Source organism: Caloenas nicobarica, chromosome 4, assembly GCF_036013445.1.
Source record: "Caloenas nicobarica isolate bCalNic1 chromosome 4, bCalNic1.hap1, whole genome shotgun sequence".
Taxonomy (NCBI): domain Eukaryota; kingdom Metazoa; phylum Chordata; class Aves; order Columbiformes; family Columbidae; genus Caloenas; species Caloenas nicobarica.
In genome coordinates, this window is record NC_088248.1 from 8,382,549 (window position 1) to 8,526,727 (window position 144,179).

General features: G+C 43.5%; 1 protein-coding gene and 3 long non-coding RNA genes across 4 annotated transcripts; 3 read left to right on the forward strand and 1 right to left on the reverse strand.

Moving 5' to 3' along the window:
• Positions 1-13,816: 13,816 nt before the first annotated feature.
• Positions 13,817-23,976, forward strand: LOC135987909 (uncharacterized). The gene is made up of 3 exons (XR_010606092.1): positions 13,817-14,229; positions 15,923-15,964; positions 23,570-23,976. It is a non-coding gene; the product is annotated as an uncharacterized LOC135987909 (long non-coding RNA).
• Positions 23,977-24,091: 115 nt separating this feature from the next.
• Positions 24,092-26,886, forward strand: LOC135987910 (uncharacterized). Its single transcript, XR_010606093.1, has 4 exons — positions 24,092-24,208; positions 24,295-24,400; positions 26,568-26,652; positions 26,844-26,886. It is a non-coding gene; the product is annotated as an uncharacterized LOC135987910 (long non-coding RNA).
• Positions 25,400-105,202, reverse strand: ELOVL6 (ELOVL fatty acid elongase 6). Its single transcript, XM_065633239.1, has 4 exons — positions 104,991-105,202; positions 54,451-54,582; positions 33,407-33,558; positions 25,400-31,448 (listed from the first exon to the last, which is right to left on the reverse strand). The coding sequence occupies exons 1-4, from the start codon at positions 105,077-105,079 to the stop codon at positions 31,024-31,026; spliced, it is 798 nt and encodes a 265-aa protein (XP_065489311.1). The 5' UTR covers positions 105,080-105,202; the 3' UTR covers positions 25,400-31,023.
• Positions 31,068-48,732, forward strand: LOC135987908 (uncharacterized). The gene is made up of 8 exons (XR_010606091.1): positions 31,068-31,179; positions 33,816-34,040; positions 34,128-34,210; positions 35,714-35,864; positions 36,269-36,393; positions 38,326-38,555; positions 41,799-41,923; positions 42,688-48,732. It is a non-coding gene; the product is annotated as an uncharacterized LOC135987908 (long non-coding RNA).
• Positions 105,203-144,179: the final 38,977 nt, after the last annotated feature.

Below are 144,179 nucleotides of genomic sequence, written 5' to 3' on the forward strand. Positions count from 1 at the left end.
TATCACTCTGCTTTCCATCAAAATCAAAGGGTCATATTTAGTACACTACTAAGCATTTGCATCTATCCTGCATGTTGTGCATAGGTAACAAGCATCCACAGTCTGCTTCTTCAAAAACATTAAAGCCAAACAATTGCCCAGAAGAATGGGAAACATCTTAAATGACAATATCTGGCAAGTGTCAAATCTCCTCATCATAAAAATAAGAATGAAATACGAAGTTTAATTGTTCTGCAAATGGTCTAGAAGAGGCAGGGGGAATTGAGAGACAGTGGTTAAAGGCAATGGTTCATCAGAACAGACCTTCCTGAAGACGAATCTAGATTATCTCTCATAGACATAAATTCACATAAGGTCATCTTTATAGACCTCTCCTTTAATTATTTCCATGTGTGAAACTGCCATTTCTGCTACCATGTTTTGTGGTTCTTTTGTATGCATCTATGTTTCTGTCTTCACATTAGCACATAGTGAGTTAGTTTAAGGATTTAATAGAACAGATTATGTTATTTTACTAATGGACGATGGATATATCCGAGAAATATCACAAAGCTGAATGTCTTGTTCAGAGGAACTAAACTCTTTCCAAGGGTACAGAGTCTTCTTATTGCCCCAGCCTGTGGATGAATGCAGTCTGTGCTACCTCTGTGGGTTCAGTAGCTCTGGGCAGGGTGGTGATTGAGCCATTCTGCAACCTTTTTTCACACTGGATTGTCCTTTATGCATGTGCCTACTGTCGCACTCAAGCTAATAGAGAATGCAGATCAAATATCACAGAATCACAGAATGGTTGGGGTTGGAAGTGACCTCTGGAGATCATGGAGTCCAACCCACCTGCTAAAGTAGGTTCACCTAGAGCAGATCGCACAGGAATGCATCCAGGCGGGTTTTGAATGTCTCCAGAAAAGGAGACTCCACAACCTCTCTGGGCAGTCTGTTCCAGTGCTCTGGCACCCTCAAAGTAAAGAAGTTTTTCCTCATATTCAGATGGAAGCTCCTGTGCTACAGTCTGTGCCTGTTGCCCCTCATCCTGTGGTTGGACACCACTGAAAGGAGTCTGGTCCCATCCTCTTGACATCCACCCTTGAGGTGTTTATAAACATTGATGTGATCCCCTCTCAGCCTTCTCTTCTCCAGGCTGAACAGACACAGTTCTCGCAGTCTCTCCTCATAAGAAAGATGCTCCAGACCCCTAATCATCTTTGTAGGCCGCTGCTGGACTCTCTCCAGTAATTCCTTGTCCTTCTGAAAGTGGGGAGCCCAGAACTGGATGCAGTACTCCAGATGTGGCCTCATCAGGGCAGAGTAGAGGGGGAGGATAACCTCCCTTGACATGCTGATCACACTCTTCTTAATGCACCCCAGGATACTGTTGGCCTTCTTGTCCACAAGGGCACATTGTTGACTCATGGTCAACCAAATATCCATACCCTTTTGTAGGTTACCTATCTGAACTGTATCTACTTACCATATGCTATGTTACTTACTGACTGCCTAGCCCCATTGAAACACACAGATTTATGTAGGAAGACCATTTGTCTTCATCAGCACCATGGCTAAGAAGCAATAGCAATTGAAACTTTCTCAAATAAGTGCTTCAGATATTCCCAGAAATTTAACATTTTCTGTCCTATCAGCTGAAAAAGACACAGCAGTATATAGCTTCTGTATTTCAGATGTTAGATGAAAGTGGCATCCATCTACTGGTACTCTGAGCTGTAGGATACGTTTTTCTTTAAAATGCTATAAGGTAAATATAATTGTGAGTGTACGATCTGTCTTCTTGGCTGCTGGATAGAGAAGTGACAGTAAGTTTGTGGTAGTATCACTGTTGCAAAACCTGAGAGGTAAATGTGTGCAAGATTTTTAGTCACAGCTCCAATCCTGCAGGGTATGAGACTTTCAGCTTTTTTTTTTTTTTCCTTCAGGGCTTTCTGAAAATATTTCTTCTTGCAGAACTTTGCAGATTGCAAGGGTTTTGCTGAGCTTCAGAGAAGAATCATGTGAATGTATAGGATCATATTAATAGCTGTCAAGATTCACTTTAAGTGTCTTGTGAATGCCATAGGAGCCCTTGGTTTTCTAGAACTCTCAATTTTTTTTTTTTAGATTTTAAGTGTTTGCCTTCATTGAACTTTCTTCCTATACTTTGAAACTCCATTTTTTTTCTTGGGCAACATTTTGGGGTCTAATTTTTAATCAGACTTCTAGCTGAGGGCATGCCTCAGTTGTGGGAGCAGAGAAAAGCCTCAAAAAATCAAAATGAATGAGTGAATGTTAGATATATGGTAGAACACTCACAAAACCCCCACAAATAAAAATCCATTTATTAATTAACAACGCTGATCAATTGAAAATTATTAAATGCTGCTTTCAAAACTCTCTGACCAACATTAATTCAACTACTATTTTTTAATGTGCATTACATTGATTTATTTTCTTTGCTCTTATGGATTTTTACTTTACTTATGAATAAAACTATTTAGAATAGATTTACACTAAAAAAATATTTTGGTATTCAATCTTGATTATGTTTTACCAGCAAAATCCCTATTGCGGATTTAGAGAAAGGAAGCATTAATTTCACTTTAACAGCATCTTAGAAAGTATTGACCCATTTGCAGAGAGAGCTTGGATTTGAAAGCTGAGTTCAAAGGTGCTTTCTTCGCAACACTAACACCATTGTGTAAACTATTAGCAGTAGTGTTCTGTGTTGTCTGTTTGTCCTGCTTTACTACCGCTGTTCAAGTTGCTCCATCAGGAAGCCTCAAAAACATGGAGTTGCCCCTGATACTTCACCTGACTCCAACCCTGTCTGCCCATTTGGCTTAGCTTTCGGTAGGGCAATGAGGCTTTTGTAGAACCTGTTCACATCTGAGTTGCAGAAGTTAAACACAATGAGCTTAGGAAAGGACAGAGTTCCAGCTCAAACTGTGAATTTCCTGACTTCTGATTAAAACCAGATGATCGGTACTGTTATAACATAGAGTTTTATGGGTGAATACAGCAATATTTTATTTCACAAATGTGTGCTTTACAACAAACCTAGTGGGAATTGTAAAGTAGTACCTGACAATATCAATGTTTGAATGTCCCAGTGTAGCATATTAAAACAATAGCAATTCTTTGGTCATGCCACAGCTGAGGTGCAAATCCATATGCTGATACCCTCTGTAAAATGTGTCAGGTAGAAGAGAGAAACACAGTCTCTCAAGACAATATTTCAGGGCCAAATGCAGTCTCTTATGGGATGTATTCACAGATCAGCTTCTTGGGGCTATGAAAAATAAATGTAAAAATTCTTGCAAAAGTCTGTCAGCATTTATTGGTTTGCATTATGTATAATTTTGTCCATTTATGGCAGAAAGAAACACCATAGTGTGTCATACAGACTTTTCTATGCTACATGTTAAATGTTACATCGGTGTGGGATTTTGAAGAAAATCTTGCCGAGCTCAACGCTTGCTTTCTTGGAAAGAATTGATTGCACATCCACAACCTTCTCCAATGGGAAAATCCCATGTAAAGCACTTTTTTTTTTTTTTTCCCCCCTTTTTTTCTTTTTTTCTCCATCTCCCTGCTCTGGGAAGATATCAAGCCATGTAGCGAGAGCATTGAGAGATGCATTCCCAGCCAGTAAATGGTGGAGCTGTCCTGGCAGCTGTCAGTCCAGTTGCCATTCCCCTGCCTGACCTGTTCATGCTAGTGCCAGACCCCGTGGCTCACACGGGAAATAAAGAGGCTTTGCTTGCATCAAGGCTGCTTGAGCCTGGTGCCTCAAGTTTTCACCCTATATTGCATTTTATAGCAGAGGGAACTGTTGCCTCTGTGGTAAGGCAAGGGCTGGACCTACTGTACAAAGAGGGGTCAGAGTGCCATGAGGTGTGGTTTGCGGCTGGAAAAGCTCTACTGGCAAAAGTTCCTCATGTAAATGTATATACACAAACTAAAGTTTCCTCTAATTGGGGCTGGTGGTGAGGTGTGGTGCAAACTAATTTTTTTCTGTCACCTTTCCTGTTTGCTCTTTTGCAGGAGCCGCTCCCTCTGCTTTCATCGATATTTCCCCAAACCCGGTACGAGCATATGAAGGCAGATTTCAAACCCACAAACAGAGTAGCGTGTAAGCAGCAGATTTAAGAGCCATAGTGTTTACTCCGAAATATTGGAGCAAAAGAGCTGACACAAAACATCAAACACCATTTTTCTTCAGGAATGAGAGTCCGGACAAAACACCACCATGAAGTGTCTTCCTCATTTCAGAATTACAGCCGTCAAAATGTTGCAGTTTTTTACCCATAAAACTCAGTTTGTAAACTAGGCATTATGCTTTTGTTCCACTTTACAGCTGATATGGCTGAGATGGTAAGTGCTGGAATGGGTTGGTGCCTTCAACCTGTCTCTGATTTCTGTGCCAGGGAGTTTGTCTATAGGGAGTGCACATGAAGGCATTATATGGATGAAAGTCTGGATCATCCCGGGCAAGGTCCATCACTGTAACCTTTTGATCTATGGGGAAAAAAAACGTCCTCTTACGTTAGATCTATTTGGTGTTTGTGAAGACATATGGAGTGAGAATACTGGAAACCACATGCCCGCATTTATCTGAAGGTTGGGGATTACCTTCCTGACGGGTGAGAAAGAAGTTGTCTCAAATCTCATTCAAATGTTTCCTTTGTTTCAGTATATCTTGGAAGAGAGACAAATTATAGCAAATACGTAAGTTTGACATGAAAAACAGCCCAAAAGGGCCCAAAATGAAACCACAAATTCCCTTCAGCTAGACACAGAGATCAAGCATGACTCTCTTGCAAACAATCTGCTCTCCCGTGTTGAAATTCCAAAGGTTGGTCTCTCTCCTTCTTTTTCTGTTTTTAATTGGAAAAAAGGATCATTGCTCCCCCACTTCATTAACTCTGCCAGTCTCCAGTGGTATTAAATCTCTCTTACTAGTAGTTTAAAACAATCCTTTTATATCATTTTAAATGTATACCAGCATCTGTTGAGGGTCCTGCATCCAGCTGTCAAGTTGGGAGTGGTGGTAAAAGCAGCATCTTGAGGAGGGGATCTTCATGTTTTGTCAAACTCCAACTTTAACCTTAGCAGACAAAATATGGCCTAAGACACTGCACGAACCAGTGTAATCCAGCAACTTTCTGATCTCATCCCAAGTTTGCCGCTTAACTGCTCTTTGATGTCGGACAATGCGACGCTTTATCTGTGTCTCTTTTCTCCGCTCTGTCTGTACCTCTTGAGACAGCCAGTTCTTTGGGTTTGTGCGACTATGCTCCTGTGCAAAGCCTACCTATTCTGCGCCCTGCAGGTCTGTGCCCAGAGACTTGCCCAGGTCTGCCCGAGCCAGGGCCAGAGCAAGATCACCCTGTTGGTGCAGCAGGCTGGGTGCAGAGCCAGGCCATGGCTCTGCTGGGTTGGGAGCAGACCTGGAGAGCCGGTGCGATGGTGCTGTAACATGGTATGCCTTCAGAATGCCCTAGCTGACCCACAAGTGGTAATCATAAAAATAAAATGCATGGTGCTGCCGTAGGATGCAGCAATAGGGATGATCGAGAAAATAACGCTTTTTTAAAAACTCATCTTCCACTGAAAATAGGAAAAAATATACCACTGGAATAGCTATGAAAACTAGCCATCAAAGCGATCGTTTGCACCAACTCACTAGTCCTGTTACAAGTTCTAATGTTAAACATTAATGTATTTCAATGAGTGTCAGCTGCCAGCATATTTTTGCTAGCATATAGCTGTCACATCATTGCTCTCAAGACTAGAAAGTGATGGCAGACTGAGAAACATAGAAAGCTACTGTTATTTCGTTATCCTCTCCTTCCTCACTGAATGTTTCTTTCCTTTACGTTGCATCACTTGAACTGGAGAGCAGTGGTTTACCTTGCTGTGGATTTACTTAAGGCAGACATTGGTGTGATGGGAATCAGTGACAGACTTTCTGCTCACAACAGTGACACCACAGCAACTTTGTGACCACTTCATTTCAGTTTTCGACTTCTCTGACATCACCCTTTAGGACACGATGGAGAAAAATAAACCAAACCCAACCATAAAGTTCCTATGTAAGCAAAGTAGGATGTTAGGTTAAACAGTCTGCTAGAGACGACTGAAAGCTCTGCATTAAGGGGAAAGTCACTTGTCAAATGGGTTGGAAATGGTGTGAGGAGGAATTTGCAAAACAAGGCTGTATTTTTGTGAGTTCTGTGCAGGCTTCTGGAGGGAGGGAGGGAAGGAGGGAGGTCTCCTCTTTTATTATCTGATGAGCATCAGTCCCTTTGGTCAGACTGCTAGGCGCCTCCTGGAGCTTAACCTCAGATTAACATCTGCTTCATTTCAGTGTCTGTCTGATAGTGATATCAACAAACATCATCATCTTACAGTAAAAACTGATAATTAAATCTGCGCCTGCTGACTCACTATCTATTGTGCCCTGGGGAATAATTGCAGATAGTGAAGATTTAATAGATAAAAAATATTTTATATTTCACTGAATAATGAACATGAAACTCTTGGAAGCATGATCCAGGGATTGACCACATATAATGTGTCTCCATAGTTCAAGTGCAGCCAGAGGCAGGCTGAGTTTCCTTGTGTTGGTTTAGATCTGCTGTACATGGGTAAGTTGTGTTGACCAGATTTGGACCTGTTACACCAGAATGGTACCTGCAGCTCTGCCCCCTGCCTTGCAAAGACCTGTTGTGATGAAAAAGAAAGTACTGGAGGAAAATCACAGGTGAGCGTGGTGTTCACATTGCATATACATTTGCAACTAAGAGCTCTTGCACTCCTTAGTGGGCAAATCTACTGTCAGGCTTTAGGTGGACAGAGGACAGACCTGCTTTTGAGCTACGAAAATCCATTTTTCCTGGCTTTCCTCTAGACTGCCCCATGGTGTCTGGTAAACAGCCTCTTGACCCGATGGTGCCGCACCTCCCAGCAGCGATGAGGAGGAAGAAACCTCCTGAAGGAAAGTGTGAAGCACAAAATGCTTTGAGCGAGGCGAAGGCTGACAGGCACTTTCTAGTATTACATGTGACGCCCTGCCGAGAGCTGAGTGTGGTTTGGGTGGGAGACTCCTCACTGGCAGAAATGGGTCTCTCTCCTGGGGACCTCCACGTGGGACCAACTGAGTTCCCTGCTGAAACCAGTGACCGAGTGGTGCTCCTGCCGGTCCCCATTCGTCACCCACCCTATCTTCTATGGTCAATGCCGAGCCATAGATGATGATGAGTTGGAGGTGGCTCAGTCCCAGTCTTGGAGAGGCTGATGTGGGTGTTCAGCTCTGCACTGCCAGCGGTTTCTTGGGTGATACTGCAGGGCAGGATCAGAGCCTTGACCTGAGGGGTTTTGGTTGGTTTATTGAGAAGACAGAATGGGGAAAAGAGAGAGAGAGACAAAAATTGAGTATTTAATTTTGCTTTTCTAAACAGCGAGCCTACATGTTTGTACATTCAGAAAAAGTCACTGTCAGGAAATGAAAATGCAAAGAGTGAATCAGAACAAGAGTGTAACAATGTAACTCTGCCATAAGTAAGAGAAAAACAGATTTCTTTTTAACATTTTTTAAGCTGGTTGCATAAGCACTGATTTTTTTTTTTTTAATACATAGAAGTGTAAAAAAAAGCTAAAATACTTCGATTGTGTGAACATGTATCCTCTTCAATCTACTTGTTCAAGAGGGTTTGTGCAGTTCATCTGATGTCATTACTTCTGGAGATGGACCAAGGTACATAATTTGATACTTCTGTGATTTGGACAGTATGGCACTGGACTGGCAGGAGGCTTTGGGCTCACTTCTGAAATCCTGTGTGCAGGGCACTTGGGGTGCTGTTACCAAGTGGTGTACACTGGTACACAGAAAATGTATCTTTGAATCTGGAATCTGCTCTGCAGCCCATATCACGGAGCTGGAGTCACAACTGAAACTGCTCCAGGAAGCTTTCAGAGTTTAATTTGAATTTGAATTCAGTGCAGCTTGAGTAGTTCATGAATGAGGATATTTAAATGCCTTTGCTAGACAGTTTGCACTACAGTTAAAGCTTATTTATATTTTATTTAAAAGCCTAAGCATTAACAACCCCCCAACCTGAAACCCTGCAGTTCTGCATTGACTGTCATAACATTAAAACAGATATAGGTAAAGTACCACAGTGATCTTATGTGCAAATCCACAAAATAGGATCTGGGGACTCATATTTGAGGAATCTTTAGAGATCTGACATATGCTGTTCCTAGTTTAGCTCTCTATCATTAAAATGTGAGTTTAATATGGATTAATACATATGTCGTGAAAGTCAGATCCTGTTAAAATCAAAGGCAAATTGTCCCTTGATCTTGATAGGCTATCATTTCAGTTATTGATATAATTTCTATTTTTTAAAACAGAACTATCTGTGGCTCGATGTGTGTATTCAATGCAGAGAGCCAACCAGAGATCGCTAACTTGTACCAGGATTTTATGTAATGCTTCAAAATGAGACCCGGCTGGCCGTGAAAGGTGGGACTTAGGAAAGACAGTGGGACACATTCATCAAAATTTTCATTGACAGGGCAAATCTCCTTTGCTGAGGTTTAGGTTAAAAGCTTTTGCTTTACTTTTCCAATGTGGATGGTTCCTGTGGTTCAGCCATGTGCATTAACCCATTTAGCTGCCCAAACACATCTGTGTGTTGAGAGAAGGGAGAAACCCCTCACTCTTACCCTCTCCCCAGAGGAGAGGAGGGGACACTTGAGCTTTGCTTGGCTTAGCGTGTTTATAATTGTATTTTGCATTAGGAAAAGAAACTTTACGTTTAGGGGCAGGTAAGAGTGGCAAAGCTTTGGGAAGACTGTGTGTGGTCTTGGAGGGTCTGAATTTTGAATTGTGCTTTGCTGTAGATCCAGGGGTCTCCTATCCTGCAGCGATGCCCTGAGAGACTTGAAGGGAAGCAGGGGCTCCTCCACCACTGTGCTTTGAGCATGTAGGTGCACCTCCCTCTTTGGGTCTCAGGGGCATCCTCGCTCACAAACTGGGGATAGCGTACTGGTGGGGTCACCACCCCATCCTGCTCTACTTGCTGAAACTGAGGCTCAGGCAAGGGCTTGTCTTTCCTATGGGGCCATGTCTTGTGGGCTTGCAATGCTGCTCCAGGGGCTGGTGGATCCCATGAGAGGATTTAGCAGGTCCTGCAAGCTGCTGTCTGGCTTTGCCCAGCACGCAAAACCACTGTGCTTCTTTACAGCCTGGGGAGGGACGGCTTTTGGCAAGTGGCCATGCATGGCAAAGCTTGCTAGAAAAGGTGGTCTTTGGCTTGACTGAATACCACAGGCTCTTCCTCTGGCCAGCAGCTGGGTGGACTCGAGGCAGCTGGCCAGCATACACAAGGTCGTATCATCCATCTTCCTCCTGGCACGAGGTCCCGGCTGCGTGGGCAGGCAGGAGCTGGCCGGTGCAACGGAGCAGGAGAATCCTGAGCAGCTGGGATTAATTGGGTAATTCGTGCACATTGGTTTGAACATATGAAGAACTATAAAACGCCAATTAATATTACGAGGTGTCTAACAGCCCTTTAAAATTTACTGGTGCTGTTTTCTTTAGTGTGTATTTGTAAAGGGATTCCGGCAAAAGGGACTATTATTGTTAACATTCAGAAAGGAAAATTTTGGGTTATGTGTCCAGTGCTGTCTTGGAAAAATTAGATCTGATAACTTGCCTGATTAAAGTGAGACCAAAATTAATGGACCAGGGCTTAACATTAATGGAGCAGAGCCAGCTCATAGCCTTTGCTCTCTGAGCCCTTTTGAAACTTTTGGAAGCATGTAGATCCCTCAGAAACCTTTCTACTTCACTAAAAGTATTTCAGTTACACTTCTTAAAGGAGCGGTAGCTCAGTGTGCAATATTGGCCTGTATTTATAGAGGAAACAGTTCCATATGAACTTTTAAGTGCTTTACTGATGTTAATGAATCCTGGCTTGAGAGAAACATTATTTGTATTTATGAACAAGGCACCCGAGGCACGGAGAGAGTGAGTTACTAGTGTGAGTTAATGCATTAAGCCTGTTGCATTTCCCTGAACAGAAACAGCCTCGCCTGGCTTAATGCCCCTCCCCTGGGAGCCTGGTGCGGTGGGTGTCCCTTGAGGGTCACAGCCAGTGAGGGTTATGGGAAGGGAGCTGTGTCTTGTGCCTAGACCCAGGGACTAGCATAGTTCTTACCTCCCCTGACTCTTGCAAGGTTTAATTTTCCTATGGCACGGGCAAAAAGGCGCTAACACCCAGCCCACACAACGTGCTTGTCTTTGTGGCTGCGCTGACTAGAGCTGGGAGGCTTTTAAAATGTGGCTGTGGGCTCAACAGCACCCTCACGGATTGTATCGGCATTAAGCCTCCTCTGTCCTCTCCTTGTCCTCTATGCTCCCACACCAATGGTAAAAATGGTAAACTCGTTCAAAGATCTTGCTGCTTCTGCAGATTTCATGGTGCATTTTCATTGCTTTCAGGGGTTTCTGGTTGGGCTGGAGCTTCTAAAAATAGACACACATGATAGGAAAAAAAGTCACGCATGATATTGGGATTTGTGTCTAAACCAGGAAATAAAGTGGGTAACCCTTTATAAGGCTTAAAAACCCTATAAAAGGTTTATATATAAGGTTTTAAAACTTTATGAAGAGATTTCCGTAGGTATCAAGAGCGTCTATAAACTGCAAGAGTCAGCATGGTGACTGCTGCAAATGCTGGGCTCTGAGCGGTGGCCAAAGGCTTCTTTGGGAAAGTGGAACCCCACTGAGCTGCAACCTGGATAATCTGTCCATGGAGAACCAGGAGTTAACTGTATCTCTGATAAAAGTAGTGGCTTAGTTTGCCAGGGGGTTCAGCGTCTCTCAAGTTTTCGATTTGTGTATCTTGCAGAGAGGCCAGGAACTTGGGCCTCTGTTGGAAGCATGTTGTGTAGTGTTCATTTGTAAGAGAGCAGTGTGGTGGGGTTTGGTTTGGGGCATTTTTCTTCAGTGTTAACATATTTCATTTTATTGACTAAACCCTTTAGATGTGAGGTTTTACGCAGATTAAATTGGGATATAACAAATGTTTTTAGTCTTCCATTTGAAAGTAAGTACATTTAAACGAAAGGAGCTGTAGCATTTGAATAAAGGAGAGCAAGGAGTGTGCAATGACCGTATGCCCAGAGGGGCTGTCGCTTCAGATAAGAGTGAGGGCAAGCTCTGTAGCTTGCTAACATGGAGAGCTGGCTTCTTTACATGTTATTTCTGCTCACTACTTGATATAATAAGGAATCCAGGAGTTGCTTAACCCGACCACATAGAACAAAAGCTATATTGAAGTATTATGCTGATAGGTATTCAGGATTTAATATATGTCCCCTAATATGTAGGGAAACAGTGACTCCAATCTGCATTCAGCACATAACAGTAAACACATATCTGGTTATTTACCATGTTCTAAAAGCATATATATTCAGTAATAGCATATATGTATGGATGTCTGGGTTAATCTTTTCACCTGGATTTATGAATCGGTTAACAAACCTTCCTATTCTCCCTGAAGGAGGCTGGTATAAACATTGTAATTTAATCATAAAGATTTTGACTTTAGCACTATCAATGAGAGGCCTTGTTACTGACTGAGGGTACATAGCTGTATGCTTGAAAGTGGATATTGCAAAAATATGTTTGCCATGAATTAACATTTGAGTGAATTTTTGCAGCTGGTTTTGTCTGTTCTCTGGTGAAAAACTTTATCGGGAAAATATCTGAGAAGAGTTAAATTCAAACTCTGATGCAAAAGTATTCAGTGAAACAGAAATGTATATAAGCTATACAATCATTTTTGCTCTCTCAGCCAAGGGCTGGAACCAGTCCCAGGTGTGACCCATAATAGCTGAGCAAGCCTCAGTCTGGAACATTAAGTATTTGTTTACAAGCTGATTTGGTAGATAACTATACGTGTGCTGATTGAAATAATTGGTAAATTAAACAGTTGCAAAGATGTTTGCAGGATGATGTTTACAACTAAAACTTTACAGAACAAAATAATTCTTTTGGTAGTGGTACATTTGAAGATATTACAATTGGTCTCAAATATTCTGCAGATGGAAAGAAACTCTTATGACGCAGAATGCATTATTTGTTGAGAATGAGTTGTGCCAGTTGTGGATGAAAGACAGAATTTAAATGAATCAAAAATTACACAGAGCCATAACTGTGAGGTTTAAAATTCAAGCAGGTAAAACCTCGGAAGTGAAAAAGTGCTATTTCCATGTGGCTAAATCGAGATAACCACTTGGGATGAGATTCCTTTGACACAGCTTGGGTCCAAGAAAGTAATTGCTTGGTAAGAATGAAAGAGCCCTATTTGTAGAGTGCATAGGGAGAAGGTGAAGACGAAAGGGTAAAGTTAGCTGCACTGTTTCAGACTTCAGCAGATGCTTTGGAGAATAAGTAACTTTCACCCACTGTCACAGAAGTGTATTTGAGGCAGAAAGTTGAGTCTCATTATGTCATGGTTTGCCCATGTGAAACACGTGTTCCAGAAAATAAATCATTTGAGGGCTTATATTAATACACTTATTTACAATGTGTTTGCCAGAGGAAAGGGACATTATTTATTTTCCTTACTTTCCAGGTGTGATGGTTCACAGCAAATAGTTTGGACAGCTTTATGGCCTGCTCCTCCTCCAACCCAGTGATGCTCTTCTGTGAAACTGCTCCAGCTCTTCTACACTGATCAGTCTCTCTTTTCTCCCACATCTTGATGCCCCTCTGCCATTTTTACCTGCATTGAAAATGCTGGTTAAATTTCTTCCTCTACTAATGACTCCATATGCAAAACTGTAGTTATAAGCCTTGCCTTGAGCACCTTGCTTCACATCCTTTTCACTTAAGCCCTTACAAAATAATGGGGCTCCATTCTCCTCGATCATATGTTTCAGCAGCTTCTTACTCTCACCCTTCAATGGTTTGTAGACCTTTCCTCTCCAATTTTTCCCTTTGCTCACTGGGGATGCTTCCTCTTTTGTCTTTGTGAGGTGCTGTCACAGCTTCAGCAAGCCATGTGTAGGAGAGATTTATTGCAAACTAATGATAGTGCCCGTGTTTATTTGAGTTGCTGTCATGTTTAGTCTCTATCACATCAGAGAGAGTGGCTGCATCACTGGCTCTCACTTACAGGCTTGTGTTAAATGTCATTTTCAGCATGTGTTATAAAACATTGCATAGTGGAGATAAGCCATTTTGTTAGTTCTGAGACACACAACCCCTCTTCCCAGCCATCAGGAAGAACCTCACATAAGTTGTATAAATGACTTTTTTACGGCCAGATACTGAACTCATAGATTCGTACTGTCGTTAACTGCTTAAGCAAAAGCACCTGACAGGAAAATTCACACTGACAATGTAGCATAACTTGGTTTATTACAAAGTCAGGTGGTAACAGCATCCAGTTTTGTCCAGCAAGTACCCACAGGTCTTCCATTTCTTGCACATTAAAGCTACCCTGTTGTAGGCAGTGCATTGAAAAGAGCCATATTAACTGACGTCCTAACATGTTATTGAGCACCTGCACAGGACTCATCCCTGGGTACAGCTGGGGCTCCCACCCAGTAGCTAAGCAAGGAGAAGGGGCAATTGGGAAGCTTTCCTTGGAGTCAAGATCCAACTTAAAGAAGGCAACACATAATGATGGAGCTTGTCTAAAGAATCAGGTAGCCATGGGGACCTATCGAATGTAACTGGGGAAGTGTTTTGGGTTTAGAGGCTCTTGGGTGAAGGGGACACACACACAACACTGAGATAAACCAGAGCAAGAAAGCTGTAGTGCTACATATTTATTTCTCAGTATCTCTCTCTGAACAGAGTAAACGATTCTTTAACCTCACATTTAGGAAAATAATCAGCTTTGCTTTTACTCTAGGTCTTCTCTGACGCTGAGTGATTCCACGGTGGCAGAGCAGCATACTCAATTCACGGGGACACAGCGGTTTTATTCTCCATCTTCCTGACATCTCACCCAGTTTAGATGTTCCTCAGTACTTGTAGATCATCTCCACAAAGATGAAAGGACTGGTAATTAAAGATGCTTCTTGGGGAGTCCCTCAGCCAGATCAGAACTTCCTTGGCATGCGGTGGGACATCAGGAAACAGCCTGGACCTTGGGAGTCTTCCAAAAGTTGGAGAAAAGGTCTTCTGCTCACCTCATGCATGGGATAGATAAGGTGTGTACTCATCAAAGCATGCTGAGTTTTTGAAAGCTTGGCCACTTCTGTGACTCCTATTGCACCGATCAGGAAAAGGGCTCCCTGCAGATGGGGTAGCTGATGGAGAATTGCTTCACCGACTTGTCCATTTTTTGGGAAAAGGGGACTGATCCAGTAGCTTTACATATCACTTACACACCAGGCTGGTCCAGCAGAGGGGGCTTTTACACAGAGGAGAGGCAGGTTTTGTGTGCAGTTCCTGACACGAAGGTGCAAGCGTTTCTGCAGCGGGAAACAGCTGTGCAACCAGAATTCGCCCACAGCACTTAGTGTGGAAACACACTGATGGGCTTATTAGATTAAACTTGTGATGCAGGAGACATTTGGCATTTCTTTTTTGTGCCTGGACCAGTCATCTCAAGATGACTGATATGGTATTGTTATGTCTGGTAATAAAATATTTCCCTGTTGTCACTCCGCCTTCCCAATCACAGGATGTTTCGATAACTGCTATTAAAATATGCTCATACTGAGATGTAGCAGCAGTGATATGATCTTGGAGGAAGTGAAAATGTAAAATCCTAAAAGGTTTTAGAATTACATTTATGCAGCACCTAGAACTGACCCTCTATAACATAGAATAAGCTTGATTTACTGCTCTGTCTTGTTTCATTTTTAAGTTAGTTACCTGCACACAGAAAATTAAAACTCCTTGAAATGAAAATTGGTCATTTCTGCAAGCAGGACCTCAGTGGATAAGAGAAGTTTATGACCTTGATTTTGATCCTTAAGCCCCACTCCTTGCAACCCTCCCTACTGGGGATACATTGCCTTCTTCGGATTTCGTTTATACATCCCAAAATCAGGTGTCAGACCTGCAAACAGCTGTACATATGCTCTACAGCAGCTCCTGGCTCCTCCTCTAGTCAGGCAGTGTCTGTGCAGAGCCATGACTAAGCTCTTCCTGAGGCATGACTGGCCTTTAGAAATTCACCCATTGATTAATAATAATAATAATAATAATAATAATAATAATAATAATAATAATAATAATAAATAATAATAAAAGTTGGTTATTTTATAATTTCGTGCAGAGACAGGTCTCAGTTACGACCAAAACATTAATATCTTTTCAGGTATTCCCAGCATGGTCTGGTATAGATCTTTTTAGATGTGGAGTATGAAACAATAGATCAGCTGAGGTGGCTTCTGCTGTGGAGCAACCGCGGTATTGAAATCCAGATGTGACTCACACTGGCTTTGTATGTCCTGTGCACGTATACTTTAATGTTCTGCTGCTTGCAAGCCATTCACCTTCTAAGATTTCTACATGCTGCTGCATATACAGCACTAAGCATTCTGGGCAGACTCACCTTAGCATCTTAACTATGTTAATATTTTTGTACTTGCTGGGGATTTTTTTGTTTTGTTTTGTTTCTCTTTTGTTTGTTCATTTTTGGTTTTCTTGCTATAAATGCAGCCTTTTCATTTGAACTGGTTTGCAACTTGCACATTTCTTGGCACTGCCTCCTCAAATGGAGTATTGTCAACATGCAACAAGTAGAAAGTATGATTTAACAGACAAGTGTGAAGAAAAATGCACAGCCACGAAGAATAACACGTTAGTACAGCATAGTTTGTTCAAGTAATCCAAATCTGACAGTGATCCAGCTTCTTTTTTCTGACTCAGTTTTTTTTTCTTCCTATTCAGGCATGTCCAACCAGTAGCAAAACTCCAAAACTTCCTGTGCAAGTAAGTAAACAAGCTTTGCTTATTAAACATGTTATTTTAATATAGCAAGTTTTCAGTGATGCATAAAGACCATGCATTTTAATTTAACATTGGAACCTATTCTTCAGGTGTAGTCCTGCACTATCTAAGTTGTGGTAGTTGGTTTAACACTTTGTCTCCAAGCTGAACCTGAGTAGGAAGACACAAGATAGTCCATTATGTAAAAAAAAAAACAAAACAAAACCAAACCCACCTAATCTTATACCTAGCACAGAATATATTTACACTTGCTATTGAAAATCCATATAAATTCTACCACCCTCACTGGCCTAGGGTGACTACTGGATAAATACGTGTTACTTTTTAGAGAGTTACTGTTTTTCTGCTATAATTTGTTATTGATTTCATATATGACACACAGTTTGTTTATGATTTTAATACTGTTTTGCCTAGTAACTGCTTGAGGGTTTCTTTTGACCATTTCTGAAAGTACACTTTCTTGGTTATATCCGATCCTCTGGAATAAAACCCATCTGTTCATTTTTAGAAAGTGAACTTTTGTAACTTTATTACCGAGCATATAACTTGGTAATCGTGAGTTTTATGTTTCTTAGCAAATGCTTTGTATAGCTCTAACTTGGAAAAAAAAATGCCAGGAAAACACATTGAGGGCTGCAATAAAAATCATAGAAGCAGTACAGGGCTGAAAGGCAATCCAATAGATTGCCTGGTTCTTTCTGTTCCAGTGTAAGGCAAATTACCTTTATAATAATATTGTAGTCTGTTATCATATTATATCTTCCTAATGTGTTCTTCAGTACTTCCAGTGATGGAAACACCACACAACCTTGCCTTACAATCCACTGCAGAACTTCTCTTACATCTTAATGCTACCCTGTGTCTAACCTTGAAAGACTGTGCTATAAATCCTTCACTCATTCCATGGATGTTTTGAAATATAATACATGAGCCTGAAAAGGTCAAACCATCTCTCTGTTTCAGAACAAAACCTTGTAAATGACCATCCTCAAAACAGCAGTTTTGCAAAACCAGCATCACTGAAAGTGTCAGGGCATTCTGTTTTAAGAAAATCTGGGACTATGACCAAGAAACATGATTTAGTTTTAGCAAATGACAATATGACTGTGAGTAGTGAAAAAAGTCCCCAAAAGAAAAGCCTTTGTACATCCTGTGAAATGGAAAATAGCATCACCACTTGCATATATGTGCATGTGTATGTTTGAAAACAGGATTAGTTTCTTATTCATCTCCAGAGAGGGAACAGCTCTGTGGTTTGCAAGGTTCCGAAGAAGCTCCACGAGTGATATTTCTCAAAGTTTTAAAATGACTCAAGAGCACGGAACAAGATATTCCACCGTGTTCAATCATTTCGACTGAAAGCCACTGTAATATTTTAAAAGCTATCACTGCCTCTGCAAAAATTCCACCTATCCCCAGGATGTCTTTATAAAGAATTAAGGTAGAGGAAGGAGACCACTAGGAAAAAAAAGATCAAATCTCAGCTGATACATAAATAACTATAGCAACTAAAAGCAACTAAATAAATAGTTGCTATCTGTAACTTAGGAATAGCAGCAAACCACTGATTCCTGTTTGTTCTTCGTCACACTGAATAGTTGCTGTGTTTGGCTAAATAGGAGTAACTTTTGCCAAGATTTTCTATAAGCTGGTTTTGTGGCTTGATACTTCAAAGGAAAAAATTATATTGCAGTGAATTAACAGAAGAGCTCAGCCTGTGTTATGGCTCGGTACACTGACAGGGTGGAAATATGCTCAAAGCATACCTGCTATATGACTATCAGAATAGCCTAACAGCAAAATTTGACATAAAAACTGATAGCCTACAGCGAGGAACTAACTTAGGACTTGGCTGTCTCACGGCAAAGCCCAAGTGGCCCCGCGGCTCAGGTGAGGCTTGCAAATGCTGATTCAGCACAGAGGTTGGCTGTCCAGGGAGCACCTTCAGCATCTCAGGGGCTTCTGGGCACAGCGTGACCAGGGCCAGAAGGACCCTACTGACCACAGCTCCACCAGCCTGGCACCGAGAGCACAGAAACCGGAGGAGGACGAACCTCAGCTGCCAAACACTTGCTCAGAGCCTGGCTGAGCTGGTGCAGCCCTGCTGTGTATCATCACTGCGGCTGTTCTGCCTGGCTGGATTAAAACCCAGGACGAGCCCTTGTTACCACTGTCCTAGATTACTCACTAAGCTCCTACACCAGTGTGCTGTAATATGCTAGGGGTATTAGCAAGTTAGTAGATAGGCCTAGGAGCCAGATCTCCTCCTCTTCCTCACTCTGTTTTCTGGATTAAAAATAGAAGGATGAGCAATGCTGGTTTATTCCTGCAGAAGGGTTTTGGAGCATGGACAAACAAACCACATCTAATTTGCTGTGTCTTACACACAGATATTGTAGTTAATGCTGCAAATTTAACTCTAGTATGCTTTTTGATCTTGCTCCATTTGCAAAATCTTTACAGTCTTAACAGTTACTGAGTGATGTCTTAGAATAAGGTTTCTTTCCTCATTTTTTAGCACTGCCATTGTAAGCTATTTTTTGGTTCAATAATATAGTGCCTTTTTATTTTTTTTTTAATATAACTGCTGAAATTCCATGTGGTAGTCAAGCTATTAGGAAAGACATATTTGCTTCAGTATACTTTATGTCAGATTCCCAGAAAATAAATAACCGCCTCATAAGAAAGAAAAATAGTGGTTTCTATTCCCAAACAAGAGTCTTTCTTGTTGAAACCTCTGAGCATCCACTTCACTTTGAGTGTTTGTTCACTCTTCCTTTGATCACTTCATTAAAGATGGAGAGATGATTGATTTGCTTTACTTTGTTCTAGCCTTAACAATTTCGCAAGCCGTGCAATACAGACTCCTCAGAAAGGAGAAAAAGGAAAATGAGAAGGAAGGAAAATTCTGAAAGGTCTCTTGGCACTGTGAGTTGAAACAAAGAAATTTGATTATGGCAGTTCTTCTAGTGGCAAATCATAGAGCTGCAAAAACTAAGTGTTTAACCTCTCAGGAGGTTGGTCTCTAGCTGATGTATTGCCACGCGCATTGAGCTGTCCTAACAGGAACACATGCCATTCATGCTACTCTGCAGACACCTTACCTGGTGTGTACCCGTCCTTTCTGGAGAGGGAAGGATCAAAGATCGCTTCCTTAATTCAGAAAAAAATTACTTGTGCCTGCTGAAATTCCTTACATCATTGCACAACAACTTGCCTCTGCGAATAGCACTGTATATGGGCTCTTCCTAAACTGAGGGAAATGAATACCTCTTTTCATTTCCTTCCTTCCTTCCGTCCTTCCGTCCTTCTTTCTTTCCTTCCGTCCTTCCTTCCTTCCATCCTTCCTTCCTTCTGTCCTTTCTTCTATTTTTCGTTAATCACTTTACAATCATATCAGAGTTTGTCTTCCTACGCTGTAACTCGAATTAAAATAAAAAGATAACATCCACTGACAATGCAGGTATTACAGCCACCTGCTTCCTTTCTCTCTTAGGCAGAATGAAAAAAACTTACAAACCCATTAGCTTAGAATAGACAAGTGCTGAAAAAAAGGATTGGCAAATAGCGCAATTTCACAGCATTTGAGTCAAGTTCCCGTATCACCTCTGCAGACCAATTTTTCCAAAGAGCTTCTCCTTCTCATCATTCTCAAACACATTCATGACTTCTAAAAAAGAAGAAAAAAAAAAAAAGAAAAAGAAAAAGAAAAGGAATAACCATCCCTCCTCCCTGGGAAGCCCTGCTAGCAATTTCCCACTGCTTCAGAAGGAGAAGGGAAGCAGACAGGAGAGGTGCGGTGTGGAAGGGATGTGAAGTACTGTGTAGCAATTTGTGGTAGTTGATCCCATGCTGTGAGATGAACTCATGCTCACTTGAACGCCCAGTTCTAGCTAGAGCCTCTGTTTGTTCTTCATGCCACCCTTCTCCACATTTATTCCAGCCTCATGCATCTGTCTTGACCCTGTGTGAACGGGGTTACACCCTTGGAGGATGAGCCCTACTTCTGGCCTTATCATCTTCTAAGGGCAGGTCTGTCCCCTTGGGCTGCTGGCTTTCTGGGTAGCTCCTTCAAAGACAAAGTTTCATGAGATATTAGTAACAGCAGTATGTAATATTAATCTATGCAATATAAAGAAGTTTTGCTTGAAAAAAGCCTGGTCCCTAGTGAATGGGAAGAAAATGGTCTAGGAATCTTTTTGCCTCAATGTAATTTCCTGAATCTTAAGGGGATGCTGTCATCTTTGCCAATTTGTATTGAGTAGTTCCCTACTGGCTTCTTGGCTGGCCTATATTATTTATGCAGCATGAGGTAAAAAATTGTCAGTCTTTCTTTCTTTCTTCTGGCTTAGCAGCTGGCTATAGGGATCAAGTCTATTGCTTTGGTGCTGTTAGCTGGTTGCAGTGACTTGCTAAACTACAAGCTTATGTAAGCACCTCCTACCCTGTCATGCACTCCTCCAAATCACATAAACACCACATTTAATGTAAAGAAACCCCTAGGGCTACCCATACTTGTTTGTACTTTGTCGGTGTTGAGGACTAACCCAAAAGCAGAAGTGATGACTGGGACCTGAAGTGTCATTTCGTGCGTCAGATGAGAGAAGAGAACCACTGGGCTGACCCATCTACCATATATGTGCAATCTGGTCTGCTTGCCTGGGGCAATGGGCGGGGGGAGTGAGAGGGGAGCGAGGATGAAAGGGACGACAGGTGGGAGCAGGGATGTGCACCTGAAACACACAGTCTTAGTAGGAGTCATAACAGGACCCAAGTGTGACACACCAACGTATCAGCTGAGGATGTTTCCACCATGCTGTCAGCTCCAAGCTGATACAAGCTTCCCTGGCTTGCGGTTCTGCTTCTGGTGCTCTGAACACTGCCAAAGAGATTGTAGAGACATGATCATCTGGTTTCATCCATCCCCTTACATACGATCAGCCAACACTTGTGTCCATGTCCTACTGCCCCTATCGTTAGGGGGGAAGGATGCTGGTGGGGTGCACTAGAGATACTTCCCACCACCAAAGCCCTGCTGGGTGATCCAGCCTCCCAGAGGCACTGGCTGGAAGAGATTTCTGGTACACCAGCCTGTCTTTGCCTGCTAAAGGCAATGCAGGGCTGCAAGATGTGAGCAAGCAGGAGTAGAGCAGGAGTACAGCTGTGGGGCAGGGATTTCTCAGAAGCACGGGAGACACTGCCATCAGACCCCACTCCAATTGATTCATATCAGACTTGGTCAGAAAAGGTGTTACTCATCAATCAGACAAACCCTCAGGCTACTAATTGAAGAGAGAGTGAGCAGAGCAGGAATTCTTAATACCTTCTGCATGCACAGTCCTTCCCTTTTATATACAAAACATACATATGGGAGCAGGAATGTGCACTATGGTGATTTACACAGGAAAACCAGGTTCACCAGGCCATCAATTGAGCTGCTCCACTGCAAGCTCTCTCTGCTCTTCCAAATTTTAACTGTCCAGCAGGAGGCAGCTATTTAATGCCTGTAAAAGAATGGAACTGCAAAGTGCTCAGGGAAGCTGTGGGGCAAGCGGCACTGAGTCAGAACTTACTCAGTTCTCTTTCTGAGGACTTGTTGTGTTTAGTGCCTATCATCTTGTCCTGCTGCATAAGGATTTAGAGAGGAAAATCAGTTTATTTAACCCTTTTTTGCAGCAGAATTTCTGAGAACTCCATTGAGAAAAGTCTGCAGGCAGGAGGAGAAACATGGCTCTTTTTTTAATTTGAAGGCTGTAAATTTTCATTCAAGAGACTGATGTTTTACTAGCTGGTGAAGCAGGCTGATTAGCAAATTCAGGAGTTTTGCTTTCACTCGTGCAAAAGAAAAACAGGGCAGCTATCACTTTCCAGACCCACATTGCTTTTAGCAGCATCTCTGCACTCAAGTTTGTGTCCCACGGAGCATCCAAATTACTGTTGGCACGTATATTTTTTATTCACTCATTTGCTAGCTCCCACCTGATTTCAGCTCTCTTGTCTATTAAGCAGGAATTTTGGGGAATGGGAGACTTATTAGACAGCCTGAGAGGGTTGTCAAACAGGTATTTTTATCTCTAGAAGGTATGCAGCTTTTAGAAGTCAGGTACTTTCCCAGCCATTTTCTCTCCCGGCTTTTGCACGTTGCCTAACCGTAGGCTTTGCTTGCGGATCACTGAGTGCCATGCTGCGTGGTGGAAGCTTGTTCAGAATTACATCTCCTCCACACCTTCCTCTGTACAAGCTCATTATAACTGATGCTCCTGATGGGAACTTGCTTATTTTTTTTCCCCTCAAATTCTGTCCGGAATTACTCAAATAGGCTTATGTGTGAAGGAAGAAAAGGAATATATAAGAGAAAACACTCCTTCCTTCCTGCCATGTCCCCGCTGAGTATCTGTGAGTTTCCTCCCATCAGTGCTGACTCACTGCATGAATATCCCTTCACATACTTGAAAGTTCATACAAATGCGAACATCGGACAATCCCTTTCCAGCGCCTGAAGAAGTGCTGCTTCCTCCAGGCTGCAACTGAGCACCATGAGACAGAGTCTAAAGTGACACCAGGGCAGCCAAATTAAAGCCCTTCTGATACTGACTTCAGAGGCTCGTGCGCTGCCTTGCTCGGTCTCCTCTTGCAGGCAGCCTGTCCGAGCCATTAATTTCCCCCTGTTGTAGCAACCCTGGGCCTCCCAGCTCCTCTGAAATAACTACCTCGGGAGCCTGGCTGGAGCACGCACTTCCTCTCCTCCCAAGTTGCGATAGCAAAGCCTTAGGCACACTGTGATTTTAGGCTCAGCGCCCTCCGCTTTTAGCCGAGCGTTTAGGAATGAAATGTATTTCTAGGAAGGAAAAGTCCTGCTGCAGGAACTGAGGGCTGCTTTTCCAGCCCGCGGTGCTCCTCCCTGCCCCGGCTGCTGCTGCGGCTCCTCTGTGCTGAGGGACCCCGTGAGACGGGCTGTGCTTGCGGGAGATGGACGGTCCCTCGGTACGCATTGCCTCGGTGGTGAGAAGTGAGGCTTTTCCAGTGCCAAGGCAGGGATTTGTGCTGACCTGTGCTACTGGCGCGGGACGGGAGGCTGGCACTGAGGCTTCACCTTCACGCCGTGTGGTGAAAAGGAAGCTGATGCTGGTAAGGACATGGTGTTTCTCAGCTGGAAAGCATCTCAGAAAAAAGAGTCTTGGAGGCCGATTTCTTCCACACGCTTTGTGTCTGAAGTAAATGCCCTTGTCAACAGGTCTGTCACCCCACTTGCTGGCTTCTCACCCAGCCGTGTTCTCTTTCGGCAAGGAAATCCTGGCAGCTATTTGATGATTTCCCCCATGGGAATCAAGCTTGTCCCAAGCAGGAACAGAGATTGTTTTCCTTTCAGTCTTAAACAAAGATAATTTTTTCAAAGTTTCCTTTAAATCCTGGTGCCAAAGGAATAGGAAGAGGAGTTAGCACAAGAACAAAGCTAAGCTCCCCTTGAAGTTCAGGCCGAGAAAGTTGAAAACCTAGTAGCTTAGGGTCCAAAACTTGTGATGAAAGCTGTGAGGTATTTTTTCCTGAAATGGCAGATTCCAGGAAGTTTTAATACTGCTTTTACAGTTTCCAGGTCCAGCTGGCAGAAGGAAGTTATATACCCCCTTGTTCCCCAAAATACAATCTCTGGAGAGAAGGAACTTGAGGCAGGAGAGCAGCAGCCATGGCCCCTGTTTCCCCTCCTCTGTGGTGGGGCTCCTGCACGGGGTTGGCTTTGTGCATTCCTGCCTGGCACCTTCACCGGACCAGGAAACGTTTCGTCTTGCTGGGATGACAACAGAGCACTGGTAGAGCCACGAGATGATGGATACCTGCCTGGCCACGCTGTGCTGAAGGACAAGCACGACACAATTTCTCTTGTCCTGATATAATCTTTCTGGGTAAGTGGCAGCCCACATTTGGTGGGACATCAGAATGACTGATTCTGCTGGGGACTTTCTGCACAAGGTCATTGCAAGTCGTGGTCCCTTGACAGAGGAAACTAGAAAGGAGAGCTCATTTCTGATTGGGGTACAACAGGTGATGCTCCCTGCCCACAGCCTTGCCAAAGGTACTGGTATGTGTAGTATGTCCACTAAAGCTGTACTCCTTTGCTTTTCAGAGAATCTTAACAAAAGCAAGATTTATATGGTTCGTCTCCACTCCTACCTCAAACATAGCTGTAATTCAGTCTGAGTCACAGGTAGCTGTCAGAAGCACAGAGAGGTGGGTAGTGGAGCCAAGGAAACGTAGTTTCTGCCGTAAACCTGAAACAATCCTGTACTGCTCACAGCCTGTTTTTTTCTCCCCAGTTATTGCTAGAGTTCTCCCCAACAGCAGAGCTGCTCCTGCCTTAGAAACCCCACTCCGCTTTTCAACATTTGCTCTCTCGCACCCCCTGTGATAATACTGAAGACGGTAGGCAACCCTTCCCAGTCTGTAGAGCCAATTCCTTCCTTTCGCTGCACTGCTTCCAGGCTGCTCCTTGGGCTGGTCCCCAGACTAATCCTCTGGTCACCAAGGTCTCTCACAGCCTCCTGCATGTCCATCGTGGGCTTCCCGCTCTGCTTTACCCTTCTCCCTCCACCTCCAGCTCATATCATGTTTGCTCAGAAACCAGTTGTGGGGCTGGGAACCCTTCCAGGGCGAGCGGTGGGGTTTCAGCAGGGATATGCTGCAGCCCAAACATTTACACTTTGGGTCACGCCTCGGTCTTTGGTTAGTCCTGCAAGAGATGCCAGTCACCTTATTGATTTGTGTATAGGGGACAGCAAAGCTGCTCTTTTCCTTTATAGACTTCTTTGGTTTAACTACAAAATTTTAAGTGCAAAACTAGCCCTGAACGACTCTTGCAGTGCCAATGGGAGCAGCAGGACAGTGCTGGCCGGGCTCGCTGGTGAGTGCTGCTGTGCTTGCATGGTCCCCTGTTCAGAAGGTATCACGATGGACAGGGATTTTGGTTCTTACCAGAGCTGCAGAGATTAAGATTTCCGTAGTGTAAGCACGTAGAAACAGGACATTCAAGCACTGTTTATCTGTATGATATGCACTCATATCATGAAGATGCATGCGCACACATACACGCAAAGCAAAACCCATATAATGCTTCTGTGTAGTACACGAAAATATGAACTTGGTAGAGATTTGCTGGGAAGTGAAAGACAGAGTGGCCATGTTGTAGCCTCATAGCTGGAGAACTGCTTCTCTTTTGCAATAGCTGGACTTGGTGACAGTATAGAGAATGAAATGGACGTTACAGATTAACGAAACACAGACACAGATTTTATTTTGAACCAAAAGTTAAAATTTTATTTGGAATATCAATATACTCCAAAAAAATAAAAATAAAAACTTCCTTTTATGTAGTGAAATAGCCATTTGAAAATGGTAAAATAAAGATATTTCTCATACTATTCTCTCCTAGTTATTGTACACATATTTAAGGTTGTTTTTTTCTGAATATAAATCTAGCTTGAACTTTAAGGCTCCAAAAAGCCTAAAGCATGTAGTGGCTCTTTTGAGAAAGCAAATAAGTCAATCAGAGCTATGTTTTTTCAGCAGACAGGCCTGCTTGAAGCTGTGTAGGACTGGACAGAAGTGAGACTTCTCAGGAAGGTCACTGTTTCAGGGGAGTATTATTTTATACCCATTGGGAAATACATTCTAACTCCACTTCATGCAGAATTTTATTGAGCTTTATGATGTACCAGGGAGGGCCCTGGTTCTCCTTAACTGTCAAGTTCTTGTGCAGATCTGATCTTATTTGTGTTGGTGCAGTTGGTTTAATTTAAGAAATCAAATCCTACCCTGTGGTGTTTGCTCTGCTAGAAAATAAGTTTGTAGCAAGGCACTGATCCTGCCTTTACCCCTGCAAGGAAAAGGTTTCTGTGCCCATGTACAGCAGCACTGACAACAACAAGGCGTTTATGACAGCAGGATCAGGGACTTGTCCTTTAGTTTGCTTTTAATAAAACAAACGGAATGGAAAATGTACTGAAATAAAACAGTAGAAACCCACTGACAATTCTGAGTTGTAATTCTTCCCTTTCAGAGGACTCATTGACGCTAGGCTGGAAAATATGACTAAAGGTCCACGTCAGGGCCTGAGTGATGCCCCGAGTGGTTCATGTCACCACTAAGCAAACACGAGGGGATTTAGGGCTCGCATCGCCCTCTGCAACGGGGCTGCAGCGGGCTGGAGCAAAGCTCACCCAAGCCACAGGACATCTCACCAACAATCTCACTTTAGAAGACATTGGTCCAAGTCCTGAACTTACCCAGTATGGTCTGCAACTTGCTGTGATGTCTTCCTTGATCAAAGCCATTTTTATTACCTAAAGTGTGTTTGTATTTATGATTTGTATATAAACAAGTTATACATCTGTTATTGGTTCTGCAGTACAGGACAGACTACAACTACTAGAGATATTACTGCACTAACATGTTATATCTGGCACTGTCTACAAAGGCTGCTGTTTCATGGGCACAGTAATTGTTGCCTTCTGTTCTTTGTTGCCTGAAAACCATCTGAATACTCATCCCTGAGGTACCATTGCTCTCAACTAAAACAGGTTTTTCTTTTCAGGAGAAAAAAATGAAATACACCCAGGCCTTGGAGTTCACAAGTTGTTACACCATGGATGTTCCCCTGAACAAATCCCCAGACCCAGGTTTGCACTCAAAGAGCCTTGTTCCACCGGCCACCCTGTCCGGGGCGCCCAGCACTAGGCAGCCCCCGCTTCTCCCGCTTTGTCTTGCCGCACCTTGGCAAGGAGGGAGCGTTCAGCTTGGAAATACTTTCTCTTTGTCCCTCCTTGTCTCTCCTGCAACTTACGCTCACTACTTTATTCCTCCTCCCCAGCTTGGCTCTTTCGAGTGATTCCTTTGGCATGCTTTGGCCCTTATCTGGTAAGTAAAAGCTTGTATCCGTCTGCAGTGAGATTCTGGTGAGAGGTCTCTTTTGGAGCCAGCTGCTCTTAGTTGGGTGTTATCAGTGAGCCCAGACATAAACCATTTGTGACTCTGAGTTACAGAAGGCCTGTAAGCATGAGGGGTTTCCTTCTCATCACAGGCACAATTTAAAGAGGCTGCAGAATTACCCACATTTTTTTTTGTTGCACTAACTAGTTGAAAATATTTTCCTCAGAGCATTCACTACACAATAGTAGTGTTCAGGAAGAACAAATTCTGCTCACAGCTGCCTAAGCATAAATCCACACCAACCTTTCTGGTTTTATTTCACTACATTGGATTAATGTATCAAAACACAAAACGCAGACTTTGACCCTAGCAGACTGACCTTATCACCAGTGTAACTTTCCTGACTTTAATAGTGAATCCCGTAACAGCATTTCCAGCATCTGCGGTGGTTCTTACAGGTCCTATAATGCTTGGTAAATTAAGTGAAGTTTGAGTTCCCCATGGTGTGTGAGAATGCAACAAAATTACAGCTTTATTTAAAATAATTGGGGAAAAAAAGCGGGTTGATACTGGATAGAAAAATTTGAAAGTGTGACCCCAAGACTGAAACCAGGGGAAATACATAGAATCCAATCAGCTGTGTTTACATCTTGTGGCTCATAGGTTGGAACAGCTGGAATATTGTTGAGGTGTCATTATGTTAGGGTTGACTGGCTCAGTGTTTAAATATATGTGAGTGGGTTAAATGTGATGTCTAACTATCATGCATGAGTTTTTTCAGGGAAAAAAAAGAAAAACAGTGCATATGTTGGTTTTGGTCTTATCCTCTATTTCTTTAATGTCAGTTACCACCTTTGACTCCTGTGGAAAACCTCAGAGGAAAAGCCCAGTGGTACAGTAGGAGAGGGCTATAGGACCTGTGTAAACGCATGTGTGATGTGTCATCTCCTGAAGCAAATGGCAGCGTGACAGCCAATTCCCAGGGTGATGACAGATGTACCCTAATTCACCACCGGCCCTTACGTGCCTGATCTTGCTTCCCCTTCCCTACACATACGCTTGCCTGCAGCCTAGTCACCCGCCAGGACGCCCGATGCATTGGGTGCTGGTTGCCCCTGCACGCCCCGGGTACCCCCGCACTGCTCAGGCAGGCTCCTGCCCTGGAGCCACCTCCGGGCGGCCAGGACGGTGTCCCTTGCTGGTGGGGCGGTGGGCACGGTGGGGACCGGGCACTGGGAATGGGGCAGGGGCACCCGTGAGGGCTTTGGGAGGATCGGGTCAGAGTGGGTGGAATTCTTGCTCTGCTGAAGTCAGTGTCAGCATTGCCAGCGTTGCGATCCAGCATGCATGGCCGTGGGGTTTTTTTTCTCTTCTGTAACTAAGCAAAACAGTGTATGGAACACAAAAGGGTGTTTGCAACCCACCCTGATTTCTGCCTGTGTTATAACCTAGGCTGCAAGTCCTTGTCCTGCTGTATTGTCACTTCTTATCGATGAAGTTTATGGGGCTTTTAAGTTGTTAGCTATAAGACCCAAATTAGCAGGAGATGTGTGGGGTTCCTGCCCCTCTGCTCAGACAAAAGGCCGGCACACTGACGCTGTCCTACGCATAGCAAAGCCTCCACTGACTTCACAGGGTCCGAGATTTCTGCTCCAGCTTCAGCTCCAGACACCGGACCATGTCCACCCCCTCTTGCTTTATTTGAGAGACCTAAGACACACAGGACTGAGGGTCTAAATGGCACGATGGTGGCTTCTACCGAAGCTTTCATCTAATCACAGTCGACTCTAATTTTGCCTTTTCCATTCTTAAATGGTTTTCTGAACCTGCTTCTTAGCCAGGGCAAAATTATGCATGAGGAAAAAGGCTTATTCAGCATTACAATTATCTGCTCCCAAGCTGTATAAGAAAATGGTTTACACATTTAATTGGTTTTGTCTAACATTACCACGTATACAGTAGTCCTATTAATGAATATCATAGCTTCATCACTGCATATCACATTTTGCTATTTGTTGTGTACCATAAAATGTCAGTGCATCCATAACTTAAATAACACAGATGTAAACTCATTTTCTGCTTGTTATAATTATGATTTTAGCCTGCAAAGGCTTTTTGATTTGTAAGACCATTCACATAACATGGAATGTAACTTTATTTGTTTTTCTTTTGTATATAATGAGACACCAAAAGCCCTTGTCATCTCTTAACAGGATACTAAAGCAGCTCTGTTTCATGAATGACAGCACAATTAAAGCTAAAAATCATAATTAAAAAAAGAATCCTTTGTACTGTACAATCTCAAATTAAAGCAAGAAAGTTAATGACAATCTTTTGCATTAGCCAGGAAACATGATTCTCTGCCACTGGGCTTTTTTTTTTCTTGTTGACAATTCACAGAATGTGTATATGGGTGTAGTTATAGGTGTGTGTATATCCTATGCAGAACAGCAGTCCCTATTTTGTTGATCTAGTTCTTCTAATTGTTTAGTTAAACTATCTAACTGATACAATTTAGAATACTACATTAACACATTTAACATCAAGTTTACATACTTGCGTCTTTGAAATACTAGGAACTCTTACACATTTTATTTGGCTTCGTAAGGACTGGAATAGCACAGATAATGCGATCTACTTGTCTTTGAAAGAATATGGCTGTTCTCAACTAACTCTCTAAGGTTCAGAGTGAAATACATTTCTCCTTATATCTGTAGCTGACTTCAGAGAAGAAAGAGTGTCTTCCTAAGTGGTCAGTCTGATGTTACAGTACAGATTCTGCAGAGAGAGAGAGAGAGATATTTAATGAAGGATAAATCTCTCTGGACTTTAGAGTTAAGCTGTTGCAGCAAAATTACTCCTTTTAGACTACTTTTTTTTCCTACACAAATCCCAAGAAAAAACCTATTCCAAGTATGTTTTGTAGTAGTATCTCCACATGACCAGAGGAGGGCACTTTGAACATCTTTGCACTGCCCGGGGGCAGATGCAGAAGCACAGTGTTACCCAATGTGGTGCAGTCCTGCCACCTCTTCCCACCCAGGCGGGTATCCCTGGGTGCACAAAAATACAGAATCCATATTGTACCACAGGGCTCTGTTCTGAAAACAGTGGTCAGATACATCACTCTCTTCTCACTAACCAGGATTTCTTCCGATTTCCCCCATTTAATTCGGTCTCGCTGTGGGTTAAATTAACAGATAATTTCCTAAAAATCACGTGAGGGGAGTTGTCTCCCTCTCCTTCCTGAACATCTCTCTGCTATTAGCCCCTGGTAATTTAGCAAATATTGACTGATGACTTATCCTGCTGCAGAAATTCCTTGCCTTTAACTGAAAAATGCACTTGGAAAATGCACTCTCTGAGATATGTATTGCAACAGTGCATCTTTTCACATTAAGCTCTTGTAAAAGTCCTGCTCCTTCCTGCCTTCTGAGGGAGGTGACTGCGTCCCAAATCTGCTCCCCCGGCAGAGCACACAGCAGAGAAATCAGCTCTTCTCTTTTCCATTCATGACCACAGTGTGGAGTTCAGCTGCTTTCCATGCAGGAAACATCCTTTTGGGTTTCATTTTGGCTAAAGGTATGAACCTTCTATGGAAAATCATTTAATTTTGCAATCTTATGGTTATCATAGATTGTTTTTTGTCACCTCTTTGCTTTGTTTTGTTCAATTTTAACACGGAAAATTATGAGAAAGGATTTAGAAACTTTGTTGTTGTTGTTTAAATAGAAGGCTTTCCTCCACCCTGGGGAAACACACTGCTTATTTAATGTACTTTTTATCACCCTCAACATTATTCCTTTTATCTTCTCTTCTCCTTCTTCTCTTTTTCTTTCTTTTCTTTTTTCTCTTCTTTCTTTTCTCCTTTCTTTTCTAGAGCAGACAGGTACAAGAAGGAAGTTGTCTTTCATCAGCAGTCCTTTGAGATAGAGTAGAATTCAGTGAGTCCTCACCATGATAGGATCATAAACTTACTGGGTTAAACCAAGCTAACTTTCCCTAAGCTGCCAAGTTTTAGCTGCACCATACATATATGTTTTTCCTTGTGCCATTTTCTTTTCTTATAATTTTGTTTTTCTTGATGACCCTGAGCTATGGCTTCTGTCTCGTTTCTACCACTAGTCAACCTTCCTTTCTTTTCTGGTTTTGCCGATATAGGCCTCAAAGAAAAAATGGCAGAAGAGCACAAAGTAGCTGAGGTACATGAGAGAGGACCAGATGATGTTCTGCACGTGGGAATGGCACTGGCCCTGCTGCATCCAGGAGAAGACCAGGTAATTGATCACGCAACCGATCAACATCTGAGTGATCTGCGACAAGGTGATGAACATGGCAAACTTGCGTGAGACTCTGAAGCCAGCAGCCCGCAAGGCATAGTAAGAGTACATAACGGCGTGTACTCCGTAGTTCATGGTCATGAACCAGCCACCGCCAGCCACCATGTCCTTGTAGGAATACCACGAGTAAAGTAACACAGTAATGTGGTGGTACCAGTGTAAGAAGATGAGCTTCTGTTTCCTAAGAATAATGAATATTGTATCACCTGTAACAAAACAAAAAGGAAAAAATATGGGGGGGGGGGGAATGAGAAACATATTGAACAATTCCATAATTATTGCGGTGCTCTCTTCCCTTTGCTGCTGCTGCACTATACACTGTTTTGGAACATGAAAAACCACTCTACATTTGCGAGCCTGTCTGACCTGAGAGCCAGCTTGGCTCCTAATCTCTATGCAACCTTTGGAAAACCAACGTACCCACATTTTCCTGTGTGGATAACCTGAAAACTCCATGGGTTTACTCGGTAGCCCTTTGCTGTAAACATAATCCATTAAAGCCTGAGGTGAGGTAGGTGGATGTACGTGTATCATTTCTGACTGTGAGACTGCCCGTTATATTCTGGGACTAGAAGAGAAATGCAGCTCGACAGAGAGCAGAAAACCCAAAGAGGAAGCAGCACAGTGTCATCCAATTCAAACGTCTGCTGCAAACTGAACCTAGTTAAACTCAGCAGAGCCTTTTAAGCTACTATGCATAAAGCTATGGCAATACTGAAAGGTTTGTAATTGCTAGAAAAAAAGGCTTCTAGGAAGAAATTTTGTTTACGTTGAAATGCACATCCATTCCTGCAAATTCATGTTGCTATTGTAGAGAAGTAAATTTAATTCCTCTTTCTTATTTTTTCCTTCCTTCTGCTTCTTATGATTGCACTCAGCATCTAAATTAGATATATGCATATATGTATGCTACTTGTTTTCTACTGTTACAGACACAGTGTTTCTGTTTCCAAAAAGAACCTCGATATTTGAATCTGGGGACTTATTTCCATGTATATGTACCCCAGGAAATCCAAATCATGAATATTAGTGATGAGCAGAACTAAAACTGCACTGTCTGCCCAAGGTCTGTAGTAAGCCATAACACTAATGTTTACTTCATTAGCTGCGAGATGTTGACTCACATTTTCATAAGTAATCATATGTTGAATTTATGGTTGCTGCGCAGTTCTAGTTGATGTTTTCCAGATTTAACAACTGAATTTCTGTGGGTTTGCAGTAATTTAAGCAGCAGGAAACCAAGGGATCCTGACAAAGCAAGGCAACTGATGTCTGTCTCTTTCTGGTTTTTATGGTGATGAATTGCTGTCCTGTAATTTGCTGAATCAAATTCTCCACTGAAAGGTAAAGACTTATTTTTGCTGTACACCCAAACACAGTGAGTGCTGCAGCCCTTTGAGGTTTAGTAAGGACATTCTCCAAAATGAAAGCTGGAGGGCTGTTAAATCACTGCTTCCTCCTTCCCATTAAAACAACCCTTTCTTACACTAATAAACCATGGGATGAGAACGCATGCAGACTGGCTATTAAGTTGGCTTTGGAATGTATATCCTAAGTATACTTACCAAAAAAATTGCTGGAGAGACAGGCATTTATAAGAATCAGGACTGGAAAAGCTAGGGATATTATGGGAAATTGGTTTCTATTTAGAGGAAGCAGACAGCCACAGCTTTCAATGTTTAGGGAGGAAGCACGTTACTGTTCATAATTGTACGCCTACACGTGTATTTAAGGAGGAATGCTGCAGAATGCAGGCAGAACCTGACTCAAAGCTTCTTGCTGGCCCAGCTGCTGTAGCCCACCCTTCACTTCTGTACCCGTGGGGTGAGCGACTGTCAATTACACTACTCGTATTTGCCTATGAGTAGCTAAGAGGTGTGGACCAGATTGCTCTTTCCTCTTGACTGCCCTGCTATGTATAATCACTAGAGTGTATTCTTGGGCTGGGAATGGTCTTATTCAACTGCACACGGCTCTAACTTCAGCCAAGCTGGACTTAATCTCTAGAGACTAAAACATGGAGAGTTTGCGGCTGGTTTTGTTTTCTCAGTTTTTCTAAGGTTAAAATGAGGTTTCAACTGCACTGAGACCCTTCTCGTGCTTCCTGCACAGACATTTTTGCTCTAAATATGCATAGGGAGAGAAAGGGAGAGAGGGTACTCACCTAGTTCAGGTGCTTTGCTTAGCACAAATGCATATGCCCAGAATTTGCTGACAGGTCCAATGTAAAAACTCTGGTCACACACTGACTGCTTCAGGCCTTTGGTCATCAAAATGTACAGCATATAAGCACCAGTTCGAACAGCACCGAATATACTTTAAAACAAAAAGAGAAAATGAAGAAAGTTGAGTGGACACTTTAAATCTACAAGCCATCACTTCAAATCATTGTGAGAAAAAAAGCCATAAATGTGCCAAAATAATAACAACTTCGAGACAGCCTTAAAGTTGGAACAACTCTGCTGGCTTCTAGGAGGTTATTCTGAACTCAGATTCGTAATCTGGACTGGAGCCATATCCCCTGGTAAAAGCCTGGAATGGTAACGTCAATGTTTTTTATTTCATTACTACAGGAATGATCCTTCAGTTTTCAGGAGCAGTGGGAGACATCTACTTCAGCTGTAAACAACATGTAGACTTCCGATACTGATGGCTAGAAGACTACAAGAAATTCGTTGATAAAGAGCTGTCATCAACATAATCAGGATCAATTCCCTCTTCTGATTTCCTCAGAGTTTTCTCTTGTCTCTCCCTGTGCTTGTTACACCCACAGGAGCTCTGAGCAGAGAGAAACCCAGGTAGGGCACACAGATTTTGGTGGGGTGGTCTCAGTCAGGGCTGGTGTTTTGGTGCTCATGCTGACTTCATACTTCATCTCTTAACAGGTCATTGCTAACAGAGGAATGAACTAGTTGAATTGAGTCGTAAACAGCAAATTCACCCTCACCTCATCAAAATCAGATGCAAGGTAACAGTGTTCTGTAAATGAGAAACATCGAGAGAGAGAGATTTGCAATGGTATTACGTAGTGTAGTTACAGAGGAGATAGGTTCAGATAACAAAAGACAACCAGCTGATGTAAGGAGCAAAGGCTTCTCTCTCAGCAGCGAGGCGCTCTGCAGAAGGAATTGCCTCACTGTTTTACCCCAAGAAAACGCTTGCCCATTTTCTACTGTTTGCAGCTTGTTGGCCCTTCAAAAGCTTTGATAAATACTGGGTGAAACAAGCAGCTTTCAGGAAAATGGACCAAAGAAAAACCCAGTCTCCTCTGGAGCTGAGTGTATCTTACTTTATGACTAAATCTTATGTCCCTGTGCCTCTACCCAGCTCCACCTTATCCCTCCCCAGCTCCACCTTATCCCTCCCCAGCTCCTCTGTGCTTGTCTTACTCATGAATCAATCATCTGGTTCCTGCTCTGCCTTGGCGTCTTTCGTGACTATTGCATGGCAGCAAGCAAACCAAGCCACCTAAAACTGATATGTAGACACGTGGGCAATACAAGCACCTTTTACGTAAAGTATGTGGAAGAAGGAACAGTTAACCTGAAGCTGTAGATTCTCAGTTACTTGTGCTCGTCTTGTGAAGCCAGTATTCTTTAGATAAAGTGTTTTAAAATTATCAAGGCAGACTGAAAAGTTGAGGTCTATGGTAGTTCTTACTTCACTTGGTCAGACTACATGTTTCAAGTAAGCCTGTCAAGCATAAAAACGGTTGATCAAAGCTTTTCTTTTTTTGCACACAGTACTTAGATTGCCAGATTACCCAGTCAAACCTGGCTGCTGCTAAGGAGCAATGCACTTGCTCCCCGCTGTCCACTGGGTGCACCCTGCAGCTGAGGGGAGCAGCACACTGCCCGGTGCTCTCAGGGCTCTGTCAGTGGCATCACAGATGGGGCTCTACAGCCAGCTCATGGCGGGGAAAAGTGTTACATCCTGGCTCCTGTGCCCTTAGGTTTGACTCTTCCATCAGGAAATTCAGACGACAGTGAGCACGTAAGAAGCTACTGTTATAATCTGCTATTTGTGGTATTTGCTCATGGGCTCTACTGCCAGATGAGTCCTGTTGTGCTATGCGCAAATAGAAAGCCATCCTGCTGTGGTACAGGTTTGCTGAAGGAGTTTAGCTGAGCCTGGGTTTCCCATTAGCACTGCCCAAAGCAATGCACATATTCCCAGGCTCAAGGCAGAGCTGCTGCAGTCTCCTACATTCATCCACCCCTGCCTGCAAAGAGACAGTGCAGTATTCTTAGCATCTACACAACCCCTAGTGCATCCTCTCTGTGGAGGCTTGTTCCCTCCCAGACACGTTCTCCCAGTGTTCTTGTCTCACGGCTTTTGGGGATTGGTCTTTTTAACTCAGCAGAGAGTGCCGAAACCTGCAGGAGGAGTTTTGAAACGAGGTACAACTCGTTCTGTGTCTTCTCTTTGGCATTTATCACATGCCCTTTTTTTTTTTTTTTTTTTTTCTCAGGAGTTGCATTTCTCATTCCCAAGAAGACAGAGATCCTTACAGAGATGCCATCTGATCACTTCCCAAGGCACTGAACTCCACAAGCCATCCAGGGCAGGCTGCTGCTTGCCCCTATTTTGAGTGGTGGCAAAACTGGGTGGAGGAAGATCAGGTAGAATATCTAATGACACACTGGTTCTCCCATTAGCAAATACCTCAATGCTGACATTAAAATGGGGAAAAAAGAGGAAATTTTAAATCAAGACATCAAATAGCTGCAAGCAATATGCCTTTCCTTGTACGGAAGCTGTATTGCTTTTCTAAAATATCATTTATGATTAAAGTTTTAAAACCAAAGAGAATTCTGTGTCATGAAAACAAGCTCAGATGAGAAGAGCACTTGTTCAAGCAACAGGCAAATGCTGACTTAACCGTAAGTGATGAGCACGGACACCTAGGGGTTTAATCTGGACTAGTAACAGCCAAAGAGTAGTTGCCCTGTGGGGATTACACAGTTTCATTTTGCTGTCTTTGAGATTACAACAATGTAATTCTTCCTCTCTTCCTGTTTTCCAGCTGCTCCAGAGCTCTCCTTGGAGTGCAGCGTGTGCACATGCACACACACAGGCTCACACACTTTTCTATAATTTCACAGCACGGTGGCTTCCTCTAGTTCTGTTACTCCAGCTACTGCTCATGGTGTGAGTCAGACTAACCTGATTTTTTTTTTTTTTCAGTAAAAACCGTTACATTTTTCATATAATTCACAAGGGAAGGCTTTATAAATAAGGCGGACAGTAAACTGGAAGTAACTGATTCAATTACCTAAACACATGCCACGAGCAGGTAGCTGTTTACAAGATGTGCCGCATGCCAAAACACTCTCTTGCCGACAAGCACACGCCACCGGAGCCAGGAAAAGATCTAATGCACATCTGCAAATGTGCCTTGGACCCAGAAAGCTGGGACTGCTTTTTGTGCCTCTGCCACTTAACCTTGTTTGTTCTGCAAGATAAGACCAACCAACAAATTTCTATCTATCCTGCAAAGACATGATGTGCAGCAGAGTGATGACATTGCTTGCTCAGTAAATCACTTCTGCTTCATTTTGTCCTCGCCCTGCTCTCTGCTGTAGCTTTTGTGAGATAGTGAAATGAACTGCTTACCAAAGCAGTCTGTCTGGTGGGAATCATCAGCAGGGATTTTAGAAATAAGGTACCAGTGAATTACTGTACGATTACAGCCTTTTGCAACTAGAGAGCCTGATCAGAAACAAACTGCACCACCTAATGCAGCCTTCTCATCTATTCAGACTCAAAACATCCTACACTCTCCTCCCTTCAGGCAGTGACTTCTCTGGTAGATTAACAAATGCCCAATTGATATTTTCCTGTTCATAGTATGATCGAAACATATCCATGAGTAAAATAAAAAAAACTAATACTTTCCCTTCACAAATTTGTTTTCAAACAAGGGCCCCAAAACACATCCCGTGCATGGGTTAGGCACAGCATTGAGAAGGAGGGAAACCGAGGGCTGGGGAGGTAGACGATGGGAAGGCAAAGCAGGTGTTAGTGGCCAAAGTCTACAACTGCTTTCTGTTCCCTCCACCCTGCTTACCAGGAGGGAGTGAAGTAATTGTTTCTCAAAAGCCTGAGAGGGCTTACACATAAAAAAAAAAAGTTATAAGTTACAGATGTTATAAGTTCAGCACAGAATATAGCAACATTTCCTAAAGGATTTTAGTGCTGCGATATTCACAGAGCAGAAATTCTCTGCTCTGGTTTGCGTCTTAAAAAAACCCGTAAACTAACCAAACATACCATGCAAACTGTATCTGCAGAACGAGGTAAAGATAGCATTGAGGGGGACAGCAGTCTTGACTATGGCTAAGGTGAATGTAAAATACATTAGCTAAGCTATATGTCAAAAGCGGAGTATCTTTATTTTTAAAAGCGTGCCATCCTGCGTTCACAGCACCAGCAGAGAGCAGCAGGGAGCCTGCAGACAGCAAGATCCAGCGGTGCGGCACAAAATTAAGGTCTGGTAGAGCCCTCCTTACCCAGGCGCACAGGCGGTTCAACACAGCCCGAAACCACGGGCGCCCAGCTGGTTTAACCAGCCTCCGAGGTGCGGGACTGCCCCTTGCTGCGGGTGCGCTGGGCAGGTCCAGCAGCGAGCCGGCTGGCTTCCCACCGCTCGCGCTCCAGTCTCTAGCCTGGGGCCCGGCTAGAGGAGAGAAGAAATCTTAAATTCTGCCCTGACCTGTTTACATGGAGACTCATAGACTCCCAGCAAGTGTCTGTGCGCCGGGAGCACAGGGAGGTGCGGAGCGTGTGGTTGTCCTCAGGGAAAGCCACATGCTCTCTGGGAGAACAGCCGAGATCACCTTATGTGCGGAGTCACAGCCCTCAGACTGCAGCCTGCTTGTACCGTAGCGGTGGGAAAACAGGGAAGCAGGTTGGTTTATTTCTTTTCTTTTTTTTTTTTTCATTTTAGCATGCAAAATATTTGCAGAAGCACTCTGAGTTCAAAATAAACGTTTAAAGGTCAGCAGGTGAAGAATGCAGAGCTTCCTACACCTTCCTTCATGACAAATCAAACCGTGTTCACCTTTCCATTCTCTTTGGCAGGAGTATTTCAGTGGTCATATCAAATTTCCCTTCTGCTGCTGAAGACCTGGTCTCTTAACACAGTGAAATGGCCTTTCTGTGCCCTTCTGATTTAAAACCTGAGGTCCTCAGAGAAGAGGGACGAGTTGTGGTGCTAATGATGGGGCACAGCAGCGCAGGATGCACAGCGAGCCCTCGGTCTGGCAGGGCAGAGCAGCAGGGCAGTCCCAGAGCACACCCGGAGAAAGCAGGTACTGTAAAAGAGCAACCCAATATTTCTGTGCTTAGCCAAGCAATAGAAAATGTAAAATATGAACTGACACTGGGAAAATGCATGGGGAAGGATCTGTAAGAGAAACAGCTCCCTGAACCAAGTTTCTTGAAAAGAAACGCAGCTGAAACCACCTTCATCAGATAGCTCTGAGGTCCCCAACAGGGCAGTTACCCCCAAATCAGTAAAGAAACTCTGAAACTCCTGATTATCAAGCAGGTGGTGCATCTCGATGTGAAAGAACACCTCACATCTTTCAGCCATTTGCTTGCTGTGCCCTTTGATTAATTCCTAAAGTAAGCTTGCAACAAAGCAATGTTGCAACATGACTGGCAGGTTTGTTTTGTAGTTCTTTGAAAGTAGTTACGGAGCTTTTCTTCTCCACCCGGTAAGGGCGAACTTCTTTCCAACCACGCTTACCTTCTGCAGTCTCATGAAACGTGGTCCCAGAGTAGCAGCCCATCGCTGACGTGCACCAAGCAGCTGGGGCAGCAGGGACAGGGCTGGGTGACAGCTTTCTTACAAAACTGATGGATTTTGGAGCCAGAAATGAAACTGTTTGCAGGAGATTTCTATCTGTCTCCCTCAAAACCCTGCCTCGGCCATGTGAGAAGGAACAGTAGTTTTTGCTGACTAAAAAGACAGCGAGACATCTCTGGAGGATGCAAGCATTGAAGGGGCTGCTCGCCTTGCAAACCAGCCGAGGGAAGGGTTTTTCTAAGCTGGCTACAGAATTTTTACTAGGTGGCTTCAGATAAAGTTGGCAGATCAGCGCTGGGAAATGGCCCTTTCCAGGGAGGAAGCACATGAGGATAACTCCTACCTAGCAAACAGGGCAGGAGTTCTGGGAACATGCATTTGTAGAGTGACCACACACTATATATACAGCTGTATTGTAAGAAGATACACCTAAACTATTATCTGTGCAGACAGGTGAGGTAGTCAGATCACAGTGTGCTTGCTGCTTTGCTGTTGCTGTGGTGATTATACTGCCAAACCAGAGCGAAAGATGGAAGATTTAATGAACCGTCGGACTGCTCCCAACCTAAAATCTGTGCTTAGGTTTTGTGGTGGCTTCAGGTCCTGCAGGATCAGAGTGCTCTGGGAAATTGCTAACCTTTGTGTCAAAAAGAAAAGACCGTCAAACAAAATTTTAGTAGTTAAATCAGGAGGTTTATGGGAGTCTGCCCTCACAATCTGAAAAAAAACAAAGAAAGTGCATTTTTTCCGGTTCTCCCAGGATATTGCTGTAGTGAGGGTAGTTTCTTTTTAAAGTTGAGCCAAAAAGAAAGGGAATGTCCAGGTTAAAGTGGTTATCCAGGTGGTGTCAAATGAGGAAAGGATATTAGGGTTTGGCTTGTGCTGACCAGAACTAGAGACCAACAGCCTACTGACTTTTACTGGTGCCTGGGTGCTTATTTAAAGCCTATTGTTCCAAAATTGTTTTGTGGGTAGACATGCCAGACAGTTTCGAGGCTTGGAGAGGAATTAAAACCATGAGAGTGGCCTCCCCAAGAGCCTGCACCACAGAGACGGCAATCACCCCACTGTGGGGAGGGGACCAGTGAGACCGGCCACCACACACTGACCTCCCAGCATACGGACGCAAAGGATGAGTGGAAAATATGCTTCCTGGCTAATTAAGTTTCCTCAAACTCAATTATGTGTCCACAGGCACATGTTCACAGGGTATCACAGAGAGTGAGTGTGGGTCCTGCAGGCCCCCCTTTCTAGGGGGTGGATGTGTGCAGGAACGGAGCAAAGGAGCAGCACAACCCACCAGAATTCGCAATTGCTTTGCTCTGCTTTCTGACACCCAAGCTGCTCTTGGGTGTTTGCGGACTGGCTAGATTTCACTGCAGCTGTTCCTCCCTTTCTTCTATTTTAAATTAAACACCTCTTCGCTTTTTTTCTTTTTTTTTTTTGTCCAAATGATGTGCACGTTCATCCACATCTGACCAGCTTTGCAGAGTAAAGGGAGGAGCAGTACTGCCTTCCCTGGGCAATGTGCAACATGGGATGGTGCAATATTAAAAAAAAAAAGTTGGATTTTACAGATGGGATAAAAAAAGAGAGGAGGAATAATTAACCCTCTGACAATTTTAATATATAGTTTCACTAAAAGGTTGTCAGACTACCTAAATGTTATCTCAGATGCGACTCCTGTCTTAGTTTGCCTTGATTGTATTCAAAAGCAGTTCCATAAAATCCTGGATCTTCTTGTATTTAAACACATGTAGAAACTATAAGGTTGCTTAAGGCTTATCTTTGATTGGAAAATCATTGTATTTTTACTGTATGTTGAGAAACCATACACCTAGAAACTGGCCATTAAGTATAAATGAAATGTGGGCAGAGACTAAAAGATACCATTTGGCTGTTGTTCAGTGACCTACATGGAATTAATGGCTCTTATTTTGATCTCAAGGAGTTAATGAGAGCTGTGGCTAAGTCAGTGCAATATGACATGTCCTCTAATCCCACAGAAAAGCAGCCTAGAAAAGGATCTGGTACCCAACGTCCTAAAAGGTCAATGTGACACAAGGACAGTCTGTATGAAATATCCATACATATAACTGACTAGAAGAACCAGCTTTGTAAGTCTGTACCTGGTTATTAAAAATATTTTGCTAGGTTTGTAGAACTGAGAGCTACGTTTTCCAAATTAAATAAATGAGTCTCTTGGTCAGTGAGGGATACACAGCAATATGGGATTCATCTAAGCGATAAAGTTTGAAAAAGAGCAGTACTGACTATGGATTTGGTCTCTCTTAACTCTAAACATAACATTTATGAGGCATTTTGCAAGCATTTAAAAGAGAAGACTTCTTAATAGTGAATTACCTTCAAATCCTAGAGAGACACTTGTTCAAATTACAGCTGATGAATTTAGCACAACTGTTATTTTTAAAAGAAATGGCAAAGTAAATCAATGTAATTAGGCTGTTATTTCCTCACCCTTAAACATTTCTGAAGTGCTTTCAAGCAATGCCAAGGTTAGTGATGGAGAAAGGGAGACCCAATCCTGCAGAAAGACTGTTTTTATAAAACACTCGTAAAGCATTTCCCTGTTTTACCTCCTGGAACTGATCCAGGTACCTCCCCGGAAGACTCTGTCTTCTCATCGAATCCACGCATGGTGGAAAGGATATCTCCATTCTCTGCACAGAGGAGACCTTCCTATTGCCATATCGAAATTTTGGTCTTGTCTGCTTTCCAACAGCCGAGTGACCTGCCACCTCCAGCCTGGGCTGATTCAGAATTACCAATGGCTCAACAATCTTCAGGCCAGCAAATGCTTTAGCTCAGGCGTCCCTGTGTGAAGAACTGCCAAGTACAAAGCTGCTTGTAAGTTGGGTTCTCTTCACATTCAGACCTCACTTCCTTCAGACTTCTGTCCATGTTGGCATCTCTAAGGCCCTTAGCATTGTATTTGTGAGTATTTCACAGCTCTTAATGGCCTTCACTCTTGTGACAGCCTTGTAAGGTGTCTAAGCGTAAGACCCATTTCAAAGACAGAGAGATGAGGCAAACTGAAATTTAAGTGTCCTGTCAAAAATCTGTGTCTGAGTCAGGATAAGAAATGATGTGCAAAATCACGAGTTGTGGTTCAGTGCCCTGGCCAAGAGGCCTGTTTGATGTAAGCAGGAAGAGGTCTGACCTCACTCTGCATCAGCGAAAACACTATTATTGAATTAAGAGTAAACACGCTCCAGCAGGAGGAATTTTCTTCATAGAGTCCTTTGACCTACTATAGATTTTCTTTTCACTTTTTAAAGTTACTCTCTAAACCTTCAAGTCCCAAACCCTCAATCTTAATTACCCAAGGCACACCCATATCTTTAAAGATAAATAGTTTAAAGACATAAAAGTTGCTGTTACACCTCTTAATATCACATTTTCATTGTCTGCACGTCTGATATTTTGGCAGCATGCTTTCAAGACCTAAAAATACAGAGTCATGTGCAGAGAGATACAAAGCTGTGCTGTTCTAGAAGCACGAACAGCTGAAAACTTCCTGAATTAGCTGGAAGACCAGATAAGAGCAACACATGCCTTCTACAGACTCGGTCAGACTCTTGCTTCCCCTCTGTTTTCTCTTGATTTATTAGGCAAATACCAGCGTGGATTTGGCCTGACAGAGATGGACACAAGCCACAGAGAACGTGAACCTACGGACTGACTTTTAAGAGCATCCCTGCCTCTACCTCCCCATCACTGTCCCACCCCTGAATTTGCGTAGGACCAGACCCCAGCAGCTGACCCTGCCATTAGAGAAAATATGTGGATTCTTCTCCCTCATGGAATTTTTGCAGTTGTTCTAACAATTGTGGCTGGTTTGTATTAATGCTCCCTGCTGATCCCCTTATTTGCACCAGTGAACTCCAGATGAAAATCAGGTATGGATCAGAATCCACGGTGGGGGGCGGCTTTAAAGGCCTAACTCCTCGCGACATGGGCAAGTACAAAAAAACCACACTAGTGAGGTGGAAAATTCAGTGGCAATATTCTTTAAAAAACCTCCTGTTTTCCTTTGCTAATGTCCTTGGTTGATAAAACTATAAAAATGCAGGTATTTAATCCCATTCAACGGCAACTGATTCTGTGGGAAGTTAATTTTACGAGGTTGCTTCTATCTACCCAACTCTATGAAGAAAAAGCCTGAAGATACAACCAGTGAGTCAGCCATAGACAAAGCCAGAAACCTAAACTCTCACTGTAAAAAGGAAAAAATCTCATTATTTCAAAATCAGCCTTGCAGAGGACTGCAATGCTTAGTTTTTGTATGTTTGGGATTTAGGACTATCATGATGTTACCGTGCATCTAAGTTGAACTCCTTTCTGCTCTATACGGGTTGCATTTCACTGGGGGGAAAAAAAAAATCAGTCACACACTGGCTATAATTTTCACGTATTTTCCTTTAACGAAACTAACTTTGGGCACAGATATAAAAATGTTACCGAGTCTTCCCCGGTGCTGATGAACTATGGCAACTATTTAAATGCTTATTCTGTCTATGGCAATTTTAGCATAAAACTATATTTTAGTGTAAAATTGTAATATTAGAGAAGGAGGTTAGCGCTACCATATTTTATCCATTTGTAACTGCGTTTAGATAACCACGTGCTCAGTTACCACAATTCAGTTGCTAGCAGATAACTGAAAGCACAGTAACTCCCTTGTGCACCTGTGTCCTCTAAGGCCTAGGCTATTGATAAAACTATTTGGGACCATTATTTATTCTCTTAAAATGGGTAGGAGCAAAAAAAAACCTATGGAAAAAGCACCTTGGTCCCATGAAGTACCTTTTCCCTATGGTAACTGAACACATTTAAAAGCACGTTTTCAAAAATTAACAGAACAGTCTTTTAAGAGCACTTATGTTAATCTCATTCTTTAAAAAGAACACACAACTCATTCTTTTCAGCCCAATCATCTGAAAGGCCATAAGGTAACTATATACTTCACAATGACTAAACTACTGCAATTAAGAGCACAGTTTTCAAAAATGTTTTAGACTAAGCAATGTTTTTAGCTTCCCAGACTCCCTGAAAGCTTGAAATGACTAACGTTTTTGTTCCCACTTGCAATTGTACCTCTCCAGCTGAGGGAACGTGTTACTTGAAAAAATGCTCATTTTCTTTGAAGAGGCACATGTGACAACCAGCGATGGGCATCCCCTGTGGCTCCTCTGCTTTGAGCTCTGGTACCCGTGTATCCCCAAGAAGCTCCGCAGCTCCTCTGGCTGCCCCAGCCCCGGCTCCACGGTCACGCTGTGCTGTTTAACCACACTGGTGAATGCAGCTAAAATAGCCGCCCGACCAGAAAAGAAAAGACAAGTTAATTGCTCTCAGTCCCAGTGGGGAAAACAAAGACCAGGGAATGCAGGAGTCTTTCCAGCCAGGCTTGGCACTACACAGTTCAGAATGTGGCACCGTGCTCTGAGCAGCTACTCACTCTGCTCTGCAAAACCATTGAAAAGGCATTAAAGACGCTGGTTTGCATCACTCTGCTGGATTTTGTTTCAAATATGGTTCCTTTAGAGGGTGACAGAAAATCCCAGGACTGACTCAAAGCTTGGAAATACACTTAGGATAAGGTTGAGAATGGAGCAGGAACGGTACCAATGCTGCATTAAGTACCATTCCCATTGTATATGCTTGTTACATATTCTCTCTATATAATCCACTGCCCTGAATAACAGAATTGGAGGCCTCCAAAACATACTTACTCTAATAGTTACCATCTCTGCAAGAGCACAAGAACACCAAGAATTTAACAAGCCCCAACAGCAAAACCTTCCTTCTACCGTCTTGCTGCCCAGCTGCTCCTCAGCTTCTCCTCCTGCCCATCTCCTGACCAAGAAGCAGAACAGCTGGGTCGGGCAGCTCAGTCCTCCTTTGCCCTCCTTGAAGGTGATGGAGTCCCATTCAGGGTGGAGTCCAAGCCACAGTATTGTTAAGAGAAAGGAAAGAAAAGGGGGAGATGAGGAATAACATGCTTTTCTCAGTGTAGTGCTCACCTAAAACCTGGTGGTCAGCAGCAGTGAAGTGTTTTATAATGGGGTGCTCTATGTCTCAGTACCATGTGTGTGAGCAAAACTTGTGCTGATCTCTGCAGTTTTCACCATTCTTTTTGGCAAAAGACTTTTCTTTGCATAGGTTTATGCATACTTTGAGGTTTGGGTTCAGTCCTATCAAAATCCCAAAGCAAAATTTGAGATAATTCCCCTTCCATCTCTAAAAGAACCCTCCCATCACTGAACCAAGCACACAAGACCTGCTTTTCAGACCTTTCTACAGTATCTGATCCAGATGTCTCTTTAGCAAGCTTTTCAATGCAAATCATTTGAGTTTTCAGCTGGGACCAGAACCTGAAGCCAGGCCAGCTCAGAGTGATTTAAAAATTGTGCAAATATTTTACATGGCCCTAAGAAATAATATATCATTTGTGCAGGTTTATATACCCATAAGCATATGAATACATGTCTGGGTGGTTATTACTTTCCCATGTGATAAATTTTGGGGAGGGAAATGAGGTATATTAAAGTGACAGCTCACTCTGTGGTTTTCAAGTGAGGGCAGATCCTGTGCTGCTTGCATCAGTCTTTTTTTTTCTCCTTGGCAATAAATCCCTCGATGTGGGGCCACTCTCTTCAGTCCTTCCCTCTCGTCAGCAGATTTCATGGTCACAACTCACCTGGCTCCCGAAACTATTTCTTTGTCCTTTTTATTGACAAAACTGAGAAGAAAACCAGGCTTAACTATTTCCTTCCTTCTCCAGGGACCTCATTAAGCATACCCAAACAGCGACATCTCTGCAGGGCTCCGGATCAATGGACACTGTCATCTGGAGATTTTAACCACATTAACACCACAGCAGAGCAAAGTCCATCTGATTCTCCCATGCTAAAGTGGCAGGCTCAACACTTCTGCCAATTGCCGCATCAACTACTTGGAAGGCTTATTTATACGTGTGGACAAAAATCAATCTGTCACAGCTACCACTTTCCAGTCTCTCCTCACAGAGCTGAATTCCCTCTCCAGGAAATGCAATTTGATTCCCCAGACCTGCCTTCTTTATGATGGGAATTATCTATATTCAGACAATCCTGAGGAGCAGAGTACAAAAATAATCAATAAAACAATGCTTTGCGAGCCGGTGGAAGAACCTGCACCACTTACAAAGCATAGCAGAAAAACAAATGCCAGGGCTAGATTGCTGCTAGTAGTCTTTGCGGCAGAGGAGATGGTAATTGGTGGTGGTAGAAAGGATTACACTTGCATGGAGAGTCGTACACAGTGGCTATAGAAGGCCCACTGGGTTTTGGTGGAGATAAACAAGGAGCAATGGTCAGGCTGAAGGGCAGTTGCACTCAATCATTACCCCAGGTACATGAGAGAATAGCAGAGGTTGCTTACAGGGACGCCCGTGTAACCACACACTGCTGAAAAACAGAACTGTTTTCTTTCGACGAATGAAAAATAATTTTTCAGCTGTATCCACACATCCCTGCGTCTCATCCGACTTCCCAAGAGTCAGTTACAAGCTAATCAACAATAATTACCTATCATCCAGTCTTGCTGCTGTCCTCAATGTGCTGTTACCTGATGCTGCTCCCTGATTATCCAGCACATGGAGGGCAGGAACTTGCAGGAACAATATTTCTTGATGAAAGCTATTATTTCTTGAGCAGTAACTCACTCTTCCATCACTAAATAATAATTGGACTTTTGTTGCAGCTGAAGATCCCTGGCTGTATGCTTGAGATATTTTTCTGTCAGGAAACAATTCTTAGATACTTATTTCAGCAAGTTTGGACTGTGGCTAAATTACTAAAAAGAGAAAAAAAACCCCAACAACCAAACACAATTTTCAATTTAAGCCTTGTGTTTGGTGCAAAATCTCTTAAGAATTAAATAATCCATCTAAGGATTTCTAAAGTAGCCCATAAGGATTCATAAGCACAGTGTAGCTCTTAAGCAATCCTCAATGGACGCTTCAGGGGCATTTGCACTTATTCCTGTGTCGTTACTGAAATTATTCTCAGCATCCAACATTATCTCAAGAAAATTTTAGAATAACTGTAATATTGCAGTGATTTAAAAGATAATCCAAAAAAGTGGCTTATCTATTGCTGCAGGATAAGTTAAAGATACTTAAAGGATCAAATGTATCACGTTCATGGAGTAACTGTCATGTATAGCATTGAAATGTATGTTTCAGGAATTTGAAATTATCCTCAGCAAATAAAGCTAAAAAGTAATAAAGTAAAAGATTTAGCAGAGAATCCAGCTAGCCAATGGAGCCAGCCACCACTGAAGCTGTAAAATAGGCAGATAACAAAGTAGGCAAAATCTAAGTTACAGGGAAAGGCTAGCATTTGACAGAATAAAGAAGGCTTAAAGAAGCTAAAAGCTATAATATAGCTGTAATGAGCTGCTCAGATCCATAAATTTAATGGCAATTACAGGCCCAGAACCACCAACCTTCCTTTTTCATTCTGTCCTCCCGGGGCAGCACTCCTGCAGGTGTCTAGAGAAGTTCGGATCTCAGGGATTCGCCGACAGTTGGTAAATAATAAGTGTATTTTATTTATTCGGCAACCTAGGTAAGATGCTGAATGGTACAGGCACGAGGACGCTCATTCGTTTAGAAGTTGTTAAACTCCTCGTGTACTTTGCTAAACCCCGGCTCGACACTCGTGCGCGACCCCGCGTGCGCGCACCGCTCGGCTCCACAGCGTTTATTAACACCCTCGTCCGCAGATGCGATGTCGGATTTGACAGGTCCCGCAAGTTAACACCTCTCAGTGTTTTATTTCCCGCTGTCTCCAACAAGCACAAGCTGTTGGGGACTTACTCAGAAGAAAATACACAGAGATCCCTGTGCCCCAGGGATTTCTGCACGGGGAAGGACCTCTTACCAGGCACAAAAATGAAGCACTGAGGATGAGTAAAATGCAGGAGTGCCACCACAGGGGGACAGATGGGAGGTTTGATTTCTTTTGAATGCATTATCTACTTTCTCTCTAGTACGGTTCCCTTCTTAAGCCAGCAGACAGATGTTGTTTATTCCTCAAATACGCTTTTCAGTCTGTTCCCCATTTAAACTGGAGAGGAACAGTCTCACTCCTGGGGGGCTCTGCTTTGAGCCTGCGAGGGCTCCCGTGGGCTGGGGCAGGGTGATCTCAGGAGAAAGATGTAATTCCAGGTGACAAACTGACTGTCGACACTCAATGATTGCCAGAGTGGGGAGGGAATAGGGGCAAAATGAGCACAACAGCTGCTTCCTAAAAAATTTACTGAATTCACTTTGCTATGATGTTCAGTTCTAAAGAATGCAGGCCCAGTTTAGCACTGAAACGAGATTTTCACAGGAATTTTTAGCCAGTTCTATCCATTTCTTCTGCAAAGTAGCATCAGCCAGGTCACACAGTGAATCCTTGGTTTACTTTTAATTAGGCCTTATTAGGTAAAAACAGTAAAACCAGTTTACATTCAAAATGATGTTGATGGACACAACAGAATCCACAGCAGTAACAGCAAAGTGAAAGAAGAGATGAGATTTCAGAAGAGGTTGGGCACAGCATTTTGTCACATGGCATTAATTACAATTCTTGGAATAAAGATATTTTTCATGGGATGCTCTTCTTACTTGGAATAAATAAGGTATATATTTGAGATACCTCTTCTTGATGGTATTTTATTTCTCTTACTCTACATGTTTTTATCACCTCTACACTGTTTTTTTAATGGCAGCTAGCATTTGGTTTGCAATGTATAAATTCACCCTACATAGCACTCTTTGTATTTCCCTATTGGGATTACAGTTCAGCCTACAGAAAAGAAATTTTTCTTCTTAAACTGTTAAATCTCATCCAACGGATTTTTGTCTTCCCTCTAATCATTTCGAATTCCTACTGTCCACTCAACTTTCAGCTTTTGCTCAAAAACGGTAACTAAAAAGATGTTTCTGATATCTGTTACAATCAGTACATAAAGATGAACATGGTCCTACAGACATAAATTGCTAAGTATGTATATATTAAGCATTTTCCTAATTAGGGTTCTGAGAAATGTCCTACTGAGAATATGCATTAATGCTTTACAAATATAGGGAATGTTTCACATCGAATTCACTTGCTTTTAAGTTTATAAGACAGAAGATTATTAGTTCACCTTAACTGCTGGTTATTAATTTTAATGTTAATTGGCAAATAACAATCCAGTAATTCATTTTCTCTTCGAATGTCCTGTCAGGATCTTCATAAATTTTTGGAGTATTTTAAGATTTTGATGGGTTGCTCAGCAACATATGAAATTAAGTTGTGTTTTAATCTCCCTGGCAAGTATCTGTGAATGGCAGGTCTTGAGGCAGGATGTAAATGTGAATAATTTTTCATCAATTTTCCTACTTATAAGCACGGTAACTAGAATGTATTTCACAGTCAAAAATCCAAGCAATTGAAATCCTTTCTTTAAACTTGTGTTTAGTCTTTTCTGCTCAGTTCAGCTCAGGACTGAGCTCCTCATTTAAAGCCGTGTTTCGGGCTGCCCTGTCAGGAGCTCTCTGCAGAACAAGTCCAAACCCTCCTACAAAATGCTGCTGTGCTTGCAGTAACAAACCCATTACACCGGTTTCATAAAAGCAAAGTGAGTCAGCTTCTTCCAGTGAGCCTTTTTGTTTTGTCTTTCAAATATAAGATCTGTTGCTGTTGGGATACTTCACTTTTGAGGCTCCGGTTAGCTTTGTAGTGAGCAGCTAGTGACCTTTCAGCCACCTTTGATACTATTTCCACTACTTTGAGAGAAAGCATTTCGCAGGAAGAAAAACATTTGGAAACCCTGTATTGGCATCAACTGATTTCCACCACTGCTACAAAGTGCAGCTGATTTGGATTAGAATCCAAGTGATCTCAGGTGATGATAATTGCATTATGGTCGTGTGGTTTGGTTGGACAAAGAGCAGTCGCGCCTCGCACTGCACCAGTCATGGTCAGGCTCAGCCTCTGCCCACGAATGACCGCATCACATTGGACGTTTTAGCTTCTTCATCTGTTGTATTGACGTGACAGTATTTCCTAGGGAAGGCAACCTTTTACTACTATTAGTTAGTGCCTTGACCCTGAGACTTCTGTTGGCAGCCCCCTAAGGATGCAGAGTAAGTGGAAACGGTGCCACGCTGCTGTCTTGTGTGAAGATGAGGTGATCAAACACATCTTTAAGCTCCTTGGTACCGATGCTACCCATATACATACTCCACAGCCCATAAAAGGAAATAGAAAATCCAGCCGAGATGTAATGAAAAAATGAATTAATGGCTTCGGATCCTTCTGTGAGAGTCCTGGTCTCAGCTTTGCTGATGCCTAGAGATGCCAGCATGGCGCTTTTGATATACTCCAAGTAAAAATTTCAATGGATGACTCTAACTTCATTTTTCAAGGGGCATGAATATAAAACTGGCAACACAGGTTTGATGTGGTTGTGCAGATTTTTAATCCCAGGAAATATTCAGAAATACACGGCTGACTGTCACCTGGATGTGTAGGTGAATCAGCAACAGTTTCCTCGGGGTCTTACGAGACTGAAAAATGAGCTTTTGTGTCAGTTTCCTAAGAGCAGGTTCCCATTGACGAGGAGCAGCACAGAGCTGCTCCCCCAGGACCTCAGTACATAACCAGGCTGGGTGAGAACACTTAATTGGAGTATAGAAAACACAACACAACAGAAGACTGAAAAAAAAATCAGACAACAATAATTCTTCAATGCTTGAAACAAGTCAACGAACCTCCTACGGAGAAAACAAAACAAAACAAACCAACAACAACAACAAAAACCCCAACCCAACAACCTAAGAAAAATATCCCAAACTAATTTCTCAGCAGAAGACTTCAGAAGAACAGGTTTTCACAGTGGTTTCCAAATGAAAAGCAAGATTTACTGTCATTGCTCCTACAGAAGTTTTCAATGAGAAGTGGTAACCTTATTCCAGAGACAAAATGTTCAAAACTAGTCGATGCTCCTAAAGGAAAATAAAGCTGCTTTTCTGCCTCAGAAATCCTGCTGGCTGCCAGTGTTGACACAAAACTCACTCTTGACCAAGCTACTAAATGCTCAGCAAGCCCAGCAGGGTGGTGTAGTTGTTTTGTTTATTTATAAGCATGGCAAGTTTCCTACTGTAGCTGCTACCACATTTAAATTATCTTGGCAAAAGCGAGGCATACGGGATACTTTCTGAAGAAGGACCATGTCAGTGCCTGATAGGCAATTTCCTTTCCTGTTTTTTTTAGGCCCAAACCACATCTTTCCAGCCTCTGCTAAATGTTACTATTCCTGAAGATATCTGAAGCAGATAAAATGGTAGGAGTGCTAGAAGGGAGAAAAACAAGGACTCCAAAAAAAGCCTGACACTGACCTTGAGGCAGAACACTGAGGGCTCTCCAGGCAGGTTTCTCTTCCTCACTACAACACTCATGGCAGACAAATACATTACTTAGAGCTTCTATGAGGTATCGTAAAAGTCACAGCATTTTAGCATCCCAGAAAGCCAGAGAGCAAGTCTGTTTAAAGTTAAGGAACATTTTTCGTGAACCCATAGTAAGCCTACAGGTAGAACACTGGCATCTAAATCTACTTGAATTGACATTCAGAGGAAGCAGAAATATCCTTCAGGACAAGCATATGTAAATGAAACACCTAGTCATCCAAGAAGCCAGGAAAAAAAAAAAAAAGATCCAAGTTACTTGGAAAGTTTACAGCATTCGAGGTCTAGTGCAGCTTGCTAATAGAGTCAATAAGGCTGGGTGGTGAAACCTCAGGAAATGGATGTTCCAATTAACACTTTTTATAAGAAGTCTTCATCTCAGGTTTTAATGAATATTCTGCATTTCCTCTGTTTTCCAGGCAAGAAATCAAGGGGTTTTGTGTTTGAGTTGGTTTTGTATGGGATTGCATGTTACTATGGAAGTGCAGATGTTTCACGCTGTCTCACCGCAAACATTTTGGGTCGTTTTTCCCCTTCTCTACTTGACTCTTCTGCATACAACTCAGCGCCTCAGAACAGCAAAGCTTTCTAAGCACAGCCACGTAATTTTCGTAAGCAACTGGCTCTCCACTAGCAAATCCAGCAGCTTAAATACTCAGAGTCTCTGTGTAGTCCAAACACCTCACGCTCCTGTTCGTCCCCCCCTCCACCCTGCTGTCTCATTTCCCGACGTGCAGAGGAAGGCGTGAGTTCTGCAGTGCTGGGGGAACACTTGTCCCTGCACGGTGCTATCTGAACTGATGGAGGAAGGAAACCCCCGCCGTCGCGAACCCCGCTCAACTCGCACCCTTCTGGCCACTGCTTCCCATCTGCACAACTAGAGCTCACCCAAGTGGGGCACAGCGAGAGGCGGCCGCTGTGGCAGCTTCATCCTGGCAACGTGCATCTTCGAAAACACAAACTCCACATTTTAAATTTCACCCAGCATCACTCAGCAGCTCATGCTGGCCATGCATTAGCTATTTCGTATGATCATGATGAGAAACTCCAACTAGCAAGTAATGAAGGTGTTGATTTTAAAGTCCATCTAGACAGCACTTTCACGGTGTAGTGTATATTCTTGCTGTTTGTCAATCAGTGTATCGCTTATGATTTTGGGAGGAAATTAATTAGTGAAACTGCTTAAAAAGCTCACACTGCGAATGTCGGCCACAGACCCATCTCAAAATAATACGATTTTTAAATACATCCTAGACACCTTCTGCAAAGGATGGTTCTGAAATGATGCTTCTCCACCTCGGATTGGGAATTAAACTACAAATGCTTTGCGTACGTCAGCTAGTTGCTGGTGGCTACATTCAATAAGAAAGTGTAATTGGAATCTGCGTTTTGGGATCCTGCTGGCTACAAATCACTTTACAAACTGATCCACAAATGACACGCCATTTAGGAACCAATTCAACAGCTGCTGAAATTCAGCTGTTTCTGGAACAAATGAAGGCAATTGCTTACAGGACCCTAACAGCAAAACTCTATTAGAAACACAGCCATAACTATAGCACCACACGCAACCAGATGAAAATAATACATTTTCACAGTGTTACAACTTGCTCTCAAAGTTATCCAGACTGCTCAAAGTTCTGTCTGCACCAGGATATTTTTTCTAAAGTACTGATAGACTATTATAATCAAGTCAACATGAAGTTCTTCTGTTAGCATGCCCTGGCTGGATGAGACAATATAGAAATACAATTTATTTTTCCCTGCTGGAATTTTAGAAAGTGTCAATGTGATAGAACAATTTTGGAGGAAAAAAGCAAAAGCCACAAAAGCAAGCAAACTTCCCCATTCCTGCTTTATTTTACTCTGTAGAAACTCTCAGCTCAAACTACTCCCATCCTGTGAAAAATCATGCACCCTTCACAGCTGCTCAGTAAGCAAACCCGTTCTATGTACTTGTGAACTAATCTAATCAGTAATTATTATATTGATATTAGAAAAAGTTTCAGGTATCAGTGTTTGATAATGGTTTGCAAATGGTTTCTATGCTATGAACTATAACTCACACTCCCAATAGGGACTAAAATGAAGGATAATCTTCAGGTATTCTGTGTACTGTTATTAGCAAATTGTACCAAAAGTTGATTTGTAAGGGCTAATTTTATAAGCAGTTTTTCATTTATCTTCAGCCCCATTAAAAATTAGAATATTAAGCAGATAAAGTGGAATTCAGGTTGCTCAGTTCTACTCCTGACTTCAGCAACTACCAAGAATCTGACTCCGGATTTCCCCGTATTTGATACAGTGTCAACACACAGCCAGAGAGATGTGCATCACTAAAAAATAGCCTTCCCTTTTGCTACATTCACAAGCTCTTTGTGATGGAATAACCAGAAGCCAGATTCTGATTTCAATTACAGTGGCCTAATTTACCTGTCATTAAAGCAGTGACTTTAGGTTTACCTCACTGTAACGGAGATCAGAGTCTGGACTAAATATTCCATATAGGCACCCATATAAATGTAGTACTAACTAGTAGGTGAGAACAAGACTAACATCTTAATGTGTTTATTTCCATTTGTAACTTGCACGGTAAATTTATTGAAATGATAAGCACTTTTTCTCATCCCCTGACTTTATTTTCACCTTTGCTCTTCAAGAAGGTTATTTATTTCCCTCCTTCTCAAACAATGCATGATCTGTCAAGCCAAAGGGGATCATTTCGATGGTGAGGAGTGGATCAGAACATAACCCCGAATAGAAGTGCTAAAGAAATGCCTTTTCTGGGTGAGCTGGTTGTCGCATTAGCAGTGCTGTTATACGTGAAGAACCCCAAACCCTCTTCATAGACTACTGTCAAAGGCAGCTGGCGTGAAGAAATGCCTACCTGAAAACGGCGAGGCTCAGGGACCAGAGCACTAGTGGTTTCCTCAGTTCAAATTTTGCTCGTTTGTTCATTAGGTGCCGACCACCAAATATAAAGGCAGCATACAGAGCTGAAAATAGGAATGATTTCTTCCTGCAAAACAAAACCAGAAAACACCTGTCAAGGATTTAATTAGGATTAGATACACAGCAGAGTCACATCTGGACAAAACTGCCAAGGGATTGTGTGCTTCCTTGAAAGGAAACTCTTTTGAAGACACTCCTGCAGCCCTGCTGAGATTATTGTTGGTGTACGAACCTACATGCGGGCACACAGGGCCAGGGCCAGGTGCAGGCAAAACTTACCTGGGCAATTTCTGGAAAAGGACGGCCAAATTTGGCTCACTTTCTTCCCCAGTGTCCAAAGACTGAACTTCTTAGAGGAACACAATAGATGTTGCAGAGCCCAGACACACTTCTGCAAGCACAACACGGTCGATTGGTAAACCAGCTGATCATGTTTTGTGGCCCATTTATCTTTTTCATATCAATTTTTGTTTCCTGCAGGCTCCTTGCTACCCGGCAATTTAGTTGCCCATTGTTTTGTCCAAGAGGACACTTAAAGATCTTGAGCACTGCAATACATCATGAAGAGCCTCATGAAAAGCGGAGAACCAGCAAGGAGAGGTCAATAGCCCCATTAAGCAGCGACCATACCTGGGTGGCATTGCCCTGTTGCACAAACCCTGCCTGCAAGAGCCAGTTCAGGAAAACCAGGGAATTTGCTGAAAGGTCAAGCAGGGCCTTGTTAAGGAACTTCAATGATACTCTGACAATTGCAAGTTTTATTTTTAAAACTGCAGACAGCAGTCCAGCTCAGCGATAATCGGCAAACATTTGAACTATGCTATTATAACTAATTGTAAATCAACCATCAGAGGTCAAAAATAGATTCAGCCTGGAATTCCTTCCCAAACAGCACTATAATATACTGACTAAAACTTAATGATTTACAGCATTAATGGCGGCCTAACTGAATGGGCATACATTTAGGAACTGTTTTTTCTCTAAAAAATCTATAATTACATTCACAAACATCAGTGAGACTATGACTTTGTAGCAAGAGATGCTGGTTCTTTTTGGACCACCAAGAAGAACAACAAACACTCTCAAGAAAGGTAACTGCTTCATTAAAATCCCAGAAAAGGCAGCAGCAAGCTACAAGATCTTACATTCCTTCTGACGCTGGAACCCCCAGACGACGCAGCGTCAGACGGACCTGTGACCAGGACATGGCACCCTGCCCGGACTTCCCATCGGGTGAGGTTCACCCGCATTGTGATCTTTAGAGCTTTTCTAGGATTTTCAGGTGGATGTTTATATGAAAGTATGTTGCTTCACCTCAAGATAAAGACAAGGATGTGCTTACGGTGTCACTATTGATGCCAAGTAGGTGCCATCTCCAGGCTCTTCCATTGCAAATAGATGGCTGAGGGTACCTCATGGCAAGGAATATGGGCAGCACGGCATGGTCTGCATGGCCAAGGAATATGTGCAGCACAGCACAGCGTGTCTGTGCCTGCTCAAGGCAACCAGTACATGGATCACGAGCTCCTCAATGGACAATGGTCTTCTCATGAAGTCCACAAAAACTAAAAAAAGCTGTAGCAGCACATCTGATGGGAAGTACAAAGAAAGCACATGTAGCCTTCCCTGGTGATGAGTTTTATAAGCATTTGAAAGCTAAGTAAAAGGGAAGTCCAGAGAGACAGAGGCGTATCAGTCTGCGTGCAGCAGCATGCCATTTTCTGCCCACTTAGAAACTCCTCTGTTTCTGTTGACATGTTTATAGCTGTGTTGCAAAACACGGGTGACTGCATGAAAATCTGACTGGTGCTCTGCACTGAGAAGGGAGGACCTGGCGCCTGCGGTCCCCTGGGTGAGCTTTAACATCAGCACTGGCAACCAGCCCCAGGAAGATGAGGATGACCACAGAACTAGCGCCCTCTCGCCTTGTGCATCGAGATGGTCTAACTGCCATGGTAATGTTTATCACAACTCGGTTTTGAAAACCACAAAGCTTCAGCCCTTATTCATCTCATAATAAAGAAAAAAGCATTCGTTTTCATTTCTACGGTCTTTTTTTTTTTTTACAGTCAGGGAAAGGGATATCATGATTGCAGCTTAGCCTGGCTGGGGGCCAGTAAATATTTGTTAACCATTTTGGGTAGTGATGAACCACCCCACGCTTGCTCATACTGAACCGCCTAACAGTTAAGCCAAGATTTATGGGTTATGGGACAGAAGCAGACTCTCAGTGTGAGGTTGGAGCGCGTTCCCATCTCCTTCCCTCTTCAGCAGCGATGTGCAGAGCAGCCCACGGCCAGCCTGGGTGAGGGAAGGCAGAGGGAGCGTGACGGGCTGTACCGCAGTCAGCGATGCTCTCCCGTCTGCCCCAGAGCATGGCGAGAGATATCCGCTCTGCGTGCTTCTGCCCCTTCAATCCCAAACATCTGGGCTTGCAGCACTTGGTGCAGACAGACAGCAATGCCCACAACGGGGCACGGAGACACGCACACAACAAGGTGTGGACATACGCACACAGGTGTGGCCGCTCAAGCCAGGCGATGTGCAGGGGCCCCAGAGGAGGCAGCCCCGTGCCAACCCCCAACCTCCGTGGGGGTGCAAACCCCCAAGCTCCCGTGAACAGCCCCGCAGTGGGAGTCCCTCACGCCACAGGCAGGAAAGGTCTGTCTTGCACTGGTCCATGCATGGAGCTCCAAAGCAATGGAGGGCAGCGCAGGACGACGTCTCAAGCAGCGCAGGACAACAGACGTCTCGGAGCAGGGCAAGAGACGGCAACACAGCGTTGCCATGCAGCTGCCAACGGGACGTGGGCTACGCAGGCTGGCATGGGAGGAGGTCAGGATTTAAGAGCAATAGGTAGAGATACTGTGTGGGAGGGCAGGCAGGCAGGTAGCAGTTCAGCTCTGGATCAACTACAGCCAAGACTTCAAAGTAATGGTTCGACTCCAGGTCCCAATCAAGAAAACAAGACCTGTCGGAATGCTAGCAGCTCAGGTCTGTGCTCTGTTGGAGTCTCCGGGCAAGATACTCTGCATATTTATACAAAGTAACATTTCATCTTGCTTCCTATTACTGAAACTATCTTTTGTGAGTTCAGTCAGCCTAATTAGGTGAATAGTTATGTTGTATCAATTAGAGCAGATACATTTTAGGTCACTTTTAACAGCTTTGTAATGAGGTCAGCATTATTTGCAATGATGGTAACTGGTATTCCCCCAGTACACAGCTTTGTACTGGCGCTGGCAGACACGAGAAGATTTGACTGTACGCATGATGTGAACTGCAGCGAGCAGCTGCAAGCGGTTTCAGACAAGGAGGAATGCAGTCATATTATCTCCTATCAGAGGTAAGCACAATACTGAATAACTATTAGGCTGATTTCAAAATCATCTGTTTTGACGCCTTCTGGCAACTTTTGATAACTTCTACTTTTTGCATCCAAAGGACTTTGAATTTTCCCCTCTTTGAAGCATAATAATGGCTAAAAGAACTGGGTAGTCTAGGTGATATAGTTATAAAAGGGTTGCAGAGGAATGTACTCTTAAGATAACCTGTTTAACTGCATAAGACTGGTATTAACCAGCTTACTACCAGTGTTTTTATGACGGATTTTCCTGAAAGTTTCACGACTACAATCTGGTTCCTGGGCTGGTAACACAAAGCAATGGCAATCTGATAGCATTCAATTATATCTGATAATGGTTTTAGCCAAAGGAGGCAAATATCAAATGAGCACTTTTAAAGACATAGTTTTGGAGTTGTTCTGCAGCGCTGTTACTTTTCATTACTCTTATCTGAAAAGAAACTAAGTAGAGCAGAACGATGACAAAAAAATCAACCTTGAAACTAAAAAAATCCCCCAAAGTAATTCAGTAGCAGACTTATATCCAATAACTTCAACGTCAGCACATTCATATGTTTGTCTTCAATTCTGTTCTGCAGAGTAACACAGTAGACATAAAGACAGGGCTGCCAAATCCTCCACATTTTTCTGGCATTTCTGTTTCTCACAGTTGTCTCCCACCTTCCTACATTTTCAGAATTCAGGGACTAAGTACTGTTTCTACTGAATACAACTCCATGTTTCCCTGTCAGAAGTTGCCAGCTCTTTCCCTCAAAAGGGAGGGAGAGGAATTTTCTGGAGAAGGTATAAAATGCTCTGCTCAGGCTGGGGGTTACTACAAGAAACAAAGGCAAGAGTTTGGGGCTGCAGGCTGAAGATGTGAGGCAGATCGTCCAGGATGTGAGCACAGAGGTGGCCGCATCACGAGCCAAGCGGACAGGTGGAAGCAGCTGACACGATGGGAGAAACAGAAGAGAAAGGATGAAAGGTGACTGTGGCAGCAAATTAGGGGACCTGGTTGTCAAGAGATGGACGTGAAGCTGGGACAGCATGGAAGGGAAAGAGGCTTGAAATCCTTTCCCTGCCTAAGCTGCTGGAGGGATGCTTCTTGTACCCGTGGGCACAGAGCTTTGGTCACTCTCCTGTAAAAATCCCACAGCAGGACTGTCAGTATTATCATCCCCTGGACCACAGCCCATGTGTTCTGCTTGTCCATCTGCACTCGGTAAACCGAAGAGAGGTGATGGGTTTTATCGAGGATGGATGAATGTTTGTGCACTGATGTGCTTTTTAGAAGCTGAAATTCTTTATTAGGTCTGCCATAGGGCAGAGGAATGGCGGTAGAAAAGAAGAAAAGGAAAAGGAGCATAATTGAGAAGAGGGAGGCAGAAACTGGGGCTGGTGAAGGAAGGCAGAAGAAATCCATCCCACCAGGAGCAAAGCTTCTCCTGGTTCACAATCAGGGAGTCCCACTCAGGCAAGCCCACTGGGGCACCACGAGGCAGCAGGGAGAGATCAGTCATCCAGCCCCACGCAGGGAAAGGGGCAGCAAACAAACCGAACAGCAAAGCAATGGTAAACAGACGGCTAAGGAGTAATAAATCCTGACTCCCCCAGAAGTACATTATTTATAAAATACTGTAAGTATAGAAATTACCACAGCAATCTAAAATAAGGGGCCAAAGCCTGAGGGTAAGCCTCACGCACAGCAGCATGAGACATCCCAGCGTCTGTGATGCAAAGTGAAATAGCCCTGAACATTGCAGAGCTGCTCAAGGAGGTGGGTTCAGCCCAGATGTACTGTTGTCATTTTTTCCCCTGAAAATAGCAGCCTGAGTCATTATTGTAGCACTCTCTGATGTTAATGAGTAAACTGAAACAGACACAGATATAGGCTGTAAAATTAAATATTTCCATAGGATTTTCTTTAAAGAAAATCCTTATAGGAATGCACAAAGGACAGCCTTGCCATAGATCTTTTAACTATTCTCTATCATGTAACAGAGGATTATCCCCATAACAGCATTCACTAGGGGAACAGTAAAGCGAAGCAATGTTTTTCCCCCTCTATGTACATTTTGTAGTTTTAGAAACTTTTTTTATCAAGATGTCTTTACTTTGCACAGGCAGAGTTTATTCTTACATTCATTAACACTTCTGCATATGCTGTCAAGGGAGTACAACAGGTTTAAAAAAACCCCAAAAACCAACCACACCAAAACACTGCAGTTGCCAGAGCAGAATGCTTCTGGCAAGTAAACAGGCAATTTCAGGCTTCCAATGTTTTTCTTTTGGCCTTCTTCATCACCGTTTTATTGACTATAAAAGATTTTACTGAAGAAAAATATAAAACAAAACCAGGATGAAAGATATGGTACTTTTCTTAACAGTTTCTCCCCGCTTTCAAGAGAAAACAACAACCAATTGTGTTCATAATTTTAACTCCTAACTGGAGAGTTTAATTAAAGTGTTTTAACCTGATGTGGCGTAAATCACACAGCATACCTGTGTCCACGGCTCACAAGCAGTGGCTGGTAGCCTTGGCAAAGTTACTTTCTCTCTAGTGCTTATTTAAAAATCACACATTCTGCATGTATAAAAAAGGGTGCGAAAACTCTTCTCAGTCTCTCAGTGTTTCTGCATCAGAAATACTGTCAAAGCAAACCTTTCTCTCTGTCTTCCCAGATACAATTTTGACAGAACCAGCAAGAAAAGATCCAAAGTGTGGATATGCCAGATTCGCATACGAAAATATAACCTGTATTCCTGGCTTTGATTTGGATTTCTGCAGCTGTTTCCCGTTCACCATACCAGCCTTAATAACAGTGAGAAAAGGACATGTAGAAGGGGAAGAGCTGTCCAATACAGACAGGCCGACACAGCCTGTTTTATTCCTCCAGCTCAATATGCTTTGACATTTATATTTAGAGCAGCAATGACGACAGTCACACACACATGGGTAGGTGACTCACTGATGATGGTCTTTGACGTAACAGGCTATCAGAGAGTAAACAGGGATGTATTTCATACGGATCATCCGATCCCTTGATTTCTAAAGCCTGCCTCTCAAAAGACCGTTTCAGCCTCCTCGTGACAGGTCCTGTGGGACACACAGGTGCGTGCTCCTCCCCGGGGCCAGGGCAGCTCCCCGTGCACCCCGCTCCTGCTGCGGCAAGGCAAGAGCAGCCAGCACCCCCGCAACAACGCCCAGCCCGGCACTGCTGTTCCCCCACAGCTGCCTTTTCTCTGGGGTCCTGTTCCCATCACCCAGTTCATGTCCCTACTGTATCATCAGCCCAGCTCCTTAATCCCTGGAAAGGAAGAAAACACGGCGCTGGGAGACTGCCAGAGGGATTGCTGCAGGAACTGTCCCAAGCTCAACTTGGCCAAAAGAGATGGAGAAGGACTTGTGTGTGCACCACGAGGGCTAACAACTGAGCCGAGGCACAGCCTGAAGCCCAGGGGTTCCCCCATTGCCCAGATCGGAGCAGGAAGGGTCGAAGCTGAAGAGTAGGGCAACTATTTTTTTGTGGCGAATCACCAGGTCACAGCCCGCTATGGTCCAGCTGGAGGTCTGGCTGGAGATGGCCCCAGTTGCCCACCAGCCAACCCGCCTGGGCACCCTCCCTGGGGAGCAAGGGGCTGTGCCCACTCCAGCCTCCCCCCACCTTGCGTTCAATCTGACCCAGGAGCAGGAAAGTGCTCCCAGCAGGTCGTGCCATTGGCAGGGCAGGCAACAGCCCTAACATTACACAAAGAGACAAGGGCATGGCAATGTGGAGGCACCAGGGAAGGTGGCTCGTGTCCCGCATCTCCCTGATGGTTGCATTAGTTTTGTTAAAATGTGTTTGCCAGCACTTTATCAGATTCATGCTTGTAGAATAAACGTGTTACAAGGTATTAGCCATAAAGTGTGTGCAGCTAGGGATGAAAACAGCAGCAGCAAATTTTTCTTGCTTTCCTTTTGTAGTGGGAAAACGTAAGAGAAGTGTAAGGGTGAGAAAATGAAGTTAAAATTCAGGGACTTTTTTTTTTTCAGACAGAAGAGAGAAACTCAGCTCTGAAGTATATAAAGTCTCTTCTTCTTTATAAGCCTCATATAGGCTTAGTGGAACAAACCATAAACCCTTAAAAACCCATAAGCTACAATGTCAAATATAAGCGATGTAACAAGATAAAATTACCCCTCAAATGGAAAGTGCTTCAGAAAATAACAAACAAACAAACAAAACCAACAACCAAACAACCAATAAAACCTCCAAAACTTCAGGTTTTGAAACCAGCTTGCCAAATTTTGTCATCAGTGAAGGCAAATCAGCTTTGTCTCTGGCTCTGCCCTAGGTTTTCTCCACCTTTAAATCATGCTTTGAATGGGGACCAGCTCAGTGGAGATGGCAGGTGAGATGGAGCTTGCAGTGACGACAGTCATCCCGGAGTCTCCACCTCGCACGGGCAGCAGTGGAAGTTGCAGCCGGTGGGCAGGATGGCCAGGGTGAGCCCCATCGCACCCTCCTACCCAGCTGGCACCCGGATGACACCGTCCAGCCTGCACAGACGCCTGTGTCACCCCATCTCCTGTGCCTCCACTCCGCCCCAGGGATGGGCCAGCATCTGTTCTCACTGTTCCTGACAATGATCATAACTAAACAACTACTTTTGCACAAAGCCCCGCAGATCTATGTCAAGAGAACCACAAGAACTGAATCTAGCCCCAGAAGAGCCATAGAAGCCTACCAGCAAAATGATGACCACCCCTGTCCCTGTTAATAGTGTTCATAGCAGGTCAGCGCAGTCAGAGAAACTCCTTCTCTACGGGAAGCCTCTGCTAACTCCATCTGTATCACTCTGACAACGTACCTAGTTCTTAACACAAAGACTTGGGGTTGTAACAGGTGACAAAGTGGGGTGTCCCAGTGTCCCCTGGGACCCACCGTGGGTTTCTCCAGGCTTTGCTGGGGCTTTCAGGCAGTCAGTGGAGAGATGGCAGAGAGCACAGAAACTAATGTAGGTCACGGGCACTGTAGTTCTGATGAAAAGCTACAGTACTTTCACTTTTCATTTCATCAATGTAAATTTAAACCTCTGGCCTCCACAGTAAAAACCTGGAGCTAATAAACACAACGGCAAATGAACTTGGGGACTACTAACCCATGTCTTACTCAGTTGAAGTCATTCTGTTTGTACCCACATCTCACCTGGAAAAGGTTGATGAAGTGGAGGTATATCATATACACATAACATGAAAATAACTAGATCGCCATACTGCCTTACTCACTTGATCTGCTTTATCCGACGAAATCAATCAACAGGTACGGCATTTAATAAGCTTACACTTAAAGGAGTACATCAATGTAAGGCCTTCAGATCCAGGAAGATCCCTGAAGCAACTCACAAATGTTATTTATATAGACAAGTGCTGCTTTTTTTCACTGCTTTGGGGATAGATATTTATTTATTTAACATGACACAACACAACACTACAAGTAACACATCAATAAGAACATTTTACTAAAGCTACCTTTGCCCCTGCGTCCACGGGAAAGCCTGTGCACCGCGGTGGCATGGTCAGGTCTCTGTACCATTGCAAATGCAACTCGTAAACAGACTTGGAAATAATGTCTGTTTGATCTCAAAAAATGTTTAACTAGCAAAAAAGCAGTCATTCAAAATGAAATATGGAAAATGCAGGGATTGCAAGCAAGCAGTGTGTTGTTTTTCTATCTATCCTCCCCAGAAGACATTCCAGCAGACGTTGCTCCCTTCCAGCCTTCTGCAATACAACCTCAGAAAATGATGTTGCTACAACTGCCAGTGGATTGCAAAACACAAACAAATAAAAACCGTTCTGATTTCCTGAGAGCGTTCCCAGCCAAAAAAGACATGCCAGATCCTCCCATGGAGCAGAGCACAACCTTAGAAACGAGGCAGCCAAAAGTTACGTACAAGTGAGCGCTTACAGCCAGGGCTTGGTGACCACCTAATGGAAAGGATCATAACTTCGTAACTCTTTCAGTGCTGGAAAACATTAAATCATCCTGGAGGAAACCAAACTGAGAGGATGCCTGAAAAGCACAATGAACTATAATATACACTTACCACCCTTCTCCGCCCTATCTAAAGGCCTAAAACCATACAGACAGAATGGAGCAGGCCAGCAAAGCCATTCTGTGGCCTACGACTAATTAAAAGGGGATACTGGTACCAGTGACATTGCGGTAATGGAATTGTGCAATAAAATGTCTTGCTTTCAAACCCCATAAATGATCACATGCCCTGTGGAAGAGAAGGGAGAGAATGGAGCTCGTAAAAAAGGACATTTTGGTGGAGAAGCAAATGAAAGAATATTTTCCGGTGTCCCTTAGTGAAGAAAAATCAGGTCATCTGGAGAACAGCTGTCTGCTCTGACTGGTCCCACAGTACTTTTTGATACATGATGTCAAGGACTGCTTGATGTATCTAATAAAATCTTCAAGGACATCTGACCTTTGTCTAGTGCTGAGATATCAAGTGAGAAAGGATGCTAATGGAAACACTGTGGCAAACCTGCACCTAACTCTTGACTGATAGGAAAGTAGCGAAATCCAGAAAAAAAAAAAATATGGGGCAATCTTGCCATAATCTTTTCAACCATCTCTCTAAAACAAAGAGCCCTGCCAAACAGCCACTTTCCCTCCTAATCAACTGAGAAGCAGGTCAGGGCAAATACAAAGGTGTTTCAGCAGAGCTTGAAACTTGCACCAGGGAGCAGCTGGGGAGCGGTGTGCATGCTGCTGCTTCCTTACAACACGGTGCTCTGCAGCTTGCCCACCGCAGCCACCAGCAGGGAAGGTGTAACAGCTCTGTGCATTAGCTGGCTACGTCACCATTATCAAATGGCATTTTCATGAACTAAACCTCACCACTACTTACATGAGAATTTAATGCTTTTTATTCCCAGTGGAGGCTTCAGTCCCCAGACTAATCTGGTAATGAATTTCCCAGTACTTTCAATTCCTCATGATTCCCATGTCACTGACTGTGACCTATAGCTTCTTTGTTAAATCCAGAATCACTCTACTCGAAATCAGCCAAGGCAATAACTTTAAAGCAGAACCTTTCAAAGATAAAGGAAGAAGCACACTGGCCTGAATCCAGCTAAAATTATTTGAGGAGAGAACATAAAACACCATGAGAAATACTGCGACCAATAAACCAGTAGAAGTAATTTTCTAATTACTGTCAGAGTTTTCAGGATCCAATGCAGACAAAATTTAAGAGGCAGGATGACACTCCTAAACCTGTAGTAGAAATGAAGATGGTTCAGAGGAATGCAGCGAACAATTACCAGCACCCGTTCCTCAACTAAATATCACAGCCCGGCTGGTTTTTGGGCGTTCCTACAGACATCCCACTTGCAATCCTGAACAAGCCCGAAACAATAGGAATAAAGCAGCAGGCATGGCACAAGGCAGTGCAAAGTACACGGCATTGATGTAGCTTATCTCTGTCCCACCAGCAATATGTTTGTGACAGCTTGCTCTGGCTTTCCACCTCTGCCGACAGCTTCACGCTTGGCACAGGCACCCTCGCCTCTCTTGAGAGGAGGCAGGACCCGCCAGCTCTCCCAAATTAAAGAATCTGAGTCTTTCTTTTTGCTTCCAGCTGCGAGGGCTCGGCTGACTGCATCCTGCCCTTAGCCACCCCCTCACCTAATTAGATGGGATACTAAACTGCTTAGCAGTATTTCACTTTCCACTGCGGTTTAAAGAGCCCAGGTTACTAAAGGATTAGCAAGTACAACATTAAAGCGTTATACATAAGCAGAGAGTTGCCTGTCCTAGTCTCTGCTAAACCTTGGTCACAGGGGACTGTTACAAGATAGGAGACACCAAAAGGAAAGAAACCACAAACAAGGTGATGACTCTGGAGTACGGTGGAAGTGGCTGCACACATGACACCACAAGAAGGAAAAGGAGCACTACCACAAGCAAGCAGTAATTGCCATTCAGCTCTTTTGGACAGGCAAATGGAGCAACGGAAGGAAATAAATACGTTTTTAAACAATTCAAATACAACAACAGTCAGAATTTAATGGCCATGGTCATTAAGGTGTGAAAGGGGGAACCAGATTACTGCAAATGAATAGGAAAGCCTGTTAGCATGTCAGTGATACCATTTCAGATTTTTTTAAACAGAAAGTAGCCTCCCATGAAGGCAAAGAAATTAAATAAATGACGTGACCTTTGGTTTTTTCCCAAAGGTCACATAACCAAAATTTGTTTTACATCTCCAAACATATTCCTTTTGCTGTTCTTTTTCTTAATTAGATTGTCTACCATTGATACTTTCATAACTTCTGGATTTCGCTCAAACTTCTCTCCATGGCAGGATTGCTAACTTATGGCTGGCCTATAAAGAGGTGAAAAAAAAAATCCATTCCAGTAAACGGTTTACCACTTTTCTTTCATGTGGCTGTTGCAAGAGCACCAATAAATCTGCCTCTTGCATCTACCCACTGTCTGTATCATGTTATGACCAGATGTCGTAACTACACACAAACCCATTTACATCAGTATCTCATTCAAGGATGCCCCGTTGCTCTGTTTCTTCTCTCATTTGCAAAGGGAATAAAAATGTCCCTTGGCACCTGTGTGTAGGATCTGGTGGGCAACAGAGAGGTGGAAGAAAGTGATCTTCCCGAAGATACTATTTTCACAGAGGGTGCCCTGAGGTGCCACAGCGCTTTGCAGCGCTCCCACCACAGCCCAAACTCCAGTTTCTGTGCGCTATGTACACATTAACAACAACTTGCTTTCACAGGCCTCTCTCCTTGGGAAAGGTAAGTGCTGTCTCTTTGAGGCTGGTAATAACCAATGCAACTGCATATTTGCCACCCAACTAAACTAAGTGCCCAGAGAAAAAGTTGTAGCACTGTATTGAACAAGTTCTCCCACTTTCATGACACCCCAGAGCAAACGGCAGTTTGCTGATGTTTACTGCTTTCAGAGTTTTATTTTGTTTTTGTTGGTTTTGGTTTTGGTTTTTTGGGGTTTTTTTGTTCGTTCATTTGGGTTTTTTGTTTGTTGGTTTGGTTTTGGGTTTTTTGTTTGTTTGTTTTGGTGTTATCATTGGTTTGGTTTTTTGTTTTGGGGGGTTTTGTCTGTTTGGTTTTTTTCCTTTAGCTGTAGCTTTGAGATTCAGGAGTGCAAGCGCACTACAAATGCATATCAGAGAGTTTCATAATTATTCTGCAACTGGACTGAGATTTCATTCCAGCATGTTTTCCAAAAGGCAACCAGTCTCGGAATTCAAAACGCCAAGGGGAAAGAGTCTACTCACATTTTAGGCACCTATGCCAGTGATTCCCCTCCCATGCCATTACAAGGGTTTTTTCTATTTTAATTTCTCTGGCTCACTGGGACTCCGGCCCACCGAAAACAAAAACATTTTAGAGACAAACAGACAGGTGCCCCTGTGTTCACCTGCATCCCAGCCACAGCAGTGCTGCACGGGGGTCAGCCCATACCTGCGCTGACAGCAGCAGCAATGGCCTTGGGCACGACCTCTGCTTTGCTGCTGTCTCCACACGGTCAGCACAGGGCAGGAGCGACCAGCTCACCTGCAAATGTCCAACGCAGCCCTTCCTTCTGCTCCTTCTCGCTGGCCCGAATCACTGAGGTGACTGCATGGGCAGAGGGAGGAGTGGCAGACGCTGATGAAAAATATTCGAGTCCTCTGCGCAACACCGGCACGGCTCCTGCGCCCTCGCCCCAGCAGAGGCCAGCAAGCACGGCAGGTTGGGCCAAGCAAAAACACATTGAGTTTTGCAATTCATTGCAAATAATTTGTTTTCAGCCTACGGTTTATGTTTTAGTCCCTCTAGCTACCTGGTGTATCAGCAAAAAGAATCAGCAGCTCCCTGCCTTAGATGTTTAGCAATCTCACACGACACTGGTGACTTGTTCAAAGGTGCATCAAACCTGTTGTTGCAGAAGTTTGATCTTTTGGGGATTGAATTCTTATAATACAGCTTTGAGCTTCTCATCCACACTTCTGAAAAATGCTGAATCCATGCTATAGCCACCACTCCACCCATCCTGCCCCACCCCACCTCTGGCAGCTTTTGTCCTAAATAAAACAAGGGTGTTACGTGGCTACAAACCAGATGATGGACCTAACTAGACTTCAGTCACAACAGTACCAGCCCTTACGACTTAAATCAGCTTGTGCTTTTTTCTTCTTCTGTCAGTATATTTAAATATTGTACTAATATACACCAAACTCCCTATAGCACTGTAACACATTTTATTCGTGTCTCAGAAATGCTCTTGTTTGCTTGCATGGTGGGAAGAATAAATCCCACTTCTAACTCCCACTCATTCCTGTTAAATAATACCAATAGTACTGAAAAAAACCAAATAATACTGATAATACTACCGCTGGTAACATGCTAAATGATCCCGTTAAATAATAATTAAAGAAAATGGGTTCACTCACAAAACAGGTGAGTACAGGAGAATGAGGCCCCACATAAGCTGAAACTTAACCCAACAGCACTGCTACATTTGCATTCACAGAAAGACTGTAAACTTCGAGTAAAACTATATTCAAATGATCTGGCTAAATTTGGTGCTCACAGCCTTCACCAGGCTGCTACCTTTCTGAGAAGGCTCAAGAAAATGAATTGGTTCTATCAGACCTCCTAAAACGTACAGGTGGCAGGAGCTGTTCATAAGCAAGAGTTTGGGAGCTCCTTAGGACCAAGAAAAAGTTGATAATGACGGGCCTATCTGAGTTTAGTGGCTGAAGTTATCCAGCAGAGCAATGGAGAAATGTTCTCACGCAGCTGCTTCTCTTTCTCATCGTGGTATCCTGAAGCATTTTAAACCATGGAGTGGTTTAAACCATAAGGGTGGCATATTAAGCAGCCTTCTGGAGTACATCCTGCAGCCAAAATGAAAACGTGAAAGTCCTGCTATGAAACTTCATCATCTTGCAGCTAATATAACTGAAAAGTGACAGAACACAGGCTTGATGTCCTGGGAGATGCTGGCATGGCTTATTCTTGTATGCTAGTCCATTTTGGACAGAGTGAACAGTCCTGGAAAACCCTCCACATCCAGGGCTCCTCAAACCCAACAGGACCAAGGCTCCTTCACACAAGGAAGGCTCTTTCCCTCTTTAGTTCGTTCGCCAACAAAACTCAGGAGCTCTCCAAATGGCCTCTCTGGGGCACAACTTTGGACCAAGAGCTATAGTCAAAGCTCCGCATGAGATCTGTCAGTGACTTCACGAGGTCAGCCTCCTGCAAGGGCAGCTCATTCAGCACTGCTCCAATGCTCCAGCCCCCACTGCCTCTTAGCGTGTCTGGAAAACAAAAAAAAAATCTCTGCTTTTCCCAAATTAAACACTTTACGAAGAGGCAAACTAGGCTGGGGAAATACTTGGTTCTGATGGGTCTGAGGAAGAGGATGGCAGATAGGCAGCGAGAAGGTTGGGACAGATGTCTGCCAGTGAGGGGACCCAGCGGGCACCCATCGCTGCTCCCGGGGCTCCCTGGGCTGCAAGTGTGTGCCATGTCAAATAACCACGTACCTGACGCTTAAGTTTCTAAATTGTTTTCACAGAGTGCCCAGGGGCAAAATACAGGGTTCTGCTGGAGATGTTAGGACTGGACTGAAAAATGGAGGAAAAACATGGAAACGAAAATCTGAAGGAAACTAAATTCATGGCTGTGAGTCAGGTGAAGCAGCTACAGACTGAAGGCAGGTCCTTTTCTTTCTTTCTTTCTTTGCCTGTCTTTCTTTGTCTTTCTTTCTTTCTCTCCTTCCTTCCTTCCTTCCAATGCCAGACTTGTTTAATGAGACTCTCCTTGGTGATTCTTCTTTTATAATTAACAAATGAAAAGGAAACATGCTTCTGTGCATTAAAAAAAAAAAATACCGCAGCTGCCTTATGCAAACCATTTCCATTTTTAAGACGGAAAAGGCTTTGCTGCCTCTGCTTAAATATAGTCTTACTTTTCAGCCTTGTTTAATTTGGGAAGGAGAAGGGGAATAAGCAAGAGTCTTAAATGACAGGATTTCTGCATTCGTATTAAATGATAAACAACAACAAAATAACAGTGAGAAATAGTCTCTAGTACGCAGGCTGGGGCAAATCTATCACAACAAACACAGCAGGTGGCTGATATTGCAAGGTCTGAAAGACTATCTTGAACCTCACTGTGTGCTAACCACACATATTTAAATTAAAAAACAAACAAAAAACCCCAACCAACCAACCAAAAAAAAAAAATCTCTTCATGCCTTATATAGGCTCACACAACTCTTTCCTACTATGTGCCTATTAAAAAAAACCTGGCGGGCTGAGTTTGCTGTCATGCAAGAGAGAAGGTGAGGAAGGTAGATAACCTCTCCACTTTTCTTCGCACCAGAACAAACCCACAGAGACCAGCCACAGCTACACGTCAGCAGGAAGGTGACTCTCAGTCATGAGGACATCTGAACTCTGGGACACTCTGCTTTCCAAGTGCAAAAAGGTTTGCCTGCTTCAAACATGGGTCTTGGAAAGTTTGGGGAAAAAAAATTAAAGACCAGGTGAAGGGCTGCACGACTCTGCAGGTCCCTTACAAAATAAAATTGGGCTTGGGCACTCCTGCCTGCACCCCATCCCTTCCAGGGTGACACTGAAAACAGTCACTAGGAACACAGACCCTGGAGGAGAAAGGCTCGATAGTGCTTGGTACGGCTGGGTGTGATGCACAGAGATGGCAGAGAAGTCTCACCTCTACCCTACCACAGAGCAGAGCAAGTGTGCAAACCTGGCACCTTTAATTTGCAAAAGCTTCTCCCTTGCTTTCTGGCACTTGCCCTGCCAACGCAAACCCCCCCAGGCTGCAAGGCTGGGACTTGTTGAGCAAGACGTACACAGTGAAACTCTGAGACTCCTGTGCAGCATGACAGCATAGAAACAACAATACAGAGCCATCCCCTGCACAAGCACCTTCCTGCACACCGCGTCCTGAGGAGACCTGCAGAGTTATCAGCAAGGAAGAGAAATTCAGAGAAGGAAAGGGGACAGGAAAAGTAAGTTTGCAAGCATTAAAGGACAGAGAGATTAAGTCTGCCCTTGCACAGACATATAGTGACTGTCAACCCACCCCGGCTGCTATATCCTCTCCTGCAGCCCTGTAGCCCCAGCAGCAAGGCTGGTCTCTGTCCCCAGGAGCCCGAAGACCAGGGCTGTCTAAACCAGCCTCACACGGTGCCTGGGAGCTGGAATGAGCAGGCCTGGGACACACACCGTTGCTCTGCACCCTGAGACAGGCTGCAGCAGGGGCAGCGGGGATCCCAAAGCAGTCCCTGGCAAGATACGGAACCTGCCCCTGGCACAGTGCTCTGCAGCCCCAGGGGATTTGGCTGCACCGATAAACACCGGCAGCTCAACCCGAAACAAATAAATTAAAATTAACATTCCTTTGGGGCTGACTCATAGCAGAAGTGTAATCTTTTTACTGGACTGCACTTCCCATCCCCCACGTGCTCCTCACCCCACCAGCAGAAGGACCAAGCACTGCAGTTTAGCCAAGACCAGGCTACTACATCGCCCCAAGCCAAGCCTGGCTCTGCTCAGCACACTGCATCCCTGAAGCTACAAATACGGTTTAAAGGGCTTTGCTTCAGAAGGCAACTCAGAGCAAAATGTTGAAACCCATCACTTCGAAAACCTCACCAAGCTGTGCCTGTGTGCGGATTCCTCTTTCTTTTCATTTATTTTGCTGAAATGATTTGCTGCTTCAGTGCATTGATTTGGCTGACAACAGTGTGTTTCTGGATATTAAACAGTAAACTATTTGCTAGCCCATTTCGGGTAAATATGTCACTTGTAATAAGAGCACATTTTTGTTTGGCTTGGTTTGGATCAGTGGCATTCGTTACACATCACCACAGTAGAAAGTAAACATTTCAGGGTTGGGTCCTACAATGTGTGTGCAGAAAGGAGGCAGAAAGGGAGCCTGGTTCTTAGAGATAGCAGTATTTATCCGAGCTGCAGGTCTCGGTAACTAGAAGTTCTTACCAGCTGATGCTGATAAGTCTTTGGTAGTCTCAACCTCTGTCCCAAGGGACCTCCTAAAGGACAGCACTGCACTGATGGCACTTGGCAACCTCAGCCGTCGCTGCAGCCACTGCCAAAAGGGCTGAAGAGGAATTAACTGAGTCACCTTCTCACCCCAGGTCAGGTCAGCCCAGGTCATGGCTGAGGTTGTGCAGAGAGACCTGCACCGATCAGGTAGAAGAAGAACATTCTCTGCTTTTCCACTAATTGTCTACCTGTGACCGTACATGTATCAAGAAAAAACAGCAATAGTATAGGTTACTGCAACTTACTGGGCAGGGAGGGGAGAGAACAACCCTTCCTAAGGGCATAAGCTGGGCAGAAAGCATCTATTTCTATAGCTGGGAAGTATAGCTCAACAACTGCAAGCCAAACATAAATGCTGCAGGCAAAGCTGCTCTACTGCCTGTCAAATAACAAACATATTTGTATCCTGTCCTCTTTATCTGCACAGGCCCAGTGGGAAATAACAGAGCGAGGCAGCCAAACACTGCCAAGTACGTGGAGAAACTGCACAGAAGCCGGGAGAGACTGCACCTCTCTCTTGCTACCAGAGAAGCGCTAAAGTCTGGTCCAGGGCTCAGGGGCATTAATGGAAAATCCCCTGCAATTTCGGAGCGCTTTGGAAAAGTTGCATGTTAGTTGGTGGGTACTGTTTTTGTCATTTGCCATCCCTAACTTAGCAAAACTTGACAGCTTTAACAATCCTATTTTATTTCTTACTCTCCCAAGTCCCTCTGCCAACATTTTCTCCTGATTAAGAAACCTTTCTTGCAGGACAGATCAGCTTTCAGCGATTTCTCCTTCTGTGTGACCTCCTGATGGGCAGAGGAGGGTTGAACAAGTCTGTTCTGCACCCCTGGGGCTCCTTGTGGTATCTCTAAAGTGCTCAATACTGTTCTTTGCTGACTTGGTTGGCAAGACTGCCACTCCTCATGTGGGTATGTTGACTGTATCTATATTGCTTACTAAGTGAAAAAGAAACATTTGAAAAAGCTATTCCTCATCTAAAATATTCACATGGCCCAGTTTCCAAGAGTGAGTTAAACTAAGGTATCTGAAGAGAGGAGCTACACACCTGACCAAGTTCCTGCTTGGGTCAACTGCAGGAGTTAATTCAAGCCATTTACCACCTCTGCATGCTCACGAGAGTCATTAGCAGGGAACAGGACAGAGATCACTGCGGGCTTCCCTTCCTGCAGATCATGCTTGTGTGAGTCCCACTCGCTGCACGCGGGTGGTGTCACCCCTGGTCCCGCTATGGCTTGGGTTCCTCTTGAGACAAGCCGAGGAGAGCCCAGGCTGCCGAGGAATGTTCCACAGGAGGTAAAAGCAAGGCACTCTCTACTAAAGAAAACACCCAGTTTGTCTTTTTCTATTAATTTTTGGCCTGTCCAACACATCTGAGCCCATTACAATTCATTTCATTGGCAATCTTGACTACTACAAGACTATATTTGCACTGGTGCCACGTTGTCTGCGTTGTGAATCTGCATTGAGTAACTCCTTCATTATATTTACTCCAGTGCAGGTTTCTCTTGCAACAAGACTCTAGAGTATGTCTGAAGAACATAAATGAAACCAGAACTTACTAGGAGTAAAAGTAATCAAGCTTGATCTTTGGTTTACAATGACTTGTTGGATATAGCACACATGTTACACATGTAAATATCACCTCATTAACTTCTTTGTAGGTCACTTAAAGCACCTCACTTTTCCTGCCCAGATGTAAAATGAACATACAATGTTTTTTTCAATATCTGCTTTGTCTTCTTAAACTTTGGAAACATTATTTCCTGAAATGTGTCTGTAACACAACTGTCTTTGCTAAAGCCTGTTAACAACACAAAAATAATTGCAAAGCCAAGAGGGAAAACTATCTTTTTCCCTAATTTCTCATACTGGTGTGGAATGCCACAGCATCATGAGACACATAAAGACATCTTAATATGGATAGATTCACAGTCATAACTAGCAGTTACTTTTACTATATACTTATATGCAGTACTTTTCCTGTTTGTAAATGCAGCTGACTTCAGCCCATAATTACTATACAAACTGGTTCATCTACCTTAAATACCTGCATAACCTTGCTACTGCTCACACTCTTTAATGTTTTCACTTCTCTCCAGAAAAGGACAGTGCCATTTTACAGACAGGAGACTGTGGTACAAAAATAGAGCTGGCCACATTCCCATCTTTGCTTTTGAGTCTCTTCTGTGGGGAAACGCTGCCCAACGGCAAGAATGAGCAGAAGTTGATTGATGACTTTTCAGCTTTCTCTCTCTTCCTCCACTCGCTCACCCCAGAAAACAGATAAATATGTCTTGGACTGTACAGCAACTTCTCATTGGGTCTAGGATTATAAATACGGTGCTCATGGATGATCCTTTGAGCTAAGAACTCTTTCTTTGGGGTCAATCCAGCCAACTCTCAACCTGTGGCTGTAGGAGAACAGCTTAGTGGTTTGGAAATCCTTGAGACTTGTCTACAAAGCACCTTTAGCCTACATCTGTTCCTGGGTCTCGCATGGAGCTGCTCACCCATCTACCTGCACACAAGCAGAGGAAAAGGCTGTTTAACCAGCCCTACTAAACACCTCTTGGACCATAAATGATCACGTGATAAGAACAACTTTGTTTTCCGTTCTTAAAGGTAGCAGGCACCTCGAAGTGTGTGCCTCCACGGTGTCCTGTGGAGCACACGCAGGTTCAGGAAGACATGGGGAAGGAGGGATGACAGCAACATTAACAGTTCTCACGGCAGCAGGGGGACCAGACCTGACCCGACATGTCCACACTGGGCACGGGAGTGATGTGGTGGATGAATTGACAGACTCTCAGCAAACTGGAGTCATTGCAGTGCTGGGCTGCCAGATTACTGCTCAGGAAACTAGAGCTGCTGCATCACAAACTTTCCTGTGATCTCGAGCAAAGAAAACTTGACCATGTCCTTAGTCATAACCAGCTTCCAAATTCTTACAGAAATCACTTGAACAGATACCTTGTGGGCTCTGGTCAGGTCTCCTCGGTATACTCATGTCTATTTTCTACATATCCACACTAATCTTGACACTCAGTTGAGTTTGATTTTACTAAAGTCAATGACAACCCTCTTGCCCCCCTACCTTTCTTATCCTGCAGACTTTTCAGTAAATGAGGAAGGAAATAAGGTACAAAATATTGCCCAAGACCCCTCCTCTACTCAAACACACTTCTGATTATTCATTTAATTAATTGATTGCATTAGGGAACTGCAGCACCAAGCACATCACATTTAGGACACATCCGCATTCTCCTTTTTAATACCTCTTCATGATTTGCAATGTATTTCTCTCATTGAGAGGCAGAATAACATTTCCTAATGCAGAGTGAATTTATTCAGAAGCACAGAAGTCAGTTGCCTTTACTACTGACAGATGCATTTCAATGTAATTAGTTTCATGACTATTAATGAAATAACTCATTTGAACTTTTGCCACTAAAATGTTAATGAGTAAGACCGGATAGTGGTTTAGTAATGGGATATAGATCCTTTTACGGTTTGTTAGTTCAGATCTGGCCCATGTGCACCCTGACCAAAGGTCATTACTACCTGAGGACGATTTGGTAATCTGTGAGAGACGAGTTGGTAGCATTAAGCCCATGCTTAGCAAGGAACAGCCTTACAATTTGCTCTCAGCAGAAAAACAAAGCAGAGAAAGGTCATTGCAATGTGCTACTTCTACATAGCTGCGGTCAGAAAATATCAGTCATTAGGACTGTTCACCCAGCACCTCTCACCAGCAACAAAATCAATGAAGGCAGAAGAGAAATAATTAGAGTTGAAAAATCTTGTGGATCTTTTGTGCGAGATACAATTAGCCTCTCTGACTCACTGCTGCAGATTGTTTGCTTTTAGCACATTCCTAAAGAGAACCAGAAAAATAAATAAATACCAGACCCCATAAAAGGTCATACTTGGTGTTTCTAAGTTTTAGCCAGTCACTCATTAGGTTCAGAAAAGCATTTCAGAGGTGAACCATATTATTCCTGGTATATTTTTCACTACTGCCACTCCAGCAAACCAAAAGGTTACACTTGACCTTCAACAGTGGTCAACACATACTGCATCCACTTTTAAAAAAAATGATGCTCTTCTTTTAAGGTAGTGATATAATTCAGCCCATACATAAGCACATCCCAAACTTAATAAATTCACCCTGACAGCCCACCAGTGCAAGCCTTAAAAATTAATGCTACCTCTTCCCAGACAGTAAAATGGGACATGCAACAAAATTACTTGCTCAAGGACTTAGAAGAACTGGGACCAATTAAGTTTTCATGGGGAACTTTAGGAATGGTAGGCACAACATAACTACTCAAACAGAAATTCAAACACTGCACTCAAGCTGGCAACCCTTCTCTTATGACTGCATATGGGCTTGACCGAGGTTACGTGTCTCACTAACACGATGATACCTTCAGCACCATATTCCTTCGCATTGTCATCCAACTCCTGCCTTTACATTGAGTCATAACACAGCCATGTAAATGAATGCTGAACAAGCCCCCTCCTGAAGCATTGATTTTGAAACAATAGGCAATATATGCAATAAATGCAATTAATATAGGCAATATATGCAATAAATGCAATTCCCTAGCTTACCTTAGCTTTCCCCTTCTCTAGTCTTCTAAGAATATAATTTTACTTGGACTAGATTATCTTCTGCAAGAGATCTCCCAGACCTTCACTATTCTTCTTGGCCATGGAAAATGAAATTAAAACTGCTGAGTGGTACCCAGGCTTGTGTGGATATGACACTACAACGGGAGCACTCTTACAAATGTAGGTATGAGCTACGGTCTTCAAATGTCTGTGTGTGCAAATGTAGAATAAATTAAATGCTTGTAGGGAGCTGGTATTCCATGAAATTTTTAAAATAACAATCAAGATTTAGGTTTCAGTTTTGCACTCATTTTTTTGAAAGTCACATCATATAAGATAGTAATTCTAGCTTTTTTTTTTTTTTAAAGGGTTGCAGCTTAGATAAAAATCAGTCACTCATCTAACTGGGCAGCTGCCACATATTTATGTATACATACACACATACATAGATACATACATATATATATATGACAGGGCTTGCATCAGCAATTGACAATACATGAAAGAGCCAAGGAGAATTTATTGAGCAGCGTTGTCTTAGATTTCACGGGGGACAGTGACTGCACACACCTGCATTTTTCAGATGCCAAGATCTTTACAGCGAGTCCAATGTCTACAGTGGAGCTGCTCAGCATCTTTTGCAAACCAGACTCTCATCAGGTGTTTCTGACTAGGAACCTACTGGGGAGGTATTATAACCATTAGTCACTTTGTAAACCTTGAGAAAGCAGTAGACATGCAAGGTTAAGCGTCTCACTTCATGCACGTTTCGAAGGGAAACTTTCACATCACATCCTGTAGCCTTACCACCAGCTATTTGCCCACTCAGAAGCCGCCTCTTTCCTCCAAAGAGGGAACACAACACGTGCAGCAGAGTTATAAACATCGCACATAAGACCCAAACAAACCACTAATTAGTTAAGAACCCTCCAAACTTCACACCAACATAAACAAATGTGGTTTTCCCCATGTTAAGTGTGCAGCCTTCAGTAACAGCCCAGCTGCTCTGTGCTTTCACTTGCCCATCTCCAGGTGGGATCCGGAGTCACCCCTGCGGTCCCTGGGTGAAGCCCTGATGGTATCCGGTCCAAAAAAGCACTCGATGCCAAAAAACACTCAAAGCACAAAATCTTAAACTACTGCATCTTGATGAGTGGCTAGCACTTTTTTCTAGTGAGCCATGCTGTCAGTCAGTGTTGCCATCTCAAGTACAATTGAGTACAATTCAAATTATGCATGAACTTTAATACTTAATCCAAACTGACTGGACGGCAGCTTCTGAAACAGGTTGATATTACAAGGCAAAAGTGACAGAAGGATCACCTCCATGTAACAAAACTGAATGTGTCTGAATTCAGAGACTCAACAAGAAAAAAATTGCACTTTTAATAGCGCTGCTTGAATACAGCACTTTGATTCTCTAGAAATAGGGCAGTTTATTCTGTATTTATATTTTTCCTCAAGCAGCAAGCTGTGGCACTGTTTTCATATTGACAGATCCTTTTGCTGTTTACAGTGATAATTTCTTTTTTTTTTTAGTGTTTGGGATTCTTCTAAAGTGCACTTCACAGCGACGTTCCTGAAATAACTTTGAAGAAGAAATAATGAGCCTCCTCTTACTTTACAGGTTCTCTAATACAATGTAAGCAGCTTTACAAGGCTTAGCTAGTCTCTGCTGACCTAACTGCATATTTTACTCCTACAATAAACTAAAATAAGCAGCCTGCTTCCACAACAATTGACTAATTATCATAGTGATCTTGTTAGTTGCTTATTAAAAAAAAATCCTGGCCTTTCAAAAATCAGACATATCGAATAACAGTGGATGAGATTACTAGAAAGAGAGACAGAGATACCTCAATAAGAAAATCAATGTTGTGCTAAGGTTGTTGTGTGGGTTTGTTTTGTGGGTTTTTTTAATTTCCAGCAATTTAGGCTTTTTTTTTTTTTTTTTCTTTGCCTCTGATTCATTTTCTCAAGAGCAGCCGCTGTGTCCAGATCCCTGCCGGCTGCCGTGTCTGACCGCTCGCCAATCAGTGCTATTGGTGTCCGTATGGGATCTGTCTGCTCCTGAGTCACCGCGTCCCTGCCGAGAGCACCAGGTCACCGAGCGCCCGCGGGGACGGCCCCGAGTGGACTGGGACACGTCTCTGGCATGAGAGGAGAGGCAGGTTCCTCTCTTCTGCCTGCCGTCAGCTGTCCTGCCTTCGCTCCGCAAGAGGAAAAATAATGGACATTTTTATTAACAGACATATTTAGGAAAGATAGGCTCAAAGAATTTACTATCTGGACCATCTATGTCTCTTGCAGCGTGCAAAACAGATACATACACTGTATATACACGCTGTATATATGCTGATATTGGGGAGTACTGGGAGGAGAGTGCATTTAATTGGAAAAAAACCTATTTTCTCAGACTCAGCTTATCACTCCTGTGATGGCAGACACCACTCAGACGTGACACCCCCAGCCTACTTCTTTTGTTTGCCCACAAAGGAACCAGCAAAGATGCCTTTAAATTGCTATCATTAAACTTCAGAACTGGGACCTTATGGAAAAAAAACTAGGGAGCACTCAATTCAGTTCAAGCTATCAGGCAGAAAATTGCATGTTGATGCAAACTTCACAAGGGTTTAATCATTTTCTTTTCAAGGATTTAGTTCTATCTTATCTGAAAATTTGGTTTCTGAAACCGAAATGGGAGCTTTGAGGAGCAGAATTTGATCAAAAACATGCCGCCCTTTGGCTTTATCCACTGATAAAAATTTTTGCTTACCAAAAAAAAAAAAAAGGAAAAAAGAAAAAAAGAAGCAGTTTGCCATCCATACCCAAAGCTATTCAATAACCACAGTATTTTTCAACTCCTCATTTTCAGAGCTTCACCTTCTGGCTGATTAATTTGAGCAAAGGTCTAAGTAAATGAACATGAAAATCCAGTGGGAAATGCAAGGCAATGGTATCTATAAGTATTGCTACATCCATAGCATGTAATAAAACTACGTAGGTAACAGATTAAACATACTCTTAAGCTGACACCGTGAATGACAGTGAGCAAGAGCAAAGAAAGAGATGCAGCTTGTCTCCAGCAGCTGTTTATGTGGCAACGAGCTGTATCTCTCACCAGAGATGTCACCATCAATGCTGATAATGCATGAAATGCTACGATTGAAAAACTGTATATGGCAGTTAGATTAATATGATTGGTTTTGCCTTGTTTCACTCAAGAAATTCCAGAACTCAACATTAAAGGCTTCTAGGTAGAGACTTCTAAGAATATATGCTTTTTCTAAAGATGTGACCATCTCAAGAAGAACTGACAGGAAACAACTCTGAAAAGGGCAAAACCTTCCAAGGTGACATTTTACAGTGCTCTCATTATGTAGCTTTCCATGTGTTTACTGAACTGACTGGTGCTTGTTTATATTAGAGAGAGCAAGATTCAAAACCAGCCATTTATTCACAGCTTAAAGGCCAGAAGGGACTACCATCTCAGCTGACCTTCTGAGTATCTCAAGTCTTCACATTTAATCTAGGAACTGCAACACTGAGCTCAAGAAGCTGGGTTTGACTAAGGCATATCTTTTAGGGTGACATCTGCGCTTGAGAGGAAGAAATCCAGCAATATAAATGCATTGATTCCCTTACTAATTTGCTGCAATGCATAATCAGACTTATTACCAGTCCCAATTGCTGTGCATAGGACTCCACCTCTCAGGCACAGACCTTGCTCAGCCTCCCTTTTCCAGATGGAAGAGCTCTTTAGTGCTCAGTATTTTTTTTCCTTTCTGGTGCTAACATACTGATTTTGGATAAAATCACCAGATAAATACTTAAATTTCTCCTCAGAGAGCATCTTCAGTGTCCCTTGAATTATCTGTGAGCTCTTTCACAACTTCTTCAATTTTTCCAATAACACTGTCAATGCTGGAAATATGCACAGCATTTTTTTCAATATCCAAAACAATATTTCCCTTTTCTTCCTTGTTTGCCACTTTGCACATTGACTCAAGAATGTTCTGTGGAAGGAAAAACCTGACCCGCCTAAAATAGTAACATCCATTGCACCGGCACATCCTCCAAAAAAATCACACGACCTCCAAGCACCCCTCTACGTACCATTAAAGCCCATAAGCACTGGCTGTGTGTGCTTGTTTTCTCTACAAGGCACTTTACCAAAGACTAAAAACATCAAGAAAAGCTGGGATTTTCTTCCTTCTTGGCTATAAAAACCAAATACCAAACCACTCACAGGCTGAGCGGCACAAAGCAAACTGAAAAAAGGTGAAGCTATACAACGGTTTGACTGGAGGTCATACTCAGCCCTTGGGAAGAAATAGCAAAGAAGAAAAACTACAACTAAAAGCACAGCCTAAGACCTTGGCCACCGCCTCATCAGAAGTAAGCACCAAGGCCCAGAAAGGCTCCAAACAAACTGCAGCTCAGCACCTGCTTAACACACCTTTTACGTGTCCGTCTCAGGGTAAGACAGCTGAAGAATCAAAGGAAATGCTGTGCAAATAACTCACTGTGCAGTTCTGAGGGGAAAACTTAATTGGACAAAACTACAGGTCTTCGGCTTTATCGTTACAAAACCAATTTTATCTTTGCCCTCTTGCATGTTTGAATTGCTCGATTGTGCAAGTGAACACATCACCTGGTTGTGCAAGCTCCAGGAAGGTGACATTTATTCAGCAAATATATGTAAGAACCTGAACTTCTAAAATGTTAGACATGTTAATGTAATTGTTTGCTTTCCTGTAATTATTGTAAGCTGTAATTTAAATACCATTCCTCCAATACAACTATGTAAAAAGATGAATTCTGCACCATGCACATAGATTCAAAAGGAATTCTTTCCTGTAGCTGTAGATATATTACCAGTCCAATCAGTCCAGATTTCATGTTGGATGATTATCACTTTTTAATGAAAATATATGGCGTAGAAGCAAAGTGACACTTCACACAGAAACTTTTAAGCCCAACCGCAGTATCTTCACACAGGTATCTGAATAATATTGAGAAGAATCGCCAAAGAGTTCATGTATCACCAGCCAAACAAAAAGGAAAAAAAATATTTTGAGTTGGAACATGGTATTTGTTCTTTCCCTTTCTGTGGCTTACAAAGCATTTTTGGTAGTAACCCCCCTACAGTGTTATTTCATTGTTTCTCCATTAAAATTGCCTTTCAGAAGTTTACATGTATACATCCATCCATCCACACATCACAGCTACATACAATTAATAATCCAGATGAATAATTCAACAAGTATTACAAAAACCTAGAGTTTTTACTTGCAGATTTATAGGAGGACTTAGAGAACCATTGCCTGTATCTTGCCCTGAATTAGCATTACACAGTTCTGGAAAGATCTTAGCTCTCTTGGGCAATTCCAGAAGCTTTCTGGCTTATGTATATGCAGTCAAATTCCTCTATTGGGTGTCTCAGAGCTAATGCATCTCTGAGGCCAAATGACAGTATGCTACAATTCCCAGATCTTCACCAGAGATAAAACTTACCAATGACATCTTGAGTAGAGTTTGATAGCATTTAAACCTCCCTCTGGTCTTGCTTCTCCTTAGTCAAGAAAACAGACATATCGAGCAGTTGCCAGAAGAAAGCCGAGACTGATGTTCACCTGCTGCTCTGCTTTGGTTACTGCTATTAATTATGCACAAATTCCTTGAACTTTCAAGGGTTTAGGGATATCTTGATGTCCTAGTTTCATTTCACTGGCACTACTGAACTTCCAAAGGATTTGCCTGCCTCAGGTGGTCTTTTCTTCTTCCGATTTGGAGTTACATCATTACTACTGCAACACGACAACAAGCAGGAAGCCCCAAGGCAAGCAGAGCAGCTCATCCTGTGGGGCTCAGAGGATTAGACATGATAATGGTTATTTGTGCAACACACACAACATCCTGTGTGACCAAAGCGCTGGGGTGGGCAGCTCAGGTTCCCCAGCCACACGGTGTGACTACCCGCAGCCAGCACGAGCCGTAATCATGCCAATCCTTCCCTGGGAATGCCTGCAAGCGGGATGATCCTTCTCTGGGAATGCCTGGATCCTCCTCTGGGAATGCCTGCAAGGAGGAGGATGCCAAGCCTGTACGGTCCCACCTCCCTCCCAAGGCTGGCAAGATGGGCGCAATCTCTCTGCAACTCCTCTTGCATAATTGAGGAGTGAATCCAGCCCTCAGTATTTTTAGATGGCAAACTGAGCTGAAGTACCTTTCATTATACGAGACATGTTGCCTGAATCAGTTCCGAGCAGGTGTGTGTGGGGGCATCACGTAAAGTCAATCAATACACCTCCCACAACCAAGGGTGCAATTAAGGGGAAAATTCCCAGGTGGCTCAGCTCACAGTTCTGCACAGGAAATACAATGGAAAGAGCACCACATTTCTTCCATAATTGTTTCCTGTTTACATGAAACCCAGCATGGAAGGGACCCTATAAAGGCAAACACCATAATTGCTTAGTGCTGACCAGGTTAATCAGGTCTGCAAAGAGAGGTCCAGACTGTGCCTCAAAGACTCTCCTTCTCTTTCAAATTCTCTCTGATCTGGCCTCAGAGGAAGAGGTTTCAATATACAAGGCCCTTTTCTACTGACCATTAAGCACATTTTGGTTTAGTCATCTTTACAGCTGGGAGACAGGAGGAGTGATCCAAAAAGATTAGACAGAATACAGCAAATTCCTCCTGGCCTTGCAGGAAATTGAAGCCTGAAGTCCCTTGCAAAGAAACCAATTTTGAAGCCTTTGAGATGTTGATGAGAAAGTTTCGGTGATTTTTTTTTTTCCTGGAGTCATTCTCCATTCTTCCTGCTTATTTCCCAGTTACTTTAACTGCCTAAACGATACTGAACTAAATCTAATATAAAAATATGTAATCATCCTAACAACAATTAAAAAGTACAGAGCCACCCAATTCATTCATTATAATCTTCTAAAATGACTTCAAAATTTGCCTTTTGTAAAAACTGTGCCTGACCCTAAAACCATCACGAACCTGTGATTTTCCTCTCCCCACGTAGACACTGAAGTGCAGAGAAGAACAGATGGATTTCTGCCCAGTTCTGCAGGCAGGGAACAGGGGAAAGAGGACCCAGTGTCTACATGAGTTTGCTGCTGGGGTTGCCCATCGTTGTTCTATTAACAGGCGGTAAAGAACAGCATCATTGTAATCCTCTATTGGGTATTCCACTCTGGCCACACCAACCTGTGTTACTGCATCACTTGTTGTTATTGAGGAATAGCTTATATAAAAGCTAAGATATGATTTTATCATCCCCTTCTAAAAGGTTACCATTTAAATACAGACCTAAGTCTGTCTCTACATGTAACTCTCATGCAAAGTCCCACACAGAGCATCCAGAATCCCACGCCCTGTGTTGAAGTTTCAATGCTCTCAGAGACTTGGCTATCCGATTTTGCCTTATCCAATCTGTAGGAAAACTTTTGCTTCGGGAAAAGACTACTCCACCTATATTGGGTCTGCTATGTCTACTGTATGGTTAGGACAGCTCTTCTGGTGCCATCCATGGAGAGCAAAAAGAAGTAGTATTAAATAAGAGAAGCAAGCCTTGGTGTGTCAAGTAAAATTATTATTTTATAACTGAACAGTAATAGAGAGTAGCTGTTAGTAGAAAAAGTACGAGTCTACCCACAGAATAACCTAAAGACAATAGTGATGTTTCTTCGGAGAGCTTCTTCTGCCAGGTGAAAACATTTCACATTTCATTAAAACCTGAAATGGTCTTGTGGTTTTTTGCTTCTAGGTGTCTGTACTTTATGCTTCACTCATTTGACTTAAAACTTGGTCCTAACTTAAGAATCTATGTGCAGAAAAGCATTACCGGGAAATGCTGAAAACTTTGCTACCATATTCCAGCCCACACTGCTACAGTGGCACAGGTTTAATAATTGTTTTAGGTCTCCCAAATTAACCTCTTATCAGACTTAGGATGGTTACCCAAGTGACACCAAAAATGTACTGTCCTAACGTACCACTGGAGAAATTACAGAATAAAATTATATAGAAAAGAACAGTAGAAGTGGTTGTTCTATATCCCACTTGAAAAAAGTAACCCTGTGAAAGGTTTGAAACCTTCTCTGAATTCAGCGAAATGAACTTACCTGAACTTTAAAATGTACAGCACATTGGGATTTTAGATGTAGCTCACATTCACTGTAAGAATGAGTAAGAATCAAAATCAATTATTTTCAGTATTCAAAAACTCAAATGTAGTTGAAACCTGGGCTTGAATCGTTCACTTTGTACCTGCAGATTTGCTGGATCTTCACCCTGAGGGGAGGGGGAAGCAGCCAAAGGTACCAGCTCACTCAGGACCACAGTCCAGGCTGGTATCGAAAAAATGCAACGCTGTAAGACACAGAGTACACAGAACCCACAGCGAAGTGGAAACGGGCTTATCTCCACGTGTCAGTGACTGTGGGTGCAGCAAGCCTCTCCAAAGTGATGCTTGTTACATTTACTTTTGAGCAGTGCCATACAATTGAGGCACCGCACGGTGTTACTCAAGGACAGGACTGTTTTCTACTCAAGGGTGATAAAACAATGTTTGCCATTAGTGTGACTGCAGCCTACTGGATAACACACTAACCTTTGGAGAGCAGTCCAAACACTAACATCATTATTTACCTAACCTGGGTTAGAAATAGGATCACCAGTCAAATACATTTTGATGTCTACTGGGATAAGCTATTTCACAAAACCGTTCCCTAATGGTGCAACTGGACACCTCTCTTCACAAAGCCCCGGACACTTACAGAAGTGTTTATTGCTTTGGTTTACAAGCCAAAGATTGAAAGTTGTTCTAAGCTAAACAGATCATAACTGGAAAAAGGCCAGGAGCAAGCCAAGGAAGTGATACAGATGGAACATCAACACCAGGAACCAGAGACTCCAGCTGTGGTTAGACAGGTTTCATCATATATGCCTTAACCACTCAATTTAACCAGGGAAAATGCTGTAGCCCTTCATGAACTAATAAACTGTCAGGAAAAATTTAAAGGCATACTAATTATGGTATACTTATAAAAAACCAAAATTGTGTTAACATTTGGAGAAGAACAGGTTTAGTACAACTTCTGCAAAAACTGCACAGACCCGATACCTGAACGGGTGCTTCCAATTAGTGCAAAAGTATTTTGTCATAGTTGGGGAGGAGTTAATGAACAAAATCTGTCATGTGAGAGTACCTGCAATATGACTGCAATACATCTGTGGGGTATCCACATCAGCATCTCTTTAAACTCAAGCAGATTTAAACAGAGACTGAGAGGTATTTACTCATAAATCAGCCAAATATGTAAATCCCAGGATTTGCACACATTACCTCAAGTTATTAGACGACGAAAGCTGATCCAAGGAAGGTCAGCAAGCATTTAGCGCCGACATACTCTTAAGAAAACAAGAGACAGAAAAACCTGACAAAATATTTAGGGAAATCGCACCACAATTATCTCTGTAAGAGAATAAAGTGTGAAATTCTTCTCTTTTTAAGTTAGCATTCTTTTATGGCTGCTCATGGTAAGGAAGAAGAGTTGTCCTATGGCATTAGTGGAAGCCATGCCCCGGCAAAACATGCAGGGCTGGGTTTGCTTCCCGAAGCACAACAGCAAAAACACTGAAGCCACAGGTAGAGACTTAAGCTCCTTTTGTACATATTTCTGATACCAACCACAAAAGGTATCCCTCCAAAGAGATGAACAGTCAATTGGATGATGCTCTCTGATCATTTAGCTGCAGTGATACACCTGCAATTCTGAATAAACCAGGAAATCATGAATAATCTTTATTTTAAAGACAAAACACTGATTCTATTTTTTAAATAAAGCAGAGGTACATGTAATGTGCATTTAGTTTAAAATCTGACTTACAAGATCAAAATGCCTGAATCCTGGAGTAACACCAAATCTTAGCTAGATTAACTTTTAATCACTGCAAATCGGGATAGAAATTGCCAGCTAGTAGAGGGCAGATTAAACATTAATGTAGTCGAGAAACTTTGAAACTTAAAATTGAATTGCTGGAGAAGCACTTTTATGCCAAAAGAAAAGATGTTCAAACAACACGGGGAAAAAGTGGTGGCTGATACTTATTCTGTTGTGCTGTAACCAGCAGGATGTTTCTTCCAGGGAATCTGCAGAGGGCTGGAAACATCATGCACGAAGCTTCATTTCAGTGAACAAGGTCGTACGGTCTGCTGGGCAGCTTCTCAAACCTTCTTGGCTGGTACAATGTTTTATGCCTCATTTGAACCAAACCAAATGTGTTTCTTTCTCTCTGTCCATCAGCCTTCCACCCTATACCTCTGCCTGACAGACACATACAAGCACCCTTTCCAAAGCCAGCTAGGGATGCTGCTTACAGCTACAGCATCAGGCTCCTTTCCACAGATGTTTTTAAACTTGAGTCCAAATGCAGACCTGAAGTCTACACGGGTTAACAACAGCAGAAAGAAATTCATCCAAGTATCTGGGAAATACAAGTACTCTCTCAGAAAGCTGCCAAGTCTGAAGCTTTAAAAAGTATCAACATACCATGTAGGCCAATAAGTACTACTGGATTAAACATGAATGCTAAAGGCCTATTGAAGTCATTAAAAATAACTTAACAACTTAGACTTAATAACCTCTAACTGCATTGAGATGCCTCAACATGCCTGTAAAATAAACAGCTTGAAAATCTTGTCTAACTATCCATTTAACTAATATATGGATATTTCCTTGACTCTGCCCACAGCCCAAAGTATCTTCCAGAGGTACAAATCTCTTCCCTTATCCTAAACAAAAAGCCAAGGGGCCAGCTTTGGGCCAGAGAGGGGGTATGGCACAAAGCTGTAAGGCCAGTAGTTTGAGGGCCAGCCAGGGTGGGAGCACACTTAGGGTTTCCAGCCTGCAAAGGTTCTCCTCGACTCTCTAAAAGAGGGGATTTGAAAGCTCGGTGGCAAAGTCCTGGTTTTCATTTTAAACTCTGCACTGAAGCAGCTATTCATCCCAGAAATTCATCGTGCAGCTGCACAAGGGGACATAAAAATGTCCCCAAGAGCAGGTGCTGCAGTCTGGAGGTGGAGGAGAGCTCATCTGGTCCAGTACCACTCTCACCCCATCTTGCGACAGAGCTGTGCTGAAGAAAAAGCTTATTGCCCACCTCAGGCAACAGAAACGAACAAATATTTCAGTAGAGCAGATCTCAACAGGGTACGTGCCACCGCTTTGTGATAAGTCATCTTTTTTACAGTTCTCATACTATTGTCTTTTCTGGGACTGGTTTCTGTTTACTTGGGTAAAATAAATCTAAGTTTATGATTTATAAATAGGTGATGCCAGATGCTCTTTGCTGTTAAATACTATACAAATTCAGAGGAAGCTGGGATAGAGAAGATGGACTACTGCTCTGCGCACCATTTAGTCCTCACTACATGGGTCCAAGGTGCCAGGAACTGCTTTTGAGAATCAGTAAAAGTAAATAGAGAGTACAAGCACACACCATCCTGATGTTGCTTGCATATATACTTGCTCCAATATGTATTCAGAATCAAGGATAAGAATGTAAATCCAAAACTGAGTGAAGTTGGTCACAAGTCCTTAGCATTGCCACTGAAATGCCTGGAGGGCCTTCAGAGCTTGGTTCAAGAAGCTGACAGTCATTTCCACCATGAAGAAAGAGCTAACAGGAGAAGACACCAGAGAAACTGCATGTTCAACGCCCTCCAGCACTTACAAAAGTCACGATCAAAAATGCCAAGATTTTCAAACCTAGAATTTCTGTTTGCAAATGCTAAATATCTCGCTGACCTTGGAATACTGCAACCTGCAATAAGAAATGCCATAAATACTGTTCAGCTTGAGAAAAGTAATCATGCCTAAAAAGAAGCAAAACAGCAGCCCTTTCCAGGTTGAAGTTCCTTAAAGCAAAGCTACTGTGCCCGAGAACTCAGAAGGGTGCCTCTGTTCAGCTGCCAACATGCAGAACTGGCGCACAAGGGTTGTAGATTCAATGCAGGGAGGGTTTTGAAGGCACCATCGGTGCTGGATACTGTTTGGTGACGTTGGGGAGCGCCGTCTGTCTGCTCCCAGTCTGACACAAAATTGATGAACAGGAAAAGGCACAGAGGGAAAAAGCAGGCTTCGTTCACAGCAATGCTGCTGCAAGGTGATGCTGTGTGGTACAATCTCCTGGGAACGTGTATGTAATACTCTTTGAACCATGAGAGAAGAAGTTGTCTGCTAATTAGTTTCCTGGTAATTGGCCATGCAAAGTCATTCCTTGCATTAGGATTGCTGGGAAAACATTGGACATCATCATAACACTCTTTTCTCTTTTTTTGTTAATCAGATGATGTCTTGGTGTCTTCCACAGGTGAAAGCATGAGGCTGAATTACCACCAAAACATGCAGCCTGTGTCTGAAAGCACTTTCATGATGGGCTTCAAACTAGCCCTAAGCAAGCTGGACAAGAAAAATACATCGTGACCTGTTCAGACGATATTGAGAAGAGAAGATCAGATCGTTGCAATCATTTGGGATACCCATAGACAAAATTTAGGAGCCTGGGCTGTAAAGGGAAAAAAACCTGAAGACATAATTGTCTTTGCATACCAACTTGGATCGTCAACGATTCTAAGAGCATCACTTAAGACCAGAGTACCACCGGTATTTAGGAAGACACGCAGGAAATGAGCCATACCTCCAGATGTACGCGAGCATTGCAAATCAAAGACAGGCACTCTTTGAAGTGGCAAGAGGCAGGGACACTTAATGGCTCCAGGTGAGAGACCAAAGTGGGAAAGCAAGCAGGGCCGGCAGGGCACGGGGCTGCTGCAGCTCACCCGGAGAGGAGGAGCTGGATGGAGCCCTTCCAGGACCACCCCACAACCAGGGCGGGTGGCCAGCAGGGCCTTTGATCACCCACACACCTCTTGGACAAGCAGGGCAGCAGGGACCTAGCAGCTCAGCCGTGTTTCTCAGCCATGCCCGTGTACAGCTCCCACCCTAAAAGCGCTTTCAGACACAGGCTGCATGTCTTGGTGTCTTCTACAGGTGAAAGCACGAGGCTGAATTTAAATTTATCAGTCAAACTAGTGTTGGGGAGCAGCACCTGAAGAGACAGTAGGACCAAATGCGGCTGGTGGTGCGAAGTCAGGGGTGGTGATGCTGGGGATGGCCCTGCCCCAAGAACAGTGTTTCACAGCCCTCCCTCCCACGTAAAGGGATTCAGGCCTCAGTATTTTATTACTATGACTCACTTGTGGGTGAATTATATTAACGTTTGAATCCAAATGTAGATACCTCCCACCGCCATGGGAGCCAAACGCAAACACACCGATTATACAGTGTCTGGGGCACAGCCCTAGTAACAGAGATAAAAATCAACACATGCAGGCAACAAGAAAGAAAAAGGCAGTGCAAGAGTGAGTCAGCAAATGTAAGCAATATGTTAGGCAGGCGAGCATTTCTGAACGCACCGCGAGGCCGTTCGTGCTGCAAAGTCACATCCCCGATCAGCTGGACGACACACCACCCCGGGGTGACGGTCTCCTCCGCTTTCAGGGGGCACTCTGCATTTTCATACTGTTTTGGGGAAGGCTTTACTGCAGATTTCTTGCATCGCCCTCCCCCCCACCCTAAGTCTGGGAAATGAAAAAATCTGTAACGTGTTTAGAAAGACAGAGACATGAGCCTGGAAACTTGGTAAAGCAGAGGCAGCCGGCCGTGCTGCTGTGTCGGGTATCTCGGCAAAGGCTGCAGGTTTCCAGGATTAGCCCGATCACTCTGCAGACCACGAAATGCTCCATCGAGCCTGGTTACAAATTAGCCTGTGGTCTGGCTCATCCTCCTGCCAGCCCGCATGTCTCTGCAGAACAAGTGCCTCAGAGGACCATCAAAACGTGTCCCCATCAACAGGGGGACCCGTCCCGCTGCAAGCGGCCATCGGTCGGCAGGTCTGAATCTCTCCTCTCTCGGGTCACACAAATGACAAATGACTACAGTGAGTTCAATGGACACAGCTGCCAAATGCCATGAGTGGGAAGAAAAAGCAAGGTATGAGGCCAGGAATCTTCACAAAAGTGATGGGATTTCAAGTCGCCAGCAAACTTATTTGCTGTTTTTTCTGATCTGAATCCTGCTCTTCTGCTACTTCAAAAATGCACTCTAATTAACTCATATTCTTATATGCTCTGGTACCCCGAAAAGCATACTCGCTTTTGTAAATGATGTTTGTGAAGCAAGTGCTATTTAATAACTGCTTAACATATATTCATAACCTTCAAAATGCCTCCTATGAGTCAACACGCCATGACTGGAACTGGGATTTCTTTCCCCTTTCTGTTGCGTAAGGCTTTCTCCAGCATATGGCCACTATCCCAGAGCATGGCAGAAGGCAGCCTAAGCCCCTGCCCACATTCAACACTGAAGACGAGCAGTTTTATTCTGGAAGAGAAGCACCTGCACAGGGAGGATTGCAAGTAAGCCATTCTCTGGGAAACAAGCCCTTTTCAGTTTAATTTTCTTGCTTTCTAGTGATCTCCTACATATTACCACTTACTCCATAGCCACATCCTGCGCATTTACATCCTCTTCATCGGTATTTCTGCAGGAAGCCTGGGGGACGGCAGCTTATTCCAACTTCAGCGGCATTCCCATCTCTGTCTGAATCAAAGCTACAGCAACGCTAGAGCTGCCTCATGTACCTGTGCACAAAAATTTACATCTGCTTCCTACTCAGGTCACAGGCATGTCTTCCACTGACTTGAACGAATCCCAGATGCCATTTTTAGTAGGGATGGTCCTTGAAAGCCTGGATGGATGCCTCACCCACTCTTTGAATGAAGCTGGTTGAGCAGAAGAGTCTGGGGACCAGACTGCAGGGCGTTATTACCATAGCAGACTGTGAGATCCAGCTAGAGAAAGATGTTTATTTAATTCACAACTTGGAGCGTTTGTCCCTGTTCGTGCAGCTAGAAGGAAACTGCTCAGACTGCGTGGGTGCAACATTTTGGGCACATGAGCCACCACACGTTCTCATGGGTACCAAACGCCAAAGGACACATCACCTCCACGCCGTGCTGTCTCCAGGACTATGCTCCGGAAGGCCACGCAAGCAGCCCCTGGGCAAGGCAGCCGGAGCAATTTGATGATTTACTGCCCCTGTTGGTCCTTTCTGCTCCGCTGCGGGAGGTCATGGCCCCGGCAGAAGTCACGTCAGGCGGCCCTGGCACAGGCGGCTGTTTCACCTAAGCGTAGTGGTGGTTGCATCTGCATGGCATGAGGCAAAAGTACAGCTCTGGGAAGCTACTCTAGCACCAGCAAACCCAAGGCAACCCACCTTGACATCAGCCCCTTGTGCAACCTGGGTCACAGGGAGGTTGTTCCTGTTCCTTCACACACTGGCTAACATTCAGGGGGCAGAATCTTCTCCAGTGCCTGCCAGGGAAAATGCATGACAGTACCAAGTGTATGCCTGATGGGCTCTGGTTTATTGTACGTGCAATGGGAGGCTCTCAAAAGCACTGGGAATCAGAGTCTTGCTTCCTTTTAATGTCATACAGGACTTGGGAGCTGAGAAACCTCAGCCAACAGTCACTGGAACTGGTCATCCCAACCTGGTAAGACTTCCAGTTGCAATGGGTTTGGGCAGCTCCCAGAGCAGCCCCACTAGCTGTGCACAATGACCATTTTCAAGACATCCCTCCTGTTGTTAGAAATGTGACATGATCGAGCTTTCTGTCATTATAGCTGCTAACTCACCAAGAATGTGCCTGTGGGATTTGCCCTTAGCAAAAGGCAAAAAGATACTAAAATCCGTAACTCTCCATAATGATACAGTGAACACAAGCAGCACTCTTTCAAGATATACAGCTATTTTAACAACACAACAGCTACTTGAAATTCCACCAATTCAAGACTCATTCTAGAAAATTTAAACAAGACAAATGGGTTAAAGATCTCTGAGGCCAAATTCATGTCCCCCGTAAACAGATAAAACATGATCTAGTTTAATGGAAAGGGGCCTACTCTTTGCCAGCAATAAATACAGATCGTAACCAAGGTCATCAGGACACGGCCTATGAAGACAAAATGTGGGTACATAATCATAAAAAAAAGTGTAGGCAAGACACTTGTGGTCTGTCAAAAGCCTCCCTCAATTGTATATGCCATTTTAATTGATGCAATTCAGAATTGCTTACCATACTCACAAAAGTTCATAGAGATAAACCAAAGGACTACCCTCAGTATCTTACGTACCTTGCATGCCTACCCTGAAGCCACCGGCGTTTCGTTAGGGAAGATGCTCCATGATACCACAATGGCTGAAGTCATGGGGACAGCTGAGGCAAGAAGAGCATTTGCAAAGTCTGAGGTCAAAATCTGCATTTCCAGCTTTAACGCCAATACGCAATAGAGGGTAGTAGATCCTTTTTTGTTATACTAGTCCAGTTTTTTTCTCAATCAAGAGCATGCTACTACAGAAAGCACAGAGAGGAGCTCTGCTCATTCACCACACAGTAAAAAGCTATGGTAGCTCTTATAATTACTATTTCTCCCTAACTGTTGGATTGCCCATATTATCAGCCTGGTGTGTGTTTTTTCCTAAATGTAGACATCATCTCTTTTCTCTTCATATTCTTCTGGCATCTTTTCCAATTATTCCATTTACAGTAATGACCATTTCAAAATATGTGAATTGTCATAACCGTTTTACATACCAGATGCTACATTGCATTTAGCCAACGCATTCAAGTGTAGGAACTAAATCTCTTCTTACGTTGAAGCCAACAGAAGTTCTACTGTAGACTTTGTTTAGGATTTTTCCAGCTAATGACTGGAAAGCAGCTTCTAAAAGAGAGGCCCCTTTTATATGGGGATATGAAGGGGTTGAGGAAAGCTACAGGCAAGCACTCCTCTTGTGTTGTTACAGCCCTATTCCAGAAATCAAGGACCAAGCAGCTCCATCGGAAGGTGGTAGCGGGACTACCCCAATGCAGTACTGTTTCTGTTCATCTGGGGACAGCCCAGCACCGAAACACAGGCCAGCACATTCCCATTGCGCAGGCTGTTTAACCCAAGCACACAGGGCTTCCCCAGCCACCCCCACTGCTGGCTCCTCTGTTCCTAAATGGGAAAACAATATACAGAGAATCAAAGAGGGAGAAAGGGCGATGAAAAGGAAGAATCAAGTACATATCTGGCAGAGGAAGAAAATGCACGGTGGCGGGAGAAAGGAAGAAGGATGGCTGGAAAAAACTATGGTCCAATTAGGTCCCTGGAGTGTCCCCATATTCGGTGCTGAGAAGGGAGTGGTTTTAGGATGCAACTTCTCTCTCTCAGATCCCTGTTTCAGGATAAGATGACTCAGACACCTTACCTAGCAGGCATCTATGTGTGGTCAGACAAATCCCATCACCAGTGCCTGCAGGGTATTCAAAGGACTCAATGAGTGAACAGTAATATACATCATCTGTAATCACCAAATACCAGGATCTCAAACATGCAAACCTCCCAAGCAGGATCAAAAGACATCTGTGGAGTTACTTGGGAAAGGAATGCACTGTAACTACCATCTTTATACAGAGGTACCATTACACAGGGATCATCTCCTCGTGCGCATCTAGGGCCAAGTTTTCAAAATGTTTCTTTCAGCAAAAAGTTTTCTTCCATTTCCTAACAAGCACCAGCATCCTGGGTACAACAGCCTTGTGACAGTCTGGCTCCAAGTGTTGCAATAGGAACACCTAGTGTTGATCCTATCTTTGAAACTAAATTTTGAAATCTGTCCATGATGTAAGCACTGATGTAGGAGGGCAGCTCTTGGAAAATGCTGGAAAGCTTATGTGAAATTGTTAAAAATGAAAAAAATACATTTCAGATGTGATATTAGAAGTCAGTGAACAAGGACACGTTAACTGAGGATTCCTTTCAATGCTATAACATTTTTTTCACCCGTGGTGTTCGGCTCTCTGGAGCCATCCTCCCTCCAATGGGACAGAAGCAAAATTCCCCATTGGGTCACAGGGATTGCGGCAATATAGCTGCACAGATCTAACTTGCACAGTCCAAGCAATAACTTATTTAAATCTTTTCAAAAATAAGTATGAGTTTTGTCTGCCTGGGGTACCACTAGTATTAAACTAAACCCACAAGCTGCTGGGGGCAAGACAGAGTTTTGCACAGCATCTATGGACAGTGCCTTGCACAGGAGGAATTTCATCTATCATCAAACACCCAGAAATACCAGAGTATGCAGGATTGCTAGGTATTTTCAGCATGAATCGCCAATCCAAGTAAAATTTCAAAATAATGGATATAACACCACAGTATTTACAGAGTTCTCAGACAACAAATAATGCTTGCACAAAATAAACTGACGGTCTGTGTACACACAGAGCCATTGCAAGAGAGAATGTCACTCCCAGACAGTTCTGGCATGACTGGTACAAAAAATAGTATTTTCTTTATCGGGCATATGATCAATAAAGGGTTCTTAAGCACACAGAAGTGATCGGGTCAGATCAAAGGTTGAACTAGGTCCATATCTTGTTTCAGACAGCAGCCAACAGCAATGACTTATGAAAAAATATAACGGGGAAATGCTCTCACAAAATAATACAAAGTCGACATTACGCATCTAGAAATACTTCTACCTGCTAAACAACCTGTTTCAACAGGCAATCAATGCTGTGCACTCTCATCAGCAGTTCTACTTAGCATATCTTCACAGCTTCAACTTTTACCGTGGAAACACAGTGAAACCAGCAGGTTTTGCTGGGTTTAGGTCAGTTGCCCATGAGCTTGGAGATGCCGGTGCACAAAGGTCGGGTGCCCATCCACACCCGGAGAGAGGACCCAGCAAGTCCCGCTAGTGATGAGACCTTGAGGTCTAACATGGGCTGGGGCAGCCATCAGCCCCAGAGCTACTTTGTCAATGGAGCAAAAGTCTTAACAAAAGTGAAGGTAGCTAATCAAGACAAGAGGATCTAGACATCATCATAGAGTACAAAATAGCATGGAGCTTTCGGCTTAGCTGTCATGTCAAGGAGGATGAAGAAACAAGGAATTGAAACGTAAGATGTGCACGGAATTTCCTGCTAATAACCAATGCCTGTCTTGATTGTGACCTGCAAGGATACAGAAAAGGAGTTGGATAGACTATTTGAAGGACAGTTCCTTCCACAAATTTGCAATTAAGAATGGGCTGGACCTTTGCAGTTTAATCTCATGATACCCACAATAAACTGCCTCGACTCTGATATTATAGCAGCTCCTCTTACTCCTCAGTTACCACAATCAAGGAGACAAACTTTGCCCCACATCCTTGGCAAGAATATTCTTCAGTGCTAGTACAAGTGTAAAGCTGCATAGTAACAGTGTAAGACCATTATGTTTTCCGTACTGTTTTAATGTAGCTACTCATACCAGTCTTACTACCACCTCGGGATCACCTTTGTGATACAGTTAAAAAAAACAACTTTGGACATCCCCAGAAAGGAATTGTTACCCATTTTACAGCTGAGGAACTGAAGAAACAACAGCAATTTTCAGAGATGACACAGGTCCCTGTTTTCCATTGAAATCGTGGGACTTGTGCACTTTCCAAAGAACTGTACCTGACTGACTGATGCCTGACTTGCCCGAGGTGGCTATGGCTGCATTCAGTTTCAAGTCAGGCTCTGCACGTCCTCAGAGATGTATCGATCATCATTCATCTGCATGCCAGGTAGTGCATAAACCACTACACGTACTCTGAAAAGCTCCAAGTCCCAGGCATGGAATAAACCATTGGCTTGCATCACCCCCTCTGCTTCCCCACCCCAAATACATGCTCTTCCCACAGGAGGTCAAGAGCTGCTCAGCAGATACAAGATCCGCCCACCATTTCACCATTTCATGGCACGTCTGATCTGCAGGATCTGGGTCCCTTCTCTAGCCAAAGCAAGGTCGTGTTGGTTTTGGAGCCCTTCCACCTTGGTCCTGGTCCATAAGCAAGACTCGTGGCAATCAAAGGGTAAGATGCCCTCACAAAAGTCAACAAGACACGCAACCGAAGGTTTGCAATGGAGCACATAGTACAAGGCACACAGCGAAAGGCAATATCAGGTACCATCACTACTTTGGATCTGAGAGCAACAATAACCACATTGGCAAAATCTGCACATGAAGGGATACAATTTTCTCCTTGCCTGGGTGCAATCACAGCTCCTCCGTTTCCTGTTCTGCTGCTGGTCTGCACAACACTGACCTGGGTGTCCCTGCAGAGCCCCGCACCGGGCTGCACCAGCCTCCCCAGCAAGTCCAGCCCCAGGGGACACAATGCTGTGACAAAAACAGCAACAGCACAGCTTGTAGTAGCAGCAGCTCTGGGACGTCAGGGACAGGGCACCACTGTGCCAGGTGCTGTGTAGACACAGAGTAAGACAAAACCGTTCTACTCCAACCCAGGATAAGGCTCAAGTGGGCTGATAAAATGGTTGGCAAGAAAAAAGTTATTGGGTAGCAGTACATGGGTAACGTGGTTACACAAATAGCTCACATGTTGATACAGTCTGAGTTAGTGAGAAGTTTATTTTATCCAATGCTAATTTACATTTTAAAATAATAATATGTTTTAACCTCTGCCCATTTCCATTAAAAGAAAAAGCATCTAACTATCTACTGATTAAGCTTTCCAAAATGTGTTTTACGTTACCTTGCCTTGTGCAGGCTCAGTGGACCCTGTACTACAAAAATCATTCTCAAAGCTGCAGAAAGCTCCATAAACACTAATAAACGTTTACACTCGAAGCAAAAAACAGAAACCCCAGCTCTGTACCAACACTACCTTTGCAGAGAAGGGTCTCTGCATTCCCCATCAGTCTGTCTCCCCTCCCTGGACTCTCAACACACCAGGGGTACCAGCCTACCAGTGCTAACACAGTCATGAAGACAGAAATGCTACAGCCTTTCCCTTACAAATTCTTCCCTCTTTTTATCTCTATATTTATCATTAAGAGTCAGCAGATCAAAGTCAGCTGAAAAGAGCTTGGGATATACTCGTGAGCAAGGGGCAAAGAGTGCATAATGACATAAAGGAAGAAAAAAGTACAAAACATCCTTTTATTCCCAGTACCACTCTAGATGGCTGCACAGAAGAGATCGATGGCAAACGTAGTGCCTAACTTTGAGATTTAAATACTCGGCCAGACCTTTCTCTGCTGAGACCAATGGGAATGTGATCTTATTTGACTTTTTAAGGAGCAGCAGATGTGCTGGTCATGAATGTTCACTGTGTTTTCAGCAGGGGGGTCAAGGAAAAGGCCAGTTATGTTAGGGGTTGCAGAAAATGGAGTAATCGAGACCCCTAATCATGCAATGGGATAGATGGAGAGATCTCCTGCTAACCCTGAGCCCCATTAAAAGGCAACATCTACTGGCATGGAGTTCATTAAAAGACCGGGATCTAACAAATTATTGTAGCCTGCCTACAGTGTTTCTCTTACCAGACTACTGACAACCAAACTGCACCCATTTGAGGGAGGAGGAGAATATGGAAGCTGTCCCCACATAAATTTTATTCATTCCTCTTAAAGAAGACTTTTCTAAAGATTTCTAGGCTGCAAGGGACACACACACTGATTGTCCTCTTCAAAAAAACAGAAGGAAAAACCGCGCCAACCTAAACAACAGTGGCTCATCATCAAGGTATGATCAAAAATTGGCAATCGGGAAAGGAATGCCTCTGCAGTGCCTAGAAAGAGCCTAGAAGCACACGCAACCCGACAGCAAAACAGCCAACAGCAATTCACGTGCCGTCACACAAACTGCTGTCCTCTCAACGTGCAGCAATGACCTTGGCCAAAGATGCGCTTTGCGCTCCAGCTGCCTTTGCCCGGGGTGCAGAAGAGCCCGTGGAAGCCGATTACAGGTTGCGCTTTTGCCAGGATTGATCAAGTAGAGATGCTACCACGTAACCAAAAGGATATCCACTCGTGCTGCCCCAACAGCCTGCACACCACGTCCTTGGGAAGCTACGGCTTGGCAGATGGGACAGTTGGACCAGCGTGCATGGTGCCTCCTTCACTGACCCCGCGTGGATTTGGCCAGTGACGGATAAAGGTCTGTCTGTCTCTGCATAGGTGCCTGTATCCACACGTAGCAGAAATAGCTACAGACGTGAAAATACCGTCTTCCAGCGGAAAATTTTCCTGCAGTTCAACACGGCTGAGGTGTTTAGAGAAGGAAGGAGATAGCTGGGCACTCTGCACCGCAATCCCAAGGGAAATCAGCTTCTTCCCATCGCTCCTTTGTGCATCCACAAAAAGCACCCTGACTCCAAGGGTTCATGCCACCACTTGCTACTCAGTCTGTGCTTGCACAAACACCCCTCTGCTTTCACAGCATATGCCTCGTTGAGGATACAAGCCACTTTTTCAAAAGTGCCAAAATAATTCAGTGTCTAACATCTCATCCCAAACCAAAATGCTCCTGAATGCCCATATTCACTTTCAAAAATGACGGCAAGCTCCTAACTCACTTCTTGCTCCATTCTTACAAATTTATTATTCCCACAAGCAAATGATGTTTCACAAAGCAGGAGAGATGTCTTCACTCTCAGAAGCTTAAAAATTAATGAAGCAACATGATAAGAGATGTGTTCATGCTCTCAGGATAGGGTGAGCAAAAGGCCAATGCCTATGTTTCAGCGGTAGGCTGAATCCAGAAGACACCAATGTATTTATCTTCAGGATGACATATTTGTGCCACCATCGTTTTTTCGTTGGTGTGGTTTTTTTTTTTTTTCCCCCAAGTACACACAGAGACAAAAAAGACCTGAACCCTGAAAGGTTGTGACCTGTTATTTCCCATAGACCCCAGCCTTAGATTTTCAAGGAGCCAAAGCTCTGTGATACTCCAATACACTGGCTTTTGCTCAGAAAGGCCTGTGGGATGGAGAAAAGGCAAAGGAGCACGTGTCCTCTAATCTCTGTAGCACCAAAGCTGCTGGGCACTGGTTGCCCTGTCAGCTTTATGGCCAGTTTGCACAAGAGAGCAGCAAAAAGCCCCTCTGGGGGATGAAATGTGAAGGTAGGCTAAATTCTTGGGCTGCCTGAATTTTGCTCAAGTAAAACAGTCCCTCCGTGGTAAAGAACAACTCATACATCTTCCCTTGGAGTCCTTGCCGCGGCACAGAGAGAAGGACAGGGTGACTCCACATCCTTCATTGGCATTTAGCAAGAGCTCAGGGGAAAAAAAAAGAAAAGTAATTTACATCAGTTTTTGGCTGCCACGCACGGATGCCTGGAGAGATACGTGCACAGCTTCTCATTCCTGATTTCTGCATGATGTAAAAGTAGCTTAAGTGGATGAGGGAAGCTTGTTCTGCATTTAGGAAACAAACCTGTCTAGGATGACGGTGCTTGTGTGAATTATTAAAAGGGAAGCGCATTTTCAAATCCAAATTAGCTGACCCTCTGCTCTTCCACACGCATGTCCAGGAAAGAGAATCATGCCAAAGGATAAATTTCTCTCAGCACTGGCTACACTTTCTGCCTCTTGCCACATAAAAGTTTTGGTAACTAAAGGTTAAAAATAACATTCTACTCCAGGATGTTTTTTTCAAATACAGAAATATTTATACTCATCTAAGGTTCAAAAAGTTAATTTCAGAGTCCAGTTTGGGTTAACAGTGTCCTTTAAAGCCAAAACATGCCCAGCTGCCCTTATGCAGTGCCTCACTATTTACTGAAAGCTCATTAATTAAAACAGCCACTTCCTGCAGCAGAGCCCCACAGCCTCTTTGGGGAATAACCAGCTCCACTTTCCTCCTGCTCGTCCTCCCCTGCTCCGACTCAGTTCCCACTATCACCTGCGAGCAGGCTGCCGGTTGCCATCGGTTAACCCCGGGCTTTTTGGGGAGGGGAAAAAACCCAAAAAACCAAAAAAACAACACACCAGGAGAGAGAAAAGCCAGGAGAGGCAGAAGAGAGAGGGGAGGCTGCTCGAGGGCAGCAGCCGGCCGGAGGGCAGGGTGCTCGGGGCAGGGATGGCGGCAGCTCTGCAGCAGAGGAAAAGTTTCTGTGATTTTAGGCAAGCCCTCGCGTGACGTCATCTCGCCCAGATAATCTCGGCGCAGTCAGCACAGGCCTCCTGCCTCCCCATTGGCGAGCCCCTCGTCAGCAGACATCTGAAGATAATTATTATTGGCCAGACAATTATAACAGGAACAACTGTCACTTTGTGCTGATGCCCGAACCTGGCGCTCTGCAGCGCGATGGAGAAGGACCCCGGCGGCCACCGCTCCGTCCATGCCTTGCTGGCACTTTTGCTTTCCTAAGCACCGGCTGGTTTTTGCTGCCTCACTGGCTGCAGCTGGGAACCGGGATCTCAGCGCCGCAACCCTTTCTGCTGTATGTCTGACTGAACCGTGAATCTTCTGAAAAAACAGTAATGTGTTTATTCGCAGGAAATAAAAGACTAGAGATGCATTAACTCTCATGCAGCAGTTTAAGGGAAAAAAAATAATCCTCCGCAGATTATTTACTTTATCCTTCTATGAAGAAGTTCGGGAGGAGGTGCTGGGAGAGTTTGATTTGAGAAATTATTTTAAGCAATTTTTTTAAAATAAACATTTGACTTAATCCTGATCTTACTGAAATCAAACCTCCCACGGCCTGAGCATGATAAGATCAAAGCGATACTGTATCTTATATCAAAAGCTACCTGCCTGATGGCACTATATGTAAATGTACATCAACAACGGCTTTCCCGCAACATGAAGTGTAAGGAGTTTCATGAGAGTAAACAGACCTGTTAGTTCTTTAACCTCGTCAAAACCTGTCGTCACTTGTTTAGGGAAGAGAACTAATTGTTGGCTCTCGTCCTCAGAGACCAGCAGGCTGCAGGTCTCCTTTGCAGCCTGCAACTCTCTCTGTTGTTCCTGCCTGGCTGCAGGACAACCAGGCAGTCTGGGGGCTATACCATAAGGGTGTGCATACACATAGAGCCAAGCATTCAGGGAGGCACAAAACCCACCAGCTTGTGAGTGTCAGGAACGAGACCATTCATTTTTCCTGTGAAAAAGCAGTAGCCTCTTTACAGCACTGCTAGTCTAGGCCCAGGCTCTAAAGAGATCCCGGCACAATGCACATTGCAGGATGAGCGCCTCCCTGCAGTGAAGAAGGAACATCTGGACTGAAGCAAGGAGGACCTCGTTCGCTGCCATTAGAGCAATTCGCCAGCAGATATGCTCCATTCATGCCAGCTTCAGAGAGATGCTTTCCAGGGGCAGACGGGAGAGAGGAAACAAACCCTAGGATGGGGTTTGCTGAAGAAATGTCTAGGTGCTGGCAATGGGTGAGTGCAGAGGACATGCACTTACCCCAGGGAGTGATGGAGCTTGGAGCACAGAGGCAAAGGAGGGGTGAGCCTTGGGAAACAGAACGAGCCACTTCATTCCTTTGCTCTGTGATCCATCCAGACCAATCATACTGCTACCCTAGGCTTTCTGTTCAAGCTTTTCCAGCTTTAGCCTTACGCAGTTATAATTAAAAGGGCTTGCAGTGCTTTAACCAGCTCAGAACCCAGAAGGTATGTAAAGAGATTCATGTTCTGCCTCAGATTGGACTTTGTCTTCATATACAACCTAGTCAGGCTCCAAAGATGCTTCTCAAAATTCAAAAGACAGAGTCAACTCCTTAGAGCCACTGCACCCCCCTAACACCCTATAGTCTTTTGGTTTTCCACCTTGTAAGGTATCAAGAAATATTTCTAAGATGGAAGTAAAATAACAAATGCCTCATCTGTAGAGCTTGTTTACCTCCATGTTAGGCACCATAATAGTATTGCATACTAATTTAAATGGCGATTACAGTACAAAATCCTGTCACAGCCTTTCCTGAAGCAATTCCACTTCCAAAAGAACAACCGTGTTTATCCCTACAAACTACTACTTAACCACCTCATCTTAGGATGCTCTTATGTTAATGATGCATACATTAAGGCTAAGTCAAGAAGCCACATACTGCCACTGATGTCTGCATAAGCAAACCTATCGCATCATCCTGATATGAAGCAGAAAAGCCTTCTTGTATGGCCCTTAGCTGGTGTTTTTTATCAATAAAGGTCCCCTGCAAAATTCAGGTGAATTAAACAAGTGAATTTCCTGAAGACAAAACCACACAATTTAACCTGAAACTTGGAAGAATATTCAGCAGCACTTTCAGGAAAAGCCTGACATGAAATAGACCTCGGCAGGCACAGCTCTGTTTCATTTCCAGAAATGTTCCCCAGCCACAAGCAGATCGCTCTCCTCCTTTACTTTCATGTGAATCAAAGGTATTAAGTCATCAGTTCCCTTAGAGAAGGTGAAAACAGACCAAAAAGCATGTGCACACGGATCATGATGTCTCTTTAGCTGTATGGCAGAGGCGTAAAACTGACCGTCTCCTCCTCTGAACCTGGGAAGTGGGAGCCTGGCCTTACGGGAGTCCCAGCTGGCAACCTCTGCAGCACATTAGATTGCCAGGGAGATTTTAATAACACTGCTTAGCATTTATATAGTACCTGACATCTTCAATGCACCCGGCAAACATTAGCTAAGTCATCAAAGCGCCTCATGAGGGCATTTCAGCATTATTACCCCCTACTCGCCTGGTCTTTCCCTGCTGGGGAAACTGAGGCCTAGGAAAGGTTATGTAATGTTCCCAAGGTCATGTCATGAAGCACAGCAGAGCCAAGAAGATGCAGGAGTCCTGGTTCCTAGTCACATTCTTTAATCTAAGCTGCATTTCACCCAAGTTATTTGGGTATTATATACACTCAGGTAACACCTCCTCCATCCTTTTTTACCAGTTTGTCCTACTCTGATGCCAGTTTTCTTCTGGAAAATGGACAAAATGGGAAACATCCAATGCTTTCAGCCCCAAAATATCTATGTGGTCTCCTTTCTCCTGAAATGTGAGTGACACCAGGCATCCCTCAAGAGCTAATGAGCTCACCTACAGGAGAACAGAGGTAGACATACACAGACTTAAATAGTTGTTTTAATTATACTGCCCTTAAAAGCCCACAGACTAGTCACTGGAGGATCCTAAGCAAGTCTCTGGCTGAGAACCACCTACGATCTGGGAACATTCTGCCTTGCAAATGTAGGCACCAAAGCCTGGACCCAGAAAGAGTCCTATCCTGCCATCATCACATGAAGCTGGCATGCAGAAGGTCCTCACTTTGGAGATACGGAGATGACAGAAGCTGAGAGGGCAGGCAGCACCACCAAGGGAGGGTGTGCGGGTAACAGGAAAGTTGAGGGCAGGTGGGGAGAGGGACCATGTGAGCAGCAGAAAGGGCAAGACTGGGCAGCAGGCAAGGGTGATCAGGGACGGTGCAGCAGCAAGGAGTGGGTGAGGACAGGCAAGGTGTGAACAGAAGATCCGTGCAGGTGGATGAAGCCAGGATGAGGACCGGGAGGAAGGTGTGGGTGGGAGTGATGGAGAGGATGAGGACTGGGAGGAAGGTGTGGGTGGGAGTGATGGAGAGCGGGATCCCCACCCCGAGGGTGGCCCAGAACACCCCGCAGGAGAAGACAGAGGGAACCGGGGTGTTCCCTCCACCCCTGCCTCCACGCTGCTGGCCAAGGCCCGGGAAGCATCATGGACTGTACCCAGGACCGGGGATGCTGCCGGGGAAGCGTGGGGCATCGAGCAGGCTCCCAGCACACCACTCTCCTTCGGCGGGCAAGGCTGTGTGCGTGCGTGTGTCCGTGTGCGTGTCCGTGAGGCTCCGTCTCGCCGCGGCCCGGGAAGCCCCGCCGGGTCCCTGCGCAGCCCCTCGGCGCGGCGGCTCCCGCCGCAGCTCGGCTCGCCCCGGCTCCCCGGCCGCACGCACATGCCGGGAAAGTTAATAGCCGCATGGCTGCAAATGAAGTTTTATTAGGAACTGGGGGAGGGGAGGGGGGACGGAAAAGGAAATCCGCGGGGAACGCGAGCACAAGCGCAACTTGTTTTGCCGGGCGTGCTACGCGGGGAGCGGGAAGGACGGGCAGGGATGGAGGCAGGGGAGGCTGCGGGCAGAGCCGGGGCACGTGTGCGGCTCCGCGCCGCCGGGGGGCCGGGGCACGGCGGGAGGGGGCGGCAGCGGGGCTGGGGGCCCACACCGCGCCGCCGCTGGGATGCCCCGGCCTTGCGTAACCCGGCGGGCGGGCGGGCGGCGGGGCGGCCCCCGCCCGGGCGCGCAGGTAGCGCCGGCGGCAGCGCCCGTGTGCCCGCGCACGGCCGCGCAGAGCCGCGCCGCGCAGAGCCGCGCCGGCCGGGCGCACACAGCGCGCACCCGGATGGGCTCAGCGCCTCCCCGCCGATGCGGGCGGCGGGGCCCGAAGGCGGCACTCACCAGTTCTCCTGCATCCACTGGATGGCCGCATGCTCGTTGAACTGCTTCTCGAATTCGTATTCCTGCAAAGTCAACACTGACATGTTCATTGGCGCGGTGGCTGCGGAGCCGCTCCCCGCGCTGAAATGCTGCCTGCCGCCGCCTCGGGAGCCGGGCCCCTGCGCGCCCGCCGCCGGAGAGCCCCCGCCTCTGGCCTGGCCCGCCCCGCCTCAGCGGTACCCCGGGTTTAGCATAGCTCCGCTCCCCTCCGCGCCTCTCCTCCCGGGCCCGCCGGTCTCCTCCTCTTCTGCGGCCGCCGCGCAGCGCCCGGGGGCGGCGCGGTCTTAGTGCCCGCCCGCCGCCGCCGCCGCGCCGCCGCCCGGGACACCCGCCCCCGCGCCGCCGCCCCTCGCACACTCTCCGCCGCTCCGCACTGGAGCTGCGCTCCGGCCTGGCGCGGAGGGAAGACCCCCCCCGCGCCAAGGCTGCCTGAAATAGCTACAAAAATAGGAAGCCCCCATCCCTGCGTTGAATTGCTACCGCAGCGTCCTGCGCGCCCTCCCTGGCCACCCGGGAAATGAAGGAGCGAAAGCTGAGGTTTGGCCAGAAAAGCAAACGCGTACACCTTATCCTCCCCCCAAATCTCTACCTCCCCTCGTCCTTTTTGCATTTCAAGTCGATATGCACCTGCTGTGACTGACACCCCCCTCCCATTTCACGGCCGGCGCCCCGCGGTGGACCATGTGTCCCCACGGCCCGGCTGTGCCCGGCCATGCCCGGCGTGCTGCAGGGCCACAGGGCTGCAGCTGGGTGTCCCCACGGCGGGGACACTGTCCTGCAGGCAGGCATCCCCAGACACTGTGCACAAAACCACTCGTGTGTTATCACATGGATGGGGCTGGTGGAGCATGCGGCAGAGACCCCGAGCGTAACAACCACCTGCTCAGCTCCTCTCACAGCTGGGGCACACGGTGTTTACGTATCCTTAATTTTGTCTTCCCGTGTCATCTTCCACATGCTGATGCCTCCCGCTGAGCTCCTGTGATTCCAACAGCACCCTGGACGTGCTTTACAGTACAAGCTGGGCTAAAATAGCGGTCCCAGCCCCCACTGAGCTTGCAGTCTGAAGGCAGGAGGAGAACAGCCATCGTGTCCATAGCCATAAGCGAGAAGGTCCAGCTCAGGTCAGCATGCTCTTGACTCTCATGGACTTCAGTTCTCTTTGACATGCAAGTGTGTAATGTCATTAAACTCAAGCACTGAGGGGAAAAAAGAAAAAAAGGAGAGAGTTGTGAGACATCAACAGCTAACTAGTCTGATGTACCTGCCTGCATTTTGAGTATCATGCTCTTTACAGTCATGTTTTTCAGCTTTTCTCTTCTTTTTTTCCTGACAATTAGAACTTCTCTTTTTTCGTAATGAGGCCTGAGTTTCTCACATTGTCATCTGACTGAGGGTTTTAGGCAAAACATCAAACATCACACTGCTCACATCGAAACTGCAAGGCGGTGCTGAATTATTATTTATATTACTATTATACCCAGAGGCACTCAACAGATCAAGGTCCCATAGTCCTTTTCTCAAAGAGATTACTGTTTGTATAGATAAGACAAAGGGGAAGAGAAACAGTCCTAACCTTGCTTTCCAGATGGAGAAGCACAGAGAGCTGCAGGGGTTTTCAAAACTGCTTCGCATCAGCTTTCCATGGCCACTGAACAGACCGGTGGAGTGATGTCTGGGCAAAGCTGACTGCATTTGCACTCATGCTCCAAAGATCTGCCCCTAAAGGTGCATGTTAGTCTACCAAATCTCCATCAGTAGGCAGTTTCAGTAGATGTGGACCTGAAGGCAGATGGGGGATGATGGAGGGACAAGTCTCCTGCACAGCCACAGATGACATTGTGTGGCTGGAAGAAGCACGGGGTGACGGGCTCCTCGCAGCTGCAATGCTCGGGCTTTGAGCCAGGAGGCTGCTCCTTGCCATCATGCAGGAGGATAATGCTGCCCCACGGCAGACACCGGCCTGTGTCCCCTGCTCCTCTGCCAGACATCTCCTGCAGGATTATACAGGGATGTGTCACCTCCAGCTGAAATATTTGCTGGTGGTGCCCTCACCACAGTGTGTGTCCACGCTTGGTCCATTGCTCCACTTGCTTCAGGTGATGCCGCTCATCCATCTGAACAATGTCTTCAACACATAGATGTGGAGAAATTCATTTGGGACACAACAAATGCTGGCATATGTCAAATCTCTTTGGCTGAAAATGACTAGGAAATAAACAGAAATCTAGGCCCCAATTTTGAGAGAATATTTGTGTCTCTTTTATATTTACTCCCCTGAATGACAAATATTTTTTCTGTCTTAAGGGTGGTGTTGTTACAGAGAGGAACCTACCAGAAATTTTAATTTTTTGGAAAAAAAATAACACCCCTTTTTCTGCAACTCCAAACTATTTTTGGTTAGAAACTTGAGTGGCTTAATGACTTATCCCATCTGATTATTTCTTCAGTATCTGGTGAGTTGAAGTTTATCCTTTGTGGGTTTCTTTCTCCCAGAAAATGGTTGTCCAGAACAGAAGTCCCTGAATGTGAAGTTTCCAGAATGCATGGATGGATTTTAGAAACCCTGAAGTGGAAGATTAGCCAGAAGGTCTGAGACCTGCTCCCTTACACTGGAGGCTTCCTAAAGTCAGTGCCAGAGCTGGTGGGGTGCACAGGATGAAGCTGAAGGTTATAAAATGCTATGGCAAGGGTTTATCTGGGGTTAAGACAGCCACGAGGCTTCAGATGAGGTTGACTATTGCTCCCAGGGTTTCTGTCTGGAAATATGTACCCTGGGAGCTCAGCTGCTCTCCCGACCCACAAAGCATCCATGTGGTGTTGGGCACTTGTTCAGGAGTGCTGGCCGTGCAAGGCATCGTGTAGAATTTAAGTCCCAGCAATGCTTGAAAATCAGCTGTAACTGTTTCAGAAAATACAGTAACAGCCTCAAAACACTAAATCCTAGTGGGATTTGCACGTGTCCTAAAAGCTCACCAGGGATTTCTGCAGGTTTTCTATAGCTCACAGGACTTCTGCATAGGTTAAACAATCTGCAATGAATCTTTCTTTCCTTCCTGTCCCAGTCTCATGGGGGCTACCTGAAAATTCTCCCTAGTGTGTGACTATCTGCAAGTTAATACCAAAGCTCAGGGTCACTTAGAAAATCTGCGTCGACAGTAGAAGAACATATAAAATATTCTTGGCCTTGAGGAGTTTGTAAGCCCTGCTTCTATTTGCTTATATCAAGTTGCAGTCAAGAACAGTAAACAAAAATGTATAGTCTGTTTTAAGGGGACATAACTTTTATGTAACAGTTTTCAAAGTAATTTAATTAATTCTCACATAAAAGCAGGAACTTGAAGTCAAAGTTGTAAATACCTTTCAGGAGGAAGGATGTGGGAGAATGATGCAGTCTCAAGAGACAGGGAACACAACCTTAGTCCCTTTGTGCACATGCATGTGCATACCTTTATATTTTTTTTATGGGATGCCCGTCGCTTTCAGTAAGTGGATAGTTATTGAGCATTACTTTTTATTCCCCTTATTTAGCACATCTCCTAAAGCTGTATAGAAGGCATAGCAGCTAAATGCTGCATTTTATACCAGATAGATGTTAATGCCATTTCCATTTTAACTAAGACCCTTTGGTTGAATAATGCGAGCGTATTCATCCAGGATTTACAAAGAACTGTCTAATCAGGTTGAGCACCTTACCATTATCATTCCTGTTACTAAGCAAATACTTTTTCCTCCCTGTCACAGTGTTAATTTATTGCAAAAACCATTAGGCTTCTATTGCTGTAAGGAGTAATTTTCAATAGTTTGTCGTACTGATGTATAGCTAAGTCTCATCTAAACTCTCAGCAGCTGCTGGGAAATCAGATGCTATATTGCTGACAAGTCAACATAAGGTATAGTAAGTGGCAATGAGAGTTGACATTGTGATTTAAACATAGCATCAATTACTAAAACAAACAAAATCTTGAAGGAGGCCTGTATGCTTGAAAGCTTTTTTCCAGCTGTATCAATTAGTGCATTAAAGGATTTAATCTTTCTGTCTGTGATTTTGCCATACTTGAGAGCAAAGCAAGATTCAAACAGTGGAAGTCATGGAAAACTGGGTTCTCCTATATACCCCATAATCTAGAAATAAGTAGACGGTGCCCTCGGATAAGATAATGGGAGTTAGTATCAAGAATGAATAAGGGACCTCCCTAGGACTACTAGCTGGTCCTGACCAGTCCTAACAAAAATAAAGGTTTCATCAAGTGCCAGGGAATAAAGAAAAAATGGCCAAGGGATGTTTATGGGCAGCCTAAATCTACCACGAAAGTCAGGCCTGCGAATGAGGTTAGTCTGTACCGCTGCATGATGCCTGCAGTCCACCATGGACAGCTGGGAAGCTGCTTGGATGGATACCGTGGGGAGCCTAAGCAAACACTATGAACACGTTGTTGTAGTCAAGAAGTGTCAGCTCATAGTAAATCAATAGTAAACACTAATCAGAATTAAAATATTATAAGGGAATTTAAAGCAGAAATGTTGTGTCATCTTTCAGGTCTACAAAATAAACCATGTCTCAAACGTGCACCCATTCTGTCGTGCTACAGTCCCCAGGGACTCCAGCTTGATCATACAGTTAAAAATCACCCGTGTGCTCTGAAACCACCTAGATCCAAGCTCTTCTGCCATGTTTTTAATGCAGCTCATGCCAGTTGCCGCAGAAATGATGATGGGCAGGAGCAAGGTGCAGAGCGCACAGCAGGGGCCAGGCAGGAGGTCCCAGCTGCAGCCCTTGTGGGGAGCTCGGGGGAAATCTGCCCCTCCTCATTGTCAGGGCCGTGGCTTAGATTGGCTTGATAAAACCTCCTTGTGATTGTAAGTGGAGTAATTATTTCTTTGTCTTCACATGGTTCATCTCCTCAGCCCCTCTCAGTATTTTCTTCACAGCCGTAAGCAGCAGAAGTATTTTTTAATTCATACTGAAGATCTAGGCCATGGTTTGTGGCAAGAAATGGAAAATCTCTGTGGTTTTGAAGCACACGAAGTCTTGTGCACGAAAGGCAATCCACTGGCAAGACCTCTCTCATGATAGCCATTTCCATATAAATCACAGAATTTGAATTTCCCATCTTCCCATACACTAGTAGCAGTTCTGAACATATCCCAGCCGGTATTCATTCATAAGCAAAAGACGTGAGGGGTTTTTTACATTATCTGCCAGTACCTCCGCAGACCTGTGGAGTGCTTCATCCTTACAAGCTGTAGAGAGCCCGACACCAACAGCACGCTTCCTTCCCTACAACCTTGGGTTGGATGATATCAGTAAATCTTAGAGAAAATTAATTGACTTTCATTGCTGAGCGGCTTACAAAATAATCTGGTTTTTAAGGGAAGGAGGTGAGATGGAGAAGCGAAAGGCAAAGTGTTCAAACATGGGCACTTCAGTTCGTAGTGGGACACCTACACTGAACCGTCTAAGTTTGCATGCTGAGGTCAGGCTAAATAAAAGTCTATGGCAGAGGCTGGAATAAGAATCGACTTCTATGGTGTTTGTTGTCAATCCATTTATTTGCTTGACGTGACTACATACTACTTTTTAATTGAATTAAGTTAAAAATGAGAAAGGTGGTTGAAATAATGGGGTCTGAAGACTAATTTAATTTTACATTGCAGTACAAAAGAGCTGCAGAAGCAGAAAGCACTGCTTCAAGTGATTAGTGCTGTTATTATAGGTGTCTATGTGTATATTTGGGGTGATAGTGGAGAGATACAAATATAACAAGCATGTGTACTTCAACCTTAGCTTTCCGTACCTTTTTCTACTTGGAATTTCTTGAAAGCCTGTTTCTGCGTATTTCATTATGCTGGAAAGCAAGCAAAAAGCTGACAGGCACTTTGATGAAGTGTCCGCAGAGCAAATACTGGGCACCCTGAAAATCTTGTGGTTGGATTTTGCTCTTCGCAGTTTCAGCCTCCAGCACAGAGCTTGCCTGCCAACTGTGATTAGGAAAGTGTCATCAAACAGGTCTGCCTGGACTCTTCTGCTTCTGCTCTGTGCAGGTTTAGCTGCTTTCAGAGCCAGCACAACTGATGTTGCTATCTCTCCTGAACAAATTAGTTCACTTCCTTCTTTAAAATAAACTTGGTACTGCAACAGTGGTATTGCCAAATGGCTCACAGCCTCTACCCCAACTGTCACAGCTTGCAGTACGTACAGATTGTGATTCTGCTGCAGAATTTGTCCTGTATCTTGCAGTGGCCCTGGAAAGTCCTGCTGACCTCAGCAGGGATGAGATTTGGTGGCATAGTTGCTGTCTGAGGCAAAGGAGGCAGCGGTGGGATGTAGAAATGGTGCTCAGCCCACTCTCTGCCACTCACGGCCGCTTCGAAGACGGCAGCTGTCACTTGGGCTCCTTCAGCAGGAAGGCAATAACAGGATTAATTCCTGTTAATCGTTGCTTAACTATTATGGTTAAGATGACTATTACTTACAACTGTCATTAAATCAAAAGTGAATGTGCTACACAAATCCCATGCAGAGGCTATTAAAATGAAGGACAGGACTCAGTCATCAGTTACGCTGTGTAATCTCCCTGGTGCTGATGAGTTCATACAGGTGTGCACAAAGGCTCGCTGATTAGAACAGGGAAAAAGAAGGTCTCGCTGTTCCAGGTAGCAGTGTGTCATTCAACCAGACAAATATTGATTGTATTCTATTTTAGGGATTTACCAAGAAAAAACCCCAAATGATTCCTAGGCTTGATCTTCAAAACTGAAAATGGGAAATGATTGCTGGGCTTTCCTCTTGTTCTTTCACTTCATCAGTTGGACTAGTGCTGCAGTCAGTGATGAAGGGGGTACAATAGCTGAGTAAATCTTTATAGTCACCTCTTCTAAAATCTTTGGCTTTACATAGCAAAGTCACTTCATCTGTGCCATCTGGAATCTGTACAAAAATAGTCTATAAAAGAACTTTACTTTGCAGTTTAGAGTTGCATGCACTTTAGAGTACAAGGAAGATGAGTCCTACAGGATAGTTGCACAGTTGCACAGAGAATCTGTTTTTAAAGGGCTGTCTTTAATTTTTAAAAACATCTTGGAACATCTGGACCACACAGGTATTTTTTGTCCTCAGAAGTGGGGATTTTTTTGCATTAAAAGTGTCCTACGTTAGCATTAGATTGAATACATGAAGAAATAAGAACAAATTAAGATGATAATAAAACTTCCAGGATTTTTCTAGGAAGCCAGTAGGGTCAAGGAGAAGCTTTTGTACCCAGCTGTACATTCGATCTGCTGATACTATCTCAGAGGTATGGGGAAGTCTGTGGGTAGGCTCTGCCACTGCTACTCAAGCCCAGGAGTACCCCATCTCCCGGGCGGTTTTATCAGTGTAGCTGGGACAATGTTGCGTCAACCTTAGTCACTTCAGTTTCAACCCATTTTCAGAGAGATGGGTGCCTGGTACTGCCATTTGGGATGTCTTCCAGTTTTCTACAGCAGCTGTTTCCCTAAATCCTGTGTCCTAGCTGCTGGCTGCAGGGATGTGCTGGGTACCCTAGCCCACCTACCCATGGAAGCAAACACCTGCAGTCAGGGACACGACCATGCCTGTGTGCCAGGAGCTGTTTGTGTTCCAACAGAGAAGCCAGAGGAATGGCTCTTCTGGAGACTGCCAGTCGTTTGGAGGATGAATGCTATTTAGGGAGTGTTCCAAAATAACAGGTCACCCTGCTTTCTGCACTCCAACTGATTGCCACACCAGCAGGCAGAGGCTGCCTGGGTGGAAGGGCTGAGCCAGTCCGGTTGCCACAGAAGGGAAGGGGAGTTTCTGCTCTCCTGCTGTCATGCGCTCCCCCTGCCTCCCCACTCCTGGCACTCCCCTGACCCTTCCATCAGCTAATTCAGCTCACTACAGTGGGTGGGTAAGTCATCTGAAAAACAAACAAACAAACGAAGTAAATAGCTTGTGTAGTGATAGTGAAATTGCACTGGCTCCCCGAAGGGTCAGGTCTGGCTGATGGAGGGGGTGAGTAACGTGGCTGGTGGTGGAGCTGGCGCTGGGCTGCCCCTTGTGCTCTCTCAAAGGGGCCAAGCCAGCCAGGGGGTTGCACTGGGTGGCTCTTGCCACCCTGTCCTTGGCTCCCGGGCTGCAGGATGGGCAGGGGAAGAAAGACCACCTGCTAAGCATGGCAAGGATGCTAAAATGTGAAGTGTTAATTCTCTTTGGGTTTTATATATTCCTGAGCAGACAGGTTGTTTCTCAGTTTCAGCTATCTGCCTGGGGTTTTTTTTCTTGTTTTACTGCTTCAGTGGTCATCTATCTACCAATCTGCAAGCTGGGAAATGCGAATTGCTACAACCAGGTGTTGTCCAAGGATAAACCTGCAGCAGTGCAAGCTCACGGCAGAAACAACTTCTCACTAATAGGAGCAGAGTGCTTGAAACAGATTAGTCCTGGGCCAGCTATTCTGGCCAGAAAGAGGCAAGCTTAAGTTTGCTTGGCTTGGTTGACTTGCACACAATGTGGGAGAGGACTCCCTTTGAAGCGATCCTGGTTTGGAAATTAGACGTTTCAGAGTTCTGGTACTAGAGATTAAGCCATAAGTTATCACTTGGGTGTATGGTAGGGTGGGAATATATCTGTGTAAGTATTATTTAATATGAAAAAAAAAGGTGAAGAAACTTGGAACTATGATTTTTTTTTCCAGCATTTTAAATTGTGCGGATATTGGGAAAGGTCTTTCCAGGGATAAGAATTTCCTTCCCATGGGAAGATACAGAAATATACCGCTGTCTCTGATCCTATACTCCTTTTCCCAGTCATTTCCATCTCCCTTTTCAAGGACGACTCAAAGAAGAGAGGTGAGTTTTCCTGCATGCTTATATAATTCTTGAATGAAAGTTTGAATATGCAGAGATCAAATTTGACCACTGATCACCATGAGGACCTGACCAAAGGAAGATTCTTTGCATTTCCATCCAGGGCTTTTCATTTACCTTCCATAGCAAGGACAGTGAATCAATTCGTTTCTTATCTGAGCACCTCATCTGTTCAAACCATCATCCAGGAGACAGGAAATTTCATCACTTGCTTCATATGTGTATAACTTGTGTCACCAGAAACTCATGGCTTGGGCTCCACGGGTCAAATTGCCTATTTTAATTACAGGAATCAATAGAATATTTGTTGGACTTCCGTCAGGCCCCAGAAGCAGACACACACTAACATAGTTTATGGTTATAGCACTGTGAACTTAAAAGATTTTTATTTATTGAGCCTAAATGCGCCACTGACAGAGTTTCCAAGATGCTGCTGACAAGTCACTTCTCTGCTTCAGTTTTTCTCTGAAGAGCAAAACTAACAATTCTTCCATCACAGCAGATATAGCAAGACTAAATTCATTATTGAGACTTAAAAGTTTGGAGAGCCTTAGAATAAAATTTTATTTTACATAAAAAGCTTACTTATTGTTTTGCTTTTCTGCTATATACATTGTCCACAAAATTAAAATGTGTCATATTCATACTGTTAATAATATAAATGCTTGCCTGTGATTTGTGGTCATCGGCAAAGAAAGATTTAGATGCCATAGCTTTGTAGCTAGGTGTTAATTACTGTCATGTTGTATAATATGAGGATTGCACTTGCCATGACGGTCTACTGAGACAAATAGAGAAAACTCAAGTGTGCTTTTAATTATGCCACAGAGGGAGAGCCCTGACTGGGGAGAATGCAGAGCTAAATGGAGCAATGGGAGGCCTTGTAGGAGGAAGGGCTCCCTGAGCTCTCCCTCGCACAAGAAGGGCACATCTACTGATTTGTACCTCCCTGAAGGGTGTATATTGGTTCCCCCTGCACATGCCAGCTCAAAAGGAGGCTCTGCTTTGGCCCCTGTGAAGGGCTGCACAGGCTGATGGAAAGGAAAGGGAGCAGAGCAGTCCCAGATCAGAGGGGAAAGGTGCCAGTGCCCTCCCTCTCAGTCCCACGGCTCACAGGGGGATTAGGTGTAACAACTACAAAAAATTATCACTTTACAAATTAGAGCTGCCTGGCCACCAGGCAGCCTCTCAAATTAGCAGAAGTCTTTTGTAAATAAGGAACAAGGGTATCATATAGGTGGGAAGAAATTGTAATCCTCACTTGTTACCTCAAGAAAACCTGCCTGATGCACATATCCAGCATAAGATCAAAGGTAATGCTGCAAAAAAAGCATTGTTCTGGCTGTGCTGGCTTCCTCTCACCTGCCCAGGCCAGGAGAACACGTGCTCAGGTGCCAAAAGCAGATGCTGTACTTCTTTTGAAAGTGGCAGGGACCCGTGTGTTTTTAAAAAAGAACTTCAGCTCCTTTCAGGAGGCAGCTGGGGTGGGCAGGAGCCAGCCCTGCTACCTGCTGGGGGCTCTCTGCTCCCTGGAGCATCCTCTTGCTCCTGCCCCCGCTCCCCACTTCTGCTGGGTGGCTGTGCCCTCTGGTGGAGCCTGCGTTTTGGGCATTTCAGGGGAAGGACCAGACCCAAAACCAGGCTTGGGCAAAGGTGCCAGTCAGTGCTAAAGTCCAAGTGAGCCTTCCACAGCCTTGCTCCCCTCCCTCTGGCATCTGCCCCTTCGGGCTGGGGAGGCTGTGCTTCCCCAGGCTGCTGCATCAGGGACAGGGCTGGTGGCGGCTCTGACACGGGTGATTAAGTCCCCCTTGGTTGTGATGGTGTCACTGCTGGATGTGGGACAGTCACTGTATAAAAACCCCGGCAGCCCTAGGGGCAAGCACCTGAGCTCTGGCACCCTGCTCCCAGGTGAGTTTTAGGCACAGAGCACAGAAACACTCCCCGTTGGTCCCTCTGTGCTCTACTGGGGGTTTAATTAGTTCCCACAGTCCATAAGCAATGTTCAGCCTGCTAACAGGCTTTCTTCCCCGGTGCCCACTCCATCTCTCTCCTGCGCTGAACAAAGGGAAGGCAAGTGCCAGTTTTGGGAGTGCGAAACCCTGATAGGTGGGCTCTGCCGCTGAACTAGCTCATAGTGTTGCTTCCTCCTTGATTTGGCAGAGAGAATCAAGACTATTGCACCAAGAGGTAAACTGGAGTTTGGCACTGTAAGACGGGGACTGTGGGAGGCTTTTGTCAAGGCTCCCCTGGATGTCTGAGCTGTGCTGAGTTCATTTCTCAGTACCATCTTTGGTACCCTCCTGAGTATTGTTGGGCACTTGCAAGCTATTTCCTTCTGTGCAGGGAAGCTCAGCTCATACAGAGTTAAACAAAGCAGATACAGCAAATATGATGCTCTGCCTATGCGGCTTATTATTGATAAACCTTAGGGGAATGAACCTAATGAAATGTATTCTACTGAAGGATGTCCTGCTCTGCAAAATGCTTAGGTAGAAAGGGGGGCACAAGATGGATGAAGCTACATCATGAACCTCATTTGCTCATGAAAGACAGATTTGATTAAGGGCCAGAATTACTGGGGCAGGTTTTGACTGAGGGTCAGCCACTTCAGCTGTGTGGCAGCCAGCGCAGGTGGGGCAGTAGACACCAGCTGGTCTAAGTCTGCTATGAACTCCGTCACAGCTTGTTCCTCTTCTGACAGCAATGTAGGGAAAGACTCTATTTCACCTTTTGCAAACATCTCAACTCATGTTTTCATTAAACGATTTTGCAAAGGCTTCCTAGAGACCATAGTAAAACATGTGTTACTGGCTTGTTCTCTCTGAGAAGCCTTTATTGATGCACGTGACCCGCATTTTGGGGATAGCTTCTGTGCTCGCATACAAGAAGGGGTGTGGGATGACCTTGAATTTGCCTTAGAATAATCAAGCATTTTCAAGGGGAGACTCTTTGGTAGGAAAATTGTGCTCCATGACAGTCAATATTAATGAACGCACACAATTACTATGGTCTACACATAGTGATGGGAGAGATTTTGATCCAATTGCAGAATGATACTGGAAAATCCTCCCATATTAATAGCATTCTGGCATCTATAAATGAAAGCTTCTAGACTGACTTGACGTGGACAGTCTAAAGTGTCCCCTCAGGAGCCCTGAAGCTGGTCCTACATGTGTCCGTGCTGCGGTTGGTGCCCAGGTAAACAGACCTTGTAGCATATCAGACCCACAGCTTATGTAGGTCACAGTCAGTGCTTCACTCAGATACATGGGAAATACAAAGATATTTTTTCCACATTTGTTCTTCAGTCCTCTGATAACAACACTGTTTTAGGATTTTTTTCCTAGTGATTTTCTTCTACAGACTTTCTAGTTTCCATTTCATTTCATTTCTCAATTTAGTGACCTGAAATCTGTCACCTCTCAATACACCCAAAACTAGTAAGCCTTGATTTTGAAATAGTTGAGGGAATAAACATGACAAACAGCACTGCACACTGCACAGAATAAATTATTACTCCAAAAATTTAATAAAATAATATACCAAACAGAGCAGAAAGAAATCACATCTTTCTACCCATCTGCACACACATGCCCCAGAACCTTTCAACGGCACTTGGCATTTTGTACTTCTACACCACAAATTTTTCTAAGCACATTGGCCTAAATACATCCTTGCTATAAGTCCAGTGACATTAATGACTGGCTTTCACGAGGGCTGCATTTAACCTCAAAGGCCTGATGCACTTGTTGGGATCAGCACTGCTCAAAGTAAATCCTTATCGTTTTCAGTCTCGGGTAAGGCGGTCAGACTGGCTGTGAGACTGTACTTTTGATTTGTATCGCCTGGCTGGACCCTTGGAAATTTCCTGTGAAACGCTGCACCCAAGTGCATTTACAATAAAGGTCTGAATTTCCATAAAAGCTCCTAGACTTTATCTGTTGGCCCTTACTCTTGTGATGGCCAGGGAGACAATCTGGAGTCAAATCAAGCCCCTTTTGAAATCAATGGCAAAACTCTCCTCATCTGTGTTTTCTCTACAGGGGACCATGTGCTCTGAACTAGAAGACAAAGATCAGGGAAAAAAACTACTTTCCATGAAGAGAGGAGAGAAAGGAAACCAAAGGAAAAGAGGAATTGTTCATGGGAGAGTGTTAAACGACTATATTCATTCAACTTTGTTACCACAGATTTTGTGTATAAAAACACTTAATGAAAAAATAATTTTCTGTTCTATGCCTGTGTTTTAAACAACCATGGCCCTTACTTTACCACACACCTCATTAAAGGTAAACAATATTTACCTTTAATGTAAAACAACTCCTGGAAGGTCACCACCCTCTTTTTCTAACAGGACCAACCCTCTCTACAAAAAGCTGTGCAGTAGCTCAAGCTGTAGGGAAGACTGAGTCAAAGTACAGTATGATGACGGAAATGCAGGTTTTAGACTTTGATGGTGTATCTGTAACCTCGGTCATCCTGCTGACCATAATAACCATCGCCTTGCTCCGGCACCTGTCTTTTCACTCTCTTCACATTTTCAGAGCCTGACTGACAAATGGTGACCTCAGTCAGATGTTAAGGAACTGAAGCCATCACCTGCTGATTGATATCTCATTTATTCAAATAATTCATAAATAGAAGTGGCATAAGGACCTTAACTGCAGAAGATACTTCAAGAGCAAACCCCGCTTTGTCAATTTTAAGCATCCCTCACCCCTTAGGCAGAAATATTTCATGGCTCTTCTGCTAAGATTTGTCTAATTTGACAAAAGCAAGTGCTAACACTTTTTATACCCATCTGTCTTCACTGAAATCAAATCTTCAAACATGCAATATGTCATTTTTATAACACCTTTCCTTCAACATCTAAAACTATTTCAGATTGGAAATAATTTTCATTTAAATGGAAAGAAATAAAAAATAAAAAGGAGTGCAAATTTATGAGAAGTAGCCTGATATAGACAAGTGAGATGTACCTAGACTACAGCATGAGCACAGTTGTACCATGAGCTTGAATTATTAAACAAACAAAAAAAAAAGAGCTAAGGTGGATGATTTTTTTTTATTATTTTTTTTTTAGCAAATGCAGCTAAGTGTAACAGCGAATTTGGTCTCAGGTGACCATACATGAATTCAGGTGATCACACATGAATTCAGCTGAATTAGGTTGGATCCTGTGCTCCCCTCTGTCTCCAATAACGTATTTTAGGACAATCTGAAATTTCATCTCAACACCTTTGAAACCTAGACATTCATCTTTTCATTCTGAAAAGGTTTTTCTTTTTGCTCTTCAGCTCCAGATTAAAATTTAACACGCCAGTTACCAGAAAACCAGAGAAATATTCATTTGTCGTTCCATTCTTTTATTTTGCAAAAAAAAAACCCACCACCACCACCAAAAAATTGACATTGCAGACCCACTTCAAGTTCATCGCCTCTGCTCCTGGCCCCTCTCTGGCCGTGGGTTCCCGATGGGGCCACCAGCACCCCTTTCCTGCCTTCCCCATCACCCGTACATGTCCCAGGCCTCTGGTACTACCCTGGATCTTCCAGCTTGCATTGTAGATATTATATTGGGAAGCACTGACCAGCTTTAACCATAGATTTCCTTTCTGGCTCCTCTGCTCTCTCTTGTGTAAAGGAATCCTTTTACTCTTTCTTTCCACGTCGAAGTGCTGGGAACATGTACTGGCAGAGCCAGCACTGAAATGTTTCAGCTCCCCTGTACGCGAATGTACCTGATTAAACCCGCGCGCAGGTACAGCTATAATTTGCGAGGTGTGCGCTGAAGCGTGCAGGCAATGATCCCGGCATCGGATCTGACAAGCAGAACAATGAGGTTCTCTCCTGTGCAGCTCGGCCGCCGCCAACTTCCTCGGCTCTGCTGGAAAAACAGCAACCCAGATTTGACAAAGGAGGGTTTTGCTGCTGAAGGCGCTGGGCTTTTAAGAGCTACGTGAAAGCACTGGGGAACTGGCAGAACTGAGGTACCGGTACATTCCTACTGCATTATTATGGGGTACTCTGTCTCGGAGGGTCATAAGGAGCTGCAGAGTTAAGAGGTCGTGGAGGAAACCATGTTTTTCTCCACTGAATGTAGGAGCTGAAGCAAGCAATAGCTTTAACGGGCACATAAATTCCTCTTAAGTGCTAAGGGAAGAAAACACATTTTCCATTTCATTTAGTGATAGTTAGATCCTGTTGGAATTGGTTGGTATTTCCTGAATTTCATCTTTTAAGACAAAGCGCTAACTGGCATTTGAATTTTGACACAAAAAGTGTGGTTTTATTCATTCTGAGAAGGTTTGTGGGTATTATTTTTTTATAATCAGGCTTCTTGCATACTTGCAAGTGAAATGGACTCCTTCGTCTCACCCCTTTTGCACCAGCAATTCCCCTTCAGCGAGACAGCAAGGTGTCCTTGAGAGCCTTAGACTTCAGGACCAAAGGCCAATCATTTGTTTCTAGAAAAGACACACCAAAAGCAGTGTGCATGACAATACTGGCCTCCAGAAGTGGAAAAGTCAAGTCAGTTTTCAGCTACAACCCTTCCTTGAAAGTGCAAGTAAAGCCAGTCATGGTGATCTCCAGGAACTGGACGTTCACCTCACCAGAGCCGGGCTGCCAGCGTTGGCCATGTGTGCCAGTAGGCAGCTGTCAAACCATGATGCGTTCTGGCCGCTAACAACTGGGATTATATTTTAACCAACAACCTGTAATGGAAAGATCTTTCCTTCTACCATCCCCTAAAATGACCTGAGAAACCTGAAGTTTCATGAGTTACTTCACTGACATTATCAAGGCTCATCAATGGTGAAGTTGAGGTAAATACCTTCAGTCGCTATTTTTATACTCCTGTAATGGAAGCTGGTCACTGTTCTAAGTCCTCCTGCTTCCTATATATTGCACTGGGCACTAACTGCTGTGCGTGACTTTGTAAGGGACAATCAGAGTGTTGCTGAAATGCTTGTTTTGTTTATAATTTAGTTATGGTATTCTGGGAACATTTCCAATTCATTTTCTGTACCTGTTATCTTTGCATTGCCAGGTAATACAGTTAGTTACAGCAATGTCATGGAGAAGAAAAACATCTCAGTTTCTTTTATCTTTTTCTTGCTAACCTACCTCCAAGCACAAATGGTAGCAATTAAAGGCCTTGGTAGAAATCACAGTCCGAAATACCCTCTGTTCCACTTTCTGCTCGATGTGGAGAGGGGAGGTCTACACACCACAGTTGCTATTTCAGTACAAATCACACTATTATAAACTGGTTTTAGCAACAACAACAAAACAAAAAGCGTAGTATTCCTATTACACAAATACAGTATCCACATAACTTCAGTGATAGAGTGATCAAGCCTAGCATATACTAACTAGCATGCTAACTATGGCTGATCCCTGATAAATAATCAAAGTTGAAACCTGCTGCCTCATAGGTGTAGGATATTATCCTTCCAAGGGAGAATTTTGTATTTTTTAACATACCTAAGTCTCAGCATTTGAGTGACTATTGCATCTGACTGACTATGCAACCAAGAAACTGGGTTTGTGCTCTTAGACAAAACCAGGGGTTTGCTTCTTCCTAATTTCAGTCTGTCCCAGGTCCTAGTAAACATGGAAATGTTTACTGAATGGAAATGATTGGCAAAGGAAGATATTTGCCAAGAGATGTGGAGGATGGCAGCACCGTTAAGATTGTAAAAGTCCGTGTTCTAGTTTCAGTATCTCTGAATTTTGCACAATCCTCACTTATGCCTTTAATTATTACACTTCAAAAGCAAGCTAGCAAAATGCACAGTGCTTCTCCAGGAGCAATGGGAGCTGTAATCGTGCAGACACAATTTATGCGCTTACGCATTTGCAAAAACCTTTCAGTGACTCTGACAGGAGATAGGCGCTTGGATTCCATAATGAGGCAGAGGCTGACGAATATTTATTTTTTCCTTTGGTACCTATCTTGTCTGCTTTATTTGGCTGCTTGGGAATGCACTTGGAAAGCTGGTGGCAGAGCACTGACATGCTGTTTCCTTCACTGCGGTGGTGGATGCCATTAAGAACGTTTGCTTTTTGAACTCTAGTGGCAGTGAGGGAAAGCTGGAAGAGGACTCATAAGGACTGATAAGGATCATACACACGATCCTGTGCAAGAACTTCAATTTCTCTTCCTCTCATTTCCCTGCTCTTGTCTGCTTTGGATCTGCCTTCTTTGAGATAGCGAGTATTTTTTCTTAGGTACTCTTATATTACCTAGCATAGTGGGACTGCCATACAGAACTAAGAGAAATAACAACAACAACAATAATAATAATGACATGATGCTGTCCTAGAAAAAAACCACTGATGTCCCATACACCTGAATTCTCCTGCAACAAATACAGTTACTTTCTCCAGAGCTGAATTTGGCCTATTTTGAGAGATACTGAAACAGGAAAATAACCTAATTTCTTGGGTTATGAGCATCCCAGTGGGAAAGTTTGCAGTCGTTACTTTTCAAAAATTAGGCTATGAATTTTTCTCTTTGACATTTTCTAATGAAAGTTCATAATCAGTAATTTTAGCCATCTTTTGGTAAGATTAGAACCACTGGGCGGAGGGCAGGGCAGAGCAAACTCTCTTTTTCTACTACAAGTTGCTGAATTAACTGAACCTGAAATGCTTTGCAAATGAGTATCCATGCCAGTGAAATTTAGAAAGCAAGCAAGCAAGCAAGATCTCTTCATCTCTTCAGCAGGTTTCTTGCCTGTCCCACTTCCCAGTCACTTGGCAGCTCTCTTCCCTGGGGACAGGACGCCAGGGAACCTGGTCTGCCTGGCACACAGATCCCTCGCAAGCAAGATTTTGGGGATTTCCAGGATTGAAGGCTCTCACAGAGTCTGCTATGCAGGCAACATCAGTCAAGGGGGAGGATGCCTTCAGTGCTGATATAGGGGACTCAAAATGTTTTGGTTTTCCACCAAACTGTGAAATCTCCAAATCCTCAAAGGCACAGAATTGCATTTCTCTGCATACATTTCTAGTTTTGGACAAGTCACTAATTACATTAATAAGAGATTTCTGAATGATGGTCAGAAAGGCAGTTAGAAATATTCTTCAGTGGTAAAAGCTTGGCTTTCACTATGAAAAGCTTGTGAACAAACCCTTACGTTCAGCATACTGTATTTAAAAACATAAAGTGCTTGTATAGGCCTGATTTTTCCCTCATTTAAAGGTTAATCAACCATAGCAAAACAGATTTCACCTCCATAACAATGACAACAAGATGACAAAATAATTTTATTTTCTCTTGTTTTTTTCTTCTAGTTGCAAAGCTGTTAGCACTGCCTGGACAATAATATACCAGAATTTATTAAATTAAGACTAGCAAAACTCCATAGTTACAGGAAAGTTGCTGAACGAGTAGCAAGACCATGCAAATATTCCTGCTAATGGAATATTCTAGCTGGTACAGAATTTGAGAAAAAAACAGGGTATGATGGCTTTATCTTGATGCTGGGCAACTGCTAATTGCATGCTATAGTTACAAGCGTGTTTCCTTAGCTACTCTGGAGGGTAGGTACATAGTGAGAGTGAACTGGAATGTTAACTCAGCGCAACAAGTCTGCCACATCTTTCGGTTGCAAGGACACTTGCATCTTGCAGGTGTGCAGTCGATGGCTGCATAAGCTGCTGCTGGTCCTGCACTAGTGCAGGTGCGTCCATCTGCTTCAGCAGCTGCAAACCATCCAGGCGCGTGGAGCTGTGAACATGACTGTGCTACGGCGGAATCTGCGAATAATAGATACCATAACTGTCTGTGGCAGATCTGAAAACTGATTAAATTGTGAGAGATGATGCGGTAGAAGTTACTGCTATGGAGGGGGCAGCAATTCGGCACTGTGGTCCCATGACAAACTTGTGGCCTTATCAGTATGTAGGGCAAAGCAGCTGCTGTAATCACAAATGATGGCTTGGGGCTGATGGGCTCCTGAGACCTCGAGAAGACTTGGAATTCACAGGCTGGCCTAGTTTCCCCATCTACCAGCAAGGTGGAGCTCATAATCCAATGCTTGCCTCAGCAATGGGGGGGAAATAATACTGGTCCCAGTACTGACCCTTGAAGCGCTCCACTAGATACAGACCTCCCACCAGACTCTGCCCCATTGACCATGACTCTCTGGCTTCTTCCCTTTAGTCAGTTCACAGTCCACCTCACTACCTGATCATCCAGACCACAGTTCCTCAGTTTAGCAGCAAGGATGCTGTGGGAGACTGTGTCAAATGCTTTACTGAAGTCAAGGTAGACCGCATCCACCACTCTGCCATCATCTATCCACCTCGTTATGTCCTCAAAAGGCTATGAGGTTGGTCAAGCGTGACTTCCCCTTGGTGAAGCCGAGTTGACTGCCCCTAATGACCTTGATATATCCTTGATATATCCTTGATATGCCATAAGATGGCACCAAGGATAAGGTATTCCATCACTTTCCCAGGGATGGAGGTGAGGCTGACAGGTCTATAGTTACCTGGGTCCTCCTTCTTGCCCTTTTTGAAGACCGGAGTGACATTTGCTTTCCTCCAGTCCTCAGGCACCTCTGCCGTTTCCCAAGACTTGGCAAAGATGATGGAGAGCGGTCCAGCAATGACTTCAGCCAGCTCCCTCAGCACCCGCGGGTGCATCCCCTCTGGACCCATGGATTTATGGATGTCCAGATTGCTTAATTGCTCCCTAACCCAGTCCTCATCAACTGAGGCAAACTCCTCCATTGCCCTGCCTTCCTCTGGGGCCTCAGGAGTACGGGGCTCCTCGGGACAGCCTCTGGCAGAGTAGACAGAGACAAAGAAGGCATTGAGTAACTCTGCCTTCTCTGTATCTTCTGTCACCAGGGCACCCACCCCGTTCATCAGTGGGCCTACATTGCCTCTGGTGTTAGTTTTACCTGCCATGTATCTGAAAAAGCTCTTTCTGTTGTCCTTGACCCCTCTTACCATCAACCTCATATCACACGTTCTCCTGCTTTTCCCTCCCTGAAATCAATTGATGTATCATATCATTTTTTTTAACTATTAAACATTGTGGATAGCTTGAAAATATCTACTTCATTTGTTTTTCAGAGCATCTGCTGCATTTTCTCATATATATTAGACAGGCATTAGGTGGCAGTATGGACTGGAGACTTCAGCATGGGGCAATGGGAAAGATATTCATATTCCTGATTCCAGTTGCAACACAAAAAGATTCTCTACACTTTCTTTTCTGCCTGAAAAATGGAGGTGTAAATCATGATCCACTGACATCCTATGAGGATTAATTAGCTAATGTCTTGACAGAGCTCTGTGCATGAAAAATGAGCTCCATGAGGAGAGAAATAGTCAAGTAGAGAATTTTTTTTTTACATCAGTTTAATGTCATGCGTTTCGTCCTTGGTTCCTGCAGTGACACATTTGATCCATAATTCAGCCCATACATTCTCAACTATTCTATTTTCAGATTTCAGAAAGACTCAAATAGGAAGCTAAATCTAACTTCCCAAACCATAGTCTGACAGGACTGATCAGAGCTAAGTACACAGCAGTTAGTGAAGAGCTGACAAAGTGCTTTCATAAAATCATCGCGAGTTAAAGAAGGAAAAAGCCTAGTGGGTCATCTAATCCATCTCCCTGCCTCTGAAAAGTTCTTCTTTATTGCACAATTTTGCTAGTGCGCTACCTAAGATGGCAAAAATGCCATTAGAAGATTTATAGGGAAATTCCTTACCTGACAAACAAGGAAGGCCCAGATTTTCAGATCATTTTCAGCCTCATTTTCCCCCAGTTTCAGCCCACAACTTCCAGCAATGTGCCTCAATCAAATCTGCATCAATTTTCAATGTGCAAAGGGGAGTTGAGCTAAAGCCAGTCAAGTACCAAAATATGCCAAACATACTTTGATTCAAGTCCTGCTCGAATTCATTTCAATAGCTCCAAAATTTCCTTGTATTACTGATATTTCAACTCACAGAGGGGTATTTCTGTTCCCAGCAAAGCAGAACTTTATCAGGGCAACTTCACCTGATGCTGTGCCTGGGAACTGGCAGCAGACCTGCCTACAGGTAAAGCCTAGACTCTGAACTTGTGTTTTTACATCTGAAATCCAGAACTAATGCCATATTTTATGCCACCCTGTCACATGGCAGACTCATTTCACTGGCTCCGTGCTCCCATTTTTGCATATTTATGTTTCAGTATAGCTACTCTGAATGGTTTTTCCTTCTTTTGGACTATTTCCATCTTTTTCTCTGCCTCAATGAGTTAATTTACATATTTTCACCCTGAATCTCATACTGTTATTCTATACCCATCTTGTTAGCCTCTACAGCTTGTCTCTTCTATTTCCTCCAGGGCAGTTACTTATACTTTCACATCATCTGCAGTTTCCCTTACTCTTACACAAATGAGGACACCTGCATTAAAATTGAGCCTAAGACAAACCCCTACCTCATCCATTTTCCTTTTAGGATTCATTTTGCCTTCATGTGTTTCTGCAAACCCCCACTCTTCTCAAACCTCCTTTCACGGCAGGAAGTTATTTGGCTTCTCTGCTACTCTCTTTGCTCCATGCCTTCCCGTGTTATTTGCCCAAGCCACCCTTTTCACTTCCAACGTTAGATTCCTTTTTCATTTTAGCCCCAAACACTGGAAGCTTCTTGTACCTCTCATGTCAGCTGGTGTGCTGCAAGGTGCCTGTTCTCTATGTGCATGTGAGCAGTCTAGAACAATTTTCTCAATGTTCAAAGCAGTGTAAAGAATTAATTTTAGATAAGACAGGTATTTGAGTAGTGTGCATGATCATGCAATTTTAACTCACATATTGTTTAAGATAGTCTCAGTTTTCTCAGATTCACAGCTCCTGAGGCCAACAGGGATGACTCGTGAGCAGCACTCCCCCATGTTAACTCTCATTTAAGTGTAGCTGTAAGAAAAACGAAATAAACCAAAAAAGTTTTACAAATTGCTACCATAAATTCTAATGAGAGCCTCACTGTTAGATCCCGTGTCCTATTTCTAGTCCCATTTTTCTGGCTTCAAGACTGCAGAGAGCCATCACCAAAGCTTTCCTCCTCTGTAAGCTCTTATGGACTGCAAATAAGTCAAACTTTCACTTTCTTTTTATAAAATAGATGCCAGCTCCTAGATCCAGGATTTTCTGCCCATAATAAATATTTTTCAACTTCTTAATTGTTCTCATAACTCTTTTCTGAACCCATTTTAGTTTGCCAATATTCTTCTTGAATTGCGGAGGACAACACGGGACGCAGTATTCCATTAGTGCCCTCTCCAGTGCCAAACACAAATATCATCACTCCATTGCTATTTGAGCCACCTCTGTTTATACATCCAAGGACTGCATTAGCACCATCCTGTCAAGGAGAAGTTTATTACCCAAGCAGATCAAATTACCTTTCCAGTCTTTTACAGAGAGGCTGCCTTCTGGGATACAGGAAGATTTCCTCCTCTCATTTTTATTCTAAATTGCACCCAGATCACATCTTTGTGTAATAAACTTCAAGTGAAGACCTACATTGTTTAGCTTATTCTCAGTTTATCCGGAGAACTATATTGTTCTGTATGGTGTTTAAGCCCAACATTGCTGTCATTGTAAACCTTATTGGTTTCTGCCAATGGCCAAGAAGCAGTTACCAGCTGACCAGAAGCACATCTGCTTGCTTATGTTTACCTGCTTACAGCCACAACTGAAGACCTGCCATCCATCTTAGTTTTAAGACATGCTATGGCAATTTGGTGGCATTCTTATTCATTATTCAAAGTATTATATAGGATCTAGTCAAATTCTTACCAGGTTTTTAAGTACATTAGATCCCCAATGTTATTGAAATTTATCCTGACGTTATCAAGCAATCTGTTTCAAATACGAAAGTATCAATTTAAGCTCTTTAAAAAATAGCAATAAATAGTAATTATAAACCCATTAATTCTCCTGTCTGTTATATCTATTGTATCCCATTTAGTATATTTTACCCAGAAAGAACATCAGAATGAGAAATAGCAGTTGAAAGCATCTGGGTCATGACATCTTCTGATTGTAAACATAGGCATAGCACTGGAGATTCCTCTTTGTATAAAGAGTTATTTAACCTGCATCCTAGAAATACTGAGGTCCTCAACCAGCTCATTTAAAGCTCCTGGGTGTTGAGAAAGCAAAATTATTTCTCTCTCTCATTTTAATGGAGATTTTTAACAAAGTTTTTGTCAAATTTTGTCTGGGAACAGAGTGAGACTGTCTAACAAAGCTGTCAATGACGGGTCTGTGCTTCAGGTAGGTACCCTCAAGAGTTCTCTTGGCTGCCACCTACCCCTGGAAGCAGTAGTATCCCTATTACATCAGTATTTCTGGGACTAATTCCCTCTGAACAACCAAACTTGTACTTTTGCTGGTATTTCATGCTTGCAAAACCAGGTCTCACAGGTGTCCTCTGAACAAACACGCCGGACATCTCCCAATAACCCCTTCATTCTGGGCCCTGCGCAAAGCTCAGTGGGGGCTCTGAGCCCCCCATACACCCTTTGCAGGGAGGTGACCTGCTGTGGGAAAGGCAAAGGCACCCGTTCCTTAGGGCTCTTCAGTTTGATTCGGTGGGACGAGATCTAGTTGTGGTCCCTATCTCCAGGGGACATTCCCGCCTGAAATATTCTAAATGGTTTCCCACCAGCCTGGATTTAAAATAAGATGATGGCTTCAAGCCACAATCCCTAAAGCATCTGTCCCCACAGCTGGGGCCAAGACGTAGCAAGAACCCCCTTTCTGCTCCTTACAGCCCAGCTCTCCGCATGGCCAAGGATGCACGGGACCCCAGTGTCAGTGTGCTCCAGCACAGCCCATAAAACCCTCCTGGGAGTTCAGCCTTGGGGAGGACACATTTCCCCACCTGAACCGTCCCATTTACTGCATGTTTCCTGGTGGGAAGCACAAGCAAAATATAGAAGAGAGTTATAGTCTTTTAAGTCTACAGCTCCAGATTAAAAAAACCCAAAACTGGTTCAGATCCCATTTCATATGTGACCTGGCCTCTGACCTTATCCAGAGACTTCTGTGTTAAGAAAATGTTCAGCAGGCAGGGGTAGGAGAAAAGAGGGTGAGGAATTTAAAGCTGTTTTGCTGCTACAGGAAGGCTCGGTGAGAATAGATTATATAAAAATAATCCACCTAAAAAAAATAAGCAGAAAAATAATGTTAATCATATTTAGATATGATAATTCTCACTATATATATATACATATATATATTTTTTTAATGAAACTGTAATCCTAGAACAGCAAATAGTGCTATTTTTTACCCTCTCATGAAGGTAAGGGGATAGAAAGAAAAGTACGTATTGTGCAAAGAAAAACACACACTAAAGGAAGAAATTGATCATGTAATTAAAAGAGATTTTTTTCATGGGTCTTAAGAGTCTTTTAAAACAGCCTTACATAACGGAGATTTGTAAGGGATTGTTTTCACAAAATGTATAATACAATAAAAATGATGAAAAAATTACATAAACATGTTATGTTTCAACTATTTGATATTGCATAAACAGCCTTTGTTAACTGTATAAACCAGACACTTTCAGCTGAGACTTGTTAGCTATTGCAACTGAGAACAGCTTTGTGTAAATCTATATGAAAGCAAGCCACACAAACTCCTCATTTTCTCCTCTTTTTTTCTTTCTGCATTAATTCCCAAGGATTTAGTAGTCCAGGTCATCCAGTGATCTGCTGTGGTTTCCACACTGAGCTAAATGCTGTCATGTGGGCCCAAGTCTCTGCCCACGATGCACTAACTGAAACTTGGCCTGAACAAGGAAAAGAAATGAGGAAAACTGTGACTAGGTCAGAAACCAAAAGTGTAATTTCTTGGCTGGCCAAAGATCTGAATGAGGTATGTCCTGATCTTGTGCCAAAACAGGATATAAACATCTACCATGGTTTTGATCTGTCACCTAGCAAAAAGCATGTTTGTTTTATACAAGTAAAGACCCTGTTCTTGGCTTTATTCACCCAAAACTTGATTGCACCCTACGAGGCAACAATTAGTGACGGCACAGAATTAACAGATTTGACCGGTGAATCCAGCCATTGCAATAGCTCCTTTTCAGGACTCCCACTTTCATTGATTTAATAGTCATGATTTGGGTTTGACATGTCAACCTGTGTGATAAGGAATACTGTAAAAATGCCTCTTCTCATGAGATACACCATGACTCTCTCCTTTGCTGTGATGGTGGTATTCTGGAAGTGGGATGCACAGATTTCTTACTCTCTTCCAGGTTCTGTGGGGAACCACTGGCTGCTCTCCCATAGCCCTCTGCCCCCACTTTCTTTGAGGCGTATATTCAATAAGACAACCACCCAAGATGGCCTTGCTAGAGCCTGACCTGTAGCTTTCTGCATGCACATAAACTCCACTGCTCACTGGGTCTACAAATCTCTGGAGTCCTGTGACAAATGTATAATGCTTTAACCTATTCCTGCACCTGTGAAATTGAAACTCCTCTCTTACATGGAAGAGCAAACCTCCTCCAGACAGGATGCTCTGAGAAACAACTCTGCTTCAGCTTGGTCCATACGGCTTGATACTTTCTCTGAATCTTGAGTAGTTTCCACAGCTATCAAACTGCCAACTAATTCTGAATGAATTACTTCATGCTTTTGTTACTAATTTTCTAAAATGTATTAAGGGATTGAGTAAAGCAGTATTTAATTTAGAAAACAACATTTTTACAGTCTATAAAGATTGAAAATGGAGGACTGAAAAGGCACAGAAGTGTATAGTAGTACAGTAACCAACGTGCGTTGATGTGAATATATGCATATGTATATATTCAAAGTAGTGCTACTCATTCGTGCTTTGTGTAAAGCGGCATGTTTCTGGCAATGGCAAGAAACTGGTGGTGATTTACTTCAGTGAAAGATATGGCCATGGTTATGGGATGTACAAGTGCATTTCACAAGTCTCTACTGATCGTAAAAGGCAAAATGCAGCAGTATTTTGGTCCAACTTTTCCTTGAACCTGGAAGGGAAGTTGAAGACTATTCCTGCCATCTAACTTGAAGCTGACAATTGGGTACAAGTTCAGTAATGTGTTTTCAAGTTCACCCTTCTCTGTGAATCTCTGAAGGCTTTAAGGTAGCTGCTAACCCATTGGCACTGAGGAAAAAGACAGCCAAAGATAGTTCCAGGTACCCCAGGCATCCTCCTCTTTTCACCACATCTGCTGAATGAGCATAACCAGAAATGCCCACATCTCTCTCCCAGCAGCACAGTCAGACATGAATACAGTCACAAGTGTCTTTTTCCTCACCTGAGGTGAGGAAGAAATAAATGGCCCTTGAGCAAAGCGAATGATGAAATAGCACACCTGTTCAGCCAGGGTACCTGGCAGAGGTGGAACTGCTGTGGGAGGCAGCACTGCTCATATACACATGCGTGTCCAGATTGATGGCTTTGAGCTGCAGTGGTGACAAAGGTGACATGGGAGTGGAGAAGGCTTTGGGATTCTCCAGACCTAAGGGCATCACTGGGAGGAGGAGTGGGAGCCTTGGGCCAGTCTGTCACAGGAAAGGCACCTTCTAACCTGGGCTGGAACCACCTGGAAATGCTTTTCAACATCCAATTCCCCAAAACCAGATACAACTCCTTCCAGTGCTCTTATTTTCCACGTACAGCAGGAGTAAAAGTCGAAGTGTAGCATCATTATCATTACCCCTGCTGAAGGTTGCACAGCTCAGTGATTAGTTTCCTGCCAGTGACCTAGATGAGCTGGGTTATATATCTGCCCCTGACATTTGGGCAAGCACCACCGCCACAACAAATGCATAGTGCAGATGTATCTAAAAGTTAGAAACTTTTTAGGTTAGCTATTGCTGCAGCAGTTTTACCACTGCAGCACTAAACTCAGTGTTGAAGTAACCACTCTGCTACTCATTCAGCTTCTCCAACTCGTTTTGCAGCACATTCTGCACTCCACGATGTTGTGGGTACAACACACAGATGTTATCCGCTCTGTTGCAAAATAAGCCCTCCTGAGCCAGCTGGAAACACCCCTACCCTGCAGTGCCTGTTGGGAGTGAATGGAGAACCTCTGTGATTAACCATTCATGTCTATTCTGCTTCTGTACAAGAAGGATACTGAGGACTGCTGCTTACCTTCGTGCTCTGAGGATAATAATGTAAGCAATTTTCTACTCATCAATTACATTAGGCCTCAGGAAATCAGCTGGTGCACAGAGAATCTGATTATGCAGGACTGGAAACAGTGTCCACCCACAAATCAGAAATAAAGATCTTGACCTTATCTTCTGACTTCTGCAAAGGCCATCTGGTGGTCAATTGGGCATTGGTTATGCAAGTGATGTGCACACACTACAGAGAGGCTTTACGGAAGAGCACAGCCCTGCAGCAGAGCTCCTCCAGCCCCTGCTTCACAGCTTCCAAAAGAGCGGAGCAGAAGTCTGCGCTCCAGACAGCAGTCAAGTGGACATTGGCACTATTTCCAAACTGGCAATATCTGCTCAGTGCCTTCACACGCATACATGGGATCTTCTGCCAGCCTTTTTCTAAAATTATCCATTCTATTACTTTAAAAATCTGTACTTCAACGGAGGCCAAAATACTTCCAGCAGTCACTAGAAGGACTGCAAGCAAAAAGAGAAGGGACTGTGTTTTGCTTCTAGTCTGGCCTTGGCATACATGTTGCTTGATGAAGAGAGAGGGCTGCCCAAATTAAAAGAAGAAAACCTTGGGGTTTTTTAAGAATATAACTGAAATAACCTGCGTGCTTGTATTCCAAGCAACCCCAGTTTCCATGCAATTTTTCTCGTATTGCAACTAGCTATTCATATGCAGCATAACGATTTGCAAATGGCACTAAGCTATCAGGTAAATTTTGAGACTCCTGAGTAATGTATAAAAACATTAGGCTACTGTTCAGTTTTCAGTCTGAAAAAAACAGCAAGCCACACTACACTAGAGAAATTTGGATTGGACGAGGCACGTACGTGCTGGCTACTTTGGAACTACACACGTTTCAGTGAAGAATTCCCATCAGCACTTTATAGTTGTCAGTGGGGTAGCTAACTAAGAATTAATTCCTGAATTAGATTGCTCTCTTCCATACGACTATATGGCAATCAGCTCTCTGCTCATGGCCAGTGACAACATCAATATCAGTCCCTGTTAGAAAAACATCTTCCTATTCTGCACGCTGGGCTCTAGCTCCTGACTGGAATTCTGCACTGGAGAACAGACATTAAAAATAATTTTGCTGGAAACAGGGTGGCTCAGAGAAATGTTGATGCCTTTGCTTTTTGAGCACTAGTAAGACTCCAGCTGGTCCCTCCATCTCGGGGTTAAAGACAACTGAAAGCAGCTACCATCTGCTTGCATACTGTTCCTGAAGATTTGTTTCTGACGACCAGCCAGTCACAAATGCTTGTGTCCATCCAAACTACATATTTCATTTTCAGCAAGCAGTTTAAGCAGCCAAAGAGGCACAAAGACCCCTGAGTTACAGTTTTAGTCTATGGATAAGTAGCAATTTTGCCTTGGCAGTAGCTGTACAGGAAAAGCGTGGTGCTGGTTATACAACATAACGCTGACAGCGCTCCAGCTCCTTTGTGAGCAGGTAGAGAGAGAGGACCGTGGTCTGGGCAGCAACTTTCATGTCCCACCACACCGAAGTGGTCTTTGGAGCCATAGGCACAGGGAGAATAATGCTTTGGATCTACCAAGGATTTGTCCTTTTTTTCCGGCAGAGCAAGGAAGCTGAGTCATGGAGTCTGTTCCCCACCAAGAGCAGCAAGCCAAGGAGATCCCAGCCCCTTCTTACCTCCTCTTGAGATAGTATCTTACAGGCACACTTCATTAGATATTTATAAATGTATATGCCCAGCACTTTACGCCTCTGTTTACAGCAACTTCTTAAGCAAAAAGCTGATTTTTGCTGTTGTTGGCCCAGCTCCACTTTCATTTCCAGAAAAAAAATGTAAAGTGAGTATCACTGGGTGGATATTCTGCTCCAACTTATACTCGAAATGAAGGGATTTCACAGTTAAAGCAGACAGCTGAATTTAACAAAGTCAGAACTGGGACTGAATTAGCTGCTCTTGCAGGACATTGCCCATAGCTGTCCCTGAGAGCGCTAGTACTGATTATCCCGGAGTGATCCCAAATAAATGGTGGCTGGCACTCAACATTGCTGCTAATTACAGATAGGCATTTTGGAACTGATCCAAATACTTGCTTGTGTGCTTAAGACAGAACAGAATACTAACTGAAGAAAAAAATACATTACAAGATTGAGAAATGAAAGGGAAATTATATTACTGAAAGTGTTGCCCACTTTTCTTCTCCCAAATTGCACTGCAAAATTTAAAATATCCTAACATACAGCTGGATATTGTATACAGCAGAAGGATATTATATCAGAGCACTGTATACTAGATACAGCTAAATGCTGTTATACTCCAATGCCTCTTTCAGTGTTTTAAGTGGAATGTAATTAACTATTAACTATTGGTTAGTTAGACATTTTATTTGAAATGAAATCCTGATTTACTTCTTTTCCCGGAGTGAACATTCTCTGCAGAATGAGCAAGTATCTTGTCTGCTGTAGGTAGCTGGATATTTACATCTTGCTTTAAGTATGCAAAAAGCCGTTTTGCTGTCGTAACTCCTACTCCACTGTCCTGGCAAAACCACGTCCTGACTCTTATGATATAGTCCCAGTGGGAAATGTGGATTTAGCCAATGTGCATGGTACTGTCAATTAAGGAATAAAGTAGTAATACTTCAGAAATGATAGTATCTCCTGCTTCCATTACAGAACTTGGCATCCAAGCTGGTCTGAGTCAGCAAGCTCTTTCCATTTAAAAGTTGGCTATCAATCTTATTCCTCAAAAAACCCCCCACAAAACTCCAGAGATGCTTATCATAACATTTTATCCATAATCAGTAAGAAGGTGCGTTTACTTTTTCCATGAAGATATTTGTGGCTAAGCAAATTCCAGGTTTCATTAAAAAAAAAAAGCCCACAAAGCATGATGGAAAGTTGAACCAGTGCTAATTCCTTGCACACTTCCATCAGTGTGAATGATGGGGAGCCTGAGAGGTCAATGGCCTCAAACCACTGCAAGCTCCTCATGTTTTCTTCTTGGTATGACTGCTTGTTTCAAAAGCTTATCTGAGAAACAAACATTTCTGCAGTGGCAGAATTGAATGGGGTTAAAAATAAAATCAAATGAATTTTGTGTTCAAAGCTCCTTGACCAACAGTCTGAGAGAATCACTGGAAATGCACAAACTTACTCCCACACTTTCCCATAAATATGCCTCAACACTTGACAGACCACATAAGTAAATGGTGGATTTGTGACCTTGAATATCTCAGCTTTAAATCAGTGCCTAGCAGTACTACCAAGCTTGTTTTATACAATCAGATAACAATAGGTGGCAAATTCTGTTTGCTATCAGACAACTAAGTGCAAAAGGTATGAAGAGTTACATCTGGTCTATTCTGTTTCCTTGAACAGGTTTATAGCACTGGCTAAATGCGTGGTTGATTCCAGCAGCCGTACTATATCAAATCTATGGAGACTTAATAAAAAGGCAATGGGAAATAGCATGGTAAAATATTTGGCTTTGCTTCTTTCTGCCTTGCTTGCATCTCTGCTACCACAAACTCACGGCCCTCCCTTGCGACCAAAATTGTGCTGCTGTCTGGATGGAAGCACAATCTAAATTGGAAGATTGTTTTCTGATCAAAACTGCAGGGCTGTGTTTTGAATATTTAAATTGTGGGGATTACATTTCTACAGAGCAGCATCTCATGACTACTAACCAACTTACTGCTATTTCAGCTTGCTGTTCTCATGAGATTGTTTCCCACTTGAAAACCCAACTCAGCTGCTAAAAATGGACGTAGACAGGTAGCAAAGACGTTCTGTACAATCACTGGGCACAATATGCAGGAGCAGACTAAAATGCACAAATTTATTTGAGAGAAGCAAGAAGGGATGTGTGGAAGCGTTGCCATTCCAGGTTCTGCAATCTTGCTGAATATTTCAAAACCATCTTAGCAATTTCTTCTATTGTTCCTGCCTGAGAGACACGCTGCCTTTCTGCTAATTCAGTGGAAGGAGGAGGAGGGCATTTAAAACACTCTCTGCCTGCAATTCTGTCGTCCAAGAGACAGAGAAAAGATGGAATGACCTAAATAAACCCTTTTCTCCAGTAAAGCAACTTAATAAAAAAGTGCCTAGTAATAGGCTGTCTCTAGCTTTTTTTTGCCTGTATTTCTTCAGATTTTATCCTACAGCCTGCCTATAAACCTTGCCAGAATATCTGGACTCCCTTTTTATCTGGCAGCAGATAAGGCAGAGAGGCCCTTAGATTTCATATTGCTTAGAGATAAGAGGTGATAATGCACCTAAATGAAAGTGCTGTAGCTGAAGTTTGCTTACCTGCCCTGACTACCTCCAAAACTCCAGATGTAGCAGGGATGAATCTCTAACAGTCCTGTGATGTGGGGCACGGGGAGCGTGCGGTGAGGGACAGCCAGTGCCCCAAAGCGCACAGGACAGGGGTGGCTGGGAGGAGGAGCTGCCTGACCTGCTCAACGAAGGCTGCTCTGGTCACCTCCACATCCACTGGTGTCTGTCACTGCTTCGCCTGCCTTTGCAAAGCCTACAAAAGACCCTGATGTGTGTTTTGATTATCTGCTTTCTGGCACTCGCCTTGAATCTTTCATGCTAACACTTGAAAAGTAGCTGCAAGTCTGCTAAAAAAAGTAATGTTTTGACAGTGCTGAAATTCAAACCATACACTGAACATTAGCTTCTACTACTACTTTGTAAATAAGTTTATCAAAGATGTGGATAAGAAGAAAGCTCTGATGATGGCAAAGCTGATCACATACTGCAGCACACAGCTCTTCTCTCAGCTGCTTTTTGAAAACTGCTAGAGTTTTGGTATCCAAAAATAATATCTCAGGAGTTGACATAATAGCTGTTTACTGTAATGACCTATTTTCATCCTAAGCTTTAAAAAAAAAAAAAAAAAGAGTAGCAAACCCTACACAAGCCAGGTGAACCTTAAAAGAAAGTAACTTTGCACTGCAGGAAAGCGAAGCGCCTCGGTCCAGCGCAGCCCGGACTGCGCAGCCCTGGTGACAACACAGCTCCTTGTCCAGCCCGGAGGGGAAACAGCCCCCAACACACGGCAGCAGCTCCCTGGCAGCCAGGCAGCTGCCGCTGTGCCCCTGCCAGCTGGGCTGTCCCCAGCAGCAGGTGTCAGTCCCTGCGGCAAGGGGTGATGTGCACGCCAGCTCTTCTGCTTTCTCCCACGTGTCTTTAAAGGCCACCGGTGATGCCGATAGCTGGCTGCCTTTTGCAGGTTGAAGATTCGTTTTCAAGCTGCTGTAGAGGCAGCTGGGTTGGTGGCAGCCTCCTTTCCTCCATCTCAGCTCTGCTACTGCCTAACTCGCTTCCCTCTCCTCTCTCCTTTCACCTCTACTCTTTTTTCCTTCAGCTTTCTGCTTCTACGTCACTTCTCTTTACCTTGCTGAGCCCTCTCAATAGTGAAATGGCACTTTAGATAGTTGTAAATTGCAAAGATAGTCCAGAATATTAAGTATCCTTGTCAGATGCATTCCTAATGTAATGTTGTATATTACAGTTAGCAATTCTTTCTCTGTTTTATTTAAAATTTAATTCCCACTAGTAGTAAAAAATATTATTTTTCTAACTCAGCTTCTGCTCTTGCATTAAAATATATTTTCAGGCACAGTTTATTCTATTTGCAGAAATTTCAAATCTCTCTATGTTTGCCCAGAAGAATCCAGTTAGAATGCAGCTTAAGTTCCTTTTGCTAATATACATTATATCGCCATATTTTAAGAGGAAGGGAACTGTTCTTTATGGACAAAAGCACAATCAATATCTTTGGGTTACTTTAATGAGATCTAGTCCCAGCTGAATAAACTAAGATTCAAGACTGTGTGGAATGGATTTTTTTTTTCTTTTTCTTGAAAAAAAAAGACATACTTTAAAAGTCAGAAATTTAAGAAATGGGTTAAAATGACCACATGTTAAAATAATCCTTTTCTGCTTACTATCACATTAAAAACACAACAAATGATCTCAGGCTTTCCCACTCCATGGTGCCAACAAAAGAATAAATCTCAAGGAAGTTGTAGGAAAGGGAGTCAACTGAATAAGCACAACAGCTGCTCCCTGGAACTCCTTGATGCTCTGGATGTGCTTGAAGTTCGTTGTTTTTGGGACGGTGTGACTTGGCTCTATTAAGAAGCAGCTATTCCCAACCACGGAAACACATGTGGCTAAATGAAGTAGTTTGAACTCCTGCCCCAATACTGCACACAGAAAATGACCATGAGGTTGTAATAGTGGTGACAGCACCATTTGTCTGGCTGGGAGTTACTGTTTTAGCAAACAAGTAGTATTGCTGAAAGAAAGAGATCTGTGCCCCAAGATACTATAGTGGAAGTGGCAATTAACAGTAGATAGCACATTGCCCTCTTTACGGTAAACACAATTATATAACATTATTATTCAGTGATATTTTTCACAGCCTGCTTTTGCATATATGTAATTTTAGAAACAAAATAAATAACTGGAAGCGTTCTTCCTGATAGATTGGACTGCCTGAAGCTAACCACATACTAGAGATTCAATGCTCAGAAAGCTTTAAACAGCCCGAAGTATGGAAGAGAAATTGAACACAGCGTTAGAGGAATAGAAGAGGATTTATTTTCTCAAGACAATAGTCTATAGGAGTTGTGCATCAATGCAGGTATAAGTACAAAATGAAAACTGTGGCTTCTAAGCTAAAGGGTTCTGCAAAATGGGAATTGCTGACAGTGGGATGGATGCACGTTGCTTCTCACTCTCTTCTCCTTCCTTAACCAAGCAAAAGGGGACACCTTTCTTCTCAGTTCCTTCAGTCTCACAATCCTTTTCCTTTTTCGTGCTAAGGACAGAAACAAGGATAATGGAAAGAAAGACATAATAATTGCCTGCACTGATTTTTTTTTCCCTCAGCGCTGTTGTGCTGCCTGACAGCAGGAAAAGGGCGGATGGTAGACTGATAAAAGAGATTGATTAGTTTTCATGTGGGAATCAGAAGAAAAATGATGGCAACTATTAATGAAAGTTTCCTTATTGATTTGTAAACTAGGGAAAGGATGAAGGTTCATGAAAATCTTGCAAGGGAACTCAAAGTGCGTTTGTCTAGTCAACCGTACCAAATCAAAACAAGTGTAGGTCTTCACACAGGAAAATATGAGTACCGCCTTCAAAATAGACATTTACAATAGGGATATTTCAGGTAGATCCAGAGGATTTATTTTTTAGGCTACTTCAATAAATTCACAGTTAACTTTAGATTCTTTGTCTGTATGAGTCTATTCTGAGACTTCAAGTTTAGACTGCGAACACTTCATCAGTTTTCAGGAAACTGAGTGTCATTTTCCACACAAACTCTAAAGCAGTATTCTCTAAACCTTTTGCAAATGCATCTCTTCTGCAGTGCCTTCCTTTGCAAGTGTTTACACAAGCCGGGAGAAAAGATACTTTTAACTGCTGACAGGGCATCAGTCACACCAAGGTGGGTATTAGACTCAATTGTAAAGACCCTGGACTCCTCCTCTTTGATCCCTGTGATCACAACCCACTGTCTGAGACACAGAGACTTGGAATATAAGAAATAAGAGAGTTATTAGTGCAGATGCTGGGGTTTTTTCTGCCATTCAAAGAATAATATTGTCCACATGAATTCCATCATTTCAAGATAGCTATGAAGAAGATATAAATCATAACTATAACCCTCCAGAAAGTCAAATATTTCTGGGAGCACTATAAACAAACCTGAACTCTCAGACTGCTCTGCCGTTTGAAGAATTCTTTAGAATTTGTGCACCTCATTAGCAGGCAACAATTATCTTTGGTACCAACGCTAGCATGGACATGGTCATGTTCAGCAGGAAAGCAGGAGAGAGATTTTGTGACCTGATGAAAAGTATTAGAGAAAACAGTCCCAGCCCTTGCAGAACTTTGCACAAGAGAACCAAACCAGAGCAACGGTGCTGAGAGGGAAGACAGTGTTTAAACAGTGTTATTGTACGGTTCACCCTAGACCATAGATTAGATCTGCAATTAGAAACATAATAAATGGCAATTTTTAAAGCAAGAAGCAAATGTTTACAAATGGAAAAAAAATGTCACTAGACTACTATTCAATATGGAGTATTTTTTTAAAGAACTGAGTGAAGGGATTTTCACGTATATACAAGACATTTTTATTGCCAGGCTATGTTTGTTAAACTTGCATTAAATTAATCATCTGGTATAAATCCAGTCACATCAGGCTTGGGAACGCGGCCATTGGTTGGGGCCATCCAGTTACTACAACTTCAGTTACACCAATTTCCTCACCCTGAGCCTAATCAAGGAAGCACACATAACCGGGTCTCAAAGAGGGAAAAAAATCAGATTAAGATGAGTGAAGAGTGCCATTTAGATGCCTACACTCGAAATTAAAGCCCTGAATTTGTAGTTAGTTACAAGGCACATTTTGTCTGTAGATATTTCATTGTTTCCCCAGTCTTGACACAACTGAGCAACACAGTTCTAGTCAGTGCCCATGTGAAATCAGGGTCCAGAAATAAGCAGTTTTCTGGCTAAAATTCTCTGCAGACCTCAGTGCAGCAGATATTTCTAGACCACTATAGAAATCCTGAAATCAGCCCCCACAATAGAATCTGACTGAAGAATAAATATATATTCCATACCATTAAAACAGCAAGACAAAAGCAACTGCAGATTAATCATGTAGATGTGTGATAGAGTTTGAACATCTATGGACAATCTTCAGATCACTTATGGATGAGAGAAAATACTGCTTTGTAGAGCCATTCTTGGGAATCACACCAACATGTAAATATGTGTTATCTATAGAATCCAAATAATGCGTACTATATAAACACTTTATACAAAACAAGAATGAGATCCAATGATCAGTTTACTGCCCGCCATTCACATTTGCATATTTACCTTGATTACACTTGTGTTCAATCTATTGATTCCATCTACCCTTTACCTAGAGGGTTATCACATTAAATATATCATGCCATTCATTCATATTGTATTTAAAACCAAGCTTTTCAATTAAAAATATATGCTTTATGACAAAAAACATTGACCATATGAAGGTCACCTGAGGTTAATGGATACTCAGCTGGGAGAAAATGGACAGGTGGGGATTTTTTTCCAGCTTTGGTGGCTCAAGAAAATCCATTGTCAAGTCAAATCTTTAAAGTTATATTTGTTTGTATGAACGTAACCAATTTTGTAACCTAGGTGCAATGATGTTAAGAGATCTGTTCTTATTTCTTTTCCGTATTATAGAAAAGAAATCCACTGTCCAACAGTTAGGATTCCAAATATAATACAAAATCCCCATTCTGGCATCAAATTCTGATTTAGTCACTTTAATAGAGCTTCAGTAACTTAAATGACTTCACCATAACCTTAAATTGCCTTCACAAGTCTCTCTTAGTTTCTTTAATCAGGTTTCAGTCATTTAGATTATGAGAACTGCTGAAGTATGTTCCATGTAAATTCAGACTTGGCCTTTTGTACAGATTTATAATTGGAGATGAACATTCAGGAGTGATATAAATAGCCATTGTAACCTAATTGAGGACAGCCTCAAGGTAAAGAAATGAAAGATAAGAATGAGACTACACAGAGATCCTTAAACTTCTGATTTAAAAACTAATTGATACAATTTATTTTGAAATAAAGAAGAGAGTGATAAGAATCAAAAAGCTCTTCTGAAACAATTTCAAGGATTGCAGCTGAGAGAACTCTGTCACCCAGAACAAATGGGGTTTTACAGTCAGGAGAGGAATTCAGTAAACATGAGGAGGGTGTCACTTGGCCAATTAGATCAGCCAAAACTACAAAATCTCAAAGGTCATGCCAATTATAATGACAATGCTAGGAGAATTAATTAAAAACTTGAGAATTGATTTCCTCAAAGAAGAAAAAAAGTGAAGAAAAGCAAGAAATTACCATCAGCAGATGAAGATGTACAAAGTTTTAGGGAAGACAAAAAAAGAGCACACGTTAAATGTAGAATGCCTACGTTAATTGACAGAAATTAAGGAAAACCTAGTGATTTCTGGAGATGCACACTGACTTTGCAAGAGATTCATGACTTACTGCTCTGACATCAAAGCCTTATCTGTCCTGAAGATGATACACTTGAGAAGTTAATCTTAGACTGAATGAAAACTTAGTTATTTTAAAAGACAGAACACTTAGTGGATGAGAATTTCATTCCAGCTCCTTGCAAGTAAAGTTTGGACTCAGAAAGGGAGAAATTCCTCATAACCATTAAGGATTACACACTTGGTGGTTGCTATTGATGTGGAAAGTGATAAGACACTAAGGCGAGATGTTGCAGTGCAGAAGCATGACACTGATGGATTTGCTCCAACACATTTGCAAAGGGACTTTTTCAAAAAGAACATTATTTTTAAAATTAAAAATGAGGTTGATATTTTTAGTGACTTTTAAAACACAGTTTACCATTCTAAGACATTTGTACTTGTGAAGAAGAGGAAAAGATACAGTGTGATTTCTATAAAGGTTTGCTAGTTCTATGTACAAACACCAATTTGGCACAGCTCATCAGGATATTTGGGTGTTGAACTCTGCCAGCAACCAGTGGATGAACTCTGGAGATCCACATCACTGCTTGCCTTTTAAAAAGCTGGCAAGTAGGCTTTTAGATATTTGAATGAGATTTTTATGGCAATCAAAGTGACTTCAATAAAAATCCACATGCTTCGGAGAGCACTCTGAGGTTACGGGCCAAATTCATCCCTGGGAGGCCCAGCAGAAGCCAGCACTTTTATTGCCTGCAGAGAACTCCAGCTAAGCCTTAGGAGGTGACACTGAGAAGGTTAAGCACAACAACGAGGGCTTAACGAGTAGTCCAAAGATAACTTTACCACATCGTCCATGTCTCAATGAAAAAACTCTCACCAGTTTCAGTGGGTTATGGTCAAAATTTACTGGAAGAAATGCTCCAGGATGAGGTTTCTAAGGAGTGATAAGAGACCTTGACTGTGGGTATAAAAGGAAATACTACCATTATTTACTACAGCTACTCTTAGATTTTGTAGAATCTCCTAGAATTTCCCATTAAAATAAATTGTACACAGTGCTGGTTGAAGCAATTGCTACTGAAGGTGTCATATATTTGTAAGACATATAACTCCAACATGAGTATATTTGCTAGATGAAGCAAAGAACTGAGCGGTATCACTGCTCAGAGGTGATTTTGGATTCTTAATTGCATCAATTCCTTTGAGTCAATATGATTGTAATGGGTCTATAAAGGAAACAGCGACCTGGCAAATGAGATAACATTTTTCTCAGTTTTATGATTTTCAACATTTCTATCAGAACAAACAAAAGACAAATTATCCCCAGCCAGATAGAAATGCAGGAGAATATCTCATCATATTTGTCTATACCTCACCTACATACTATCTTACATTTTTCTAAAGTTAAGCAGCAAACATAGATACTCTAGAACTTTTCTTTCAGAGAACATTCCCAACAATCAGCAGATGCACCAAACTGGCATCACTGGGAGGTGGAGTTTTCAGTATGGTCTCCCATTAAAACTTACCAGTGAGGTGTGAGCCTGAGCTTCACTGAGTGATTTTATGTCAATGAAGATAAAAAATACCTATTTCTTGTAGAAAATGAGCTAAACTTAAAGGCCTCTAACAAAGGCAGCCAGTCGTGACACTCCATAAACTCACCAGTAAACCTATTGACTGGAGGTGCAGAAATCCAAGATTTTGCATCCATTTTCACTGAAAAATATCAACTGTGGGTTCTTTTTAATTTTTCAAGAACAGTAGGTGCCTCTGGACTTTTTTTTTTCTCCCCTAGTAAACCTTATAGAGGAAGAAGCAAAGGTTAGGAGCACTGGCATAGGAGAGACTATTGCAGCAGTCTGAAAAAAGAGCACTGAAGAATGGGTGTGATAGTTGCCTCTGAGTATGGAAATGCTCTTCGTCTGCTCCCAGTTCCACAGCAGCTGCACGAAATGCACTGGGCTTACACTGATTTAAGAGGATGGACTAGATAACCTCCCAACCCTCAGCCCTATTATTTTCTGTGAATCAGCAGAAAGAGAAACTCCCTTCTTGTACAAATCTCA

Coding starts and splice junctions, on each gene's coding strand:
- ELOVL6 (XM_065633239.1), bottom strand. CDS start 105,079: ATGAACATGTCAGTGTTGACTTTGCAGGAATACGAATTCGAGAAGCAG. Junction 54,583..104,990: donor CAGTGGATGCAGGAGAACTG/GTGAGTGCCGCC, acceptor TTTGTTTTGCAG/GAAGAAATCATTCCTATTTT. Junction 33,559..54,450: donor CTGAGCCTCGCCGTTTTCAG/GTAGGCATTTCT, acceptor TTTGTTTTAAAG/TATATTCGGTGCTGTTCGAA.